This window comes from Cornus florida, unplaced genomic scaffold, assembly GCF_030987335.1.
Source record: "Cornus florida cultivar Cherokee Brave unplaced genomic scaffold, ASM3098733v1 CherokeeBrave_3.0.0_Hap2_Chr01, whole genome shotgun sequence".
NCBI classification, from domain to species: Eukaryota; Viridiplantae; Streptophyta; class Magnoliopsida; order Cornales; family Cornaceae; genus Cornus; species Cornus florida.
The window spans coordinates 85,890,257-86,034,435 of NW_026775571.1; the positions used below are offsets into that span (position 1 = coordinate 85,890,257).

At 36.3% G+C, this 144,179-nt stretch overlaps 10 protein-coding genes, 1 long non-coding RNA gene and 1 pseudogene across 20 annotated transcripts in view; 5 read left to right on the top strand and 7 right to left on the bottom strand.

Annotated features, from left to right (window-relative positions):
• Window positions 1-10,603: 10,603 nt before the first annotated feature.
• Window positions 10,604-30,879, top strand: LOC132304252 (disease resistance protein L6-like). Its single transcript, XM_059801848.1, has 10 exons — window positions 10,604-10,698; window positions 12,364-12,994; window positions 13,275-14,376; window positions 14,680-14,967; window positions 15,061-16,932; window positions 19,471-19,563; window positions 21,777-21,940; window positions 27,695-27,737; window positions 28,713-28,784; window positions 29,112-30,879. The coding sequence occupies exons 2-5, from the start codon at window positions 12,396-12,398 to the stop codon at window positions 16,876-16,878; spliced, it is 3,807 nt and encodes a 1,268-aa protein (XP_059657831.1). The 5' UTR covers window positions 10,604-10,698; window positions 12,364-12,395; the 3' UTR covers window positions 16,879-16,932; window positions 19,471-19,563; window positions 21,777-21,940; window positions 27,695-27,737; window positions 28,713-28,784; window positions 29,112-30,879.
• On the top strand, window positions 26,592-43,908 carry LOC132276737 (uncharacterized). Its single transcript, XM_059778318.1, has 6 exons — window positions 26,592-26,739; window positions 27,780-27,835; window positions 31,064-31,202; window positions 31,291-31,380; window positions 33,215-33,396; window positions 42,618-43,908. Exons 1-6 carry the CDS (start codon window positions 26,592-26,594, stop codon window positions 42,681-42,683), a joined length of 681 nt encoding a protein of 226 aa, XP_059634301.1. The 3' UTR covers window positions 42,684-43,908.
• A 1,199-nt stretch (window positions 43,909-45,107) lies between these two features.
• LOC132304236 (disease resistance protein RUN1-like) lies at window positions 45,108-53,709 on the bottom strand. Of its 3 annotated transcripts, XM_059801829.1 has the most exons (7): window positions 53,530-53,709; window positions 53,389-53,436; window positions 50,480-50,843; window positions 49,131-50,229; window positions 48,625-48,912; window positions 46,653-48,531; window positions 45,108-45,865 (listed from the first exon to the last, which is right to left on the bottom strand). In XM_059801829.1, exons 1-6 carry the CDS (start codon window positions 53,573-53,575, stop codon window positions 46,708-46,710), a joined length of 3,669 nt encoding a protein of 1,222 aa, XP_059657812.1. In that variant the 5' UTR covers window positions 53,576-53,709; the 3' UTR covers window positions 45,108-45,865; window positions 46,653-46,707. The 3 variants fall into 3 exon arrangements, with proteins under 3 accessions (XP_059657812.1, XP_059657821.1, XP_059657803.1); XM_059801838.1 differs by lacking the exon at window positions 50,480-50,843 and having other exon boundaries at window positions 53,530-53,545; XM_059801820.1 differs by lacking the exons at window positions 53,389-53,436; window positions 53,530-53,709 and having other exon boundaries at window positions 50,480-51,576.
• A 187-nt stretch (window positions 53,710-53,896) lies between these two features.
• Window positions 53,897-56,623, bottom strand: LOC132276742 (disease resistance protein L6-like). The gene is made up of 3 exons (XM_059778331.1): window positions 55,677-56,623; window positions 55,313-55,466; window positions 53,897-55,073 (listed from the first exon to the last, which is right to left on the bottom strand). Exons 2-3 carry the CDS (start codon window positions 55,447-55,449, stop codon window positions 53,897-53,899), a joined length of 1,314 nt encoding a protein of 437 aa, XP_059634314.1. The 5' UTR covers window positions 55,450-55,466; window positions 55,677-56,623.
• Window positions 56,624-56,637: 14 nt separating this feature from the next.
• LOC132304227 (disease resistance protein RPV1-like) lies at window positions 56,638-63,355 on the bottom strand. Its single transcript, XM_059801808.1, has 4 exons — window positions 61,492-63,355; window positions 60,088-61,183; window positions 59,585-59,872; window positions 56,638-59,491 (listed from the first exon to the last, which is right to left on the bottom strand). Exons 1-4 carry the CDS (start codon window positions 62,133-62,135, stop codon window positions 56,639-56,641), a joined length of 4,881 nt encoding a protein of 1,626 aa, XP_059657791.1. The 5' UTR covers window positions 62,136-63,355; the 3' UTR covers window position 56,638.
• An 8,320-nt stretch (window positions 63,356-71,675) lies between these two features.
• On the bottom strand, window positions 71,676-73,051 carry LOC132276752 (uncharacterized). The gene is made up of 4 exons (XM_059778340.1): window positions 72,873-73,051; window positions 72,404-72,750; window positions 72,212-72,307; window positions 71,676-72,070 (listed from the first exon to the last, which is right to left on the bottom strand). The coding sequence occupies exons 1-4, from the start codon at window positions 73,049-73,051 to the stop codon at window positions 71,676-71,678; spliced, it is 1,017 nt and encodes a 338-aa protein (XP_059634323.1).
• A 23,881-nt stretch (window positions 73,052-96,932) lies between these two features.
• On the bottom strand, window positions 96,933-110,497 carry LOC132304304 (disease resistance protein L6-like; annotated as a pseudogene).
• Window positions 110,498-112,200: 1,703 nt separating this feature from the next.
• Window positions 112,201-113,090, top strand: LOC132304298 (cysteine-rich and transmembrane domain-containing protein B-like). Its single transcript, XM_059801900.1, has 2 exons — window positions 112,201-112,741; window positions 112,862-113,090. The coding sequence occupies exons 1-2, from the start codon at window positions 112,389-112,391 to the stop codon at window positions 112,926-112,928; spliced, it is 420 nt and encodes a 139-aa protein (XP_059657883.1). The 5' UTR covers window positions 112,201-112,388; the 3' UTR covers window positions 112,929-113,090.
• A 102-nt stretch (window positions 113,091-113,192) lies between these two features.
• Window positions 113,193-122,954, bottom strand: LOC132304288 (lecithin-cholesterol acyltransferase-like 4). The gene is made up of 11 exons (XM_059801892.1): window positions 122,484-122,954; window positions 121,718-121,809; window positions 119,846-119,964; window positions 117,803-117,938; window positions 117,599-117,650; window positions 116,988-117,088; window positions 115,878-116,060; window positions 115,174-115,331; window positions 114,919-114,973; window positions 114,683-114,736; window positions 113,193-113,807 (listed from the first exon to the last, which is right to left on the bottom strand). Exons 1-11 carry the CDS (start codon window positions 122,716-122,718, stop codon window positions 113,394-113,396), a joined length of 1,599 nt encoding a protein of 532 aa, XP_059657875.1. The 5' UTR covers window positions 122,719-122,954; the 3' UTR covers window positions 113,193-113,393.
• A 3,995-nt stretch (window positions 122,955-126,949) lies between these two features.
• LOC132304313 (cytochrome c6, chloroplastic) lies at window positions 126,950-132,230 on the top strand. Of its 6 annotated transcripts, none has more exons than XM_059801950.1 (7): window positions 126,950-127,167; window positions 127,237-127,375; window positions 129,402-129,499; window positions 129,585-129,616; window positions 130,101-130,164; window positions 130,242-130,387; window positions 131,929-132,230. In XM_059801950.1, exons 1-6 carry the CDS (start codon window positions 126,988-126,990, stop codon window positions 130,380-130,382), a joined length of 654 nt encoding a protein of 217 aa, XP_059657933.1. In that variant the 5' UTR covers window positions 126,950-126,987; the 3' UTR covers window positions 130,383-130,387; window positions 131,929-132,230. The 6 variants fall into 6 exon arrangements, with proteins under 6 accessions (XP_059657933.1, XP_059657929.1, XP_059657942.1 ...); XM_059801946.1 differs by having other exon boundaries at window positions 132,157-132,230; XM_059801959.1 differs by having other exon boundaries at window positions 132,162-132,230.
• A 6,604-nt stretch (window positions 132,231-138,834) lies between these two features.
• LOC132304337 (uncharacterized) lies at window positions 138,835-141,203 on the top strand. 2 transcript variants are annotated; one of them, XR_009481581.1, is made up of 2 exons: window positions 138,835-139,623; window positions 140,829-141,203. It is a non-coding gene; the product is annotated as an uncharacterized LOC132304337 (long non-coding RNA). The 2 variants fall into 2 exon arrangements; XR_009481580.1 differs by having other exon boundaries at window positions 140,838-141,203.
• Window positions 141,204-144,009: 2,806 nt separating this feature from the next.
• Window positions 144,010-144,179, bottom strand: part of LOC132304344 (protein NARROW LEAF 1-like) — a 9,191-nt gene continuing 9,021 nt past the window's right edge. For both annotated transcript variants that reach the window (XM_059801994.1, XM_059801986.1), the window contains exon 6: window positions 144,010-144,179. This exon is cut by the window's right edge and continues 657 nt beyond it. The gene's annotated coding sequence lies outside the window, so the exon portion shown is untranslated.

Below are 144,179 nucleotides of genomic sequence, written 5' to 3' on the forward strand. Positions count from 1 at the left end.
TTGTAAGGTTCTTCACTTGGAAGTCCATGATAGTTACGAAGCATTTGAATGGTTTGTGGCTTGATTTCATAATGATGTGCTCTAAATGGAGGCAATTGAATGCATGTGGGTGCATTATATTTATTAGGCACATAGTGATCTCTTAAAGCAAGGGGAGGATTAGCAATTGGAGATGCAACATGGACACCTTGATTTTTATTTCCTTAAATGATGGGAGGTTGTGGAGCATAGATTGGCCTTGGTATTCTCAATGGAACTTGGACTTGTTGTTGTTGTGGTTGGTGAATGAATGGCCTAGCCATGTCTAATGATCCTTGAATGTTCTCATGATGCACATTTGGATGGAGGATACCTTGTTGGTCTATGTGACCAAGGTCCTCTACATACTCTTCATTATGGCCTTCCATTGATGTAATGGATTGGGTAGAACTAGAACTTCCTCTTCCCCTAGGAATTCTAACTACGGATTCAAGATGCAAATCAAGAGGGACAAAAGTTGGTCTTAGTGATCTACGACCATGCATGCATAATGTAAAACACACAAACACAATGAATGAACAAACACTTCGACTTCACAACAATTCAATGAAACTTCCTCCACAAACACTTAACCTATACTCCTATGTTTTAACAACAATGATGCAAAGAACAATTAAAATGCCTCCACGCGGGCTCATGATTTATCTAAGAATTGAAAAACAAGCCTCCACGAGGGCCGACGATTTAACTAAGGGATTGAGTAAAGAAAGTCTCACAAAGGTCCTTTAGTACTTCAACTCCAAATTTATAGCTTAGCTTAGCAATTTTTTAAATCTTTAGCATTTTTCTTTGCTTGCTTAGCTCCTTTGCTTGAATGCTCCATTGCTTGCTTGCTTTCAAACTCAATGCACCTTGTCAAGTAAGAACAAACACAATGAGTAATTAAAAAGAAAAATAAAAACAAAGTAAAGACACGATCAAAAGAGTACTAATTCCTAATGAATTCCACAAATACGACGTTGCATAATCCCCGGCAACGGCGCCAAAAACTGGTGGTGGCGGTCGCTACACCACAAGCTTAAGAGTGTGTATTAAGGCGAAAGCCAAGTTTTACATTTATAAAAGCCACTACTACCTTCACTAAAAATATAGTTAGGGCAAGTAGGGATCGTCCCAAGGGATTGGAGTTGAATTTGGTTGTGGAATCACACTTAGGGTTAGTAGGTCGAGTGATCAAACAAATAGTTGGTTGGTTGATTAAACTAGAGAGGAAATTAAACTAAATAATTGAATGTAATAAAGAGTAAGTAAGAGAGAGAGATATCTTGGGGTTTAGAGGTCACCACAAAACAATACTTTTCAACACCCTTGACAAGTGACTAATGAGGGAAATGTATGTTGCAATATTGATGTGTGTGTGTGTTTGGTTGATTCAATTAGTAAGGATGACCAATTAAGTATATATTGTCTAAGCAACATGTGAAAAACACAGTATATATAATAATTAAGTATATATTGTCTAAGTAGCATGTGAAAAGCACAATATATCTAGCAAGTCATTAATCCTTTCATTAAGCTCACAAGCCAAATACACCACAAGGTTTGAGACATATGCTACTTGCATTCAAAAGTATGGAACATCAAACAACAAGCATGAATTGTCCTCCCATCTAACAACTATACTACCACTACACTACAATTAAGCTAATAACACGAAATTAAACTAATTAAGCTAAGGGAGAGGCACAATCCATCAAGAAATGAGTATGAACTATCAAGAAAATTATAAGAGTATTCCATTAAGCACTATGTTTTGACAATCTCTAGATCTATGGCATTAATACACATAGACATGCATCAATAACACAAGAAATAGAGACAAACACATGAACATCTATTCTAGGATATATAGACATATAAATAGAATGAAATGATCAATTAGAAGCATTAAACCACATAAATCATTGAATAAACAAGATCTATATATATAAAAGTGCCAAAACATGTATTACAACACTAATCCCTCAATAATACACAAAATCAAGATGTAGAAAGCTTGCTTGAGGTTAACTCTAGCCCCAAGAGGATGTCTAGCCACTCATGGTAATGCTTCTCCAACTCTCAAGGGTAAACTCCATGGAAGAAATCTACTCCTTGGTTGATGAAGAGCTCCCAAGCTTATGTCTCTAGCCTTCTCCTCCTTTCTTCCTCCCTAAGAATAGCCTCTATTGTGATAGATGGATCTCTCTCAAAAAGTGTATCATATTCTATATATAGGTAGGTCAAGTAACACACAAAATGAGCTGGGGTCGTGCACAAAATATTCCCCAGTGATTGGAAAAAGACAGCTTTCAATGAGCTGGAAATTTAACTTTTTCGCACTGGAGGAAGTTCGATCGATCGAACCTTGGACTTGGATCAATCGAACATAGCTGAGATCTATCGAACTGAAGTTGGATCGATCCTCAATGGCGGCGCCTTTTTAGATAAAAACAAATCTGAGATATTTCGAAGATATTTTTGGAAAAATGACAAAAGTGGTTGGTAGGGTGGTACAATTAGATAAAATCAATCATTTGGATAAGGACAAGATAGTTCGATCGATCGAAGAATAATGTTAGATCGATCGAACTTTTGAGATCTCTGAAAATGTCATCATGGCTCAGATCCATCTTAAAGTGCTGAGATCGATCATGTTGGATCGATCAAACTTTGATCTGAGATCGATCGAAGATTTTAAATTCCACCTTTTGCTTCCTTTTGCTTCCACTTGGCTCCTTTATTTGATTCATCCTAGAATTGCTTCATTTAAGCTCTTATTTGGCTGAGTTAACTTATTTTCGGGATAAGTGCCTGAAAATGGATATAGCACGAAATTAATCTAAAACGGTAAAGTAAGATAAATAAAGGTACTAGAATGCCTAAGCTTAAGAAGTTTAAATACACACTTTTCAGCCCTCATCAGTACAAATAATGTCTCCACCCTTTCAGGGCAAAGATAACTGCTACCAACTCCAAATTATGTGTCAGATAGTTCAACTCATAAGTGTTCAACTGTTGAGACCTATAAGCAACCACTCGCTCTGTCTGCATTAGGACGTAGCCCAAACTTTCCCGCGAAGCATCACAAAAGATCACATAACCTAAACCACGTTTAGGAATGATCAAAACTGGAGCTGATGTCAACCTGACCTTTAACTCCTGAAAAGCAAACTCATAGGCCTCATTCCATACGAACTTAACCCCCTTGCGAATAAATCGAGTCATAGGTGCTACTAAATGAGAGAAATCCCGAACAAATCTCCGGTAGTAGCCAGCTAAACCAGAGAAACTCCGAATATCAAACACTGTCTGCGAACACTCCCAATCCATCACCGATTCAATCTTCGACGGATCCACTGCAACACTACCCCCTGACACAAAATGTCCAAGGAACTTCACTTCAGATAGCCAAAATTCGTATTTCTCGAACTTGGCGTATAACTGATTATCCCTAAGGATCTACAACACTGTCCTCAAGTGATACTCATGCTCCTCCACTGATGTTGAGTATACGAGAATGTCGTCAACAAAAACCACAACGAACTGATTAAGATAGTTGTTGAATATACGGTTCATTAAGTCCATAAAAGCTACTGGAGCATTGGTCAAACCAAATGGCATCACCAGAAACTCATAATGCTTATACCGTGTGTGAAAAGCGGTCTTGGATATATCCTCATCCTTAACCCTCAACTGATAGTAACCCGATCTCAAATCAATCTTCGAAAAATAAGTGGCTCCCTTCAACTGATTAAACAAGGCATCAGTTCTAGGCAAAGGATACCTGTTCTTGATCGTAACATGGTTCAGCTTGCAATAATCGATGCAAAGTCTTAAGGACCCATCCTTCTTCTTCGCAAAAAGGATCGGTGCCCCCCATGGTGAAGCACTAAGATGAATAAAGCCCTTAGCTTTCAAATCATCCAACTGACCTTTCAGCTCATCAAGCTCTGCCGGTGTCATACGATACGGTGCTATAGAGATGGGTACTGTACCGGGAATGACATCAATGGCAAAAATAACTTCCCTTAAAGGAGGTAACTATGTCAGTTCCTCTGGGAAAACATCAACAAAATCCTCAACTATTGCCGGAAGAACACGGCCTAAACTGCTATCCTCGTTAACTAGCAAACTAGCCAAGTAGGATCTGTGGCGACTCCAGTCACCAATGTTGAAAACCAACACCGGGTGGGAATCGCTCCGATCTCCCACAAAATGGAAACAATCTCCCTTGGAAGTGCAAACGGATACCCTTTCGCGGAAGCAATCGATCATAGCCCGAAAAAATTACAACCAATCCATCCCAAGAATGACATCAAAGCCCATCATGTCAAGAACAACAAAATCGAACTCTAAGGTCTGCCAGCTATCTCGATAGCACAACCCCGACAAACATGATCCAAAGACACAGGACCTCCAACTGGTGTGTCAATACAGAAAAAACTGTCCTGAAATGTGATCTTCAGACCCAATGAATATGCAAATGATGCAGAAATGAAAGAATCTGATTCACCTATATCAACAAGAACTTGTGCCCAAGAATTGAAAACTGGAAAGATACCTCGAACTGTAGAAGTCCCAGTGGAGATATTGGCCTGTGGTAGTGCGTAAGCTCGTCCTTGAGCCCCTGACTGCTGAGAACTGCCTTGGTGGCTCGACTGATGTCCAAAAGTAGTAGGCGTAAAACCTCTACTTAGATAAGAACCAACTGGTGGCACCACAGGCTGTGGTGTCTGAGGCACCCTAAAACCTGACTGTACAACTGATGACTGTGCCGGTGTGGCCTATGAACCTGCACCACTCTGTGCCCTGCTCCATGGATGAGGGCAAACCTTCCTCATGTGACCGGGCTGCTTGTAATAGTCCCCTGAAACCCCTTCGTCGAGGCTATAGGCTTACTAGCCTAAGACTGACTGGTCTATAGCTGAAGTTGTGGACAGCGAGGCTTGATATGCCCCGGCTGCTGACAATGGTGACAAATCACTCCCTGGGCTGACCCCGAAGATACTGGAACTGCAGGTACAGACTGAGCCTGCTGTGATTGTCCCTGAGTACATGAACCATCCCTGGCCTTAGCCTTCTTCCAATGGCCCCCTACAAATACTAATAAAGCCTTTCCATGAGACTGCTTATATGAACCCTTGATTGTGAGCTGATCTCTGTCCTCTGCCTCAACCAACATAGCTTTTTACATTACCTCCCCGTAGGTCCTCAAATCTAACATTGAAATCTGTGGCCTAATATCAAGATGTAACCCATCCTGAAACTTCCTTGCCCTGAGCTCATTGGTAGCTACCATCTCCAGTGCATAGCGGGAAAGAGAAGTGAAGCGTGTCTCATACTCAATGACACTCATCATGCCCTGATAGAGACCTGTGAACTGCACTCTCATGTCCTGCCTCATAGCCTTCGAAAAAAAACAGTCGAAGAACAATGTCCTAAACTCCTCCCAAGTCATCACCTCCATATCGTGGATATTGGTCATGGACCTCCACCAGATATCGGCATCTCCCATGAACATAGAAGTAGTCAATGAGATCCTTAATCGATCTGTAGGTACTGCCATGCAATCGAGCTTGCGTACCATAAGATCAAACCATGCCTTTGAAGCAAACGGATCCATACTCCCTGCAAATTGGTCGATTTTAACTCGCTGTAACTTCATAAAGTAGTCCAATGCCTCATTAGCAATTGGTGTCGGTGCCGGTGCTGGTACCAGAATTTGCATCACTGCAATATGCTGATGAAACATCTGCTAAATGGACTCTGACATCCCTAGAGCCACTCCCTATGCGATCTGTTCCTCATATGTCGGGGCTCGTAGTGGATTAGGCTCCACGCCATGAGGTCAAATCCTGGGCCTCCCTGGACCCTATGTGAGCCCGGTGTCTGCAACCTGCTCCCCCGTAGCATGTGCTCGAGGTGGATTAGCATCCACACCCCGAGTTGGAGCCCTAATCCTACCAATAAAATCCCTGACAAGTTATGTGTCCTCAATTTGCTCACTCGCTCATTCGTGACGAGAAGATTCTCCGCGAGTCAAAACCTTGACGTTAAACGCATGAAAGGAAGGAGGTCAACAATAACAGAAGTTGTTATAACCGAATGCAACTCACACTATGAATGCACAAAACAAGAAGCATGTCAATGTATATATCATACAGTTATGCTAAAACAGATAAGCATATACAATATGCTAATAATATATTGAGAACTTCCAGGTACTTAGGCACGTAAGCATATAGACATGTTATCAAACTAAAACGTAAACATGTTATAATACCAAAATAGGTTAACAAGTAGCATATAAACATATCAAAGTAAGTCAACAAAAGCATGATATGCATCCAAAATCCGTCGTCCTAAGGTTTTCGAACCTGGGAGCTCTGATACCACCTGTGACAGCCCAAGTTTTATAAACCCGGTGCGTCAGTGATGACTAAGAGATGACTCAAAAATAAATCCAAAATGTGGAAGCGGAAGATGATCAAAAAAAAAAAAAAAAGGGTTCTGACCTACATGGTCAGGCGTTCTTCCAAAAGGTTCAAGCGTTCTTCCAAAAGGTTCTAACCTATATGGTCAGGCGTTCTTCCAAAAGATTAAAGCATTCTTCCAAAAGGTTCATGCGTTCTTCCAAAAGGTTCTGACCTACATGGTCAGGCGTTCTTCCAAAAGGTTCAAGTGTTCTTCCAAAAGGTTTTAACCTATATGGTCAGGCATTCTTCCAAAATATTCAAGCGTTCTTCCAAAAGGTTCTGACCTACACGGTTAGGCGTTCTTCCAAAAAGGTTCAAGCGTTCTTCCAAAAGGTTCGACCTACATGGTCAGGCGTCCTTCCAAAAGATTCAAGCGTTCTTCCAAAAGGTTCTGACCTACATGGTCAGATGTTTTCCAAAAGGTTCAAGCGTTCTTCTAAAAGGTTCTGACCCACATGGTCAGGCGTTCTTCCAAAAGGTTCAAGCGTTCTTCCAAAAGGTTCTGACCTACATGGTCAGGCGTTCTTCCAAAAGATTCAAGCGTTCTTCCAAAAGGTTCATGTGTTCTTTCAAATGGTTCTGTCCTACATGGTCAGGCGTTCATCCAAAAGTAAAACATGCTAAACAAATGCATGTTCTATATAACAAAATTTCTTCAAGTAGTCAAGTAAGCCTAAGAGTGTTGTGCATCCCACAATAATGTTTCTTTACCTAAAAAACAACCCGGTAACTTTGGGGTGAGTAAACAAGTTTAGTCGTAGGGAATGAGCATACATAGACTTATCTTTATACAAAGTTTGCAATTCAATATAATTTAATCTATGCTATTTAAATGACATTAAAACTTTCAACAAGGCATAATGAGATGAAATTTCACAAGGTTACCAACTTAGAATTTAAAGTACGAAATCAAACCAAAGTGGATACTTGGATATCGCCTGAACTAATACCGTACTCTTGGGATCACTTTAAGGCTATTAACCCATGGGTACCTTCTCCCAGTGCGCACTATTGTGTAGGGAGCTCTCTATCTCCCGTACTAGAACCAAGTCCTAGCTAAGTCAAGTAATTGATGATATCCCAAGTTTCCAAAATCAACAAGTTGAGTAACAAGTCATGATATGTGATAAAAACACAATAAAAGTTCTATGAATTGCATGACTAAATCATTAGATCAATAAAATAAAAATTAAGTAGACTAACTAATCAATTTCTCTAGATTTCTAGAGTTGTCCAAATGATTCAAATTTAATATATAACATGGAGTAAGTCATGGCCATGTCATATATTAAGTCTAAAATGAGTTATATGCAAGTTACAATTAATCATTAATTTTCCAAATTGGTATAAGACATGCATACAACTTATACATCATTATAAAGACAATTTATTCACTTAGATAATAAACTAGAACACCCCCTACCTCAATAGAGAATTGTATCTCTATAATCCAAGGCAACCAAGCTTAAAAATGGAAAACCAAACAAGGGTTTTGTAGAGGAGAGTGAGAGGAAGCAAAAGTATTACTAGCTTAAAGGTCTAAGGTAGGTGGAAGGAGGCCAAAATGAAGTCAAAAGCTTTAAGCCAAGCTTTTCCTTCAATGGAGGCTATGTTCGGATGAGAGCAAAGGGAATGAAGATGAGATCAAACGAAAAGTGGTGGGTGGAGGATCTAGTATTCCTCCACTCACTAGATGTTCTTACACTACCTCACACACACACACAATGTAAGACTCCATTTGGTGCCTACATTTATCACCAATCCATGGCTCCTTCCTAGACTTAATCTTAAGCCTACACTTGTCAACCATCCAAACTAACAAGTGCACCAATCCTAGGCCAATAAGTGGGTGAATCTCCACCCTCCACATGTCACAAGATAATGCTTCCAAGTGACTCCACCCCAATGCTGACAAGTGGCTCCATGGGAGTGTGACATTTTCTAAAAATTGCAAAAAGGTCATTTTTAAAAATATTTTTCAAATTAAATTACAAAATGGTCCCTAAGATGAAAAATAATTACTTTACATAATTACACTAAAATCCCAAAAGCCAAAAATATTTTCAAAAAGTTATGCATACATGCCCTTTATAAGAAAAGTAAACATCTAGCATGCTTTTCTACTAAAGTAAAAATACAATTATGTTAGAAATTAATATCATGAATACATGTGAGGTTATGTAAGGAAAAATGATAAACGAGAAAAGGACGAAAAAGGGAAAAAGATGGAAAAAAAAAATTACCGAAAAAGAAAAGGAAGAAAAATGACCGGGTCATTACACTGTTACCCTACCCTGGAGCAGGAGTTTGTGTACGTGGTTGATGTTCAATGTTATCTTCCATTTAGCAGGGTATTTGGCTTTGTAGCGTATAGTGCAACGATGAAGAGGAGAAATCGATTACGCGGGTTTGCGAAGGTACTCTGCGAAGGTACTCTTTTACTACTGTTCTATTTTAGATTCTAAGGGAGTATCTCTTGTCTCCATATCACTTCCTGTTCTGCTTTGAAGGTCTCTCTAAACTTCTCAATCGAGTAGTCGAGCTACTCAGGACAAGAAAATGAATGGTGCATCTTCCTGTTGTTCTTGTTCTTCTTCTTCTTCTTAAATGAATGGTGCATCTTCCCTTTTTTTTTTTTTTTTTTTTTTTTTTTTTTTTTTTTTTTGGTGCATCTTAATATCGTTCCAACCCTCCCAGTCTTTTGTGAACTTGCTCCATGATAAATCAATAATGACCGGATTCTTTAGTTGAAAATTAGTTGGTCTAAAAATTTGTGTACGTGCGTTCCAACGAAGCTATCTTAACTTTAAAGAAGACGCTTAAAATCTCCATCCAGGTTTTTGCATAGTCCATTTGAAGGAGCCTTAGGATAGGCCTGCAAATTCTTCATTTGTAAGACCACATGCTCGTGACTCTAATCCAAAGGCAACAAAGGGAGCTTCGACTTTTCTTGTTCCCTCATAAAATAGTACCATTAATAATGTTTTTTCACTCTCTCTGGGGAATTTCCCGTTATTATTTCAACTTTGGAGTAGTTCATACATAATTAAGTGACTTTGGAGTAGTCATACATAATTAAGTTGATTAGAAAATTTATACTTAACTAGAGACATCCATTCATGTAGTTGGATGTTACTGTATGAGTCCACAGTATGTTGAAGGCTTTCCATATGCGACCAAACCCCTTTCAGTTAATCACCATAATTTCCTAATAATTCCCTCCAGGCAACATACGTACATAATAGAGACTAATTATATATATAAGATTTATTTAATATTTTTAAATTAATTTATTTAATCTAATAAACCCTCTGTCCCACAACTTTTAAAATATATAAGATTTTTTTTTTTGGAATCTAACTTTTAAAGTGTATATATATATATATATATATATATATATATATATATTATAGTGGTTGGAAATGAATTTTCAAATATACCTAACAACTTCAACACAAGGAGAGTAAATTAAAAATATTAAAAAGAAAACATTAGATTTTAAATTAAAACAATTATTTTGGGACAATCACAAATGAAATGAACACAAGACGAGGATGATAAATTAGGAGTATTTAAAAAAAAAATACATTAAATTTTGAATTGAAACAATTATTTTGGGACAATCACAAATGAAAGGGGACATTTTTATGCTACGAAGTGAAAAATATTTTTTTTTCCTCAAAAATTATTCTAATTATATTTGTCAATATACTCTAATATTATAGAGTATATAAACTACTATTTATAACCAAAGTCTTTTGACTAATGGTATTTTTTTTGTTACAAGTAGAACTTGTCCCACATCGAATTTGAATTGGGATTGAAATATATATAAATTGGTGAGTATGTAGCATTACCTAATAGTTTAAGCTTTTGATTAAATGGAAGCGCCCATCCATTACTTTTAGTATCAAAACTAGAACTAAATTCGAACCTTGATATGGTATCACGCCAAACTCGTAATGCGACCTCAGCCGCAATGGGGCCCAACAGCTTAAATTATCATCCCACCCCTTACACTCCAAAGGCACTTGCTGAAGAAAAAGACTAATATACACTATTTGTTTCCACTTAATACCCATATATTATTACTTTAATATGCCCTTATCATCTATTCATCTCTGATATGAAGCTAAAATGTGGTGCAAATGGGGCTTATCGATCGGATCGGACGGCTTTGCCAAATTGGAGAAGTAACCAGGTATTCAATCTCACTAAATGTTATTTCCTTGTAGAACAAATAAATAAATATATATATATGTTGTACACATATCTATCGGTACTTTACTTGCCCCATTAACAAATTCGACGAGCACATCGGAACCCATTCTCGAGGGTTCAAATACTAGAGGAACATGGAGAATCGACTGAGAGGAATTCAGTTAATGAACAGTAGTATAGAAATCAAAATTTCTTGATTTTTATTTGTTATATATCTATATAATATACAATGCACACAAATGGAGGACAAGGGTTGAGGATGAATTAAGCTAATGGGCAGTAGTTAGGAAATCAAATTTCTTGATTTTGATTTGTTACATGTGTGTGTGTATTGTATGTAATACAGTATCTAAGAGGAGGACGAGTTTATAAAAGGAGGACGAGGGTTGAGCGCAGACAAAGAGATGGCAAGGGCAATTTTGTCTTTTTATTTTTTTATTTTGCTTATGCCATCATATGCACACAATGGTTTGTATTAAAGATAAGGGTAATTTGGTAATTTAATTAGTGCCTTTAACCCACTAACAGGTCTTGCACCTAAAATAGTTTACGAGAACATGATAATTTACCGAAGTAAGTGGAACCTTGCTTTGACGCCTAGGGGTGGCAAGTCGCACGAGATGACAAGACAGTATTACACCCATTGTTTTAAACAAGTCCACCTTCAAAACAATAATTGATAAATAAGCGCTTCTGTTATTTATCATCAGCCAGTGACAATAGAAGATTTGGAATCAGCACGTGATTATTTCGGAGAAATTTTTATATGTTCCAAAATTACATGGTCCGGTCAATCATAATATGATATTTAAGCAAAATGTAGACTTCATTGGTATTTTTGTTTACATGTCAGGTTTTGATTGAATGGTACCAAATATTTTCGGATCGTGTAATAATTTTTAGAAGACAGAAATAGACTGATGAGAGGGTGCAACAAGGAACTGTTATTTATCATCCCAATTTAGAGTGCACTTCTCATTTGGTACATTGTCAAATTACTAGCCAGCAATCTCTCTCTCTCTCAGTCTCTCTCCTTTGTAAACGACCCATATTAATATTTTAGACTCAAAAGAGTACCACTTCTATATTTTAGATTAGCACCAAGCTAATTTTGCTAATTTATATAACTTTGTTCAACAAAAAAATCTCTCACAAGATTCTTTTTAATAAACAGGATCCCTACGAACAAATCAACTTAATCAAGTACTTTAATAACTTATACAAGTAGTAGTCATAGAACCTTCCAAAAAAAAAAAAAAAAATTAGCTATAGAACTTCAAATTTTAAACTCAAAACATTCTAAATATAACCATAACTTATAAATAATATACATTTAAATTTTACTTATCAGTTTACATATATATGAGCATCTGTCTAACCCCTTAAGAAAGCACAGCAGATGTTAGTGGGTCCTATCCTTAACTTTGATACTAGCACACTTTAGTGCTTTCTACCCTTAAAGAAAGCGCATGGCCTGCACTGATAAACTGATCAGTTTCAAAGCACCAAACTTTAATGGATGGACATGATCCTTTGCTTATGCCTTTAATTTGGTGTCGGTGTGGAAATTAAGAAATTGAAGAATTTCTTCTATGCCCACTGAAATTTAGCTTCTCATCATTTTCATTTCTACCCAACTTAACAGGAACTCATCACTGAGCCTCTCACACATTCGAAATGGATACGAACTGTTTATTGCTATCTTGTCTCGTCACACTTGCTGCAATCCTCCTCAGCTTTGTTGTGTTCATTAAGAAGAAGACCAGGAACACTTCATTAGCATCTCTGAACAATTCTTCATTGTCCATCTCTCCACCTATAGGATGGAACTATGAAGTGTTCTTGAGTTTCAGAGGCCAAGACACTCGTAAAACCTTCACTGACTACCTCTACAGCGACCTTGTTGACGCAGGAATTCGCACGTTTAGAGACAACAATGAGCTTCGCATTGGAGAGAAGATAGGTGATGAGCTTCTCAAGGCAATACAACACTCAAAGATATCCATCCCAATCTTTTCCAAAGACTATGCTTCAAGTAAGTGGTGCTTGCTTGAGCTCACCAAGATGGTTGAGTGTAAGAGGACATCAGGGCAAATCATAAAACCCATTTTCTACGATGTGGAACCATCCGACGTGCGAAAGCAGAAGGGGAGTTACGAAAAGGCCTTCCGGGAACACAAGAAGCATTTTGATAGTGCTACTGTGGAGGGGTGGAAGAAAGCCTTGAGGGAGGTTGGGGAATTGAAGGGATGGGAAGTGAAGAATGTTGCTGACGGGTAATTGTGCATATTTACTTATATATACTGATTCTGAAATTTTAACTTTTGTCATTATTTTCCTTCAGTAAATTTTCCTAATTATTAGCACCAACTATGAGCTTGTTTGGTTCCGTTCTCTCAAATTAGACACTACTCTAACTTAATTTACAAACAACAGTTTTTACAAATTGCCAATCAAATGAATTTTGGAACTACATTCTATTTTTAAGTTTTCTGAGAATAGGCTATATTTATTTATTGTGTTTCCCATATATATGTGACATCAATTATGTTGCAGGCACCAAGGAGAACTGGTAAAGAGGGTTGTTTTAGAGGTGTGGGGAGAGCTGAAAAGGAACTCATTGGATGTAAATGAATGCTTAGTTGGAATTGATAATCATGTAGAAGAAATGATGAAATTGTTGAGTGTTAATTCCAGTGATGTAAGGATTGTGGGAGTCCATGGCATGGGAGGAATTGGCAAGACCACTATAGCCAAGGTCATCTACAACCAACTCTCCCAACACTTTGAATCCTGTTGCTTCCTTCCAGATGTAAGAGAAACAGCACAACAACACAATGGTCTTGTTCATTTGCAAAACCAACTTATATCTAACATCTTAAAACGGAGATGCGTTGACATTAGTACCGTGGATGAAGGTATTAATGTAATCAAAGTTAGATTTTCTGGGAAGAAAGTTCTTGTTGTCATTGATGATGCCGATCAAAAAGTTCATCTTCATTCACTTGTGGGAAAGTGTGATTGGTTTGGTTCAGGAAGTAGGATAATTGTCACAACAAGAAACAAAGATATTCTAAATCTACCTGAGGTAGATTGTAGGACTTACGAACCAAAGGAATTGGATTCTAATCAATCTCTTCAACTTTTCAGCAGACATGCTTTTAGAATGAACCATGCTCCAGAAGACTATGATATTCTCTCTAGAGATGTTGTGTCCACTACTGGAGGGTTGCCTTTGGCTCTTGAGATTGTTGGCTCTTTTTTATCTGGCAAGAGAAAAGCGGTGTGGAATGAGACATTGAAGAAGTTGAAGAAAATACCGGATGGACAAGTGCAAAAGAAGCTGAGAATAAGTTACGAAGCATTAGAATATGAGCAACAACAGATATTTCTTGATATATCATGTTTTTTAATTGGAGTGGATAGAAGAATTGCTTTCCACATGTGGGATGACTGCAAATTTTATCCGGAAAATGGAATTGAAGTTCTTATTCTCACGTCCTTGGTGAAAATTGGAGATGACAATGAGCTAAGGATGCATGATCAGCTTAGAGACCTCGGTAGGGATATTGTCCGTCAAGAAAATTTTAAGGAGCCAGAGGAGCGCAGTAGGGTGTGGTTTCATGAGGAAGCCTATGAAATATTGGAGAGTCAGTCGGTAAGATCCAACTCCTTCACAAATAGTGTCCCTTATTAAGCATTAATTTTCTTCTTTCCTTACTAACACAATTTTGGATGAACTACAAGTAGCGCCGGCTCAATCACTAGGCCAATTAGGCGGTTGCCTTATGTGAGCCACCTTGCAAAAGTTGAAATAATAATTGGAATTCCCTGAAAGAGAGTGAATATAATCATTAATCATTAATACTAGTTTTTCTGTCCACCATAATTATAGCCTTAATATATATATATATATATATATATATATATATTTACTTATCCCAAGGTTCTCTTTTGGCAGGGAACAAGAAAGATTGAAGCTCTTTGTGTTGACTTTCGATCAGAGTCACAAGCATGCTGTTTTACAAATGAAGAATTTGGAGGCCTATCTAATCTAAGGTTCCTGCAAATGGACTATGCAAACCTGGATGGAGATTATAAGCGTCTTCTTTCAAAGTTACGATGGCTTAGCTGGAACGGATGCCCTCAAATTTTTAAACCAACCAATTTTCATCTGAAGAATCTGGTCATTCTTGATTTATCATGGAGCAAGGTCACAGAAGCCTGGGAGGGTTGGAATCATATCAAGGTTTCACCAATTTCTTTGCTTTTGTTTCATGTTTCTCATCACATAATTCTTTGTAATTGATTCTAAGCTATTCTCTTTTTCCTTATTCCTCAGATTGCAAGAAAGTTGAAAGTTCTAAATCTCACGGGTTGCAGAGACATGGTTAGTACTCCTGACTTCTCTGCATATGCAACTTTAGAAAGATTGATTCTTGAAGAGTGTGAGAATTTGGTTCATATTGACCCATCGATTGGGTATCTCAAGAGTCTAGTTTTCTTCAATGTGAAGAACTGTTCTAAACTCAAAAGGTTGCCTCTGGAATTTGATTCTTTGAAAGCTTTAGTGGAGCTCCTCATCGATGGTACTTCTTTAAAAGAAGTCCCTAATGGTATAGGTGTTATGAATAAGCTTGAAACTCTTAGTGCCAGTTGTTGGTCATTGACTCAAATTTCTACCTCAATTGGTCACCTAAAATCTCTGTCCGACCTTACATTAGATTATTCATGTATCAATGAACTACCAGACTCAATTGGTTCGCTATTGAAATTGCGACGATTTTCACTAAGGCGCTGCAAATTAAAAAAACTTCCAGACTCCATTGGGAAATTAGAATCATTAATTGAGCTACGCTTGTCAGGAGCAAAATTTACAGAATTACCTGATACCATTGGCAACCTAAATCATTTGAGAATTCTTGAGATTAACGAATCTTTGATCAAGAAGTTACCTAGTGCCATTGGAATGTTACTGAAACTTGAAGAGTTAGATGCCTCGCATTGTCACAATTTGGAAGGTGAAATTCCCAATGATATTGGGAGACTACCCTCTCTGAGAATCTTAAGACTAAATTTTACAAATATCTGTAGCCTACCAACAAGCATTTGTGGGCTTTCTCACCTCCAAACCCTTGATTTACGGGGTTGCAAAAAGCTTCAGTTTCTGCCAGAGCTTCCCTCTAGTCTAGTAAGTCTACGAGTCACTTGCATGTCAATGGAGACATTTCTAAACCTTCCTAGCCTGATGAATCTAAAGGAGTTGCAACTTTATGACTGCTCTAGGCTGTTGAAAATTCCTGAAGATATTGGGAAGTTAGCCAAACTGGAGACCTTGATCTTGTACAGGATTAACATTAGCAGCCTGCCAATGGAGCTTGGTGCCCTTTCTCGGCTTACGGAACTCACTGTTCAAAATTCTGAACAACTTCAATGCCTTCCAACTCTTCCCTCAAGTCTGTTCAAACTGTGTCTTAATGTTTGCAAGTCAATGAAGAGGTTGCCAGATCTGTCAAATTTGAAAGATTTATCAGAACTAATACTTGGCCAATGCTCAGAGTTAACGGAGATTCAAGGCCTTGGAAGATTGGAACTCCTAATAAGTTTGGATATATCTAAGTGCATAAAGTTATGTATGCTTGAAGGGCTTGAACAGCTAAGATCTTTAAGATACTTGACCACATCATGGTGTGAATCACTAGAAACCTTACCAGATCTTTCGAACTTAAAGAAGTTAAGGAATTTAGTTACTTTGCATTGCAAGAATTTGAATGAAATTAGGGGCCTTGACAAATTGGAATCCTTGGAATATTTGAATATGAGTTGGTGCATATCCTTGGAAAGATTGCCTGATCTATCGAACTTAGAAATGCTGAAAGATTTAAACCTCGCCCAGTGCCAGAAGCTACATGAGATAGAAGGTCTTGAGGCTTTGAAATCCTTGAAGATGCTGGACTTGTCATCATGCATGGCCTTGGAGAGGATACCTGATCTGTCGAGACTGAAAAATTTAAAGAGATTGCAACTTTGTAACTGTGAGAAACTTAGTGAGATTTTGGGACTTGAGGAACTGAAATTCTTAGCATTCTTGGACATTTCCGGATGCAAATCACTAGGAAAATTACCAGACATTTCGAACATTAGTAAAGTCAAGCGTTGAGAGCAAATTGCAGGGTGTCAGAGTTTAGTGTTTAACATGCAATCTGATGGCATGGTAATTATCTACTTCTTCTAATCTATGTTGTCTTTGTATGATGGTTTTTTTTCCTTAACTGAATGTTAATTGTGGTTTCTTTCTCTGTTCCTTTTTCAGGTAATTGATGAAACATCAATTCAGTTATGAATTATCATTTCAGAACTATATTGAACACTAGTATTTAGGTTGTTTTGGTGTTTATCCCTATACTATATGGTTGATTAGGAGCATGGTAGTCTCTGCTATGGATGTTAGAACAGTTTTGTTTCAGTACTTCCAGGGACCATTGTGAAAAGGCTGAAGTTAACAGCAATCATGCTCTGTTCTCATCACATGCACATTCTTGATTATTTTTCATGTTTTCATCAAAATGGGATTTTATTAACTAGCTAAAAGAGTAAGACTTGTATATTCCTTACTATCCTATCTAAAGATATTTCATAGTCAATATTAGTTCACAGTTAACCTCACTGCAACCACAATTTTTAACATTGACCAAGAATAATACAAAAGCCTTGAAATAAGATTAATTCTACAGGCCCAAAAGTAAAGTGGAGAGTTTTATATTATTCCACTGCAATTCACACTTCATAATGATTAAATTGCTGCTGAAACTCTTTTTGGCTACAAATATTTCTTAGCACCATGTCTTCTCGGGGTTAGCTGCATCCTCTCTACATATTGTGGTTCTTGTGTTATTTGAGAAGATTGAGTGGTTAGCTCTCCTTGCCTTTATTCAAGCTAAATGGCAGAGCTCTCTATCTACATTAAATCCATTGAAACTTCAGATATTTTATCAATAATTTTCCTATCTTTAAAAGGTGAGACGACAAAACCACTACTCTTTTTTGTCTTTACACCTTCATATAGAGGATTTGTTCTTTAACCCCTTTTCTAAAAAGTATTCTCTTTTTAGTAGGTTCTTCTATTACATTAACAGCATATCTTAGTATTACCTTATAAAGAAAGAAAAAAAGAAGAAGAAAAATAAACCATATGAAAATCTGAAAAAGGAAGTTTAGAATAGATGATTTCATAGGTCTTTCCCTATTAATTTCTCTATAAATTGTTGATTATGCTTAGAAGAGATTAAAGAGATCAAATTCTTTTCTGGAGGATGCTACTGAGTATTGAGACAGAGAGAGAACAATTGAACAGAAATTGAAAGAGGGTGTTTTTTATTTTTTATTTTTTACTAATTTATAAATAGTAATATTGATATGTAATCTCCTCCCCCCTACCCAAAAACAAATTATTATTTCTTTGGATTTTCAACATAAGCCCTCTCTTTTAGAAATGTGGAGTTCACTATGTCCTATAAATGGTTGTCCAGTGAACGAAAGCCGCCTTTTACTATTTTCTGAATAGAGTAAAGGGATGTTTCAGTATCCTCCTCCATTCGGTAGGTCTTTTTCTTTCCACCGTAACCATGGGATGGGCAGTGATCTCAGGGTTACTAATCTAGTTTTCTGTTGGCGCCTCTGTTTTTGCTTGTTGAAAGAGTTGGGTGGTGTTCTATTTCAATTCAATTTTAGCTGTTAGTTATGTTGATGATCATATCTTTCAGCTTTTGGATTGGCATGCTTCCTATTATACTGACTGCTGGTGCTGCTACATGGCTGGCAGTACATGCTGACAATGGCTAAGTGGAATCCCTATGATAAGAACAATTGCTACTGTATTAAGAATTGCTGATTTTTAGCGATGAATGTGACTACAGATCCTAACAAGACCTGTGTCAAGGAGTTTGCAGTCCATTTCATTGCTTAAGATATTGGTTTCCTTTGCTTCTCTTTTACGGGTTTCTGCTTAGAGCTCCTAGACTTTTGTCTATCCATTGTATTCCTTGTTTGTGTTTGTTCTCTGTTTCAAGATTGGTTGTATGGAGAGGTATGCCTTTCGGTTATCTTTGTAATATTCGTTTTCTAACTATGACACCCTCAGATAAGTTGGAAAATCTTTTAATAGCTCAAGAGGGAAGGAAATTTGTTTACTCCTGTTCCAAATCCTTTTAAGGATAATTGTCATTTCTGCATTTCTATAATATTACTGTGAGAATGAAGATACAGCTTCGATACTCACAGGTAGATAAGTAAGATCAGTTTGGTAAAAAACGAAAGGAAAGAAAATATAAAACAAATTAATTATCTAGTGATCCTATGTGAGAATGATGAAAAAGAGATTAATTTACAAATCTTGTTGGTAATATATGCACAAATAATTACACTTTTCTTGAAAGTATAGTGTAACTATGAAAAATACAAATATATGTGCAAATAATTTCAAGAGTGGTGATCGTAAGTCAAGTCAAGTCCATGTATGGGGATAGAGGTTGGGAGATCGGAAACATCAATCTCAGCCGTCGAGGTGGATCAGAAGCATCAAATATGATGGTCCTTCCTCTGTTTCTCACTACTTCAAGCCCAAACAAACTGCTAAATTCTTTCTTTTACCCCCATCTCTCCCTTTACTCTCTCTCTCTCTCTTTCTCTCTCTCTATATATATATATATAACTCTTATTTATATACATATATGTTTCGTATTTTTATATGTAGGGATTGAGGTTGAGGGTCTGAGTGTGGAGGAAGCTTATTTCAGAGGAAGGTAGTTACAAGGAACGACCTTTTCCCTTCTCCAGGGCTATTCTGGTAATTAATGCTATTCCTTTCTTTGTTTCCTTAATCTCTACATGTGTGTTTCTGTGTGTGTGTTTTTGAAAAATCATACTATTTTTGCTACAAGGCTCTATGCTGTTAAATGCCTGCTATAAAATATAATTACCTCATATTATTAAATTCCTGCTGCAGAATTTAATTACTCCATAACATGATCAAACACATGATGATACAATTATACATATTAACCCAAAAAATCGTAAATTAGATAGTTTTGTTTGATTCCCATAAAAAGCTGATAAATATAAACAAGCTATTAAATAAAAGAGTCCTAGGGGTGCTTTTGACCAGTCTAAGAAGTTTTAGCAACCCAAGAATTTAGCTCCAGAAATTGTTACACTGTTCCAATTTGAGACACTTTTCAAAGCCCAGCCAACAGTTAGCAAAATGTAACTGAATGCATTAAAGTCACAAATCGAAAAACAAGTGCCCGGTTACAAATGATGGAAGTTGCTGAAACATTCTTTGTTAAGGAACTCTGCCATCGACAAAACAGATGAGGCATAAGCAAGCACACCTGCAATGCTGAATGCTTAAGATGATCAAACTCGTCTATAGATTAGAAAGAGTAGCATTTTCTCTGGGATCATATATATGAGCTTGCATTCTTTTTCTTGGAATATTGTTCTCACTCATTAACTAATAATCATAGAATCTTGAATTCATTTGCTCTCTCTCTTGGTTGAATTTGTGGGATAAGGAGTATTACTCAAAAAAATCTGGTGTCACTTCTAAACTTTTGTATTCCTAAATGGATCCTTGTATTGCAAACCAACGATTAAGAAAAACATACCTCATCTACAAAAAAAGATCTGTTAGCTCCGGCTATTAATAAAAAAATAAAATAAAATAAAATAAAGAGAAGAAAATATAGGAATTTTTTAATCAATTACAAAAAAATTATAAAAAATACACTAGAGGTGGATTTACTCAGTTAAAGAGCTATTCATACATTTGGCATTAGTTTTGACCTTCTGCGAAGCTATAATTGTGTGAGAAGATGAGCTCCATTTTGGGGAATGCAGCGTAGAAGCTTGTTGACTTACTGCTTGTTAGTGTATCTGGCAAGAAATGGTGGTCCAAAGCAAGGGCGGACCCAAAAATATATTGGGGTGGGCTAATATATTCTGGGGTGGGCTAGTACTACTAATTTTTTTTTTTTTTTTTTTTTTGGGCTGGGCTAAAATTACCTGTAGTAATTTTTTTTTTTTTTTTTTTGGGGTGGGGCTCAAACCCACCAGAGCCCCCCTTGCATCCGTCCTTGGTCCAAAGGCTAACACCATAGGTAGACGAATTTGTGGAGAACTCGAACTTCGACTTATTCCAGGACATTAAGCAGGGGTTGATGGTTAGAATTATAACGACATTATCCCTTAGTTGCAAGGTTTTCAACTTTTCATCAATCCATCTTATGTTATCTTTGGTTGTGTATATGCGCATAAAGTTGTTCCTAGATGGATGTAACTGTTTGAAAGAAGTACTTGAAATGAATGCACATTTTGAGAATGAGTGCTTAGGATATGAGACCAAAAACATCATTGAGGCTTTGCATATTCTTGACCAAACATCTAGGGAATGCTATCTCTACTACATAAGGGCATCATATTGAGAGGTTGTTGATAGAGGCAATTTTACGAATGATTTCTCAGGATATTAGACCAAAAACATAATTAGAGGCTTAGCATTTTCTTGACCAAACATCTCGGGAATGATATTTCTACTACATAATGGCATCATATTGAGAGTTTGTGGGTAGAGGCAAGTGGCATCACTCTTTTGAACTGTATAAGAAGCATGTGAAAGATGCTTCCAAGGCCTAAAGCTGACTTCGGACATATTAAATAATGCAGAGCCCACTTGGGACTTTGTTTAATAAAGTCTTGAGCATATATTATATTTTCTTCATGTTTAATTAATGCTGGTTGAGTAAGTAACTTTCATTACATTTAATGAATAAGGACATGTAGGAGTGAATCATAGATTCTTTTGTTCTCTTCTTTCTTTTATCTTATATTTTTTTCAACGCTTGTAAACAAATCTAGCTATATAATTGCAACTGTTTCTCTTCAGATTTTTATGTAAAGAGATTTTAATATCATAGTTTTTTTTAATTGATTATATTTTAAATTTTACTGTCTTTTTAATGACTAAATCATCATTCTTCACGCTTCGTCTTGGGGAAGAAGAGTTCAGACAAGAAAAAAAGGCTTCTGATATACCTGAAGTAAACTCAAATTGTTGGGAGATGAATGCAAAGTTTAAAAGCATAGCATTGTGGAATCATGATAGTCCTCCGTCAGAAGACGATGCCTCCTTGCATTCCTTTCACTGGCTTGCTGTTGCAAAAGCAGTAAGTTTCTGCTTGATCTTTCTGCACATGAAAAACTGAGCACATTCTCAGATTAATTTAAATTTTATATACTTTAATCCGTTGAAAGACATGAATTAAAACATTAATCCAGGCAGTGTTGCTACAACAGTTCCTTTGGCGGGTAAATTTCAAGAAAACCCTCAAACTATCGAGATTTTGCAAATTCCCCCCTCTTAGTGCAATAGACCCCGTAAACTATGAAAAATTAGCAAATCTGGACGTTCCGTTTTTTAACATTAGTAAGGTAGATAAATTACTTATGTACCCTTCAATATGTAATCATTGTATACAAAAAAAAAATGAAAATACTGAAACCCATATTTAAACTCTCCCAACTGTAGTCAACTCTTAACAGCAATATTACTGGCCTGGACATCGAGTCTAATGTCAATTCTTAAAGTTATATTTGATCTGATTTGTTGTTAATAGGATATCCGATCCCATAATATGGAGTTCTGATTCCAATAACTCGATAGATTATTTATGATTGAATCCACATCCGATTTGTTATTAATTGGTCCGGTCTGACAACCCGATTCGAAAAGGATATATAGTTTTTGTAAAAAAAATTTAATGTTAAAAGAAATTAGTAAACAATTATTAGGAAAAAAAAAGAAGGAGAAGCTGGAGAAGAAAAATAAAATATAAAAAAGGTAGAAATGTAGGTATTTGACTTTTTATTAATGAAAAAAAAAAATAAAGAGAGACAAAATAGACAGATAGAGAGAAGAAGAAAATAATAATAAAAGCATTATATATTAAAACATTAGATAATATATTTAAAGTGTATCATATATTATATTATATTATGTTGGATTGGATTATTTTCGTACCAGATAGACTATGTATAAGGATTTATTTAGCTAACAGATTATTGGGTTCACTATCCTTCCAAAAGTGAGGGAATTTGGAAAAATAAAAAATAGCCACCTTCATGAAACTTTCAAAATACTAAAAATAATTCTAAAATTGTAAAGAAGAAAAAATAAAGAGTAAATTACACTTACCTCTCTCCTATAGAATGCTTAAGGGCCTGTTTGGTACGATTTTTTTTTGTATTTTTGTTTTAACCCAAAACAAAACAAGTGGGCAATATGAAACGCATACCAAACCGGCCCTTAATTTCATTCAGATTCTTGCATCGCACAATATCTAATTTCCATAACTTCGTTAAGTTTGAAAGATCTGGTAATGTTTCTAGTGATACGCACATGATGTGGTCAAGTATCTTAAAGATGTTAGTTGTTCAAGCCCTCCAAGCATACATAACTTTCTCCACCCAGATACATTCCAATTTTATTACGAGTTCTAACCTTCCAAGTCCTTGAATTTGTGGTAACTCTAAGTACGGTTTAAGAATTTGTTCTGATAATTTGACGGATTTGGAAACCTCTTCACTGACTTAAAAAAATTGAAGAGCAGGTACGATTAGACTTGAGGGAAGAGTTAGAAGGTGTTGAAATATATAAATCTTTATATATAATTGTGGAGCAAAATTCTCCACCAATCATGATAATCTGGTCAATTTCCTTCCAACTATAAATATTTCTATATAACGGTGGAGCAAAATCCTCCACCAATCACAGTGCCTCCTTTGACTATTGTACATCTTTCATTTTTTCTTATCTTTACCGTGCCTATATATAGGCTCTTTGTACTCAGGCAAAATATATCTGAATAATAGAAATATAGCCCTTAGTGGCTCTTTGTCCATTGATGTAGGTTTCAGTGCCGAATCATGTATATGCCTGTGTCCTCCATCTTTCTCTTTTTAGTCATAATAGAGCGACGAAATGGAGGAGCTCACCGTCACCATCCAGTCTATCAACGATGCAAAGACTTATGAGGCCTACACTGTGTATGTGGCCAGAAATCTCGGAAATCATAGAATACTCACAATCGTTACTGGGAATGATTTGTTGGCAAGAAAGTGGCTGAAGGGAGTCTTGAAAGGGAACAACAATTGGAGAATTGTGATTGTTGTCGGTGCGAGGGTTTGGAATGGGAAGAAGGGGCTGAGAAATGCCCCTTTTGACCTTCTGGAGATTTGCATTGTGAGTCATTGCTTGTTGTACCTTTTACCTTAGATGCCCTACTTCCCCACCCCCAAATCCTTAAAGCATTTCTTTGTAGATAGCCAAAACCCAAAACTTCTTCTTTTTGGTATTAGAGCTAAGTTGTTCTTGTAATCCCATCTAAAATTTGAGGGGGATTATTGGAATTATTATCATGGAGCATATTCTCTATGTCTTCACATTCCTTTCCCTTTGAAAGTCTAGAATTAGAAGCAAGAGTCATTTGATCAATTGGAGTCTCTGGTAAAGTTACTGGCTGAGAGATCTGACGTCTATGCTCCTCATGGTTAACAGTAGCGAAAGCATCATATAAATCAGGCATGGGAGAGGTGTGGGAAGAGAGAAAGATAGAGAACACAGACATATACATGGTTCGGTACTAAGGCCTACATCCATGGACAAAGAGCCATTAAGGGCTACATTTTTATTATTTAGATATATTTTGCTTGAATACAAAGAGCCTATATATAGGCACGGTAAAGATAAGAAAATATGGAAGGTGGACAATAGTCAAAGGAGGCACCGTGATGGTGGAGGATTTTGCTCCACTGTTATATAGAAATATTAATAGTTGGAAGGACATTGACCAGATTATCATGATTGGTGGAGGATTTTGCTCTACAATTATATAGAAATATTTATATATTTCAACACTCCCCCTCAAGTTGGAGCATGAATATCACAAATGCCCAACTTGCTAAAGAAACGCCTCGAAAGATGATGGGAAGGTGTCCGGAACAAAATCAGGAAATTGACTAGATCTTGTTGGGGAAAATGAACAGTGGGAAAAATAAACTGGAATTCGCCAATGGCCAGAAGTAAGCTGGGAAAAGGTCGGAACAATGCAGGGAAAAGACCAGAACTAAGCCGGGAAAATGTCCGGAACTAAGCCGGGAATGGTCGGAACAACGCCGAGAAAAGCCGGAACAACGCCGGGAGATAGCCGCATTACTGCTATGGGGCTTGATCTGTTCTCGATGGCGAAAAAACTAGAAGGGCAACACGGTAGCACAATGTGAACCTCTCTCCGATTTCTCTGAAGAAGCTCTAACTCTTTTAGTCAAGAGACTAGACCGCCAGCATACCTACCAGTTTTTGATGGGTTTACGATCTGAGTATGATGCTTTTAGAACTCAGATCATAAACACCTCTCCTATGCCTGATTTATATGATGCCTTCGCTACTATTGACCATGTGGAGCATATATATCAAATCTCTCAGCCAGTACCTTTACCAGAGACTCCAGTTGATTAGATGGATCTTGCTTCTAATTCTAGACTTTCAGAGGGAAAGGAATGTGAAGGCATAGAGAATATGCTCCATGATAATAATTCCAATATCCCCTCTCAAATTCTAGATGGGATTACAAGAATAACTTGGCTCTGATACCAAAAAGAAGAAGTTTTGGGTTTTGGCTATCTGTAAAGAAATGCTTCAGGGATTTGGGGGTGGGGAAGTAAGGCATCTCAGGTAAAAGGTACAGTAAGCAATGATTCCCAATGAAAATCTCCAGAAGGTCAAAAGGGCATTTCTCAGCCCCTTATTCCCATTCCAGACCCTCGCACTGACAATAACCACAATTCTCTGATTGTTGTTCCCTTTCAGGACTCCCTTCAGCCACTTTTGTTGCCAACAAATCATTCCCAGTGACGATTGCGAGTATTCTGTGATTTTCGGGATTTCTAACCAGATACATAGTGTAGGCCTCGTAAGTCTTTGAGACTGGATGGTGACAGTGAGCTCCTCCATTTCGTCGCTCTATAGTGACTATAGAGAGAAGACGGAGAACACAGGCATATACATGATTCGGCACTAAGGCATATATCCATGGACAAAGAGAGCCACTACGGGCTACATTTATATTATTCAGATATATTTTGCTCGAGTACAAAGAGCCTATATATAGGCATGGTAAAGATAAGAAAATATGGAAGGTGTACAATAGTCAAAGGAGGCACCATGATTGGTGGAGGATTTTGCTCCACTGTTATATAGAAATATTTATATCTTTCAACAGAAGGCATTGAAGTTGTTCACAATTTTGAATGGTGAGCTTCCTGAGCCGAGAAAAGGCACCAAGCTCCATTGACGGGATGCTAATACTAATACCGTTCAAGGTCTCTAGATTGGCTAATTTCCCAGTATCTTCAGGAATTTTCAATAGCTTAGAGCAGTCATAAAGGTGCAACTTTTTGAGGTTCATCAGGCTAGGAAGGTTTAGAAATGTCTCCGTTGACTTGCAAGTGACACTTGGACTCCCTAGACTAGAGGGAAACTCTGGTAGAAACTAAAGCTCTTTGCAACCTAGTAAATCAAGGGTTTGGAGGTGAGAAAGCCCATAAATGCTTGTTGGTATGCTACCGATATGTGTCCAACCTAGTCTTAAGATTCTCAGAGAGGATACTCTCTCAATATTACTAGTAATTTTGCCTTCCAAACAGTGACAACCCAAGGCATCGAACTCTTCTAGATTCAGTAACAGTTGGGTGGCACTAGGTACCTTCACTATTGGAGAATAACCATCTCAAGAATTCTCAAAATATTTTAAGTTGCCAATGGTATCAGGTAATTCTGTAAATCTTGCTTCTGACAAGCACAACTCAAATAATGATTCTAATTTCCCAATGATGTCTGGAAGTACTTTTATTTTGCAGTTCCTTAGTGACAAGCATCACAATTTCACTAGCAAACCAATTGAGTCTGGTAATTCAGTGATACATGAATCATCAAGTCTAAGGTCCGACAGAGATTTTAGGTGATTGATTGGTAGAAATTTAAGTCAATGACCCACAACGCATGCCAATAAGAGTTTCGAACTTCTAGTACCATCAAAGAGGAGCTCCATTAAAGCTTCTATAGAATCAAATTCCAGAGGCAGCCTGTTGAGTTTAGCACAATTCTTCAAATTTAAGAAAACTAGTCTCTTTAGAAACCCAAATGATGGGTCAATACGAACCAAACACTCATTCTTCAAGAGAATTGTTTAGAATCAATTACAAAGAATTAAGTGATGAGACACACGAAACAAAAGCAGAGATATTGAAATGATTTCAACCCTCCCAGGCTTCTGTGACCTGGCTCCATGATAAATCAAGAATGACCAGATTCTTTAGATGAAAATTGGTTTGTCTAAAAGTTTGAGGACTTCTGTACCAGCAAAGCCATCTTAAATTTGAAAGAAGACCCTTAAAATCTCCTTCCAGGTTTGCATAGCCAACTTGAAGGAACCTAAGTTTAGATAGGTCTGCAAACCTTCATTTGTAAGACAGCATGCCTGTGACCCAAATCGAAAGTCACCCTCAATATTTCTTTCTTTTCTTAGAAGTTTATTCTTTTTTTTTTTTTTTTTTTTTTTCCTGTCCAAAAGAGAACCTTGAGACTTTTAGCTTAAAGAGCAAGACTCATGTATTAATCGAAAGTCACCTTCAACCTTTAGACTTTGAGGATGTATGTGACTGCAGATTCTTACAAGACTTGTGTCAAGGAGTTTGCAGTCCATTTCATAGCTAGAGACATTTATTTCTTTTGCTTCTCTTTTATGGGTTTTTGCTTTATTTTCTAGTTAGAGCTCCTAGATTTTATTTATTGTATTCTGTTTCTTAAATTTGTTTGGATCCAGAATTAGTAGTCCCTAAGAAATGCATGATTTTTTGTGCAGGGGTCGATTTCTCATGTCAATGGAAATGTACTATTGAAATCAGGTACCATGAGGTTGAGATAAGTTAAAGTTATTAAACATGCAGGTTTGTTTTCAGAGATTTTGTGCAGTTCTGAATCAAATCAGTATAAAGGGTCACTGGTATGCTTACTGCATAATTTCTGTCTAAAAGAATCTTCACATGGTAACAATTTCATAAGGAATATTATCACTGTCTAAATCCTAGATGATTTGATGTGGAGGACTTCTTGTATGGGTACTTATTTTTGTATATCTTCTCAAAATATTTCCGTAAGATTCTTGATCGCAGGTATTTGAAGGTTCAAATTATTTTTCCATAGCAATTTGAAAATAAAAAATTTGAAATATTTATATAAGCATCATTGTCTTATTTTTGGTCCCCGAAATGGGCATTAGAGTGATGAGACAACTCCTTACACTCATTAAAGCCAAAATTTTTTTCCCTGAGGTATTGTACTTGCCTTATCAATGACTAATGTGCTGAAAATTTGATATTTAATATGCTCGAATGTTGTATATTCTACTCAAGTTTAGATATATGTTTATAATGGTTATACATACCCAACAAGTCCCAATTCTGGTTTGAGAGCTGGGAAGGACCAATGCTTCAATTTCTGTTTCTATGGGAAAAATACATTGTGATAAGGTCTAATGTCTTCATATATACTCGGACATGCTGGATAGACTTAATTAAATCATATTGTTTGAACCATATTTTGAATTTCGATGCTAAAATGAAAAAAAAATGAACTCAAAAGAAAAACTCATATTTGATATGAAGGTGGTTCTTTTATTGGCTTGCCAAGTTAAAATTTGGTGTATGGGTTGCATTTATTTTGCTAGTGCTCAAGCTTAAACAACTCTTTTTCACAACTAGCAGGAGTTCACATGCTGCTATGTACTCCATTGTTGAAGCCTCTATATATTTATTGTTAATTCAACTTTAAAGAATGCAAATCAACCCTCATTGATCTTGTATTAATTGTTGCTTTTGTAGCTCAAGGGTGGAGTCCACAAAGAGTTAATAGCTTACTGCTTGAGTTTCTTTATTTCATTTACCACATGCATGGTAAGTAATACAAGATAGCAAAGGGAATTTACCACTGGCTATATTCGGCCGCATGGAATTGGAGCCTTAGAATTAGAGAAAAGTTTAGTTCAATTTTCTGTAACTTTGAACTGAACTTTTCTCTAATTCCACCAATTCCAATTCCATGCAGCCAAACTTAGCCTAATACTTTCTCCAAGTTTCTACTCCTAACCAAGTTTGTAGAAATGAAATGTCATAATTTCTTGATCAGTTAAAGTTTCTTGATTATTAGAAAATGATAGTAATATTTATTTTTTAGTTCCTACTTTTTGTTTATTATTGCATGTTTTTAATTTTGATATACAGCAATGCATGATTTGATGGAAAATGCAAGTCTTGCTGGGAAAATCAGTAGAGATAGGGAGATTGAAAGTTGAAACAGAGGATGGTTTGAAATTTCCGGCAAATGGTTTTCCCTTTACAAGCCAGAAGGAGATGCAGAAAAGAAGCGACAGATGACACCTGCTAGTCTCATGACAAGGCTCATTTTTATCATGGTTTAGAGGAAGCTCATAAGAAATTCCTACACTTGAGCATTTTGCGACTTATTTAGGCTCCGTTTATTTGGAAGTAAAATATTTTTCAGAAAATATTTTTACATGCCTCGCGCGATGGACTCGATCTCAACCTTGTAAACCTCTGCCAACTACCGGTAAACTAAAAATAAAAAAATATTTTACCTAAAAAAAAATATTTTTCAAAAAGAATATTTTACTCTTAATATATTTTAGGTAACAGGAGGATGAGAACTGTGAGGAGTCGTGATCAAAATAAATTGATGTAGCAGTTTGGAAGAAGAGTTTGTCTGTTGAACGGCCTTATTCATGTGCCATGTAAATTATTAGATCACTACCCTATATATATATATATTTTGTATCATTTTATACTGGTTTTTGTAAATGTAAAGATTGTTTGATTATTTAGATATAAATTAATTCATGCGGATATGCTAAATAAATACAAAAGTTATGTTTAAGGTGTGCAATGGAGGTAAAGTGTTACAAGGTTGAGGAATAGGCAGCGTTCCTAAATGCTTTCATATTACCGAGATCTACTTTCATATGTTGAGCTTTAGGCTGCTGTTGTAATAAGCTTTACCTGCCATTGAGGAATAGTTTTACTCTATATATGTATATATGCAGGGAAAAAAGAAGAAGAAGAAGAAGAAGAAACATAAACCATTTTAAAAAGAAGAAGAAGATTTTTATTTTATACATAAATAGTAATATTGATATGTAACCTCCCTACTCAATTACAAAGTTTTTCTTGTTAAAAAAAAAAAATTAATAACAAAGTTTTTATTTCTTCAAATTTTTAACATGGGGTGTTCGGCCGTAGCCCACCAAGTGGTAGGTGAGCCCTATGGTGTGATATGAGTGTCGGTGTTGGAGTAACCCATCCTCCCCTTCCCCTCTAATATCTATTCTCCAAATCATGATTTTCAAATGTTCCTTTCTTAATAGTCTCGTGCAAAAATTATTTGTCATTACTTAAAATTTGTATTTAAGTTATTAAAACTATAAACATGGACAAAAAATAAGGAATGAAGAGCAAATTATTTTATCTTTAAATCAATTGTTTTAGAACAAAATTTACAATCACTAAAACTTGATGAACATGTGCAATTATGATACAAAAGATGCAGAATAAATCGTCAAGTGAATGGTTTAGGAGAGGTGCGCCAAACCTTCTTTGTTGTTGTTGTTTTTTTTTTTTTTTTTAACTTACGAAGAGACATAAATTTTACAATAATAAAAAAATATATCAATTGAGAGCTCTTGGAGTGTACTAAAATGGAGTCAATATTAAAGTAGGTTGGTTTATTTTTCATTTTTAAACTTAGATTTATTTTTCCGTGAGAGTTTTTTTTTTTTTTAACTCATATTATGTACACTGTATATTTATTTTGCTCAAATATTCTTATATTTGAAATGTGGTCAAGAAGGAAAGTTATTAAATCTCCGAAAAACTCGAACTGAACTGGGCTACTCATACCCAATAAGCATTAGCAATAGCACAATTGACATAAGGGCCGCACGGGTGCGTATGTTTAAGGATTTTAATTTAATTTTTTTTTTAAATTTTGATTTTATTTAAATGTTCTGTTAAAATATAAATCCGAAATTAATAAAATAAAAGCGCGGGCAAAAAAGTCGACAGTTTTGGGGTTCTAGTTGTTCGAAGACAAAAATATTAGGGGCTTACTCAATTGGAGCGTAAAATTGGTGATCGTGAGTGAAGTCCATGGATGGGGATAGAGGTTCAGAGATCGGAGCATCAATCTTAGCCGTCGGGAGTCGACGGTGGATCTGACGGGTCAGATTCATCAGCTCCCTTGCTGCATCAAACACGATGGACCTTCCTATGTTTCTCACAACTTCAAGCCCAAAACAACTGGTAATTTCTTTCTTTTACCTCCGTTTCTCTCTCTATATATAACTGATATGTATATGTGTATATATATATATTGAATTTCTTTATGTAGGGATTGAGATTGAGGGTCTTATGGAGGAAGCTTACTTCAGAGGAAGGGAGTTACAAGGAACAACCTTCTCCCTTCCCCAGGGCTATTCTGGTAATTAATGCTAATCATTTCTTTGTTTCCTCAATCTGTACATGCGTGCTTGTTGAAAATCATACTAATTTTGCTATAAGGCTGTATGCTGTTAAATGCCTGCTATTATCTATAATTACCTCTTATTATTAAAATCCTGCTGCAGAATTGAATTACATCATAATTTATCAAACACATGATGATACAATTATACATATTGAACCAAAACACCGTAAATTAGAGCAAAAAAAAAGGTAGTTTTGTTCAATTTCCACAAAAGCTGCTAAATACAATCAAGGTATTAAACGAAAGAGTCTTAGAGTAGCTTTTGACCAGTCTAAGAAGATTAAGCAACCCAAGAATTTAGCTCCAGAAACTGTGACACTGTTCCAAATTGAGACACTTTTCAAAGCCCAACCAAATGGATGGCAAATTGTAATAGACGGCATTGAAGCCACAGAGCGGAAAACAAGTGCCCAATTACAAATAAGACATAAGCCAGCACTCCCACAATGCGGAGTGCCTTACATGCTCAAACTCATCTATAGATTAGAAAGAGGAAAATATTGAAACAATAAGTACCATTCTCTCTGGGATTGCATATATGAGCTTGCAAACTTTTTCTTTGAATATTTTTTCTCACTCATTAACTAATAATCATAGAGTTTCAAATTAATTTGGTTGAATTTGTGGAATGAGGAGTATCACTTGTAGAAATCTGGTGTCACTTCTCAACTTCTGTAGTCCTAAATGGATTCTTGTATTGCAAAGCAAGCAGACCTCATCTATAAAAAAAAATCTGTTAGCCCCAGCTGTTTCTAATTTAAATAATAAATAAATAAAAATAATATAAGGATTTTTTAAATCAATTTCAGTAAGTTCATAGATGAATTTACTTGGTTGAGGATCTGTTTATACATTTGGCAATAGTTTAGACCTTCTGTTAATCTATAATGGGGTGAGAAGATGGGCTCCGTGTTGGGGAATGCAGTGTAGAAGCTTGTTACTGCATCTGGCAAGAAATGGTTGTCCAAGAGGCTAATATAGAAGGCAGATGAATTTGTGGAAAACTCAAACTTTGACTTATCCGAGGACATTAAGCAGGGGTTGATGGTGTAGACAGTAGATTATGACAAGACTATCACTAGTTGAAAGGTTTTATGTTATATATGGTTGATTATGTGCGCACAGAGCTGTTACTAGTTGGATGTAACTTTTGAAAGATGTACATGAAAGGAATGTACATTTTACAAATCAGTGCTTAGGATATGAGACCAAAACATAATTAGAAGCTTTGCAAATCCAAGACATTGGTGACCAAACATCCAGGCAATGACATCTCTACCACATAATGCCATCACATTGTTTGGATTTTGTGGTTGAGGAGAGTCCTTATGTTAACATTGAGAGTTCATTGATAGGGGTAAGTGGCATCCCTCTTTTAAACCGTATAAGAGGCATGGGAAAGATGTTTCCAAGTCCTAAAATTTGACTTGGGACATGTTAAATGATGCAGTGTCCACTTGGAACTTGTTTAATTGAGTTTTGAGTCATATATTATGTTTTCTTCATTTTTATTTGATGCTGATGCTGATGCTGATTAATATGTAACTCCTTTCATTACATTTTATGACTAAGGACCTGTGGGAATGATTCCTAGATTCTTTTTGTTCTCTTTTTTTTTATCTTATATTTTTTTCTACACTTGTAAACAAATCTGAGTATATAAAATGTGGTTTCAAGTGTTTCTCTTCTGATGTTTTACTTAAAGAGCTTTTAATATCCAAGTATGTTTATGTTCTATTTTTAATAATATTCTAATGTTTCTTTTTATGACTGAATCATTGTTCTTCAGGCTTCGTTTTAGGAAAGATGAGTCCGGACAAGAAAAAAGCTTCTGATATACCTGAAGGAAACTCAAATTGTTGGGAGATGAATGCAAAATTTAAAAGCATTACATTGTGGAATCATGATAGTCTTCCGTCACAAGATGATGCTTTCTTGCGTTCCTTTCACTGGCTTGCTGTCGCAAAAGCAGTAAGTTTCTGCTTGATCTTTGTGCACATGAAAACTTGGTAAATCCTCGGATGGATTTATTTTATGTACCTTAATCTGTTGACAGACATGAATTACAATATATATCTAGGCAATGTTACTACAACAGTTATTGAGATTTTGCAAATAACCTTCTATCAGTGCAATAAAACCGCTAAAGTATGAAAAGATAGCAAATAAGGTACTTGTCGTTTTCTAACTGTTAGTAAGGTAGGTAATTGACTTATTTGCCCTTCAACGTTTAATTATTAAATTATTCAAAAAAATTGAAATTATAGAAATCCATATTAAAACTCTCACAACTACAGTCAATTCTCAACAACAATATAATTGGCATAGCCATTGAAGCCACTCTCAAACTCTCTCGACTCACCACTCTCAACTCTCAACCCTCAACTCTCACAGCTCTGGAAACATTTTGGAGGGAATTAGTCAACAATGCTACAGGCATAGGCAGTGAAGCCACCAAGAGCTTTGGTTATGGCTGAACAAACAAGGTTCATGAGAATGTTATGTCAACTAGTCTATTTAGTAGTATAAAACACCCAAAACCTACACACACATACAAAGAGAGAGAGGGAGAGAGAGAGAAAGTATGGTGATGTTTGCATTGTTTAGATTTATATACATACCCCCACCTTCTATGTTCATCGTAGTCATGTTTGTGATTAGGCCATATCGTTAGCAACTTGTGTTATTAGAAATCAGATGGAAACACTTGCAAAATTCCAAATTTCCGGAGCATTAGTTCACAAAAATCCACCAGTTATCCACTAGTGGATCAATGCTCCACCAGAAGCATAAATTGCCTTGCAATACCCGTTGGTACTCGCCACCAAACCACCCTCAATGATGGCCAAGGAATTAATACTCCTCAATGTTGAGCAAGAGCAGTCTGGCTATACCCTTCAGCGTCTGAATGTAACCTACAGGCATCTCACAACTCTGACACAAAATTGACTCGTAATCAAACACATTCAATGGCAGCCCTGCGAGAGACTTGGTCCTCCTCTGCAGTGCCTCGTGGCAGACTGTGATGGTCCCGTGGTAGTCACTGAGGTTGGATTCGATGGTGTAGGAGGGAAAGGTGTCTGCAACAACCAATTTGATGATCTCCTATAAATGGAAGAGATCAAGGGGTTTGAGTTTCAGACAGTAGATGAAGGACAACCAAGAAATATTCAATGGCATATCAGTCTATAAGAGGGTAAAAATGAGATTTACTTTTGGTTCTTTCACACGTGATCATCACATAACTTCATTTCTGTTTCTTTACTATCAGAACAACTAATGGCAAAAGGGGATTTGCAACATTTCTGTGACAAACCAATTTTTTTTTTTTTTTTCTAAGATTTTAATTCATCTCATTATATTTTTGGTTACCATAATTAATTATTTAATTGTGGTTGCAGCTTTTACCCACTTGTGATGTTTAATGGGATAATTTAGCTTTGTTATATATATATATATATATATATATATATGATATCAGATGGATCTGAGAAGCTTGCTGCCAAGTGCCAGCCGTGCGAATTGAGTGAAGAATAAAAGAGATTGGTAATGTGTTGCCGCGGGACCCACAAGGAATATATTAATGGGATTTGGTTTGGTTAAATTTCATAAATATATATATATATATATATGTATCTCTTGTCTGATCATGAGGAGATGGCAGCCGACATAGTGGGGAGCAAATGAGATATTATTATAGCAGTGGGACCCACCTGTGCCAAAGTTATTACAAATGACTTCACATACCGGACTCTCGTTTTCTCTCTTCTCAATTACGTTCTCTCTCTCTCCTCTCAGTTCCCTTTTTCTTTTCTTTTACCATCATTTACAAGCTTGATTTCTTCTCAACCGTTTCAAATTTTTAAGTGCCGTTTGCGGCAAAACGGAGAGCACGGTGAGCTCTACACATGTGTACCAGCAATTTCAGTTTTGAGCAACCTAGGGAGTCCGAAAATCTTGACCCATTTTGAGGATTTGAGGTGAAAATTGGGGATTTTGCATAAAATAGAGGTAGGGATCTCTAATTCTCACTATCTTGTGCTTTTGTGAGTCATTCTACCATAATTGTTGTCAAGCATGATTAATTTGATTTATTTGCCTCTTAAATGACTTGATTTTGTATATATAGCATGTGACTTACATCCATAGCATTGGGCATGAAAGAAAAAAGGGTACAACGATTTGATAATAATGAAAAAGGGAATTTTTGGGGAGAATTTGATGAAAAGGTTTTTGAGAAAAACTCGGTCGCCGCGGAGTCACCAAAGGGCCGGTGTATTAATATAGCTTAGAGGGAACTAAGGAGATTGCCCTAGCGTGGTTGAGCTATTTGGGCCCCAAATGACGCTACGGAGGTACCCAGACGTTAGGGACAGTAGCCAATCCTTCCTTCGTGTCGCTGCGGAGTCACCAAAGGACGGGTTATATTAACAGTTTGTGAAGTGATGATGTTTTTCTGAAAATGGGGAGTGACATGCATAACATTGCATTCATGGCACGAGATTTATTTGCTTTGAACTTAGAATTGATATTGTGTTTTCCCGGCTTTGCATGACCCCAAATTCCTATTATCCTATTCTCTATTTGGATTCGCGGGGTTTCAAGAGGTGCGTCTTAGGCACTACCTACTGAATAATTTTGCTTACCCCATATATTTAACATTTTTCAGGAAACGGGAAAGAAGTGGCGGATGACATTATACCACAGACTTAGTATGGATTAGAAGCTTATTTTGCTGTTTTTGTACGTGGGTCTCACTATTTTTGTAAGATTTAGCATAATGTATTTTATACGAAGATTTATGGACTCTTAATATTATAATTATACCTATGGGCTGTAACTTTTGTATAAGCTGTCTAAATATTGTAAAACATGGACATTTGATATTAATCTTGTATTTTAGGACTATAATTATGTTATCTGGACCATGGAATGAACTAAGTTAAGGCATGATGAATGGATGAAAGAGATGCTGGAATGTATTATATGTTTATAGTACTGAGACAGGTTAAAAATGCATTTAAACAGGTTGTCGTAGGATCCCTTTTTAGCGGAGGTCATACCGAAATTTTTTGTATAAATGGTATTAGTTTAGGGTCGTTACAAATTCGTGAAATTCTCTTTCTTTTTTTTCTTTTTTTGGGAGGTGGGGCAGGCAATTTGCCCTATTATGGTTGTTTTCAGTGGATCATTAAATTCTAATGTTCAGTGAGTCTTTGTATTACTATGAAGCAACTGAACAGTTGCGGCAATGACTTTGAACTTGTTGAGACTAGAGAGAGAGAGAGAGAGAGAGATAACACAGTGGATACATAATGTGTATTTCATACATATCAAACCCTAGTACAGTGGCTTATATAGAGTACAGGTCTCAGCTAATTACACAATGACCCTACCAACTATATGTAATTACATAATGACCCAAAATATTCTAACACTCCCCCTCAAGCTGGAGAGTATATATCAAATAATCCCAGCTTGGAACAGATAGTCCTTAACCGATTATGACCCAATGCTTTGGTAAACATATCAGCTAATCTTCAGACTTCACAAATGGAGTAAAGATGCTCCCACTTAATATTTTTCCTCGAATGAAGTGACAATCAACTTCAATATGTTTGGTCCTCTCATGAAACACAGGATTTGATGCAACGTGAACAGCTGCTTGATTATCACAGAACAATGGAGTAGGAGTTTTAACTGTCAACCCAAGTTCTTTTAGAAAATGTTGTATCCAAGTCAACTCACTAGTTGTATGGGCCATTGCCCTGTACTCAACTTCAGCACTAGATCGAGTTACCACCGTTTGCTTTTTACTTTTCCATGTAACAAGATTTCCTCCTACAAATGTACAGTAGCCTGTAGTAGATCGCCTGTCTGATGGAGAACTAGCCTAGTCAGCATCTGAAAAACCTTCCACCATGAGATGACCATTTGATTTATATAGTAACCCAAAACCTGGAGCTTGCTTGAGATATCGGATAATCCGAAGAACAGCAACCCAATGTGGCATTCTAAGAGCTCCCATGAACTGACTTACAACGCTAATTGCATATGAAATATCAGGTCGAGTGATAGTGAGATAAATTAATTTCCCAACAAGGCGACGAAATCTGCCCGGGTCATTAAATAGATCACCCTCATCAAACACAAGTTTTGTATTTGAATCCATAGGAGCATCAACTGGACGACCACCCAACATACCTGTTTCTTCTAACAAGTCCAACACATATTTGCGTTGAGATAAACTTATACCCTTCTTGGATCTAGCAACTTCAATACCCAAGAAATACCTAAGTTTACCCAAGTCTTTAGTATGGAATCGATTTTGCAGAAACAACTTCAACTTAGCAATGCCTTCAGAATCATCACCCGTGATCACAATATCATCTACATACACCACAAGAAAAATGAAGCCAGCTTTAGTGCGCTGGTGAAATACCGAATGATCGGTCTGGCATCTGTTAAAACCAAATTCTAATGCCGCCTCAGAGAATTTTCCAAACCAAGCTCGTGGAGATTGTTTCAATCCATACAGGGCCTTTTTAAGGCGACAAACAGTGTGACGATACTCCCCCTGAGCAACAAACCCAGGTGGTTGCTCCATATAAACTTCTTCAACTAAGTCACCATGCAAGAAGGCATTATTGACATCTAATTGAAACAAAGGCCAGTGACAATTGGCAGCAATGGAAATAAGTACCCGAATAGAAGAAATCTCAGCAACAGGAGAAAAGGTCTCATCGTAGTCTATACCATAAGTCTGAGTGTACCCTTTTGCCACCAGACGAGCCTTCAACCGCTCAATAGACCCATGGTGAAGGTATTTAACAGTATAGACCCACTTACAACCAACTGTTTTGGAGCCCGGAGGTAAGGGAACAAGATCCCAAGTCCGATTACGGTGTAGGGCATCCATTTCAGCTACCATGGCGTTACGCCAATCCGAATTAGAAAGAGCATCCTGCAAAGTCTTGGGAACAAACGTAGCAGACATTTTGGATAAAAAACAAGATAAAGAGGAGGAAATATTATGGTAGGAGACAAAGTTAGAAATGGGATGTGCAGTAACACACGACTGAATACCTTTACGGAGAGCAATGGGCAAATCATCAGGTAAAGGCATCAGATCCGAAGACTCTGAAGGAGATGAAGGGAGCGAAGTAAGCGGTTCAGGTCGTCGAGTATAAACCTGCAAGGGGACAACAGAGCAAGGAGGTGGGGAAGCAAGAAGCAGAGAGGAAACAGTTGGCATAGGTAGCGCTAAAGTAATATCGAGAGGGGTAGTAGAATCAGAAAAAAATGGGAGAGACTCAGAAAAGGAGACATCATCACTAGTGAAATAGCGCTGAAAATGAGGACTGTAGCAACGATAACCCTTCTAAGTGCGAGAATACCCAAGAAAAACACACTTAGTGGCACGGGGGTCGAGTTTGTCAAGACCGGGCCCAAGGTTATGGACATAACACACACATCCAAAGACCCGAGGAGTAAGATTAAACGATGCGGAGTCGGGAAATAGAACAGAGTGAGGAGACTGCCCTTTTAACACTGACGAAGGCATCCGATTAATAAGATGACAGGCTGTAAGAACAGCATCACTCCAAAAACGTTTGGGAACATGCATATGGAATAAAAGGGCACGACATACTTCAAGGAGATGACGATTTTTACGTTCAGCTACTCCATTTTGTTGAGGATTATAAGTACAAGATGATTGATGAATGATGCCTTTAGCTAGAAAATAAGTCTCAAACGGGTCCGAGAAATATTCTTTGGCATTGTCAGAACATAAAACTTTAATGGAACATCCAAATTGAGTTTTGATTTCTTTGCGAAATATTTGAAAAATAGAGAATAACTCAGAACGATTTTTCATTAAAAACAACCAAGTCATACAAGAATGATCATCCACAAAAGTCACAAAATAACGAAATCCATTAAGAGAAATATGTTTTATTGGGCCCCATACATCTGAATGAATTAACTGAAAAGGACTAGCAACACGATTGGTAGCTCTCGGTTTGAAAGATACACGACAATGCTTACTAAACTGACATGCTTCACAAGCCATGGACTCAACACGACTAAGACTGAGACTGGGGACTTGACGCTGCAAAACTGATAAGGATGGGTGGCCGAAACGACAGTGCCACTGGAAAGGAGACAAAGATGATTGAAAAGCCGTGGGAGTTGGCCCAATATCAAAGTAATACAAGCCACCTACTTCATGTCCCGTACCAATCTTCTTCATCGTCTTGAGATCCTGAAAAATACAACACGAGGGATAAAATGTAACGGAGCAATTAAGAGATTTAGTAATTTGACTAATGGACATCAAATTAAAAGGGAATTGAGGAATAAATAATACAGAGGAAAGGGACACAGAGGACGTGAGTTGGGTGGTTCCCACACCCAAAACTTTAGTGGATGAGCCATTAGCAAGAGTTACACTTTGTGATGAAGAAACAGACTGAAAATTAGATAAGAGATGAGAACTACCAGTCATGTGATCGGATGCGCCAGAGTTAAGAATCCAGGGACTTTGACGAGAGGATAAGAGACATGCAGGTGCACTACCTGATTGGGCAAAGGAAACCATGGAAGATGAGGTGGAAGGCCGTTGTTGAGACATAAACTGAGCATACTCATCGCGGGAAACTGTCATGGTGACCATAGCAGGCTCAACAGCCACTTGTGGAGCAGCCACTTATGAAGCATTTGGTGTGGCAGAGAAAGAAGAATCCCCTTCATTAGAGGTTACTTGATGTGCATAGGAAGAAGGTGGTGGTTTCCCATGAAGATCCCAACAGTAATTGACAGTGTGATTAGTAAGACCACAGTGAGTGCAGAGTTTTGAGTCTCTGCCACGACCACGACCACGACCACGAGTAAACCGACCGCCACCGCCACGAGAAGGCTGATAACCACCCTGGTTCACAACTAATGCAGAATGTTCACTGCTAGGAGGAGCAGTGACACCACTTGAAGCACTCCCAGAAGCGCCACTAGATAAAGTAGCACACTAGAGTCTGGAGAACATATCAGGAAGAGAGGGAAGTGTAGGGCTACCCAAAATCTGTACACAAACTGATTCATATTCAGGTGACAACCCCATGAGAAATCGAACAGCATTAAAATCCTCACGTTGTTGTTGCATGCTCTTTACATCAGAGGTGATAGGCTGATACAAGTTCATTTCTTCACAAATTCCCATTGACTGGGAGAAGTATTCTGCAAGGCTATGAGTACCTTGCCGGAGGTCAAAGAATTGTCTGCACACCTCATAAATTCTGGTGATATTACCAGTACCTGAATATAGCTGTTGGAGGCGATTCCATATCTCCTTGGCAGTATCCAAATACAATAGGTGGGAGCTGATATCTTGTTCAATACAATTCAACATTAAGGAAATGATCTGAGCATCCCTTTGGTCCCATGAACTGAAATCTGCATCACTTTCTTTAGGCTTATCCTTAACCAAATGAGAGCCAAAGCCTTTGGCTTTCAAAAAAATAGCTACGGACTTGGCCCATAAAATATAGTTCTTGCCATTGAACTTGACAGAAGTCATGGGAGGATTGAAAGAAGTAGAAGAAAACAGGTCGGAACCGGCAGCAGCCATGGAGAAGGACAAACAGAGAAGAAAACCGAACCTGGGGAAAAAAAAACTGAATCCGGATCTGGGCAGGTGGGCCGGATCTGGGTAAACGGGTCGGATCTGGGCAAACGGTCCGGATCTGGGCAAATGGGCCGGATCTGGGCAAACGGGTTTGGATCTGGACAAACGGGCCAAATCAAAACGAGTTCTCTGCTATTCCGGTTTTAGTAATCCAAGGTTGGAATAACTTCACGCTTGCAGCCAAACACCACTCTTCTCCTTCACAATCAGCGCCGGCAAGAACCAGATCTATGCCACCGACCATAAACTCCAATCACCCAAGGTTCGCAATGAAGAATCAAGGCTAGTACACACCCTAGCCCTTGCAGCGGTGATGACGGCAACCCAACACAATCGGCGATTTAACAACCAAGCAGAGAGGGTTCGCGATGATGCAACCTCTGCAACTTGCGACAACCAAGGCAGCCTCGGCCTACAAAACGAAGGGCTTCAGATTTGAGAACGACAGACAAGAAGCTTCAAACCTCCGACAGCTTTAAACCTCCGATCGCCAAACCAGAACGACGGCCAAACCTGTCGCGAAGAACAGAATCAACTTCGATCTCGATTCTGATTTGTAGAAGAACACCACAGATGCAATCACAACCATAATCTTAGTTTTCCCATTGTCTCGTACCGCTCTGATACCATGTTGCGACTAGAGAGAGAGAGAGAGAGAGGGATAACACAGTGGATACATAATGTGTATTTCATACATATCAAACCCTAGTACAGTGGCTTATATAGAGTACAGGTCTCAGCTAATTACACAATGACCCTACCAACTATATGTAATTACATAATGACCCAAAATATTCTAACAGAACTATTTATCATAATATATACAATTTTTCTTCTGCCATGTCTAAAATATTCTGGAGATTTGCTAATAGAATAATGCTCATGGGTATTTATCAGGGCATATAATAGTTGGTTTTTACATTTCTGTGTAGTAGTTATTAAACTTGTGTTCTTGTTTACGGATTCTGCAAGTTATGTAAGATGATTCGACATTACGTTGTGGTTGTTGATCCTTATAGGAACCGAGTCAAAGTTGTTTTCGCTTCTTTTGTCAAAAGACATGTTTTAAAAGACATTTATTTATTTTTTCCGGAACTGTGTTTATTGAGTATGATATTGGCAATGTATTTTTGTGGTTTCTCAGACAACTCCTTCATATTTATAAACTATATTGACATAGTGCCATGCGTAGGAGTTCCTATCCATCTGAATCATTATTTTGTCTGCTTGCTTCTACGTTTTTAATTTTTTATTTCTTTTTTCTTTTTTGTTTTTAGGTGGTTGTTTGGTAGGATGTGTGTGCGCACACAGTTGCCCATTATGAGGACTTGAAACCTCAACTTTTCATTTGGAATGTAGAGGAAATATCACTACAGCTAAGCTCTTGGTGCTTCTATGATTATTTAGTTGTGTATAAGCTTGAAAAACATTCAAAAAATACATTATCTTATACCATGAAAAACATTATTAGGTTCTGCTACCTTACATGGGGATTTATTTTTAAATGCAGCTGCATCAACCAGTGACAGCGGAAGATTTGGAATCAGTATCTGCTGATCGGGAGCTAAAGAAATAGATTGATCGGAGGGTGCAGGGAGGGAATTCAAGTCTGAGTGCACTTCTCATTTGGTACATTATCAATTATAAGCAGATTCTCTCTCTCCATAATGGTTTCTCTATGCAGAACTCCTTTGTTGTCTCTCATGAACTCTACTATATTTTGAATTAGCGCCAAGCAAATTTATAGAACTTTTTATAACAAAAAAAAAAAAGAAAAGAAAAAAAAGAAATCCCTACCTCATCACTTGATAGACTCATTCAGCTTTATTTTTGGTCATTTACAAACCTGACGAAAAGAAGAAGAAATCAAGTTTTAAAACTCACGTCATTTTATTTTCAGAAGAAATGAGAAGCTCACCTGTACTTGAGGCAAATAATTGGATCGAGTTCAGCTTGGAGGAGGTAACTTAAAACTGGTAGCCTTGTGTCAAAATTAGTAGAATCTAACCTTTCCCTTCTCTTCCTCCTGCAACCAAACATATTGGTCTGGATTGATTCCAAATATGCTGATATTAATTTTTGAAATATGGGAAAGAAAGTGAAAAAGAAGTAAACAAAATCTTCAGACGGGCTATTCTGAACTTTAATTAAATTGGTATGATGACATGTTGATTTGAGAAGGTGTAGGTTGAGTAATTTGGGGATGGCTCTCTCCCAGAATGATATGTGGTGTGGTATTTGTCAAGTTGAAATATACTGCTGAGTTTGCTTATTCTAGTAGACACTATTCCAGATCAGCTTTAACTAAATCAAGCTCTGAATATGAGCGGAGTACGACCGGTTTGGTTTAATAATAAACATGAATTAAGTTTTTAACGAGCTTAGTCTGAATTGTTGATAAACAGATCTGTTCATTTGCAATTAAACAGATAGAAAAATACTGTAAAACTGAATTCACCAGAAAGGGTTGCAAAGATAAAATTCTGTGTATAGAAATGGCAGCAACTAAAGGAAGACAAGGTACCAACAGGCCGCGGTACAAGGCTTCTACTTCCCAAAGGGAGGTCAGGGGTTCGAATCTTAGTGGAGGCACTGTGTGTGAATTCCCAACTAGAAAAAAAAAAAATAGAAAAAAAAAATTATTAAAAAAAAGAAAAGAAAAAAGAGCAAGACAAGGCTACAGTGAAAAATTAGTACTAGAAAATGCTAATGCAATAGTATAATATTTCACATTGCAGCCTTAAGACTAATGGCGTCAGGTTTGACTGTTAAGCGAGACATTAAATAATTTACTTAATGACCTAATTACCCTCCTTCTGCCCTTCTTTTTTATCTTACTTGGAGACCTGATGCTTCATGAATCACCAAGGCCCAAGTCTTTTCCAACTAGGTCAACCGCTTGGTCATTTTACTCTTACAACCACTTATTTAAATCTTTAAACATTCTCCTCACGTGTGGCCTTTCATTTGGTCCAACGCGTGTTTCAATTTTAAGTATTGAACACAAAACTTTACTTGCAATGATACCGTGGGGTTAACAGGGGCATCAAATCCACTGGGCATATTGAAGTTTATAATCTTTTATCTTTACAATTTCACATCTTACTCTTCAAGGTCATCAATTTCTTGATCTCTTGCTTTACCGAAAGACCAGAAGATTGAGGTTATGAATCTTATGGTTTCTTCGCTTCTACTTTAATTTGTGAGAACCTGATTCGTTTTTAATGCACTGAGTTCATTGTCAAGATTACCCTTTTGAAAATCTTAAATAATGTTGATAATTAATCAATGGTAGGTAATGGGCGTTAGTAGTTGACTAAACACATTGTGGTCAAACTTGTTGCGTTCATCGCCATTTTTTGAAAATAAAAGAGGTGTTGAGGTCATGGTAATTGTTGCAGGTGTTTTGTCACTCTTCTCCATCTTAGAGAGAGAACTATATATATATATATATATATATATATATATGAAAAACAGACCTTTCATAAAAAACAGGGTCCTCAATGTGCTTAATTTGCACATGATTAAAAGAGAAAAGTATAACGACATTTGGTTACAATTATATTATTTTCAACATACTCAAACCTTTCAAGTATTCATGTATGATATTGAATAGATAAACGAAGGAGAAGATAGTGACTTTGAATTTTCTGAACATAAGAATGGTGAAACGAAATTTTCTGGCAATGCTTGTATCTAGTAGAACCAATCATAAATAAGCCCATCTTACTCTTCTTCTTAGTAGTTCATTGTTCTCATACTAAGATTAACCCCACAAAAGCAGCAGACTTAACCGCATAAATAGTTCTTTTGTAGTCATAAATGGTTCTGTGGACCGGGCACACTAAATTTCTCTGGGCACAGTAGGACACAGCAGACTTAAACTCATAAACACACATTCAATAAATTCACCTATAACAGTTTCTAAACCAGTTTTCCATAGCTATACCAGGACACAATACATTTCTATTCAATAAATTCACATGAGAGACACATTCAATAAAGTGAACACAATAAACACTTTGTTCGTCCATTCCACCAGTAAACATTAGCACAGTTTGATTATCCGAAAAAAACTATTTCCACACCAAAAAACCGATCCAAAATACATTCAGTCAACCAAATACACAGTTTGCATATCCATTCACCAAAAATATAGCGCTTGCCACAATACATGCCACCATCAAAGGTTCTATACTGCTATGCACCAAAACACGACGCCCCGAAGCTGCTATGCACAAAACAAATGGCCACTGCTATGCACCAGAAAAAAAGGTCCTCCAAATGTATCTAAGCTCAAACATTGTGACCCTGACAAATGAACAACTTTAATTAAAATAAAATATAAAATAAATACGCCAAAAAAATCCTCCAGATATATCTAAGATGTTATGTCAAACATTGTGACCTGACAAATTAACTACTTCAATTAAAATAAAATAAAATGGTTTGAAGTAAACTTGGTATATCCTGCAGATGACCCTTGAGTATTAGGACATGTTTGAATGGAAATGTTGATGCATTTGCCAAACCAATCCACTGTTGTTGACCTAAAAATAAATATATACATAAAAAATAAAAAAACCCATTAACAACATAGACAAATTTGTTTGAAGTAACAATATTGTGTCTGTACCTCATGACTTTGGGCTACACCAAAAACATTCAGTCAACCAAATACCAAAAGCAATATTTTGTTTTTACCTCATGACTTTGGCCTACATTGCTAGTTGTTGCCATGACACTCCTACGGCTCACCTATAACACCATAAAACAACACTAATTTTAATACAAATACAACACATTAAACACATCAGTAAGCATAGTAAAAATTATATATTAAATGCATACTTTAAAACTTAAAAAACCTTGTGCATTTGTTGCCTAAAACCCCTGTTCCCCTTCCACCTCTTATCACACTTGCAGAGGCAATAGGTGGGGCAGCAGGTATAGCAACTTTCAAATTCTAGAGAAAGAGAGAGGAGTAGGTAATAAAACAAACAAGAAGATATTGGGTGTGCCAGGTATACCACGTCATTGGTATGCCCACCCAATGAAAACACACCATATGAGCTTCTTGTCAACATTTTTTACACGCAGGTGGAACAAAATTAACAAGGGCGAAGCTCCCTTAAGGCGGTTTAGTCTGCATCCGCTTGAAAAATAGAGCTGCTTTATGTGTGAAAATGCTAACAAGAAGCTGATATGGTGCGTTTTCATTGCATGGGCATTACCAATGAAGTGTTATGCCTGGCGCACCCAATAATTACTCAAATCAAGGAGCCAAAAATCAATAAAGCGGTCCAAGTTACAATTGTACAACTATGAAAAACTGATTCATGGTGATTTTCTCACAAGTTGTCATGACAATTGGTAAAAGGCACATCAATAATATATATTGCTACTAGTGTTCAATATATAATTGATTACTGACATGCATGGATGTTTTCGTCAATTACCTGACAAACAGTTAGCTATCAAATAAGGAAAAAAAAAAAAAACATCATACAATGACGACTTAGATTAGCAGAAAATAGATAAGTACCATGCGATCAGGTTGCATGTTAAACACTAAAATCCGACAGCCTGCAATTTTGCTCTCAGCGCTTAACTTTTCTGATGTTCGAAATGTCTGGTAATTTTCCTAGTGACTTGCATCCAGAAATGTCCAAGAATGTCAAAAATTTTAGTTCATCGAGTCCCCAAATCTCAGTAAGTTTCGCACAGTTACAAAGTCGTAATTCCTTTAAATTTTCTAGTCTCGACAGATCAAGTATCCTCTCCAAGGCTGTGCATGATGACAAGTCCAACATCTTCAAGGATTTCAAAGCCTTAAGACCCTGTATCTCATGTAGCTTCTGGCACTGGGCGAGGTTTAATTCTTTCAGCATTTCCAATTTCGATAGATCAGGCAATCTTTTCAAGGATATGCACCCACTCACATTCAAATATTCCAAGGACTCCAATCTGTCAAGGCCCCTAATTTCATTCAGCTTCTCGCAATTCAAAGAAACTAATTTCCTTAACTTCTTTAAATTTGAAAGATCTGGTAATGTTTCAAGTGATTCGCACCATGATGTCCTCAAGTATCTTAAAGATCCTAGCTGTTCTAGCCCTTCAAGCATACGCAACTTTATGCACTCAGATACGTCCAAACTTATTAGGAGTTCTAATCTTCCGAGGCCTTGAATCTCCGTTAACTCTGAGCACTGGCCAAGCATTAGTTCTGATAAATTTTTCAAATTTGAAAGATCTGGCAGCCTCTTCATTGAATCACAAACTTGAAGAAAAAGTTTGAACAGGCTCGAGGGAAGAGTTGGAAGGCATTGAAGTTGTTCACAATTTTGAATAGTGAGCTCCTTAAGCCTAGAAAGGGCACCAAGCTCCATTGGTAGGATGCTAATGCTAATACCATACAAGGTCAAGGTCTCCAGTTTGGCTAACTTTCCAATATCTTCAGGAATTTTCAACAGCTTAGAGCACTTAGAAAAGCACAATTCCTTTAGATTCATCAGGCTAGGAAAGTTTAGAAATGTCTCCATTGACATGCAAGTGACTCGTAGACTTACTAGACTAGAGGGGAGCTCTGGAAGAAACTGAAGCTCTCTGCAACCGAGTAAATCAAGGGTTTGGAGGTGAGAAAGCCCACAAATGCTTGTTGGTAGGCTACAAATATTTGTGCAATCTATTCTTAAGATTCTAAGAGAGGATAGTCTCTCAACAGTACTGGGAATTGCACCTTCCAAATTGTAACAATGTGAGGCATGTAACTCTTCAAGTTTTAGTAACATTCCGATGGTACTAGGTAACTTCATTATGGAAGAATGATCAATCTCAAGAACTTTCAAACTTTTTAGGTTGCCAATAGTATCAGGTAAATCTGTAAATTTTGCTGCAAATAAGCGCAGCTCAATTAATGATTCCAATTTCCCAATGGAGTCTGGAATTTCTTTTAATTGTGAACAATACCTTAGTGACAAGCATCGCAATTTCACTAGCGAGCCAATTGAGTCTGGTAGTTCAGTAATACTTGTAAAATCAAATGTGAGGTCAGAAAGAGATTTTAGATGGCTGATGGAGGTAGAAATTTGAGTCAACGACCCACAACAAGTGGCACTAAGAATTTCAAGCTTCTTCATAACACCTCTACCAATAGGGACTTCTTGTATAGAAGTACCATCAATGAGCAGCTCTGTTAAACCTTCCACAGAATCAAATTCCAGAGGCAGCCTCTTAAGTTTAGCACAATTCTTCACATTTAAGAAAACTAGACTCTTGAGACACCCAATTGATGGGTCGATATGAACCAAATTCTCACAATCTTCAAGAATCAATCTTTCTAAAGTTATACATGCAGAGAAGTCAGGAGTTCTAACCATGTAACCGCAACCTGTGAGATTTAGGACTTTCAACTTTCTTGCAATCTGCGAAATAAGGAAAAAAAGAATTGCTTAAATTTTATTACAGAGAATTATGTGATGAGACACACGAAACAAAAGCAGATAAATTGATGAAACCTTGATATGATTCCAACCCTCCCAGGCTTCTGTGACCTTGCTCCATGATAAATCAATAATGACCAGATCCTTTAGATGAAAATTGGTTGGTCTAAAAATGGGAGGGCATGCATTCCAACGAAGCCATCTTAACTTTAAAAGAAGGCGCTTAAAATCTCCATCCAGGTTTGCATAGTCCATTTGAAGGAACCTTAGATTAGATAGGCCTGCAAATTCTTCATTTGTAAGAGGGGATGCTTGTGTCTCTAATCCAAAGTCAACACACAGAGCTTCAACCTTTCTTGTTCCCTGCCGAAAGAGAACCTTAGATCAGTAAAAAATATACTAATGTTATGATTATAATAGTGTCCCAAAAAACTAGTATTAATGATGATTTACACTCTCTCTGAGGAAATTCCAGTTATTATTTCAACTTTCAAGTAGTTCATACATAATTGAGTTAGTAAGGTAACAAGAAAATTAATGCTTAATAAGGGACATCCATTCATGAAGAAGTTGGATCTTACTGTATGAGTCTCCAGTATATTGAAGGCTTCATTATGCAACCACACCCTACTACGCTCCCCCGGCTCCTTGAAATTTTCTTGACGGACAATATCCCTGCCAATGTCTCTAAGCTGATCATGCATCCTTAGCTCATTGTTGTCTCCAATTTTCACCAGGGACATGAGAAGAAGAACTTCAATTCCATTTTCCGGATAAAATTCGCAGGCATCCCACATGTGGAAAGCAATTCTTTTATCCACTCCAATGAAAAGGCATGCAATATCGAGAAATATCTGTTGTTGTTCATATTCTAATGCATCGTAACTTATTTTCAACTTCTTCTGGACTTGTCCATCCGGTATTCTCTTCAACTTCTTCAATGTCTCATTCCACACCGCTTCACTCTTGCCAGATAAAAAAGAACCAATAATCTCAAGAGCCAAAGGCAACCCTCCAGTTGTGGACGCAACATCTCTAGAGAGAGTATCATAGTCTTCTGGGGGGTGGTCCCTTCTAAAAGCATGCATGCTGAAAAGTTGAAGAGATTGATTAGAATCCAATTCCTTCGGTTCATAAGTCCAATCTACCTCAGGGATATTTAGAATCTCTTTGTTTCTAGTTGTGACAATTATCCTACTTCCTGAACCAAACCAATCACACTTTCCCACAAGTGCATGAAGTTGAATTTTTTGATCGACATCATCAACGACAACAAGAACTTTCTTCCCGGAAAATCGATCTTTGATTACATTAATTCCTTCGTCCATATTTCTAATGTCAGCGCATCTCCGTTTTAAGATGGTAGATATAAGTTGACTCTGCAAATTAACAAGACCATTGTGTTGCTGTGCTGTTTCTCTAACATCCGCAAGGAAGCAACAGAATTCAAAATGTTGGGAGAGTTGGTTGTAGATGACCTTGGCAATGGTGGTCTTGCCTATTCCTCCCATGCCATGGATTCCCACAAACCTTACATCACTGGAATTAACGCTCAACAATCTCATCATTTCTTCAACATGATTATCAATTCCAACTAAGCATTCATTTACAACCAGTGAGTTCCTTTTCAGTTCTCCCCATACCTTTGAAACAACCATCTTTATCAGTCTCCCTTGATGCCTGCCAAACATAACTGATGTCATATGTATGAGGGAAAAAATGATAGAAAGAAGTTTGAAAAATCATTTGATTGACAATTTTCTGAAAACTTTTGTTTGTAAATTAAGTAAAACTAGTGCCTAATTCCAGAGAACTAAACCAAACAAGTTTGTAGTTGGTGCTAATAAGGAAAATATACATGTTAAAGGGAAAATAATCAGAAAAGTTAAAATAGCATGATCAATATATACAAGTAAATGTACACAATTACCCATCAGCAACTTTGCTCACTTCCCATCCCTTCAATTCTCCAACCTCCCTCAATGCCTCCCTCCACCCCTCTACAGTAGCACTATCAAAATGCTTCTTGTGTTCCTGGAATGCCTTTCCATAACTCCCCGTCTGCTTTCGCACATCGGACGGTTCAACATCGTAGAAAATGGGTAATATGATTTGCCCCAAAGTCCTCTTACACTCAACCAACTTGGTGAGCTCAAGCAGGCACCATTTACTTGAAGCATAGTCTTTGGAAAAGACTGGAATAGATATCTTGGAGTGCTGTATTGCCTTGAGAAGCTCAGGACCTATCTTCTCTCCAATGCGAAGCTCATCGTTGTCTCTAAACGTGCGAATTCCTGCATCCACAAGGTCGTTGTAGAGGTAGTCAGTGAAGTTTTTACGAGTGTCTTCGCCTCTGAAGCTTAAGAACACTTCATAGTCCCACCCTACAGGTGAAGGGGTTGGCAATGAAGAAGAGTTCAAAGGTGCTAATGAAGTAGTGTTCAAGGGAGGTGCTGATGTGTTGTTGATCTTCTTCTTGATGAAAACAAGAAAGGGTATGAGAATTGCAGCAAGTGTGATGAGACAAGATAGCCATAACCAATTCTCTGTATCCATTTCGAATGCAGTGAGAGGACAGGCTTACACAGTGATGAGTTCTTGTTAAGTTTCAGTGGGGATTGAAGAAATGAATCCTTCAATTTCTTAATTTCCACACCTAGACCAAAAGCCACAAGCAAAGGATCAGAACCTAACCCAATTCATCTCCCAATCCATCCATTAAAGTTTGGTGCTTTCCAGCTGCTATCGAAGGTTAGGAGGACCCACTAACATTTTTATTTTTTTGAAAGGTAGGGCCCATTAACATGTGCTTTCTTGAGGTGCTTGGATGCTGAGAAGGGTACATTCTAATCCATCCATTAGAGATTGCCTATACAAAAATTTTAATTATTTATTGTTTTATATTTTTTATATAAAATTTTTTGTATAAAAATATATCCTTAATAACAATTAACAAGTGTCATGTTTAGACTCTACATAATTTTTACAAACTAGTTGATTCGTTAATGGAATGAAAACTGGTTGATTCGTTAATGGAATGAAAAAAAGGGAAGAGAAATGAAATATGTTGATGTGCCGGTGTAAAAAGATTGGATAAAATACAAAATAATTTTACACATTTATATATCTTAACATATTATTAAAAATAAAAAATAAATAATTAATTATATATTTTGCGTTTTTATACAAAAGAGTGTTTTAAGTTTCAGTGGACATTGAAAAAATGAATCCTTTCACTTTCTTAATTTTCACACCTACACCAAAAGGCACAAGCAAAGGATCATATTCCTGCAACCTAACCCTCTCGACCTCCCAATCCATCCATTAAAGTCTGGTGCTTTCCAGCTGGTATCAAAGGTTAGGAGGACCCACTATCATGTGCTTTCAAATCGAAAAAAAGAAAATATATATATATATATATATATATATATATATATATATATATATATATATAACATGTGATTATCATTCTCCCTCGTCTTTCTTCTGCAACCAAACATATTGGTCTAATTGATTCCGAATATCCTGACATTAATTTTTGAATACCCAAGAAAATGAAGAAGTAAACGAAATTTCAGACATGCTAGCAATTATGGGCTGTATTTTAATAGGTATGCTGAGATGTTGATTTGATTCTGCCTATTACAATCCATACATAATTTAAAGTTGTAGCCGTTTAGGTTAGGTAATTCTGGGACAGCGCTCGCCTGAAATTATATGAGGTGGTGTATTTGTGAATGTGAAAAATACTACTGAGTTTGTTTATTCTAATTGACACTATTTGGACTCTTTATCTAAATGAAATTGTGAGCATGAGCTCGAGTTTGACTCGGTTGGTTTAAAAAAAAAAAAAAAAACCAAGTCTTTGATGAGCTTGGTTTGAATTTTTAATAAATAACTCGATTCATTTGCTATTAGACGAACGAAAAATAAAATTGTTTTGGAATTCGTCAGAAAAGGTTCCAAAAATAAAATTCTGTGTAAATGGCAGCAGCCACTGGAAAACAAGGCTTCTCATATGTAAACATGTATTTTGGATACTACCAAATGATTTCAGTGATTCCGTTTTCAACAGAGTTGTTATTATTGGACTATGTCCAAACTTATTGGTTCTATTGTTAGAGGCAGCTCCAAGCCTAGGACCCAAGTAACTCGCTATTCAATTATGGTCTTTCAGTTCCTTTCAAGACATTGTTGTTGCTCATTCTCTGGGTCAACGGCCTATAACTAAGGTGATAAATTATGAACAATGCTTGACTATTCACTAATAAATAAAAAGTTCATACTTACTTTTGATGTGACGTATAAATAATGTGACAAGTATCCCTAAAATAAAAAATAATAAAAATTTAAAAATTTGATTAGTTACTGAGTCAACTCAAAAGATGCAAATCAAATTCTAATTTAACCCTCCCTCTATCTCAAACTACTCCGCTAAAATCCTAATATGCTAATACTAAAGTTGACTTTTATTGTTTAATGTGTAATCCTTATATATACTTATTAATTATTTTTATTTTAAATAAACCCAATTACATAAAATCTGGTTCATATGATTTTATAGATGATTTGTTGATAGTAGGATATATTGTTATTAATTATTTTTTTTTATTTTTATTTTTATTTTTCTTTTGGGTGAAAACAAATTTTTTTGTGTCATTACATTTAAGATGATTTGTTGATAGTAGGCAGACTTTGGACTAGAAAACAATAATTCACATTTAACAAAACTAGACTCTTGAGATACCCAATTGATGGGTCAATATGAACCAAATTCTCACAACCTTCAAGAATCAACCTTTCTAAAGTTGCATATGCAGAGAAGTCAGGAGTTCTAACCATGTATTTGCAACTCGTGAGATTTAGAACTTTCAACTTTCTTGCAATCTGCAAAATAAGGAAAAAGAGAATTGCTTAGAATCAATTACAAAGAATTTTGTGATGAGACATGTGAAAGAAAAGCATAGAAATTGATGAAACCTTGATATGATTCCAACCCTCCCAGGCTTCTGTGACCTTGCTCCATGATAAATCAAGAATGACCAGATTCTTTAGATGAAAATTGGTTGGTCCAAAAATTTGAGGGCATCCGTTCCAGCAAAGCCATCTTAACTTTGAAAGAAGACCCTTAAAATCTCCATCCAGGTTTGCATAGTCCATTTGAAGGAACCTTAGATTAGATATGTCTGCAAATTCTTCATTTGTAAGCCGTCTTAACTTTGCCTGTGACTCTGCTTGAAAGTTAACACAGATAGCTTCAACCTTTCTTGTTCCCTGCCAAAAAAGAATCTTTAGATAAGTAAAAAATATACTAAGGCTACAACTATGGTGGACACAAAAACTAGTATTAATGATGAATTACACTCTCTGAGGAAATTCCAGTTATTATTTCAACTTTCATGAGGAAGTTGAATCTTACTGTATGAGTCTCCAATATGTCGAAGGCTTCATCATGCAACCACACCCTACTACGCTCCCCCGGCTCCTTGAAATTTTCTTGACGGACAATATCCCTGCCAATGTCTCTAAGCTGATCATGCATCCTTAGCTCATTGTTGTCTCCAATTTTCACCAGGGACATGAGAAGAAGAACTTCAATTCCATTTTCCGGATAAAATTCGCAGGCATCCCACATGTGGAAAGCAATTCTTTTATCCACACCAATGAAAAGACATGCAATATCGAGAAATATCTGTTGTTGTTCATATTCTAATGCATCGTAACTTATTCTCAGCTTCTTCTGGACTTGTCCATCCGGTATTCTCTTCAACTTCTTCAATGTCTCATTCCACACCGCTCTTCTCTTGCCAGATAAAAAAGAACCAATAATCTCAAGAGCCAAAGGCAACCCTCCAGTTTTGGACGCAACATCTCTAGAGAGAGTATCATAGTCTTCTGGGGGATGGTCCCTTCTAAAAGCATGCTTGCTGAAAAGTTGAAGAGATTGATTAGAATCCAATTCCTTCGGTTCATAAGTCCAATCTACCTCAGGGATATTTAGAATCTCTTTGTTTCTAGTTGTGACAATTATCCTACTTCCTGAACCAAACCAATCACACTTTCCCACAAGTGCATGAAGTTGAATTCTTTGATCTACATCATCAACGACAACAAGAACTTTCTTCCCAGAAAATCGATCTTCGATTACATTAATTCCTTCATCCATACTACTAATGTTGGCGCATCTCCATTTTAAGATGGTAGATATAAGTTGATTTTGTAAATTAACAATACCATTGGGTTGTTGTGCTGCTTCTCTAACATCTGCAAGGAAGCAACAGAATTCAAAATTCTGTTGGGAGAGTTGGTTGTAGATGACCTTGGCAATAGTGGTCTTGCCAATTCCTCCCATGCCATGGATTCCCACAATCCTTACATCACTGGTATTAACACTCAAAAATCTCATCATTTCTTCAACATGATCATCAATTCCAACTAAGCATTCATTATTTACAACCAATGAGTTCCTTTTTAGCTCTCCCCATACCTTTGAAACAACCATCTTTATCAGTCTTCCTTGATGCCTGCCAAACATAACTGATTTCATATATATGGGTAAAAATTGATAGAAAATCCATTTGATTGACAATTTTCTGAAACTTATGTTTGTAAACTAAGTTAAACTAGTGCCTAGTTTCAGCGGACCGAACCAAATAAGTCCATCTATAGTTGGGGCTAATAAGGAAAATATACATGTAATGGAAAATAATCAGAAAAGTTAAAATAGCATAATCAGTATATACAAGTAGATGTACACAATTACCCATCAGCAACTTTCTTCACTTCGCATCCCTTCAATTTTCCAACCTCCTTCAATGCCTCCTTCCACTCCTCCACAATAGCACTAACAAAATGCTTCTTGTGCTGCCAGAAGGCCTTTTCGTAAGTCCACTGTCTCATCACTCTATGCCCATTTCCTGCACCAAAAATCAAATAAAATCATAAAGCTTAAATATATATTTTAATTTTTTTATTTTTAAATTGTTATAGAAAATAATTTGAAGCTTCAAAATTCTTGCTATCAAGAATCTTACGGAAATATTTTGAGAAGATATTAAAAATACATAAGTAGCCATACACAAAGTCCTCCAAATGAAATCTTCTAGGATATAGACAGTGATAATTACCATGCCATCAGGTTGCATGTAAAACACTTCTCTGATGTTCTAAATGTAGTAAATTTCGTAATGACATGCATCCAGAAACGTCCAATAATTTCAGTTCTCCAAGTCTGCAAATCTCACCAAGTTTCTCACAGTTATGAAGTCGTAATTCCTTTAAAGTTCTTAGTCTCGACAGATTAGGTATCCTCTCCAAGACTGCACGATGTCAAGTCCAGCATCTTCATGGATTTCAAAGCCTCAAGACCCTCAATCTCATGTAGTTTCTGGCAGTAGGCGAGCCTCAAGTCTTCTAACATTTTCCAAGTATGATAGATCGGGCAATCTTTCCAAGGATATGCATGATGCCAACTTGACAAGTCCAGCATGCACAAGGATTTCAAAGCCTCAAGACCCTCAATCTCATGTAGCTTCTGGCACTTGGCGAGATTCAACTCTTCCAGCATTTCCAACTCGACAGATCGGGCAATCTTTCCAGGGATTTGCACAATGGCAAGACCAGCATCTTCAAGGATTTCAAAGCCCCAAGACCCTGAATCTCATATAGCTTCTGGCACTTGGTGAGCTTTAATTCTTCCAGCATTTCCAACTACGACAGATCAGGCAATCTTTCCAAGGATATGCATGATGACAAGTCCAGCTCCCTCAAGGATATCTGGCTGTGGGCGAGCTTTAAGTCTCTCAGCATTTCCAAGTTTGATAGACTAGGCAATCCTTCCAAGGCTGTGCAATATGACAAGTCCAGCTTTTTCAAGGATTTTTTTTTTTTTTTTCCTGAATACTTTTTCAAGGATTTCAAAGCTGATAGATCAGATATCCTCTCCAAGGCTGTACAATATGACAAGCAAATTGACATCAGGGATTCTAACTTCGACGGATCAGTCAATCTTTCCAAGGATATGCACGATGACAAGTCCAGCAACCACAAGGATTTCAAAGCCTCACTCGACCTTTTATAGCTTCTGGCACTAGTCGAGATTTAATTCTTCTAGCAGTTCCAAGTTCGACAGATCAGGCAATCTTTCCAAGGACAAGCACGATGACAAGTCCAGTATGCGCAAGGAATTCAAAGCCTCAAGACCCTCAATCTCATGTAACTTCTGGCACTTGGCGAGATTTAATACTTCCAGCATTTCCAAGTTTGAAAGATCGGGCAATATTTCCAAGGATGTGCACGCTGACAAGACCAGCATCTTCAAGGATTTCAAAGCCTCAAGACCCTCAATCTCATATAGCTTCTGGCAATTGGTGAGATTTAATTCTTCCAGCATTTCCAAGTTCGACAGATCAGGCAATCTTTCCAAGGATATGCATGATGACAAGTCCAGCTTGCTCAAGGATTTCAATGCCTCAAGACCCTCAATCTCATGTAGCTTCTGGTTGTGGGTGAGCTTTAAGACTTCCAGCATTTCCAAGTTTGATAGACCAAACAATCTTTCCAAGGCTGTGCAATATGACAAGTCCAGCGTGTTCAAGGATTTCAAAGCCGACAGATCAGGTATCCTCTCAAAGGCTACACAATATGACAAGTCTAGCAACTCCAGGGATTCCAACTCTGACAGATCAGGCAATCTTTCTAAGGATTTGCAAGATGACAAGACCAGCTTCTTCAAGGATTTCAAAGCCTCTAGACACTCAACCTCATATAGGTTCTGGCACTCAGCGAGATTTAATTCTTCCAGCATTTCCAAGTTAGACAGATCAGGCAATCTTTCCAAGGATATGCACGATGACAAGTCCAGCTTCCTCAACGATTTCAAAGCCTCAACACCCTCAATCTCATGTAGCTTCTGGCTGTGGGTGAGCTTTAAGTCTTCCAGCATTTCCAAGTTTGATAGACCAGACAATCTTTCCAAGGCTGTGCAATATGACAAGTCCAGTGTCTTCAAGGATTTCAAAGCCGACAGATCAGGTATCCTCTCAAATGCTATGCAATATGACAAGTCTAGCGACTCCAGGGATTCCAAGTTCGACAGATCAGGCAATCTTTCCAAGGATATGCATGATGACAAATCCAGCAACCACAAGGATTTCAAAGCCCCAAGACCCTCAATCTTTTGTAGCTTCTGGCACTTGTCGAGATCTAATTCTTCTAGCACTTCCAAGTTCGCCAGATCAGGCAATCTTTCCAAGGATATGCATGATGACAAGTCCAGTATGCGCAAGGATTTCAAAGCCTCAAGACCCTCAATCTCACGTAGCTTCTGGCACTCGGCGAGATTTAATATTTCCAGCATTTCCAAGTTCGACAGATCAGGCAATCTTTCCAAGGATTTGCACGATGACAAGACCAGCATCTTTAAGGATTTCAAAGCCTCAAGACCCTCAGTCTCATGTAGCTTCTGGCACTTGGTGAGCTTTAATTCTTTCAGCATTTCCAACTTTGACAGATCAGGCAATATTTCCAAGGATATACAAAATGACAAGTTCAGCTTACTCAAGGATTTCAAAGCCTGAAGACCCTCAATGTCATGTAACTTCTGGCACTCGGCAAGCGTTAATTCTTCCAGCATTTCAAACTTCGACAAATCAGGCAATCTTTCCAAGGATATGCACGATGACAAGTCCAGCATCTTCAAGGATTTCAAAGCCTCAAGACCCTCAATCTCATGTAGCTTCTGGCTGTGGGTGAGCTTTAATCTTTCCAGCTTTTCCAAGTTCGACAGATGAGGCAATCTTTCCAAGGCTGTGCAATATGACAAGTCCCGCAGCAAATCCAGGGATTTCAAAGATGACAGATCAAGTATCGTCTTCAAAGCTGTGCAATATGACAAGTCTAGCGACTCCAGGGATTCCAACTTCGATACATCAGGCAACCTTTCCAAGGATTTGCACGATGATAAGTCCAACATCCACAAGGATTTCAAAGCCTCAAGACCCTCAACCTCGTGTAGCTTGTGGCATTGGGCGAGATATAATTCTGTCAGCATTTCCAAGTTCGACAGATCAGGCAATCTTTCCAAAGAGATACAAGATGACAAGTCCAGCATCTTTAAGGATTTCAAAGCCTCAATACCCTTAATCTCATGTAGCTTCTGGAGCTCGGTGAGCCTTAATACTTCCAGCATTTCCAAGTTCGACAGATCGGGCAATCTTTCCAAGGATATGCACGATGACAAGACCAAAATCTTCAAGGATTTCAGAGCCTCAAGACCCTCAATCTCGTGTAACTTCTGGCATTCACCGAGCCTTAATACTTCCAGCATTTCCAAGTTCGACAGATTGGGCAATCTTTCCAAGCATATGCACGATGACAAGACCAGCATCTTCAAGGATTTCAAAGCCTCAAGACCCTTAATCTCATGTAGCTTCTGGCACTCGGCGAGCCTTAATACTTCCAGCATTTCCAAGTTAGACAGATCAGGCAATCTTTCCAAGGATATGCACCCACTCATATTCAGATATTCCAAGGATTCCAATTTGTCAAGTCCCCTAATCTCTTTCAGATTCGTGCATTGCTCAGTATCTAATTTCCTTAATTTTTTTAAATTAGAAAGATCTGGAAAATTTTCTACTAATTCGCACGATGATGTGCTCAAGTATGTCAAAGATCTACCAATAGGGACTTCTTCTATAGAAGTACCATCGATGAGGAGCTCCTCCAAAGAATCGAATTCCAGAGGCAGCCTTTTGAATTTAGCACAATTCTTCACATTTAAGAAAACTAGACTCTTGAGATGCCCAATAGATGGGTCAATATAAACCAAACTCTCACAGTCTTCAAGAATCAATCTTTCGAAAGTTGAATATGCAGAGAATTCAGGAGTTGTAACCATGCAGCCGCAACCTGTGAGATTTAGAACTTTCAACTTTTTTGCAATCTGCGAAATAACGAAAAAGAGAATTGCTTACAATCAATTACAAAGAATTATGTAATGAGACACACGAAACAAAAGCAGAGAAAATGATGACACCTTGATATGATTCCAACCCTCCCAGGCTTCTGTGACCTTGCTTCGTGATAAATCAAGAATGACCAGATTCTTTAGGTTAAAATTGGTTGGTCTAAAAACTTCAGGGCATCCATTCCAGCGAAGCCATCTTAACTTTAAAAGATGACCCTTAAAATCTCCTTCCAGCTTTGTAAAGTCTATTTGAAGGAACCTTAGATTAGATAGGTTTACAAATTCTGCATTTGTAAGACAGCATGCCTGTGACTCTGATTCAAAGTTAACACAGATAGCTTCAACCTTTTTTGTTCCCTGCAGAAAGAGAAACTTTAGATTAGTAAAAAACATACTGATGCAATATTATAGTGTCCCAAAAAACTAGTATTAATGATGATTTTCACTCCCTCTGAGAAAATTCCGATTATTATTTCAACTTTCGAGTAGTTCATACATAATTGAGTTAGTAAGGAGACAAGAAAATTAATGCTTAATAAAGGACATCCATTCAGGAAGAAGTTGAGTCTTACTGTACGAGTCTCCAATATTTCATAGGCTTTTTCATGAAACCACACCCTGCTACGCTCCTCCGGATTATTATTATTTTCTTGACGGACAATGTCCCTGCCAAGGTCTCTAAGCTGATCATGCATCCTTAGCTCATTGTTATCTCCAATTTTTACCAATGACCGGCGCATAAGAACTCCAATATCACTTTTGGGATAATCCCACATGTGGGAAGCAATCCTTCTGTCCACTCCAATGAAAAGACAGGCAATATCGAGAAATATCTGTTTTTGTTTATCATTCAATGCATCGTAACTTATTTTCAGCTTCTGTTGCACTTCTTCATTTGGTGCTATTTTCAACTCCTCTAATTTATCTTCCCATTCCTCTTTTTCAATGCTAATAAAAAGACAACCAATAATCTCAAGAGCCAAAGGTAACCCTCCAGTAGTGGACACAACATCTCTAGATAAAGTATCATAGTCTTCTGGGGGATAGTCCCTTCTAAAAGCATACCTGCTGAAAAGTTGAAGAGATAGATTAGAATCCAATTGCTTTGGTTCATAAGTCCAAATGACCCCAGCCAGATTTAGAATCTCTTTGTTTCTAGTTGTGACAATTATCCTACTTCCTGAACCAAACCAATCACACTTTCCCACAAGTGCAAGTGCTTGAAGCTGATCTCTGTGATCGGCATCATCAACGACGACAAGAACTTTCCTCCCAGAAAATCTGTCTTTGATTGCATTAATTCCTTCGTCCATAGACCTAATTAAGTCAGAGCATCTCTGTTTTAAGATGCTAGATATAAGTTGGTTTTGCAAATGAACAAAACCATTCTGTTGTTGTGCTGTTTCTCTAACATCTGCAAGGAAGCAACATGATTTGAAACGTTGGGAGAGTTGGTTGTAGATGACCTTGGCTATAGTGGTCTTGCCAATTCCTCCCATGCCATGGATTCCCACAATCCTTACATCATTGGAATTAACACTCAACAATTTCATCATTTCTTCTACATGATCTTCAATTCCGACTAAGCATTCATTTACAACCAATGTGTTCCTTTTCAACTCTTCCCATACCTCTGAAACAACCTCCTTTACCAGTTGTCCTTGATAACTGCCAAACATAATTGATGTCACATATATCTATATATGTCCTATTTTTAGAAAACTGAACAAGAGAAAGTAGTTTCAAAATTATTTGATTAACAATTTGTGAAAAACCATTGTTTGTAAATTAATTTAAATAGTGTATTTTCTAGTGTTTAATTTACTTACCAAAAAATATAAAAATTATAGTGTCAAATTTGAGAGATGAACTGAATCAAACAAGTTCATAGTTGGTGCTAATAGTGAAAATTTACATTAAAGGAAAAAAAATCAGAAAAGTTAAAGATAGTAGAATAAGTAAATATACACAATTACCTATCAGCAACTTCCCAACCCTTCAATTCTCCAACCTCCCTCAATGCCTTCTTCCACTCCTCCACAATAGCACTATCAAAATGCTTCTTGTGCTGCCGGAAGGCCTTTTCGTAAGTCCCCGTCTGCTTTCGCACATCGGATGGTTCAACGTCGTAGAAAATGGGTAATATGATTTGCCCCCGAGTCCTCCTACACTCAACCATCTTGGTGACCTCAAGCAGGCACCACTTACTTGAAGCATAGTGTTTGGAAAAGACTGGTATGGATATCTTTGAGTGCTGTATAGCCTCGAGAAGCTCATCGCTTATCTTCTCTCCAATGCGAAGCTCATTGTCGTCTCTATACGTGTGAATTCCTGCAGCCACAAGGTCGTTGTAGAGGTAGTCAGTGAAGGTTTTACGAGTGTCTGGGCCTCTAAAACTCAAGAACACTTCATAGTCGCATCCTGCTGCAGCAGGTGGAGAAGTGGACGATGAAGAAGTGTTGGAAGGTGGTAATGAAGAAGTGTCCCTGGTCTCCTTCTTCTTCTTATTCTTGAACACAACCTTCATGACCCCACTTTCTCTCTTCCTCTTAGCTAGCTTTTTCTTGTTCTTCATGTGTGTGATGAGACCAGGTAGCCATAAAGGGTTCTTTGTATGCATTTCAAATGTGTTTTGAGTTTCAGTGGGATAGAAATGAAAATGATGAGAACGTAATGATAAGGGCCCGTTTGGGAAGTTTTGTGTGGTGTAGTGTTCTGAAATGAGATCAAAACAGGTTTGGGATGAAAATTTGGAGTGAGAATTTTGGAATAGAATTTATTATTATTATTATTATTTATGATTAAAATAAATTAATTACAGAGCTTAATTAGTTTGCAAAACAAGAATTACAGAGCTTGATTAGTTGATTTAGGAAAAAAATTAAAACAAAACCCATACACACAGAATTGCAGTTGCAGAGAGAGGAGAGAGAGACTAGGGCAATTGGGAGGCTGAAATGATTTGCCCTAAAAAAAAAATTAAACACAAAACCCATACATGGAGGCAGTTGCAGAGAGAGAGAGCGAGAATAGAGATGGAGGTGGGAGGCTGAAATGATTTGCCCTAAAAATAATTAAAACAAAACCCATACATGGAGGCAGTTGCAGAGAGAGAGCGAGAACAGAGATGGAGGTGGGAGGCTGAAATGATTTGCCCTAAAAATAATTGAAACAAAACACATACATGTAGGAAGTTGCAGAGAGAGAGAGCGAGAATAGAGATGGAGGTGGAAGGCTGAAATGATTTGCCGTAAAAAAAATTAAAACAAAACCCATACATGGAAGCAGTTGCAGAGAGAGAGCGAGAATAGAGATGGAGGTGGGAGGCTAAAATGATTTGCCCTAAAAATAATTAAAACAAAACCCATACATGGAGGCAGTTGCAGAGAGAGATAGCGGGAATAGAGATGGAGGTGGAAGGCTGAAATGATTTGCCCTAAAAAAAATTAAAACAAAACCCAAACATGGAGGCAGTTGCAGAGAGAGAGCGAGAATAGAGATGGAGGTGGGAGGCTGAAATGATTTGCCCTAAAAATAATTAAAACAAAACCCATACATGGAGGCAGTTGCAGAGAGAGAGAGAGAGCGAAATAGAGATTAGGCGCTTGGGAGACTGAAATGATTTGGGATGGATGATAAACGAGATTAGGGCTTAGCTACAGTTAAGATAGGGCTGGTGCAAAATGGAACACCAAAATCTTGTTCCAGCATTGGGTAGTGAATTTGTTTTGAAAGTGTTCCGTTACTGACATATTTTGGACTGAAATAGTGCTACTGTAGTACTATTGGAACAACACGGGAACATGGTTGAACAAATACCAAACAGGACATAAGTTCCTGTTAAGTTTGAGTGGCTAGAAATGAAAATGATGAGAACCTTATCATTCTTCAATCTCATAATTTCCACACCCTCTTTGACTTTCTTGTCACTGGCACATGATTCATGATGTTGATATGCAACCTAACTCTTTTTTGACATAATTTCCACACACTCTCTGACTTTCTGGTTTGGCACATGATTCACGATGGTTATATGCAATCTAACTTTTTTTTTTTTTACAGAGCAATCAAAGAAGTAACGTATTTGATGCAGCATGTGAGCTCTCGTGAATCTGCTTCGATGGTTCTGATCTCCGAACCTCTATCCCCCATCCATGGACTTCACTTACCATCACCAATTTTACGCCCCCAATTAACATGCCCTAAAACTGTCAACTTGTGACCTATTAAACTAACAAATAACCCCTGACATAACAAAAGCAAAAATGATTTTAACTGTTTATTTATTTTGATTGTATAATTTTGAACAATGGACTTAGATATTCTAATGTCCTCTTAATATCTATACGGTGTAAATAAATATTTACTCACGTAGATTTTCTTAACTAAAAACATAAGGTATCAGTTAAAGTTGAAAATAAGAAATTACAAATTAGAATATTAAAAATTATAATGTCTTGTTATAATCTACACCATCAATCCATGTTTAAGGCCCTTGTCCCTGGGATAAGTCAATCTTCGAGTTCCCCACGTATTCCATATAATCCACTTCATAAGCTCTCAATGGAGGAATAACTCTCCCATGAACTTGCTGCGCAAAGTATGCTTCTCTTCCCATAGTTTACCATACTTGGGAGGAAAGAAACAAGAGAATATTCAAAGCAAAGCAATCAACACAGAGAGCAGTGCTTGCAAGGATCACCTCCATGGTCACTGCCCTCCTGAAGCTAGGTTTCCTACGAGACAGTCCTTCTCTAAGGCCGCCGGATTAATTTGATCGCAGTTGATGGTGATCAATCATCATCCTCTGCTAGGGTTTCACCGGACCGAGTGCTAGCAACTGCCATTGACGGCTAATTAGCCGTTAATTTCAGTTATTAGATTGAATCGTTGTTTGGGCCTTTCTTTGTTTGAGCCTTGTTTGGGCTGTTTGGGCTTGTCTCCCTTTCCTTGGGCTATTTTGACCACTGGCCCGCTTGTAATTCTTATTTTTATTAATATTAGTTGCTTTAAATTCCGAAAAAAAAACCATATCTTGCGACATACAGCAATCTACAATATTGCCAAATGTAAACCCACCTCCAGTGTATTTTATCGTTACTTCTTCAAATTGATTAAAAAAAAAATTTCTTCTTCTTCTTTTTTATAGATGAGGTCTGCTTTTTTTAGTCTTTGCATTGCAATACAAGGATCCATTTAGGACTACAGTAGTTTAGAAGTGACACCAGATTTCTATGAATAATACTCTTTATTCCACAAATGTCCATATGGAACGAGAGTTATCTTGAATCCAAATATATATAGAGTACCTTGAATCTAGAAATTTTGAATCTACAAAGTTGAATAAAAATTATAAAGTAATTAAAATATTATTAAAAAATTAATTGGTTTTTTAGTACATGTTTTTATAATAAATAAAACCCTAAAACTGTAAAGGAAACTAATAACCAAAAAGAAACAAATTACTTAAGTAAACTAAAAATATAAAGAAAACTAGCGAAAGCTAGAAGAAATAATAATTTGTATTCGGGTAGGAATGGGACAAGTTATTATGTATCAATATTACTATTTATATAAATATATTAAAAAAAAAAACTCCCATCATGAAGGTGTCATAGTAAGCAACCAAACGCATGGTTATGTTAAAAATTTGAAAAAATAATAATTTGTATTTGGGTAGGTATGGGACAGGTTGGTACATATCAATATTATTATTTATATAAATATATTAAAAAAATTACCATCATGAAGGTGTCATAATCAGCAACCAAACGCATGGTTATGTTGAAAATTTGTACGAATAATACTTGAATAATACTGCATATTCCACAAATTCAGCTAAGGAAGAGCAAACGCATGCGAAACTCTATGATTATTAGTTAATGAGTGAGAAAAATACTCAAAGAAAGAATGCAAGCTCATATATTGAAACGACCCTAAATTAATACCATTTAAAAAAAAAAAATTCAGCTTGACCCCCCCTAAAAATGGGCCTACCATAACCTGTTTAAATACATTTTTAACCTGTCCCAGCACAATAAATATAAAATATATATTCCAGCATCCCTTTCATCCATTCATCATGCCTTAATTTAATGCATTCCATAGTGGTACAACCATGTACTATATCATCTAGATAGCATAATTACAGTCCCAAAATACAAGATTAATTTTAATGTCGCTATTTTAGAACTTTTAGACAGCTCATACAAAAGTTATGGCCCATAGGTACAATTATAATATTAAAAGTCCATAAGTCGTCGTACAAAATACATTATACTTAGTCTTACAAAAATAGTGAGGCCCAAGTACAAGAACAACAAAATAAGCTCCTAATCCAAAACTAAGTCTGTGGTAGAATGTCATCCGCCACTTCTTTCCCGTTTCTTGAAAAAAATTATTAAATAATAGGGTGAGCATAAAGCTCAGTAGGTGACACTCAAGACATAATTCTTGTGTCCTTGTGAATCCAAATAAAGCATAGGCCAATGGGAAACAGGGGTCATGTAATACAGGGAATTAAAACAATATACACGTCAATTCCAATTATAAACCATGCAGTGCAATGAAATGCAATGCATGCTAATATCACTCGTCATTTTCATTCACAAAACCATCACTTTCAAATGTTAATACAGCCAGCCCTTTGGTAACCCTGCCGCGACACGAGAGGAGGATTGGCTATCGTCCCTAGACCTTTGGTAAAACTCAAATTCCCTCGGGTTTGGGCCTGGGCCTGATCAACTCGTGTCTCGGATCCGAGGGGTATCACATCAAGGGTTAGTGTTTTGACCATGACTATGAAATGGCACATAATTTGATTGTATAGAACGAGTTCGGATCACCTTCGAGTTTCCATTCTAGCTTCCCTTCCATTCTCATAGTATAGCAGGTTGGCTTTGGGATCTAGGCTTGGGATCTCCATTTCGGTCGACCGACCGAAATGGTGCATCGGTCGACCGAAATAGATTTTTTAACTCTCGGAATCTCATGTTCGGACGACCGAACCTCCAGCTCACTCTCAGCTTCTCCATTTCGAACAACCGAAGCTCCACTTCGGTCGACCGAAAAAAAGACTTGTGATCAAGCTTCCTTCTTCTCTTTGTTGTTTTCGGGATCTCCACTTCGGTCGACCGAAATGAAGCTCCTTGATCATCTTCCTTTTTCTTCCCAGAAATAGTTTGATTCAACGACATATTAGACCCTGAGGCTTACTGAGGGTGAAATGCAAGTGTTGTGGTGGTGTTTGACTTTTGAAGGATCGAGTTTGGCATAGGAGACCTCGGGTTTGAGCAAGGACCCCCGGGTTCGGGTCGTTACAATTAGTTCATCTAACCGGTTAAGAGATTTCTCCTATCGAGTAGATGAATGGTTCAGTAAGCTTGCAAGTCATCAGATCACATGCAACCGGTTAGGAGATTTCTCCTAACCGAGTACATAAATGGTCCAGCGGAAAGAAAATCATAAAAAGAAGATCTAACCGGTTAGGAAACCTTATCTAACCGGTTACTTAAGGAAAATTATCCAACCCCTTCTCTGCCCCTTACATCTAACCGGTTACGAAGAATCTCCTACTCGGGTAGTAAAACACCCGAATTCCTATCTAACCGATTGGGAAAACCTTCCAAACCGGTTAGATGGGAAAATCCATCAAACCAACATATTACCTATTCATCTAACCGGTTAGATGATACCTACAGAATGAATCTAACGAAACTTTCTATTTCCCACACCCAATCAAATTCAATCTACAAAACACCTAAACATGAAATTTAAGATTCCATGAACATCCTCAACCATAAAATGTTTCATCAAATTTACAAATATCATTATTCATACATCTTTGAACCATTTATACAAGTGCAAAAGAATGTGTTTACAAGACGATGAGGCCTCCATGGCCATAATTACAAAGGCTTCGCTTGAAGCTCACAAAAGAATATAATTACATTGCAAAATTATTGTCCATGCTAGTCTATTACAAAAGATGTCAAAAATCCATTCTACATTTCTAAGCTTGTGAGGGTGCTTCATCTACAATATCCTTGCCATGTCCTGAAAATGATAAATATGGGGTGAACATGACGGCTTAATAGGAGATGCCTAAAGCATTAGCTTTGGGCTCCCTTGAGTCAACATATAAAGAATAGTTAAAAGAAACCGGGTCATGCATGGGAATGCCAATAAACCACAATCAACACAAAAATACCATCATGCTATGAAATGTCATGCTTTCCCAACCATAATTCCCGACCCAACTCAACACACATCGAAAATCGCTAATCAACTTTACCGAGGCGAGATCTATTGGCTATCCCTAGTTCCTTTCCGGAAACTATTTGGGGCCTAGCAATCAACTTTACACGTCCTCACCTGCACACGCTCCCTCTAGGTCGAATTTGCCCCGGGCTCGCGAAACGCGGTCCCTTTCATAAAAAAAATAATTTTCCCCAACTATTTCTAAATCGCTTTCTTTTTAAAAGCATTTCAACAATTATTCCCAAACCATACTCATGCCATGTATGAAATCATGTATCATAGAGATTAATATTTTCATGCTTATAATGTCATAGCAATCAAAGTATACATATAATTAACATCACATTTAGACATGCTTTCTCTATCAATACACAAAACCACTTCAACTACAAATTTGATATTTAAAGCAAGTAAAACATGAAATCAAGAAAAGAACTCAAATAAGAGATAAAGCATGGTACTTTAAACATCCGTACCTTAAAAATACAACCCAAAGCCCCTAGCTCCCAATCTCGATTTTCACCAAATGAAAGTAAAACCGGAGTGAAAATGTAGATCTTGAAGGGTAGAATAACTTTTCCTTTTGCTCCCCACATAGATCTTCCTTAGCTAGCTCAAATCTTAGAGAGAAGCTTGATATTTTAGAGAGAGAAAGTGAAATGGAGGAGAAAGAGAGTATAGCCGGAAGCGAGGGAGAGAAGAATGAAAAATGTGGTCTAGGCTTGGCCAATTTCTTCTCAAAATGTGTGGTCTAAAATGGGTCAAAAGTCCACCCATGCTCAAATGCCAAAAATGCCCTCCAAAGTTTACTAAACTACATCATTGCCACAAAATATCTATCTCCACCCACATGATACATATACATACACATTTAATACATTAATTCACATATAGATAAATGCATGGTAATGGGAAAATAACACCGGGACCACACGACATGCAAAACGATGCACAAAAGTAAATAAAAATGAAAAAAAAAAAATGCCGAAAAATCCAAAAAATCCGGGACATTACAATCTCCCTAACTTAAATGGATTTCGTCCCCGAAATCAAACCATACCTGGGGGAGAAAACAATGCTAGATACTTGGAGCGAACCTCCTGTTCAAGCTCCCAAGTAGCCTCCTTAACTCCGTGATGCCTCCAAAGAACTTTCACCAATGAATCGTCTTGTCCCTTAACACCTTCTGCCGTGTGTCAAAAATCTGAACTGGTCCTTCCTTGTAAGAAACATCCTCATCAATGTTCATATTAACCCAGCTCAAAATGTGAGATGGATCCGGCTCGTACTTCCGTAGCATCAATACGTGAAAAACATTGTGGACTATGTCCATCTATGGTGGCAATGCAAGCCTGTAGGCCACCTCTCCTACGCGGTCCAAGATTTCAAACGGTCTGATGAATCGTGGCGATAACTTGCCACTCTTCCCGAACCTCATCAAACCCTTCCGTGGAGAAACCCGTAGAAAGACATGGTCTCCTACTTCAAAGGATAATGGTCGTCACCGTCTATCCGCATAATTTTTCTGTCGGCTTTGGGTTGTGAGCAACCTCTGTTTAATCAACTTAATCTTCTCGGTAGTCTTGAGTACAATGTCAGGTCCTAAACTGGCTGTCTTGCTTGCCTCAGTCCAACAAACAGGATACCTACAAGGTCTGCCATACAATGCCTCAAATGGAGCCATCTCAATGCTCGCCTGATAACTGTTGTTGTAGGCAAACTCAATAAGCGGTAGATGATCTTCCTAACTACCTCCCAAATCAAGTACACATGCCCGAAGCATATCCTCCAATATCTGGATAGTACGCTCCGACTGGCCGTCCGTCTGTGGATGGAATGTCGTACTAAGGTGAAACGATGAACCAAACGCTGCTTGAAGTCCTTCCCAGAACTTCGAAGTGAACTTGGCATCCCTATCCGAAACAATAGTAACTGGAACTCCATGCAACCTCACAATTTCCTTTACATATAGAACACCAAGTGTCTCTGCGTCATCTGTTGCCTTAATAGGCAAAAAATGAGCCGTCTTGGTCAATCTATCAATGATGACCCATACGGCCCGTTTCCCCTCCGTGATCTTGGAAGACCTGTCACAAAATCCATAACAATCTGCTCTCATTTCCACTGCGCTACTGGTAATGGTTGCAACAAACCAGCTGGTCTCTGGTATTCAGCCTTCACCTGCTGGCAGGTAAGGCATCTAGCCACAAACTGCGCAACATCTTTCTTCATTCCATTCCACCAGTATTGACGTCTCAAATTGTGATACATCTTGGTACTACCTGGATGAACTGCAAAGCGAGAAATATGAAACTCCCGTAAGACGACCTCATGACAAACTGTGGGAACAACCAACAAACCCCTAAACGGAAGACCTCCATCTGCATGTAAGGTCCAATCTTTCACTATCTCCCCACTGGAGATCAAAGAATGAATGGCATCTAAATTCGGATCCTGTCTCTGTGACTTAATCACTCGTCCGACAAGAGTAGGCTGAGCCACAAAACTGAACAAGAACACTGGCTCACTACTATAGTCATCATCAAAACATTGTAATCCCATCTACGTTAGATCCTCAAGCATCTTCCATTTCCGAATAGCCAACCCGGCCAAAGTTCCACAAGATTTCCTGCTTAAAGCATCAGCTACCACATTTGCCTTGCCCGGATGATACTGCAAATCAAAGTTACAGTCCTCTAAGAATTTAACTCATCGTCTTTGTCTGTTATTCAAGTCCTTTTAGGAGAAAAGGTAATTTGAGACTCTTATGATCCGAGAACACCTCGAATCTCTCACCATACAAATAGTGCCTCCAGCATTTCAAAGCAAAAACGACTGCAGCTAACTCCAAATCATGAGTAAGGTAGTTAAGCTCATGAGTCTTCAACTATCGAGACCCGTAAGCCACAACCCTACCATCCTGCATTAGCACACAACCTAACCCATTATGTGAAGCGTCATAATATATCACATAACCCAAGCCAAGCTCGGGTATCACCAATACTAGTGCCATAGTCAACCTTGTCTTCAACTCCTGAAAGGATTACTCACAGGCTTCATTCCATGAAAATTTAATTCCTTTACGGGTCAATCTAGCCATAGGAGCTGCCAAACGGGAAAAATCCTTCACAAATCTTCAATAATAACCCACTAGGCCAAGGAAACTGCGGATCTCAAAAACATTCTTGGGATGCTCCCAATTCAAAACTGCCTCTATCTTTGAAGGATCAACTGAAACCTCACCTTCCGAAACAATATGCCCCAAAAATTTCACCTCTTGTAGCCAAAATTCACACTTCTCATAGTTGGTATACAAACGGCATTCCCTCAAAATTTGTAACACAATACTCAAATGAACCTCATGTTCCTTCTAAGACCATAAGTACACAAAAATGTCATCCACGAAAACTACCACAAACTAATCCAAGCAATCATGGAAGACACGGTTCATTAGGTCCATGAATACCGCTAACACATTAGTCAGATCAAAAGGCATAACAAGGAACTCATAATGTCCATACCGTGTACGGAACCTTGTCTTCGGGATATCTTCATTCCTAACCCGCAACTGATAATAGCCTGACCTTAAGTCAATCTCCGACAAATAACAAGCTTTATTTAAGTGGTCAAACAAATCATCTATCCTTAGCAAAGGATACTTGTTTTTGATGGTGGTATGATTCAACTTCCGGTAATCAATGCACAACCTCAAAGAACCATCTTTCTTCTTAGCGAACAAGACCAGTGTGCCCCACGGTGACACATTCTGTTGGATGAAGCCTTTCATCCTCAAATCATCAAGTTGCTTCTTTAATTCTTCCAACTTTACTGGTGCCATACGATACGGTGCAATAGAAATTGGCACAGTACTGGGCATCAAATCAATAATAAACTCCACCTCTCAATATGGAGGCAACTCTGTTAGGTCCTTCGGAAAAACATCCAAAAAGTCATGAACAACCGTCGGATAAACCTCCTCTACAACACCATCTTCTTCGGCTAAAAGACTAACCAAGAAGTAATCACCACGACCTCGTCCACAAATTCTATAAAACGATGAAGTATGGGAGTCACTCCGATCTCCCATGAAAAAGAAGCAATCTCCCTCAGGAATACAAACTGTGACTCTACCTCTGAAACAATCAATCGTAGCACGAAATAAAGCTAACCAATCCATCCCGAGAATAACATCAAAATTAGTCATCACCAGGAGGATGAGGTCAAACACAAAAGTCCGTCTGGCTATCACAATGGAATAATCCCTCATGACTCTGCTCAAGGACACCAAAACCCCAACTGGCATATCAATACATAACGCCTAATCCATGCAACTAACCTCTAACCCCGATACAAATGCAAATGATGATGAGATGAAGGAATGAGATGCACCAAAGTCAAATAAAATACAAGCCCAAGAACCAAACACTAGAAAGATACCTCGGAGAACTGATAGACTAGAAGATGCATCGGTCTGAGCAAGTGCAAAGACACGTCCCTGTGGTACCCGTGCCAGAGAACTGCCAACCTGAACACCTGACTGCTGCACTGGCATAGTAGGAGTATCCCTCCTAGCTGGCCGTGAACCCTGAGAAGACATGGCAGGCTGTGGTGGCGGTGGTGGTTTGAAACCTGACTGAACTATAACCGACTGTGACGGCTTCTGCTGTAACCCTCTGCCACTACCTGTGCCTGCTCCCCGATTCGGACAATCCTTAACCCTATGGCTCTTCTGGCCACAACCAAAGTAAACTCCAGAACTAGCCGATGCCTGTGGACATTTTGCCTTATAGTGACCCGACTGATTGTAGTGAAAACAAACGACACCACTCCTAGCAGACCCTGTTGGTATAGGGGTCGTAGGAGCGGATCGTGCAGACTGCTGCCCCTGGAACTGAGACGGACCACCCCTATTCCTCTTCCATGACTGCCCTCTAAAGATGACCCTGCATTCCTCTCTTGCTTCCACTATTCCTTTCCTGCATTTATATCATTTGCTTCTACCTCTAACATTAATGCCCTTTCCACTGCTTCCGAATAGACTTTGATATACTATGTCATTATTAACGGCCTCATTTGGTAAGGAAGATCTGAAACAAACTTCCGAGTCTTATCAGCTTCATTCTTCACTATCTCTGGAGCAAAACAAGAAAGGGAAGTGAACTTGTTCTCGTACTCTGTCACTGACATGTTACCTTGGATGAGATCATCAAATTGCTTCCTTGACTCCCATCTCTTCGCAACCGGAAAGTACTTCTCATAAAATAATTCCTTAAACATCTCTCAACTCATATCCTCCACCTTATGCCGATTGGTGACTGACTTCCACCAAAGCTTGGCATCCATAGAAAACTTATACGTGGCTAGGATGATTTTCACATGATCATCCGTCACGTCCATAGAAGTCAAGTGGGTTTCCACTTGGTCCATGTAGTCGTCCACTACCATTGGGTCTGCACCACCTTCAAACATCATTGGCATCAACTTAGAAAACCCCGCAATCAACTATAGACGTTTCTGTACCGGCGTCTCCTCAACTTAAATTACCGGTTGTGGTATCGGTTGCGGAAGAGTAGGAATTGTAGACCTCAAGGCACTCTGTAAGAAACGGTTCAGTGCTAACTCAGCTGAGCCTTCACCCGCTTCAATGGTTCAACATTGTCCCTTCGTGTGGAAACACCTCTAGGGGGAATCAAGTCCCTAAGAAGTGTATCCTCTTTAACCTGCTCCGCGGGATTGGAGCTAGAACTCTCACCAACATCACCCCTTGTCGGCCTATGGCCAACTCCCTTTAGCTCCTTTCGCGGTGGCATCGTGCTATAAAATGAGAAAACAGTTCAACAACAATGAAGCTAAGGCCCAACTGTGAACGACTCAACACACAATGATACTATACTAACACTTAGCATACAAGACTGTGCAACAAGTACATCAACATAAGCATATAAGTACATAAGCACGTAAGCAAATAAATAGTTAAACATGCTTTTTAACATAACAAAACACTTTAGTAAATAATCACATAAGCAATGCAAATGACTTCCCACACAACCTTAGGTAAGCCTCTACCCATCGTCCTAATAGTCTTCGAACCATTGCTCTGATACCAAATCTGTAACGACCCGAATCCGGGGATCTGGATCACTAACTGGGTCCTTACCCGAACCCAAGGTGACACGGGGTACTATGGTTATTTCACATTAATTTAATGATTTAAGGTCTACTAAGGGTAAAACCGTCATTCATTAGAGTCATTCCATGAATTAAATGAGGTCCGAAGGCCTTGTAGCCAAATTATGTCATTCTATTGCTCCTAGAGTTCATAGGGGTATAATGGTCTTTTTGCATGGTTAAATAATAATATTAAACCCAAAAGGGTAAAATAGACTTTTACCGCATTCCAATAGTGATATAAAACTCTCAGGGGCAAAGTAGTCATTTTTCAGTCAAAATACAACATCCATACCCTTCAGGGGTAACTCCGTCATTTTCTAGGGTCATTCTGCACTTTGGTTAGGGTCTGAGGGTCATTAGGTAATTATATGGAAATATAAAGTCCTTGTGAAAATATCAGTTCATCTAACCGGTTAGATGGGAAAAATCCATCAAACCAACATACTGCCGATTCATCTAACCGGTTAGGAATTCCTATCTAACCGGTAAGATAATGCCCACAAAATGAATCTAACGAAAATTTCTGCTTCCTGCACCCAATCAAATGCAATCTCCAAAACACCTAAACATGAAATTTAAGGTTCCATGAACATCCTCAACCATAAAACGTTTCATAAAATTTACAAATATCATCATTCATACATCTTTGAAACATTTATATCAATGCAAAAGAATGTGTTTACAAAATGATAAGGTCTTCATGGCCATAATTACAAAGGTTTCGCTTGAAGCTCACAAAAGAATATAATTACATTGCAAAATCATTGTCCACGCTAGTCTATTACAAAAGATATCAAAAATCCATTCTACACTTCTAAGCTTGTGAGGGTACGTCGTCTACAATATTCTTGCCATGTCCTGAAAATGATAAATATGGGATGAGCACGACGGCTCAGTAGGAGATGCCTAAAGCATTAGCTTTGGGCTCCATTGAGTCAAACACGGGAATGCCAATAAACCATAATCAACATAAAAATACCATCATGCTATGAAATGTCATGCTTTCCCAACCACAATTCTCGGCCCAACTCAACACACATTGAAAACCGCTAATCAACTTTACCGAGACGAGATTGATTGGCTATCCCTAGTTCCTCTGCGGCAACTATTTGGGGCCTAACAATCAACTTTACACGTCCTCACCGGCACGCGCTGCCTCTAGGTCGAATTAGCCCACTGGCTCGCGAAACCCGGTCCCTTTCATAAAAAATTCATTTTCCCCAACTATTTCCAAATCGCTTTCTTTTTAAAAGCATTTCAACCACTATTCCCAAACCATGCTCATACCATGTATGAAATCATGTATCATAGAGATTAATATTTTCATGCTTATAATGTCATAGCAATAAAAGTATACACATAATTACATCACATTTAGCCATGTTTTCTCTATTCAACACACAAACAACTTCAACTACAAATTTGATATTTAAAGCAAATAAAACATGAAATCAAGAAAAGAACTCAAACAAGAAATAAAGCATGGTACTTCAAACATCCCTATCTTAAAAATGTAACCCAAAACCCCTAGCTCCCAATATCGAATTTCACCAAATGGAAGTAAAACCGGAGTGAAAATGTAGATCTTGAAAAGTAGAATAACTTTTCCTTTTGCTCCCCACCTAGACCTTCCTTAGCTAGCTCAAATCTTAGAGAAAAGTTTGAGATTTTAGAGAGAAAAAGTGAAGTGGAAGAGAGAGAGAGTGTGGCCGGAAGTGAGGGAGAGAAGAATGAAAAATGTGGTCTAGGCTTGGCCAATTTCTTCTCAAAATGTGTGGTCTAAAATGGGTCAAAAGTTGTAATACCCCTAATTTTTAACAGGATAGTCTCGGTATTTTGTTTAATTGTTTTCTGTTCATTAATTGTTTTATTTATGTTTTGATTGACTTTTTAATTAGTCCTGGTATTTAATTTATGTTTTAATTGACTTTTTAATTATTTGACTTATTTGTATTATTTGAATTAATTATTTGGTTTATTTGTTTTCTTTGATTTACTTAATTATTTGAATTATTTACATTAATTGTGATTATTTAAGTTAAATGTTTTAATTATTTATTTGGCTTTAATTTTCTGTAAATTGTATTTTATTTTCTGTTTTACGTTAACTTGGAATTTTAGTGTTTCTTTAATTGAATTAATAATTAAATGTTTTAATTATGACTAGGTATAAAAGTGTGGTTAGGGTTTTAGTTCTGTTTAGGTTTAATTTAATGAGCCGACAGGGTTTATAAACTAGGTTGTGTTTATGGGCCAAGTTTCAGACTTTGGATATAATTGGACTAGGGTTTTTGGTTGTCTATAAATATATAAGATAAGTTTGCTTAGGGTTTTAAGAAAAGTAAAACCTAAACACGTCTGTGGAAATAGAGACGAGGAACAGAGGAAGTTTGCAGTAGGAATCGCCGGAGATCGTAGAAGACAACGTAGAGATTTTTAACAAAAATCTCAAAAGGCAAGTTCTATCCTTACTCTATCCCTTAGGTTTCGTGTTCTTTACATTCTTAAACAGTTTTAGGACTAACTAAATCAACTAAACACATGCTCTGTTCGTGCTTAAACTGAAACTTATCAGTATGTGTTGTATTCTTAAAATTTTGTTAAAACGTGATAGTTGCTCGCATATATCTCTGTTTAACCTATGTATGGAATGCAATAAAGACTTAAACATGGACTGGGGAAAACTATTGGGGTTGAATTATATTTTATGGAAACCATAGCATAGGGCGAGGAATTGCAGAAGGGTTCTGAAGAAGGGGGAAAACGAAGAGGCGAGGCAAGAGAGGGGAACGGCAATGGTCACCAGCAGAATGACAAAGGCAAGTTCCAGGGACAACAGCCTTGGAAGAAGCACAAGGGTGGTTCAGATGCTCATCGGAATGGGGCACCTATTCAGAGGCAACAGAATGGGGGACCACAGGCAGGACAGGGTCAGCCATAGGCTAACCGACAGAGGAGGCCATTTGGTACTTTCCAGGGTATTTGTTACACTTGTGGAGAGTATGGTCATACCACCAGGCAGTGTCCTAAAGCAGGACAGGGACAGGGACAGTATGTGCAGCAGGGACAAAAGGCGCCAGTGCCTCTACCAGCTCCACAGGTTCCACGGATTCAGGGACAGACACATCTGGCTTTACCGGCATCGCCGCAGACTCAGGGACAGGCACCACAGAAGTTACACTATGGCAGGGTGTATAACCCCATGCCACAGGATGTTCGGGCACCTCAGACTATTGAGGGTAAGTTTCCTATTCATGGTTTGCATGGACGTGTTTTATTTGATACAGGAGCTACACACTCTTTTGTATCTAGGACTTTTGTTGCTTTATCTGGGATGAGGACGAAGGTATGCACTAGACCTCAGGATATTTCTACACCATTGGGTGATACAGCTATTTTACATGAGAGTGATGGGCCGGTGACATTAGATATTGGCAGACTTAGATTTCTAGCCAATCTACTGGTCCTGGACATGCACACTTATGATGTGATACTTGTGATGGATTGGTTATCTCACTACCATACCCAAGTTGATTGTTTTGATAAATCTATTATTTTTACCATACCTGGTCAGGATATGTATGTAGTAGCTATGCCACGTTCTAAAGGGGGCAGTAGCACCTATTTGTTCCATGTGGAGGAGGAAAATGAGGAGGGGGTTACTGTGCCATTGGATAACATACCGATTGTACAGGATTTCCCGGATGTATTTCAGGAGATTCCAGGGTTGCCACCTAGTCGAGAGATTGATTTTGTGATAGACTTAGCTCCAGGCACTACGCCTATTGCTAGGGCACCCTATAGGATGGCACCGGTGGAGATGAGAGAACTGAGGGATCAGATTCAGCAGTTACTCAGCCAGGGTTTTATTCATAGGAGTACATCACCTTGGGGAGCACCGGTTCTATTTGTGAAGAAGAATGATGGTTCGCTTCGTCTGTGTATAGATTACAGGGAGTTGAACAAGGTTACGATTCGTAACAAGTATCCTTTGCCCAGAATTGATGACTTGTTTGATCAGTTAAGGGGAGCCACATACTTCTCCAAGATTGATCTGCGTTTTGGGTATCATCAGCTGAGAGTTAGGGAGCAGGATGTTCCTAAGATAGCATTTCTCACGAGATATGGTTTTTATGAGTTTCGTGTTATGCCGTTTGGGACGACTAATGCACCTGCAGTGTTCATGGACTTAATTAATAGAGTCTTCCGGGCTTATTTGGATCAGTTTGTTATTGTCTTTATTGATGACATCTTGATCTATTCTCGGTCGGAGGATGATCATGCTAGACATCTTCGCATAGTCTTGTAGACGCTTCGTGAACACCAATTATATGCAAAGTTCGAGAAGTGTGAATTTTGGCAGCAGGAGGTGAAATTTCTGGGTCACGTGGTGTCAGAAAAGGGGATAGCCGTGGATCCGGCCAAGGTTTTAGCGGTGGTTGAGTGGGGACAGCCTACATCACCTACTGAGATTCGGAGTTTTCTCGGTCTGGCAGGATATTACAGGAGATTCATCCAGGGTTTCTCCAAGATAGCAGGACCACTCACTCATCTGACCAAGAAGGGTGTACAGTTCGTGTGGGATGAACACTGTCAGCGAGCTTTTGATGAGTTGAAAAGGAAGCTGACTTCTGCACCGGTTCTGGCTACTCCACAGAGCGGGATAGAGTATCTTGTTTACACGGATGCTTCGTTGCAGGGTCTTGGATGTGTATTGATGCAGGAGGAGCGACCGATTTCTTATGGATCTCGGAAACTTAAGCCTCATGAGCTTAATTATCTAACACATGATTTGGAGTTAGCAGCAGTGGTCTTTGCCTTGCGTATTTGGAGGCATTATCTGTTGGGTGAGTCCTTCAGATTATTCAGTGATCACAAGAGTCTGCAGTACTTGTTCACTCAGCGGGAGCTGAATATGAGATAGCGCAGATGGTTGGAGTTTGTAAAAGACTATCATTTTTCTATACAGTACCATCCAGGGAAAGCGAATGTGGTGGCGGATGCACTCAGTCGCCGACCTGTTGGTAGTCTTTCTGCTCTATTCACTACTGAGTGGAATGCTTTGAAGAGTGTGGATGAGTTATCGGATGCTTTTATGGCTTGCACGGTGGTTACACCTTCCATCATTCGCAAGGTTTTACAAGCACAACTCACCGATCAGCAGTATGTCGACAAGGTTGCAGAGATAGCTTCCAAAGAGGTTCCATTCTACTATGTTGGGGCTGATGGAGGTTTAAGGTACAAGGGACGGTTAGTGGTACCTTCTGCTGATGGTTTGAGGAAGGATGTGATGACTGAGACTCACCACTCTGAGTTCTCTGTTCATCCAGGAGGCGATAAGATGTATCAAGATATAAAGCGGCAGTTTTAGTGGGCAGGTATGAAGAGGGACATTGCTCTTTTTGTTTCTCAGTGTAGTACTTGTCAGATGGTTAAGATTGATCATCAGAGGCCGCCAAGAGCTCTACAGCCACTACCAATTCCGGAGTGGAAATGGGAGAGCATTTCTATGGATTTTGTGGAAGGATTGCCAATTCCATATGGGTCATTGTGGATAGGTTGACCAAGTCAGCTCATTTCTTGCCTATTTGCACTGACTACACTTCGGAGCAGTTGGCAAGGCTTTACATTTCAGAGATTGTGAAGCTACATGGCATTCCATTGTCTATTATATCAAACAGGGATTCGAGCTTTGTATCTGGATTTTGGAAGAGTTTTCAGCAGGCTTTAGGTACAGAGTTACACCTTAGTACTGCTTATCATCCTCAGACTGACGGACAGACTGAGAGGGTGAATCAGATTATGGAAGATATGCTTCGGTCGTGTGTTCTGGATTTCAAGGGCCACTGGGAGGAATATTTGCCACTTGTGGAGTTTGCGTATAACAATAGTTTCCAGAAGACTATTGGTATGGCCCCATTTGAGGCATTGTACAGTCGACCGTGTCGATCACCTGTTTGTTGGATGGAGGTTGGAGAAAATCGATTCTTAAGTCCTGAGTTTATCGCGGATACTTCTGAGAAGATAGCTCTTATTCGAGATCGCATGCGTACTGCCCAAAGTAGGCAGAAGAGCTATGTTAATCGTTGTACTCGGGCATTGGAGTTTCAGGTTGGGGATCAGGTTCTACTCAAAGTGTCTCCTATGAAGGGTATTATGCGCTTTGGGAAGAAAGGGAAGTTGTCACTGCGATTTGTCGGTCCATTCATGATTACGGATCGCATTGGAGCTGTTGCTTATCGGTTGGCACTTCCAGATACTTTGGATCGCGTCCACAACGTGTTTCATGTTTCCATATTGCGGAAATTTCTGCGAGATGAGGATCGGTATCAGCATATCGATGTTGGGGAGATTGAGTTGCAGCCGGATGCAACTTATTTAGAGCCACCGTGTCGTATTGTCGACCGACGAGATCAGATTCTTCGTAACAAGGTTATTCCTTTGGTTCGTGTTCAGTGGAGTCATCACAATGAGGCTGAGTCTACTTGGGAACGGGAGGATGTCATTCGCTCGCAGTTTCCTGAAATTTTGGAAAAAGGTAAGAGCGAATTTCGAGGACGGAATTCCTTTTGTTAGGGGGGGAGAATGTAATACCCCTAATTTTTAACAGGATAGTCTCGGTATTTTGTTTAATTGTTTTCTGTTCATTAATTGTTTTATTTATATTTTGATTGACTTTTTAATTAGTCCTGGTATTTAATTTATGTTTTAATTGACTTTTTAATTATTGACTTATTTGTATTATTTGAATTAATTATTTGGTTTATTTGTTTTCTTTGATTTACTTAATTATTTGAATTATTTACATTAATTGTGATTATTTAAGTTAAATGTTTTAATTATTTATTTGACTTTAATTTTCTGTAAATTATATTTTATTTTCTGTTTTACGTTAACTTGGAATTTTAGTGTTTCTTTAATTGAATTAATAATTGAATTAATAATTAAATATTTTAATTATGACTAGGTATAAAAGTGTGGTTAGGGTTTTAGTTATGTTTAGGTTTAATTTAATGAGCCGACAGCGTTTATAAACTAGGTTGTGTTTATGGGCCGAGTTTCAGACTTTGGATATAATTGGACTAGGGTTTTTGGTTGTCTATAAATATATAAGATAAGTTTGCTTAGGGTTTTAAGAAAAGTAAAACCTAAACACGTCTGTGGAAATAGAAACGAGGAACAGAGGAAGTTTGCAGTAGGAATCGCCGGAGATCGTAGATGACAACGTAGAGATTTTTAACAAAAATCTCAAAAGGCAAGTTCTATCCTTACTCTCTCCCTTAGGTTTCGTGTTCTTTACATTCTTAAACAGTTTTTGGACTAACTAAATCAACTAAACACATGCTCTGTTCGTGCTTAAACTGAAACTTATCAGTATGTGTTGTATTCTTAAAATTCTGTTAAAACGTGATAGTTGCTCGCATATATCTCTGTTTAACCTATGTATGGAATGCAATAAAGACTTAAACATGGACTGGGGAAAACTATTGGGGTTGAATTATATTTTATGGAAACCATAGCATAGGGCGAGGAGTTGCAGAAGGGTTCTGAAGAAGGGGGAAAACGAAGAGGCGAGGTAAGAGAGGGAGAGAGCCGGCTCTCCCTAGGAGAGAGCCGGCTCCTCTTAAGTAGAAGTGGCTCCCAAGTGGGGGAGCCGGCTCCAGGTTCTAAAGGAGGCGGCTCCCCTTTTGGGAGACGTCTCCTTTATGCATTTTTTTCATATTTTTTTTTAGTTTCCAGCCAGTTTTGATTACAGGGGTTGGTTTTCTGTGGTTTTAGTTGGGTTTGGGGATGTATGTGGAGTGTGTGGATAATGCTTAAAGACAGCTACTTAAGTCCCAAGAGGTGTTAATAAGTTAATTACTGGGGTAGCTCGGACAGCAAATAGTTAAATCAATGAACACATTGTTTAGAGTTTAGAAAATTCTGTTGGTAGTATTTTCTGAGACGGATAATATAATTAAAACATGTTTCACTTCATATTATGATCATGTACTTGAATTATAGTTATTTTGGATGAGTTGGTATCGAGTGATCTAGGTTTTAAATCAAACTTAGCATTTCTGGATTCCGGGAGCACTATAGGATAAGCATGTCTATATACCCACTGTAACTCTGTTTTGATGTTTTCATGATTACAGTTTGCATAAAGTGTTGAATATGAACTTAGTTGATATTTACTTTAATATCTGTACTATCAACGGTTGGCTGTTGAAAGCTATTAAGATTTACACGTAATAGTATACCGGTTTTATCGAAACTAAGCCTGTTTATATATATTGTGGTTCTGTTGTTGGTACTTATCTTGTCACTGCTGGTGTCAATTTCTGGAATAATGGGTCTAGTTGAGAGTTATCTTAATTGACTGTAATATCAACTGTTGGATGTTGTATGCTATTAAGATTTAAACTTAGTACTATACAGGATTTTATGAAACACTATACATTAAGTGTATTTATGAAAATACTGTAAGTTTGTTTTGATGCCTTCATTATCACTGTCAGTATCAATTGTTGGAAACATGGATTTAGTTGATATTTACCTTAATTGTAAGTTTATCAACTGCTGGATGGTTGGAGTATGCACCGATATGGGACGGTGGCATACTAGGGACGGTTTGGATTCAAAACATCAGAACCTACCTACTCTGGATTAAGAATTGGATTAACTAAAAGTTAAGTCCTATTGATTGTAGTGTCATGGCAACAACTAGTTGAGCGGCACTACTAGGATTCAGGATGTATTTTAAATATATTGTTATGGTACCTCGATATGAGCTTGAGTCTCAGAGTCGTTGGTTAGGGAGCGTATATGCATTGGGATGCATAGCTGGATACGATGGTTAGAGGTGTACACTGTTTAGGTTTAGGTACACATGCCCACTTCATGTGCGTTTTTAGCATGTTACCTCTATTCAGGTTGAGACCGGCCTGTAATCCAGTGAGAGTCCTTTAGTGTGCCTATACATATATACACTTATGGACTATTAGCTATTGTTAAATTGTTTAGGATGTACATGCGTATCGGGCCTCTGTTTGGACTGTAGCAGTTTAGAACTTGCGCGTGGGCCTGACCCACTTCTATTTTTCAGGTACACGACAGTTCCAGGCTTAGACGTGTTCGTGCTGAGCAGAGGTCTCTATTCACTCTTCCGACGATGTAGGGCTCTCTCTATAGTTTTATTTCTGGATGTTTATTACAGTTGTTTTATCTTCTGTTTGGATGTTTAATAGGGGTCCACTAGAGATGGATTCCCGAGTTGTAAATTGATGGAGTTTTGGAGTTTGGGGTTTGATGGATTTTAATAATTATAATATTTTGCGGATTCTATTTTTAGTTCCTTTCAGCTTTAATTTCACTTCTTAATTCATTTTGTATTCTATGTTCATTATAAAATATTAATTGTTTGATATTCCCTCGGGCTCGGGCCTGGGCCTGATCAACCCGTGTCTCGGATCTGAGGGGTATCACAAAAGTCCACCCATGCTCAAATGCCAAAAATGCCCTCCAAAGTTTACTAAACTACACCATTGCCACAAAATATTTATCTCCACCAACATGATACATATACATACACATTTAATACATTAACTCACATATAGATAAATGCATGGTAATGGGAAAATAACATCGGGACCACACGGCACACAAAACGATGCACAAAAGTAAATAAAAATAATTAAAAAAGCCAAAAAATCTGGGACATTACAAAAGCCCATAGCTTACAACATTATACCAATTAAATTAATTTTTCACAAAATAGTTAAGATTACATTTACAAAATATTAGAGTACTAATACAAAAGTTAGCAAAAATAAAATAGATTTCCAAGCTCATCTAAACTTGTGGTGGATCGTCATCCGTCACCTCTTTTCCGTGTCTTGAAAAATATTAAAAAAATAATGGGGTGAGCATAAGCTCAGTAGGAAGCGTCTAAGACACACTTCTTATATCCTCGTGAATTCCACACAAAGAATGGGTAAAAAGGAGCGGGGTTATACCATGGGGAATACATATTCTCAACCACAACAACAAGTATGTAGCAAATGTCAACTAATCACAAATTAATGTCATAAAGTGCAATGTTATGCAAATGTCACTCCCCATTTCCGAAACATTTCTGTTTCAACTTCCAAACTGTTAGTGTAATCCGACCCAAAGCACCTCCAATGCGTCACGAATGGAGGGTTGACTAACTATCCACGACCACAAGGCACTTCCAAGGCGTCACATCCGACCTAGTTAGCTCAACCATACTCCCTTCTAGACTACACTAACAACACGAACCACTAGGCGCCTCCTAGGCGTCCGATTTTCGCAAACACCTTTGAAAATATTTTCCCAAAAACAATTTCATTTATTTTAAAACATTTTTTTCCCCTTTTTCTTTCCCAAGGGATGTATGAATGCTTCCTGCTTCATTTCATAAATTCAACCATAAAGTTCCACATGCTTTTACAATTAAATTACTAAAATACACAACTCATGTTTTCATTCCACATTTTTCTAGCAATTTAAGCATACAAATCACAAATTTATTTCACATAAGTATGCTTAAACACAATATAATCAATTAACACCTTGTTATAATTTCATTTATGGCATTCAAGAAATTTTCAAGAACTTTCACTAATTAAGCATGCAATTAAACAATTTATAAGAAATAAATTCACAAAAGTATAAGAAGACTATGAATTAGAGACCCCTACCTCAAATTTGTAGAAAAACCCTCACAATGGGTCTTAAATTCGAAATCCTAGGGGAGGCCAAAAGCTGAAATTGTTTGTACTCACACGTAGACACACGTAGATCTCGCTGTGTTCTCCGTTGTGCCGTAAACAGCTCCCAAAAACTCCAAGAGATGAGAGATTAATTGAAACGTGAATTTTTGTAGCAAAAGAAAAAGAAAAATAAAGAACAAGAGAGAGAGAGAAGGTTACAGGGAGTGAGAAAGAATGGGGTTGAATTGGCCCCTTGTCTACTAAAATCAAGTAGTGGGTCCCTCCACTCACAAAATTCTACTTTTGAAATTTTACACCACAAATATATACATATATACTGTAATACCCCTAATTTTAAAATGATAGTCTCGGTAGTTTCTTTTATGGTTTTATTACATTTTAAATTCATTTTTTTGATTGTTTGGCTATATGTTTAATTGTTTTACTTGAGTTATATGCTTATGTGGAATTTCATTAATTGTTTAAGTGACTAATTGAATTATTTGTTTTAATTGTTTATTAATGTAAATTGTATGCTTTATTTGAATAAATTGATTAATATAATAATGTGATTAAATGTTATGTGTTATCTGTTTTATGTGTTAAGTGTTTAGTTGACATTAATTAAATTAAATGTTTATTTTATTTTATTTTAAGGAGTTGGGCTTGGACAGTAGTAATGGACCAACTGTTTGGGTCACATGGACTATTTGGATAGGAGATTAAATGGGTACAGTTATTACCCATGGATGGTAATACATATATATATGGATATATATGTATATTATAATTAATGGTTAAAAGAGGAGTAATATTCATATATATGTATTTTATAGGTTTAGTGTTTAATATATATTTTTGAAATCATGTGGGATAGCCGACTCATGTATATAATTATTTTATATTATATTTTATTTTATTTTTCTTTCCCGTCTCCTCATATAATTAGAATTAGGGTTTTTTATAAACTTATATATATATACATAATGTTATCTGCTTTTGGGTTCATAAAACCCTATTCACGCCACCTTATAGACGAGAGTGGTAGTAGAGAATTGAGAGAGAGAACCGTGAGGAGAGAAAGGAGAACCAAGGGAAAAAGGAACGGGGTCTGCTTATAGGTTAGAACCAGAGCAAGAGGAGGCTTGACGGTAATCAGAACTCGCCGGGAAAATCTAGGAAGACAGCGTTGAGATTTTAATTCGAAATCTCACAGGCAAGTTCTATATCTAACTCTCTCCCTTAGGCTTCGTATTCTTTACATGCCTAAATAATTCCAGGAGTAATTGAATGTTAAATTTATCTTTCATGCATGTTAAATCTGATCATAGCAGTATGTATGTTAATAAATTTTGAATTGCTTGAACTTAGGTTTTCTTCCATAATTATCTATTTAAATTAATCTTAGCAGTACATAATGGACTGAAACATTCTTTGAGACTTAGTTAGGACTGCTAGAAACCCTAACAGAGAGGAACAGAAAGATGGTAAGTCACCGGAGAGGTGGAAGACGAAGTATGATGAGGAGAGAGCCGGCTCCCATAGAGTGGAGGCGGCTCCCCTTAGTGGGGAGCCGGCTCTAGGGTGTAGGGAGACGGCTCCCTAACAAAGGGAGCCGGCTCCATGAAGGAAGGAGGCGGCTCCTTTTGTTAGGGAGGCTTCTCATTCGCTGAATTTATTTATTTATTTTTTATGTTTTTGGCGAGTTTTTAGCTACTATAGTTGGGTTTTGAGGTTCCAGATTTAATTAGGAACTGCTGTGGGAGGATTTAAATGGTTTCTTAGGATAAGGTAAGATCCCAGAGTGCTTAATAAACTCTAAAATGCTAGGAACTGGAAAAATATGAAGTTTAAATAATTTTGCATATTGTTGGTTGATATGGAATATTTAAATTGCTTATCTTTGCTTTAGCAATTTCCTTTGTATGATTATATAGTTTAATCATGTATCAGTGGTATCAAATAAACATGTTAATTTATATATTTCTATTATACTTATTATGGATTAATTGATGTTTACGGTTATTATCTGTATTATCAATTATTGGATTTGTACATTGTATGCACCGGTATGGGAAGGTGACATATTAGGGACGGATTAGTTCAAAATACTAAATCCTACCTATTCTGGAATAAGGAAATGGATTAACTAAAATGTTAAGTCCTAATAATATTTCACGTCAGATCAGCTGAATCAGTTGGATGACATTCTAGATGGTTATTTTATGTTTTGTATCATGATGGATTTTACACACACACACACACACACACACACACACACACACACATATATATATACATGATTATGGAACCACGATATGAGCTTGAGTCTCAGGATCGATGGTTAGGGAGCGTATACGCAGTGGGATGCATAGTTGGCTATGATGGTTGGATTGGTGTACCCTGTTAGGTTTAGGTACTCATGCCCACTTTAGATGCGTTTTGCATGTTGCCTACTATTCAGGTTGAAACCGCCTTATAGTCCAGTGAGAATCCTATAGTGTGTTTACATATATATATATATATGGACTATATAACTATTGTTGAGTTATATAGGATGTCCAAGGGTACCGGGTCTCTGTTTGGATTGTAATAGGGTAGAACCTGCTCGTGGGCCTGACCCACTATCATTTTTCTCAAGTGTTCGTCAGTTCCAGTCGTAGAGCTTGATCGTGCTAAGCAGAGACAGACACTCACTCCTCCGACTACGTAGGACTTTTATTTATATTTTAGTTTTGGTTTTTCCCTTTTTAGTTCAGTTATTTATTTTTCAACTGGGATATTATTAGGGGTCCACTAGATGGATTCCTGAGTTGTAATGATATTGGAGGTTTTGGCAATATTGGATTATATAACTTTTAAGGATTATTATTTTGATTTTTGTCAGCCTTTATTTTTATTCTTATTTCTTTAGTATTCTATACTTGTTTAAATACTTAATTGTTTGATATCCCTCGGATCTGTTCTCAAACTTGATCACCCGTGGCTCTAGAATCGAGGAGTATCACATACACAAATTAAATTACCACCACTCAAATTAACTTATAATCATATAGAAATGTACTCAAAATAAATATACATGATATGTAATGGACCCGTGACAAGTCCCGTGCTCAACAATTCCTGTAGCGGGTCCCACCCGGGACCGTCCAGCCCGAAAAAATGAAAAAAATACCGAAATGGCAACCCTTACATTTCCAAGAGTCCTAAACACAATGGAAAGCTCCAAACAACTCTCTGACACTCCCGGCACGCCCCACGGTGTATGACACGTAAAACGAAAAAAAACGAAAATAACCTTCGCAAAAAAGAAAATTCCGAAAATTGGAAAATGACAAAATTCAGAAACATTACAATCTCTCCAACTTAAAAGGATTTCATCCCTGAAATTAAACCATACCTGGGGAAGAAAACAACTCTGGATACTTGGAGCGAACCTCCTGTTCGAGCTTCCAAGTAGCCTCCTCAATTCTGTGATGCCTCCAAAGAACTTTTACCAATGGTATCGTCTTTTTCCTCAACACCTTCTACCGTGTGTCAATGATCTGAACTGGTCCCTCCTCGTAGGAAATATCCTCATCAATGTCAACCTCATCCCAACTCAAAATGTGAGATGCATCTAGTTCGTACTTCCATAACATCGATACATGGAAAACATTATGGACCATATCCATCTGTAGTGGCAATGCAAGTCTGTAGGCAACCTCTCCTACACGGTCCAAGATCTCAAAAGGTCCAATAAATCGTGGCGACAATTTGCCACTCTTCCCAAACCTATCAACCCATTCCGTAGAAAAACTCGAAGAAAAACGTGGTCTCCCACCTCAAAAGTTAGCGGTCGCCTCCGCCTATCTGTAAAGGCCCGTAAATAAATAAATATTATTATTATTACCATTAATTGTTTATTTAATTTTATCACTACTAATTGTATATTAATATTTATGTTAGTTGATTTTATATTGATTAATTATATATTTTAATATTTATGTGTGTGTGTGTGTACCCGTTTATATGCCGGTAGTAGTGAAAGTATATATATAATAGATCAAGGGATAATGTATGAGTTTGGGTATTTTTATAAGACCAATCTAGTGGGTTGCAAGTGTAGTTATATAAGAAAACAAATAGGTACATTATGTAGTTTAGAATACCTCAGTGTTTGTGCCCAGGTAAGTTTAGTTTTTATTATATGCCTTGGGTAACCAAGTTCAGGCTATGTGGGGAAACAAATAAAAGAAACATATTTGTGTGTGTAGTAGGTTCCCATGTGAATTGTACAGCATATATATATAAGTACACTATTGTAAGGGTAATTAGTGTGAAACGTGAGAAACAGAGAGGGAATTGAGAGAAAATTAAAAACCCCAACCCTTTCTTCTTCAATTTTTCTCTCTAAAATTTGAAGATCCAAGGAATGAGGTTTTGCACAGAATTCAAGAATTAAAGTTGCTCTATTCAACGTGCTCTACAATTGACGTTGCGATTCGTGATTATTGATCTTCTAGAGTTTTGTTTTTCTTTGATTGAGGTAGGGATATACTAACCTTAATAACCCTTAATTATATGATTTGTTTCTTCTTTGTAATTTTGTTGATTATCATGTTCTATATACTTATTTTAATTATTGTTTAATCATTTTAAAACAAAGTAATTTTGTGATTTAATTTGTGTATTAATCAAAATATACTATTGTTGATTGTTATGGATCATGGACAGAAATTGTTGCACAATTTGGAGTTTTAAATTCTGATTTTATTTATTTATTTGAGAATTAATACATTCAAGGTGTTGATAAAATATTTTATTGAGTGGAATTTGGTTTAAGTGGTTAACGGGGTTGTACCGGAAAAGCAAGATAGGGCTCGGTGCCATTAAGTGATAAACCTTAGACTTGGCCAGGTGGTGCTCGTACCCTACGGGTTAGTAGCCCGTGAACCGAGTAAGTGTTATGTGGCTTGCGATGTCAAGTGCACGGAATTACGGACAATGCCCGGAATTTATTTGATTGAGACGTAATAAATATTTGGAATGAATATTTTGGAAGAAGTTGATTAAAAAGTTTATATGATTATTAAAATTATTATTTTTATGTTCATGCTTTCATCAAAGTTGCTTGGTTGTGGCATCTCATGTACTAATGGTTATTTTTGTTAGTGTATTTCTATTGGGCTTTGCTCACCCCCCTCCCCCCACCAAACAATTTCACAGGTGAAGGAAACGGTACCGGAAATATTTAGCATGCTTGGAAAAGATTTACTTATTGTTGCTTGACTTGAAGAATTTTATAATAGTCTGATGATTTTGATGTTAACATGGATTTGGAATTATTATTTGTAGTTTGGACTTGTAATAGTTTACAATTTTATATAGCTTATTTAGTTTGGGTTGTGATATGATTAATTTTATTATTTAAAATAGTATTTGTTGGACAAATTAAAGTATTAAATCACTTCATAAATTTAAAATTTATTCTTATTTACTTGGATTATCCTGGTAGGGTGATTATTTAAATTAACGGAAGGTGACACATTGTTTTAATTGTAAACAAATGCTCCCACGTTTTATTTTAAAACTATATATAAATATACAGATTGTATGCTTGATTAAAACAAAAGGATTTATTCTTTTATTTATTTATTTTTTTCTGTAACGTGGACTAATGAGATCTCGGCAAGCGTGCTAGACCAATGCATGCACTTAAGAGAACGTGGGAACTGGAAGCCTAATGTGGCATGGTATTATACATTTATGCATTTGTTTGAAAATTCCAGTTGCTTAGACTTTAATAAGGTTGGTCAATTTTAAGTGGAGTGTTGTTTGATTATAGGTGTGCGTCTCCTATTTGGGCTATCTTCTGGAACTGTTCTAAAGAAACAAAGTTTAAATGAAATATTGGTTAATATAATATAATGACTTTAAAAATAAATAATATTAGTGATTCCAATCAATGAACGTTGCGTCTAATTTTATATTTTAATTTATTATTTTCTATTCACAAATCGGATTTTCTAATTCGGGGCGTGATAACTTGGTATCAGAACTTTAGGTGCGAAGACCTTAAGACGATAAGTGAATGTTGAATCTACATGATGACTTGAAATTATGTGTTTGACTTGTTTTTTTTTTTTTTTTTTTTTTTTTGTTTATTTATTTGTTTTATTTTGTGAACTGTAGTACTTGTTATGTGAAATATAAGTAATGTACTAAGTGCTAAATGTTAAGCTAGATATTATTCCACTATGATTAAATCCTTCCTTGTAACCTTATAGAACAATGGCACCATATAAAAAGACGAGTACACAGAGGAAGGGGAAAGGGAAGCAAGTGGCCACAGAACGGACACCATCGGTGCCTAGAACTTCAACCCCATTGGTACCCCCCACTCCGACACCATCTGTACCCACAACTTCGACACCACAGGTTCAAGTGCAGCAAGTTCAGGCATGACAGGTGCCCATGGATGGGGCTCAGTTTGCTAGGCAAATGGCTGAGGCCATATAACAATTGATGAAAATTAAATTACCACCACTCAAATTAACTTACAATCATATAGAAATGTACTCAAAATGAATATACATGATATGCAATGGACCCGAGATACAACTCCCGTGCTTAACAATTCCGATAGCGGGTCTCACCCGGGATCGTCTAGTCCAAAAAATAGAAAAATACCGAAATGGCAACCCTTACATTTTCAAGAGTCCTAAACTCAATGGAAAGATCCAAACAACTCTCCGACACTCCCGGCATATCCCACAGTGTTCGGCACATAAAACAGAAAAAAAACAAAAATAATCCTTACAAAAAAAAATAAATAAATTAAATTAAATTAAAAAATAACAAAATTTAGAAATATTACAATAGCGTATATTTTATTCAAAGGAGTGTTTTAAGTTTTGGACATTGAAGAAATGAATCATTCACTTTCTTAATTTTCACACCTACTACACCAAAAGGCACAAGCAAAGGATCATATTCCTGCAACCTAACACCGTCGACATCCCAATCCATCCATTAAAGTCTGGCGCTTTCCAGCTGGTATCAAAGGTTAGGAGGACCCACTAACATGAGCTTTCGAATCAAATATATATATATATATATATATATATATATATATATATATATATATTTGTCTAAAGTCTAAAGTCTAAAATTGGCAATTATTGGGTGCAACATTCTACCACAATGCGTAGAAAGAATGGGTTCCACTTCATTATCACTCTCCCTTGTCTTTCTTCCGCAACCAAACATATTGGTCTAGATTGATTCCGAATATGCTGGCATTAATTTTTGAACCCAATATGCGAAACGAAATTTTCAGACATGCTAGCAATTCTGGGCTTTATTTTAATACGTATGCTAAGATGTTGATTTGATTTTGCCTATTCCAATCCATACATAATTTACAAATGTATCCTTGTAGGTTGAGTGGTTCTGGGATAGCTCTCCCCTGAAATTATATGCGTTGGTGTATTTGTCAAGGTGAAGTTGTTTCGGAATTCACAAGAAAAGGTTGCAAAGATAAAATTCTCCATATAACAATGGCAGCGGCCGCTGGAAGACAAGGCTAGCCATCAGAAGGTGTTGCCGTTCTAGTGATAAAACTTTGTCTATAACATGTCATTTAAAATTACTACTCGGAAACACCCACGCAACAATATAATTAATTGTCAAAAACATATGTTTTTCTAGGTGTTAATACTAAGTCACTTTGCCCTTCTGTCCCTTGCAGTGCACATTACTTGACTTATATTTGGCCACGTCTTTATTTATTTAAGTGTTATTGAGATCGTGTTTAGATGCGATAATTATACATAGTAGCTTACTCCCTCACCACTACATTCACCATCAAAACAAGATATTCACAGTGAATAATTAATGTCATACATAAATCTAGCTCAAAAAATTGGAGATAACGAATATGGGAAAGAAAATGAAGAAGTAGACGAAATTTTCGGACAGGCTAGCAATTATGGGCTTTATTTTAATAGGGATGCTGAGATGTTGATTTGATTTTGCCTATTACAATCCATACATAATTTAAAGTTGAAGCCATTTAGGTTAGGTAATTCTGGAATAGCGCTCCCCTGAAATTATATGAGGTGGATCTAAATGAAATTGTGAGCACGAGCTCGAGTTTGACTCGGTTGGTTTAAAAAAAAAAAAAAAAAAAAAAAAAACCAAGTCTTTGATGAACATGGTTTGAATTTTTAATAAATAACTCGGTTCATTCGCCAATTAGAAGGACGAAAAAAGGGGTGAAAAAAATCGTGAAATTGTTTTGGAATTCGTCAGTAAAGGTTCCAAAAATAAAATTCTGTGTAAATGGCAGCAGCCACCGGAAAACTTTATTGTTTCTTCTTCCAAATCTAACCTGAACCGAGCTATTCTGAATTTCTTCATTTATTTAATTTTATGCTGGTTGAAGCTGCATTAATGTTGACCAAGTTCAAATATTTATAGTCCATCTTCTTTGCTTTCTCCCAAGGCTTGTCATATGTAAACATGTATTTTGATATTACCAAATGATTGAAGTGATTCTGTTTTCAACACAGTCGTTATTATTGGACTATTTCCAAACTTACTGGTTCTAATTTAGAGGCAGCTCCAAGCCTAGGACCCAAGGAACTAGCTATTCAATTCTGGTCTTTTGAGTTCCTTCCAAGACATTGTTCTTGCTCATTCTCTCTAGGTCAACTTTCTATCAATTAATGCACAAGCTAAGGTGAGAAATTATTAGATGGTGGTATGGGGTGTCTGCCAATCAAAAGTTGTCACACAATTAAATGTGTGGAATCTATTTAATTTTTTGTTATTTGACAGCTTGTGAGTTGTGACCTTGACATTCTAAGTAAATGTAAAATCGATTTCAAATTGGGAGATGCATGGTTTTTGATGAGGATAAAAATAATAGGTAACTCAAAGTCAAAATAAGATAAGGGTAAGGGATTTATCCTCCCCAAAATCTATATGAAATTATAAAATCTCTTTGGTTACCATGTGTAATGACAGTTACCATTCTTGTAAGAAGGAAACGATATTATGTTAGATCAGGTAGAATCTCGCTTCAACAACTATTACCATCAATACTTCTATAAAAGAAATGATCAGTCAACCTAAAAAGGTACGCCATAAATTTTATATGTAATTCTTATCGGATATTAGATCGTCAAGTACTAATTTGACCGTCGGAGTGCACCCAGCCGGCACCACGCCGGTCATCACTTCTCTTGTTTTGCAGGAATCGTCACTGACTTCGGAACGTGTAGATTTTTGGCATCAACAGTTGGCGCCGTCTGTGAAAACGTGTATTAGTCCCAACAAATCATGGTTCGTACAAGGGAAATCTACGACAAAACTTAAAAGCAATTCAATCCCTTTACAATCTGGCCGTCTCTAAAAGAAAGAGAACAGTTCATGGATTGCATGGCCAAAAGCAAGGGTACAATTGCTTAATCCGGTAAAATTACTGGAAAGTCCCACCCGACCGCTGGCAGTTGTTTCATCATCGCTTTTAACCGGGTAAGTTTCATGCATTACGTGTATATCGAAATATATGTCTGCACTTCCTCACTCGATTTAAAGAGAAACAATTTTTTTATGTATTTCCAATTGTCTACAAAATATTGTTCACCTATATAATGATGTAGTTCACCTAGGGACCCTTCGATAGAATACTACTCTTTGTGGATCCATTGTAATTAGGATCCCTACAACGACTATATCTTATTAGTAATATTAATCATATCAAATAAATAATTATAATATTTCATTCACCAATAAATTCCAACAATTATAATTAAAGTGCCGGAAATTATATGCAGGTGCTGGAAATTTTGTCAATTGATGAATTGCATATTTTTTAAAGTTCCTAAAAAAAAATAATAATAAATAAAAAATTAATTAATTAATTAATTAAATTGCGAGTACTGTTCACATGAATAGTACCCGTGGGGGTACTGTTCACAGGGTGGAAAAAAATTGTGAGTGTTCACAAGAATAGCGGGGGGGTACTATTCACAGGGTAAAAAAAAATTATTATTTTGAGTACTGTTCACATGAATAGTACACACGCGGGTATTGTTCACATGGTAAAAAAAACTTTTTACTGTTCAATGAACAGTAACCAGCGGTACTGTTCCCTCGGGAATAGTGCCGAGGGCTAAAAAAAAAAAAAAGGTGACTACAATTCTGACATAGAAACTTTGCAAAGGGCCTTAGCAAAAGCTACTATTGCCTCACTGTTTAACCTTTGGCTATGTTATTGCAACTTTATTTTAAATTCTCTAAACTCATACTTTGTTTTTATGAGTAGTCATAAAAAAATAAAAATAAAAATAAAAATAAAAAAGGGTTACACTTTCTTATTTTAGAGAACAATTACTAGCTCCATGGATGATTTTGGTCCTACGATGCTCAATGATAAGTTTTTGCCTTAATTGTACCAATTCTGATATATATATATATATATATATATATATATATATATATATATATATATATATATATATTATCCGTTCAAACTGTACATCTGTTCCTTTATTTTTGCTTTGCTAACCCTGCAAATAAAAAGAGAACATTAGTGTTCCTTGAGCGTTAGAGGCAAGCTTGGGAATGGAGGCAAAAAATTAACCTCTCTTATTAAAGATACGAGCTCACGAAGTATCAAATAGATAAGCTCACACAACTATAGAAAATTAGTCTCTCTTATTAAAAAGATGAGGTGACGAAACTCACGAGGATGAACCTCCCATATTAAAAAGATAAGTTCATGAAACTCGTAATTGCCATTCCCCGTATTATAAGGGATTGATATAAAAGTGCCCCGTACTATAAGGGCCCGAGCTGAATGAAGCTCGTAATTGTTATCCTCCGTATTAAAAGGGGTCAAAATCAACTTGTAAAATATACTTCCCTTTTTAAAGGTCGAGCTGAGTGAAACTCGTAAAATATATTTTCCTTTTTAAAGGGCGAGTTGAATGAAACTCGTAATTGTCATTCCCCGTATTATAAGGGATTGATATAAAAGTGCCCCGTACTATAAGGGCCCGAGCTGAATGAAGCTCGTAATTGTTGTCCTCCGTATTAAAAGTGGTCGAAATCAACTTGTAAAATATACTTCCCTTTTTAAAGGGCGAGCTTAGTGAAGCTCGTAAAATATATTTTCCTTTCTAAAGGGCGAGTTGAATAAAACTCGTAATTGCCATTCCCCGTATTATAAGGGATTGATATAAAAGTGCCCCGTATTATAAGGGCCCAAGCTGAATGAAACTCGTAATTGTTATCCTCCATATTAAAAGGGGTCAAAATCAACTTGTAAAATATACTTCCCTTTTTAAATGGCGAGCTGAGTGAAACTCGTAAAATATATTTTCCTTTTTAAGGGGCGAGCTGAGTAAACCTCGTAAATATACTTCCCTTTTTAAAAGGTAAGCTCATTCAACTTAAGAAAGTCTACTCCCTCAGCTTATGAAGTTCGGGCAAATCTGTTTCCTTATTAAATGAGTAAGAGAGGTCAACCAAAAAGAGGTCGCCCAACAAGGGTTAACCTAAAAAGAGAATGATTTCTGCCAAAGAGATGTCGGTCAAAAAACACTTTCACATTCTCGATGCTTGACAAGCAAGCACGAGAATGGGGGGCAACTGATGAGGATAAAAATAATAGGTAACTCAAAGTAAAAATAAGATAAGGGTAAGGGATTTATCCTCCCCAAAATCTCTATGGAATTATAAAATCTCTTTGGTTACCATGTGTAACGAGAGTTACCATTCCTGTAAGAAGGAAACGATATCATCTTGGAACAAGGAGAATCTCGCTTCAACAACTACTACCATCAATGCTTCTATAAAAGAAATGATCAGTCAACCTAAAAAGGTACGCCATAAATTTTATATGCAATCCTTATTGGATATTAGATCGTCAAGTACTAACTTGACCGTCGGAGTGCACCCGACCGGCACCACGCCGGTCATCACTTCTCTTGTTTTGCAAGAATCGTCACCCGACTCCGGAATGTGTAGATTTTTAGCATCAACAGTTTCTAATAGGATACACTAGTTTTTTTTTTCCCCCTTTTTTCTTGGGTTGTCACATTTTCTTGCCAAATAATTATCATTATTTGAATAGAATTAGTTAAACTAATAGATAGGTAAGAGATATTGGATAATTAATGACTCGTATAAGAGTTTTGATTTTCATTTAAAAAAGCCAAACACGAAAAAAAAAAAAAAAAAAAATCAAAAAATCAAAAAATATTTTCAGAATCTTTGCAAAACATCATAAAATAGAAAAATAATACTAGTAGCATTTTACATGAAAAACACATTACATAGAAAATGTTTTACATAGAAAAAATTTTACGTACGGAAAATTTCAAGTAATGATAAATAACTTCTGCATAAAGTCAAATATTTTAATGCTAGGCTAACACCCTTAACAAGAAACTCAATCTCCCTATCTCCGTTGAATTTCCCAGCCGGACTTGTATCTTCCATCAAATCATGCATACCTGTATATCAAGATTAAATATATGCAATAATAAACAAAAGGTAGGAACTAAAAAACAAAGACTACTATCATTTTTTAATAATCAATAAATTTTAAGGGATCAAGAAATTATGACATTGCATTTCTTCAAACGTGGTTAGGAGGTTGGAGAAAGTATTAGTGCAAATTTCTTTGCCATGTGGCATTACTTATCATGAATGTGACTCTGTTCTCAAACAAAAGCAACAATTATTACAAGATCAATGAGGGTTGACTTGCTATTTATTTGATTCAAAACTGCACAAAATCTACGAAAACAAAATGCAGGTTTAGCAACTTCAACTTTTATCTACCACATGATACTTGATTTCAATGGTAAATTGCCATTGATATGAGGAATCGACCCCTATACAAAAAAATCAAGCATTTTTTACGAACTACTAATTTTGGATTCAAACAATTTTTAACAATGAAACAAATAGTATGCAAATATTTCGATCCCTTTCAAGCTTTGAAGCATGTTCTATAACACAAGATTTCAAACTCTAAGTAAGAAACCAAGTTAAATCTCAAAATAATCAATTAACCGTTCTATTGCAAAGGTATTAGATTACCTCGAGCAAAGATTCTGTCTGAGTTCATAAGACTGATTGAATGCTTGAAATTGAGCCCTAACAGATAACATCCACAGGAATTACGAAACGATGTCTTCATTCACTTCAAACTGAGCTTTAGTCTCGAAAATGAAATGATCTCAAAGTGGAAGAGATCTACAGAAAGGTGAACACACACACACTAACAGATGAACATTCCGTCCCCCAGCAGAAAATAGATAATTACCATAGCTTAACTTCTCTGATATTCAAAATGTCTTCAAGTCCCCAAATCTCACTTTGTTTCTCAGAGTTACGAAGGTGCAATACCTCAAAAGTAGTTAGTCTCTACAGATCAGGTATCTTCTACAAGGCTGTGCACGATGATAAGTCCAGCAACTTCAAGGATTTCAAAGCCTCAAGACCCTCATTCTCATGTAGCTTCTCGCATTGGGAGAGATTTAATTCTTCCACCATGTTTCAGCTTTTTTACCATGCCATCAGGTTGCATGTTAAACACTAAAATCTGATATCCTGCAATTTTTCTCTCAACGATAGAATCTAAATAAGGAATCGCATCCAGAAATCTCACCAAGTTTCTCACACCCACGAAGATCCAATACATCTAAATCTGTTAGTCTCGACAGATCAGGTATCCTCTCCAAGGCCGTGCACCATGTCAAGTACACCCTGTTCAAGGATTTCAAAGCCTCAAGACCCTCAATTTCACGTAGCTTCTGGCATTGGGAGAGTTTTAGTTCTTTCAGCATTTCCAACCTTGATAGATCAGGCAATCTTTCCAAGGATTTGCACTCACTCATATTCAAATATTCCAAGGACTCCAATCTGTCAAGGCCCCTAATTTCATTCAGATTCTTGCATTCCGAAGTATCTATTTTCCTTAACTTCGTTAAGTTGGAAAGATCTGGTAATGTTTCTAGTGATTCGCATCCATATAAATCCAAATCTATTAGGAGTTCTAATCTTCCAAGGCCTTGAATCTCTATTAACTCTAAACACCGCCAAATCTTTAGTTCTGACAAGTTTTTCAAATTTGACAGATCTGGCAACCTCTTCATTGACGAGCAATGTCTAAGATGTAGTATGATTAGACTTGAGGGAAGAGTTGGAAGGCATTGAAGTTGTTCACAATCTATAATAGTGAGTTCCTTAAGCCGAGAAAGGGCACCAAGCTCCATTGGCAGGCTGCTAATGTTAATATCGTCCAAGGTCAAGGTCTCCAGTTTGGCTAACTTCCCAATATCTTCAGGAATTTTCAACAGCTTAGGCCAGTCAAAAAGGAGCAACACCTTTAGGTTTATCAGGCTAGGAAGGTTTAGAAATGTCTCCATTGGCTTGCAAGTGACTCGTAAACTCACTAGACTAGAGGGAAGCTCTGGCAGAAACTGAAGCTTTTTGCAACCCTGTAACTCAAGGGTTTGGAGGTGAGAAAGCCCACAAATGCTTGTTGGTAGACTACGGATATCTGTCCAATCTAGTCTTAGGATTCTCAGAGAGGACAGTTCTCTCAATATTACTGGGAATTACGCCCAAATTGGAACAATTCGAGGCATCTAACTCTTCAAGTTTCAGTAACGTTCCGATGGCACTAGGTAATTTCACTATCGAAGAACCACTAATGTCAAGAATTCTCAAACATTTTAGGTCGCCAATGGTATCAGGCAATTCTGTAAATTTTGCCCACGAGAACCGCAGCTCAATTAATGATTCTAATTTCCCAATGGAGTCTGGAAGTAGTTTTAAATTGCAGTTCCTTAGTGACAAGCGTTGCAATTTCACTAGCGAACCAATTGAGTCTGGTAGTTCAGTGATACATGAGTTATCATCAAATGATAGGTCCAACAGAGATTCTAGGTTACCAATTGAGTTAGAAATTTGAGTCAGTGACCCACAATGATTGGCACTAAGAGTTTCAAGCTTCTTCATAGCACCTTTACCAATAGAATCAAATTCCAGAGGCAGACTTTGGACTAGAAAACAATAATTCACATTTAAGAAAACTAGACTATTGAGATACCCAATTGATGGGTCAATATGAACCAAATTCTCACAACCTTCAAGAATCAACCTTTCTAGAGTTGCATATGCCGAGAAGTCAGGAGTTCTAACCATGTATTTGCAACTCGTGAGATTTAGAACTTTCAACTTTCTTGCAATCTGCAAAATAAGGAAAAAGAGAGTTGCTTAGAATCAATTACAAAGAGTTTTGTGATGAGACACACGAAAGAAAAGCATAGAAATTGATGAAACCTTGATATAATTCCAACCCTCCCAGGCTTCTGTGACCTTGCTCCATGATAAATCAAGAATGACCAGATTCTTTAGATGAAAATTGGTTGGTATAAAAATTTGAGGGCATCCGTTCCAGCAAAGCCATCTTAACTTTGAAAGAAGACCCTTAAAATCTCCATCCAGGTTTGCATAGTCCATTTGAAGGAACCTTAGATTAGATAGGTCTGCGAATTCTTCATTTGTAAGCCGTCTTAACTTTGCCTGTGACTCTGCTTGAAAGTTAACACAGATAGCTTCAACCTTTCTTGTTCCCTGCCAAAAGAGAATCTTTAGATAAGTAAAAAATATACTAAGGCTACAACTATGGTGGACACAAAAACTAGTATTAATGATGATTTACACTCTCTGTGAGGAAATTACAGTTATTATTTCAACTTTCAAGTAGTTCATACATAATTGAGTTAGTAAGGTGACAAGAAAATTAATGCTTAATAAGGGACATCCATTCATGAAAAGTTGGATCTTACTGTATGAGTCTCCAATATGTCGAAGGCTTCATCATGCAACCACACCCTACTACGCTCCCCCGGCTCCTTGAAATTTTCTTGACGGACAATATCCCTGCCAATGTCTCTAAGCTGATCATGCATCCTTAGCTCATTGTTGTCTCCAATTTTCACCAGGGACATGAGAAGAAGAACTTCAATTCCATTTTCCGGATAAAATTCGCAGGCATCCCACATGTGGAAAGCAATTCTTTTATCTACTCCAATGAAGAGACATGCAATATCAAGAAATATCTGTTGTTGTTCATATTCTAATGCATCGTAACTTATTCTCAGCTTCTTCTGGACTTGTCCATCCGGTATTCTCTTCAACTTCTTCAATGTCTCATTCCACACCGCTTTTCTCTTGCCAGATAAAAATGAACCAATAATCTCAAGAGCCAAAGGCAACCCTCCAGTTGTGGACGCAACATCTCTAGAGAGAGTATCATAGTCTTCTGGGGGATGGTCCCTTCGAAAAGCATGCTTGCTGAAAAGTTGAAGAGATTGATTAGAATCCAATTCCTTCGGTTCATAAGTCCAATCTACCTCAGGGATATTTAAAATCTCTTTGTTTCTAGTTGTGACAATTATCCTACTTCCTAAACCAAACCAATCACACTTTCCCACAAGTGCACGAAGTTGAATATTTTGATCGACATCATCAACGGCAACAAGAACTTTCTTCCCAGAAAATCGATCTTCGATTACAGTAATTCCTTCATCCATATTACTAATGTCAGCGCATCTCCGTTTTAGGATGGTAGATATAAGTTGATTTTGCAAATTAACAATACCATTGGGTTGTTGTGCTGTTTCTCTAACATCTGCAAGGAAGCAACAGAATTCAAAATTCTGTTGGGAGAGTTGGTTGTAGATGACCTTGGCAATAGTGGTCTTGCCAATTCCTCCCATGCCATGGATTCCCACAATCCTTACATCACTGGTATTGACACTTAACAATCTCATCATTTCTTCAACATGATCATCAATTCCAACTAAGCATTCCTTATTTATAACCAATGAGTTCCTTTTCAGCTCTCCCCATACCTTTGAAACAACCATCTTTATCAGTCTTCCTTGATGCCTGCCAAACATAACTGATTTCATATGTATATATATGGGTAAAAAATTGATAGAAAATTCATTTGATTGACAATTTTCTGAAACTTATTGTTCGGCTCGTGAAAAGAGGCGTCGGTTCCGCCCTCCGGATGGCGTGGAAAGGCGGAATGGAATGGAATGGAATGGTGTGGTGGTGTGCGGGCGTGCCAGGAACTACAGTAGTTCCAAAGTGGAAATCCGAACAGTAATCCAGTTGAAAATTTGTAGGGATCAGGCGATTGTACGAAGGTCTGGAATGACCAACTTCGAAGGGTCTTTTTTGCCTTTGAACAAGGACTTCAAACTATTCTATGGCTAATGGAAATGAAGACGGTATTGAAGGTGCAAGGCTGGAAATTAAAGTAATTTAAGGTGCAGGACTGGAAATTTAGAGAATTGAAGTGCATGATTGGAAATTTAGAAAATTGAAGTGCATGACAGGAAGTAACAAAAGAGTACTGGACTTAATTCATTACTTGAAATGAATGCTATATGGAATAGCAAAGCGCTGGACTCAACTTAAAAGAATGTAAATTCATTGCTAGAATGGAAATACATGAACTAGTAAAGTGCTAGGTTTAGACATAATGTAAATTCATTGTTGAAATGAGAAATACATGAATAGCAAAGATGCTGAATTGATGTGTTGTGTGATGGGTAGGTAGGGTTTGCAAACTAGCCTTGGGTGCTTTATTTATAGAGCTCTTCATGCATGCAGCAGCTTGATGTGGCAACTCCAGTGATTTCTACGTGGCCAAATTTCGGACTGCCATGTGTCCTATGATCTTTCAGCCTTCTCTAAATGTTGACAAGTGTAAAACCATATCCTCCCATGATCTACAACTGATAAATAGTGCCTTGGCAGTTGTATACATGTTTGTAAGCCTTCTCCCACGTTCTGGAATTGCCCAGATGGAAAGTCGGCAGTTCCAGCAGCAGTTGAGAACTTCCACCTGGAAGGTCCGAATCTTGACACGTGTCCCATGTTTTCCTTAGTCTTCTCCCTCATGCATGGTCTTCTCCTTTATTTCAGACCATGATTCCACTAATTTAACCCTTGTCATCCATAACCTTCGACAGTTTCCTCAGTTAGTAGTAGTTACTATATAAAGTACCACCACTTTCAACTGAAGTGTTTATATTTGGCCAAGTGTCCCATGTTCTTTGTAGTCTTTTCCTTTTACAGAATCTTCCTTTCATGGCGTCGTGGTCTCTGACTTTCAGTGACTTCCTTATCGTGGGTAATATTTCATATATATATATATATATACTAGAAATATATAATTGCCCACGTCCCTTGAACTTTGGTAACTTCCCTTCCTTCAGACTTTCCTTTTGAGCTTTGGAATTCATGGCATCGTGGCCTCCTGGTTGGTCGTTCTGAAGGAAAGGTTCGGCCCTTCTGAAGGAAAGGTTCAGCCCTTCTGAACCAAAGGCTCGGTCGTTCTGAAAGAAAGGTTCAGCCCTTCTGAACCAAAGGTTCGTTCGTTCTGAATGAAAAGTTCAGGAAAGGTTCAACCCTTCTGAAGGAAAGGTTCGGCCCTTCCTGAAGGAAAAGTTCGGCTGTTCTAAACCAAAAGTTCGGCCCTTCTTAAGGAAAGGTTCGGCCTTCTGAAGGAAAGGTTCGGCCCTTCCGAAGGAAAGGTTCAACCCTTCTGAAGGAAAGGTTCGACCCTTCCTGAAGGAAAGGTTCGGCCGTTCCTTTAAAGATGGCAAGTCCTAATTGGACTTTACTCTTTCCTTTCAACAAAAATAGAAAATAAACAAAAATAGAAAATAACCCATATAGCAAAACTATACTGGCCCACTTGTAATACTGTATAGCTTCCAATAATAATTTATAAGAATTGCGATCCAGCGTGGTAAGTTCCATTGGAACTCGCCACATACTTCCTCCCTATTGGTGGATGACACAAGATCAAACTTCAACAATTCCATATCACACTTCCTCTTTTGGACATTTTAAAGCATCAATCCAGTGTGGCAAGCTCATTGGAACTCGCCACATGTCGCCTTTTCATTGGGCCAAAAATAATGGAGTAAACATATGCCCCCCAAATTCCATGCCTTGTGGAACAACTTGATAATAAGGCATGGGATTTGAATTCTGCCATCATGAAGAAAAAGAAAAAGAAATTGAAGAAGAAGAAGTGGAAGTGGAAGTGGAAGTACTGGAAGAAGGAGATGATGTTTCGTATAAAGCAAAGGGACAAGAAAAAGTTTCTGAAGTATTTTCAATATGGCTGGACTTAACTTGGAATTGCTAACATTCAAATGCATGTATAAGCAAGATGAGTAATTTCCAGTATGAATAGAACCTGGACCATGTAATGTAGACTCGTCTCAATGAAATGCTCCATACTTAGGAAATCAGCTGATCTTAGAAATTTAGCTAAGTCTGCTTCATAACTTTAGCCAATGTACTTTTCCAAGTACTTAGCTTTTCCTTCTTGAAATGGCCGAAGTATGGCCACTACGCTTCCTTTCCAACTTACCGGTTTACTTGGAAAGGAGAATACCAACCATTCTACATGGCCGGTTGAATGATTGTGGATTTCTAGTTTTCATAGATGGAATGGTGATACTCTTTCAAGTATACCCCATTCACAGGATGGTTGTGAGATCCTCCATCAATCAGAATGTAATGTGGCGCCAAAAGCTGAACCCTCTTGTCCACATTGGTACTAGGCTCCTGCAAGAATTGGATAATTGGTGTTCTCCAATCTTCCAAGTCTAATCCATCTATATCAACATTGAAAATCTCCCACGTCTTCTTGGCAGGTTTGATTCTTTCTGGCTCGTCAGCTTAGAAATAACGTGTCATCTCATGCCATTACTCTATAGAAGGGAGAGTCCTTCTTTTGATTGTGATCAAGATCTCTTCTACACCCAGTGGGACTTTCACTCGAGAGGCTAGTTGTGCTAGATCATCAGCCTCCGTGTTCAAATGTCTTGGCCAATATTTTAGTTGGAAATCATCAAACAAACAAAGTAATTCTAAGGCCAAAGAATGGAAAGGCCTCAAATGCCAGTTGCAAGTAAATTCACCTGGAAGGCTCCCAAAACAGATCTTCTTGCTGCTACTGGAACTGTTAGAGATTTCCAAGTCTGTTCTATCTTTTGTAGGAGGGCCATCTGCAGTCAATGAATTTCTAACTTCTGAAACCAAGTCCAATAAATCATCAGGATCTCTAACTCCTCCTTTAGCTGGAAGTTCTGATAAGTCTAATGGTTTAGACATCTTCTTTGGCCAGTAGGACCAACCATGGTCTTTCTCCCATAATTTCCTTCTATCAGCTCTCTTCCTTTGTTGCCTTCGCTTTTGTGTGCGGGTCATATAGGAATCATCATGGATAGGGAACTTGGGATGATCAAGCTTCTTCCACCTTTCATTTTGCGAGGTAGGAGGCTTAACCATTCTTGGACGGAGATGTTCATTCCCCTTTTTAATCCATACTTCCGAGGCCATTTTTGGCCTGGAATACCTGTCACCTTCAGAGCCTCTGCCTTGCCAACTGTTACTTTCATACTTTCTGCTAGGACGAGGCCTTGCCTGATAGGAAATTCTATTCCTTTCCAAACTCATTGGAAGGAATTCTGATCTCCTTTCTGCTGCCCTTCTTTCTGTATGGACCCGGCTTTCCTTCTCTGGAATGGTTACAGTAACTGTGTTTTCCACCTTTTGGAAAGTCAGCCGATCATGGACCTTCTTTTTTGGCCTCGGTCATCATTGGACAGCTTCTCCTTCTGCTTCACCTTTGGAACATCTCTATGACAGCCTTTATTCTGAATTTTACACTTGAGGCAACAACCTTGCTGGATTAAAGCAATATGAGCCTCTCGGAATTGCCTTTCCAACTCAGCCACTGATCTCTCCACGGATGCTGCTGCCTCAGGAATTTCTAGCTTTCCACTGGCCGTTGGACCTGTCAAGTTCACCTTCTTTTTAGGATGTTCAAGAACCATAGAAGCAACGTTTGTTGTAACGACCTGGGGAAAGGATTTCCATCAACACTCATCACCTCTGATTTTTCTGGAAACTTCAGCCTACCATCTTTAATTGCTTTCTGCACAGTATTACGAAAAAACTACACAATTGTTAGTGGAATGGCTCCACACATTGTGGAATTTGCAATACTCCTTCTCGGTCATTTCAGAAACCGTTGGCATCTTGTGGCCTGCTGTGAAGATCAGTTGCTTGTCAGCCATGAGCAAATCAAAGATTTATTCGGCTTTGGAAATATCAAAAGCATAACTCTTGGAAGGGTCTGCCCCCTTCCACTTGGAATTAGAGGCAACCTACTTGGTTTTGACAAAGCCTCACAAGTATAAGTCTTCTTTATATTGAGCTCAGCTATATTAACTTCCAAATCTCCCTCTGTTTTGGTGGCAAACACCTCATAATTAGGATCACAATAGTAAGTGCCATTGGGAGAAGACTTACAATCATGCTCTTCATGAAGAAGATCTTCGTACTTAGCCACTCTGCTGGCCAAATCAAATAAATCATGGAACTGCACTCCTTCCAACTTCTTACAAAGCTCATATTCCAAACCATTGACAGCCATTTTCACATACTCTTCTAGTGGCAAGGACAAATTGCATTGTGTTTAGCCCTTCTGAATCTGGAAAAGAAACTGATCACTGACTCTCCAAGTAACTGATGAAATCTAGAAAGATCTGCCATGGATACCTCAGGCTCGGTACTATAGAATTGAGTATGGAACAAGTCCTCAAATTGCTGCCAACTTTGGATGGAGTTGGCTGGCAAGTTGGAATACCACCTGAAAGCATAGCCAGTCAATGTATTTGGAAACAAGCGTACCTTCAGCCATGGATTGGCTGCTGCTTCTCCACATTGGACAGTGAAACGGCTGATATGTTCCAATGTGGACTTTTCGCCCTCTCCATTGAATGTTGTGAATTCTGGAATTCTGAAATTCCTTGGATACTCAACTTTGTCAATGAAACCGGATAGAGCTTTCTATAAGCTGGTCTTCCACCCCTTCGAGTTAGGCTAAATTCCTGTTGGAGAAATTCTGCAAACTGGCCTCTATCAAGTGACATAGGCTGTGGAAAATTGTTATATGGCCTCCCTTGAGGTCTGTTAACTCCTTGATGCCCCCCACCTGCCATCGGCAGTGGATTGGCGTCAAAAAGATTATTTCTCCCATGGTTTCTACCTCCTTGGTCCCGAAGTGACTCCCCTGGAAAAGGTTGCCCCCCAACCGCCATCGGCATGGCCACACGTGGCCTTGGAGGTGCAGATGCGGCTGGCTGAATATTCACAAGTGGAACGTTCTGATGTTCTTGAGGAATCTGGTATGGCCATGGTTGGCCAGGCTAATTATGCCATGTCCGCTGTGGGAATGCCACAGTTGGAAAGTTCTGAACTTGCTGAGTGGCTGGCATGGGCACTGATTGTGGAATGGTCATCTGTGCCACAAGAGCGGTCACAGATGCAACTGGAATGTACATCTGTGCCATTGGAAGGGACTGCATCTGCTGCAGAGTTGGAAGGAATGAACCTGCATGTTGTTGAAAGGGACTGCCTTCAACAAAAGTAACCGGCCTATTGAGTTGGAAAGCTGACTGTTGGGTCTTTTCAGAATTGTTTGGCCAAGGGGCCAAACCTTGGTTCGAGCTTCCAAGGGTCCGTTCCAACATAAACTCAAACCTTTGAGAGATTCGGTCTACCATTTCTTCTAGCTTCCACTCGTTAACTAGAGCAGCTATTGCATGATTCTAACTAGCCTTAGATTGGTCTTGCGCAACTCTAGCTAAGTCTTGGGCGACTCTTGCTTGGTCTTGCGCAAACCTATCTTGTTGCATAGCCATCATGCGGATGTTGTACATGATAGGTCCATTTGCCATGGTTTGGGCAAACTTTTCCACCATGTCACTTTCGTCAAGTGCAAATTGTGAAACTTCAGCTGGAAGTTCACCGGCTTGCAACTCTCCAATTTCGGCAGGGTCTTGGACAGACTTGCCTTACCTTCTTCCACCGGCCATTGAACAATCTGTTTAGATGTCCCACCGACCGTGCCAATAATGTTCGGCTCGCGAAAAGAGGCGCCGGTTCCGTCCTCCGGATGGCGTGGAAAGGCGGAATGGAATGGAATGCTGTAGTGCTGTACGGGCATGCTAGGAACTGCAGTAGTTCCAAAGTGGAAATCCGAACAGTAATCCAGTTGGAAATTTGTAGGGATCAGGCGATTGTACGAAGGTTTGGAATGACCACCTTTGAAGGGTCTTTTTTGCCTTTGAACAAGGATTTCAAACTACTCTATGGCCAATGGCAATGAAGACGGTATTGAAGGTGCAAGGCTGGAAATTAAAGTAATTTAAGGTGCAGGACTGGAAATTTAGAGAATTGAAGTGCATAACTGGAAATTTAGAGAATTGAAGTGCATGACTAGAAATTTAGAAAATTGAAGTGCATGATTGGAAGTAACAAAAGAGTACTAGACTTAATTCATTGCTTGGAATGAATGCTATATGGAATAGCAAAGTGCTGGACTCAACTTAAAAGAATGTAAATTCATTGCTGGAATAGAAATACATGAACTAGGAAAGTGCTAGGTTTACACATAATGTAAATTCATTGTTGAAATGAGAAATACATGAATAGCAAAGATGCTGAATTGATGTGTTGTGTGCTGGGTAGGCAGGGTTTGCAAACTAGCCTTGGGTGCTTTATTTACAGAACTCTTCATGCATGCAGCAGCTTGATGTGGCAACTCCAGTGATTTCCACGTGGCCAAATTTCGGACTGCCATGTGTCCCATGATCTTTCAACCCTCTCGAAATGTTGACAAATGTAAAACCATATCCTCCCATGATCTACAACTGATAAATAGTGGCCTTGGCAGTTGTATATATGTTTGTAAACCTTCTCCCACGTTCTGGAACTACCTAGATGGAAAATCGGCAATTCCAGCAGCAGTTGAGAACTTCCACCTGGAAGGTTCGGATCTTGCCACGTGTCCCATGTTTTCCTTAGTCTTCTCCCTTATGCGTGGCCTTCTCCTTTATTTCAGATCATGATTCCACTAATTTAACCCTTGTTATCCATAACCTTCGACAGATTCCTCAGTTAGTGGTAGTTACTATATAAAGTACCACCACTTTCAACTGAAGTGTTTATATTTAGCCAAGTGTCCCATGTTCTTTGTAGTCTTTTCCTTTTACAGAATCTTCCTTTCATGGCGTCGTGGTCTTTGACTTTCAGTGACTTCCTTATCGTGGGTAATATATATATATATATATATATATATATACCAGAAATATATAATTGCCCACGTCCCTTAAACTTTGGTAACTTCCCTTCCTTCAGACTTTCCTTCTAAGCTTTAGAATTCATGGCATCGTGGTCTCCTGGTTGGTCGTGCTGAAAGAAAGATTCGGCCCTTCTGAAGGAAAGGTTCAGCCCTTCTGAACCAAGGGCTCGGCCGTTCTGAAGGAAAGGTTCAGCTCTTCTGAACCAAAGGTTCGGCCGTTCTGAATGAAAGGTTTACGAAAGGTTCGGCCGTTCCGAAGGAAAGGTTCTGCCGTTTTGTAGGAAAGGTTCGACCCTTCCTGAAGGAAAGGTTCGGCCGTTCCTGGAGGAAAGGTTCGGCCCTTTCTTTAAAGATGGCAAATCCTAACTTTTAACAAAAATAGAAAATAACCCATATAGCAAAACTATACTGGCCCACTTGTAATACTGTATAGCTTCGAATAATAATTTATAAGAATTGCAATCTAACGTGGTAAGTTACATTAGAACTCGCCACATACTTCCTCCCTATTGGTGGAGACACAAGATCAAACTTCAACAATTCCATATCACGCTTCCTCTTTTGGACATTTTAAAGCATCAATCCAGTGTGGCAAGCTCATTGGAACTTGCCACATGTCGCCTTTCCATTGGGCCAAGACTAATGGAGTAAACACTTATGCTTGTAAACTAAGTTAAACTAGTGCACAATTTCAGAAAACTGAAGCAAACAAGTTTATAGTTGGTGCTAATAAGGAAAATATCCATGTAATGGAAAATAATCAGAAAAGTTAAAATAGCATAATCAGTATATAAAAGTAGATGTACACAATTACCCATCAGCAACTTTCTTCACTTCCCATCCCTTCAATTTTCCAACCTCCTTCAATGCCTCCTTCCACTCCTCCACAATAGCACTATCAAAATGCTTCTTGTGCTGCCGGAAGGCCTTTTCGTAAGTCCCCGTCTGGTGTCGCACATCGGATGGTTCGACGTCGTAGAAAATGGGTAATATGATTTGCCCCAAAGTCCTCCTACAATCGACCATCTTGGTGAGCTCAAGCAGGCACCACTTACTTGAAGCATAGTCTTTGGAAAAGACTGGGATGGATATCTTGGAGTGCTGTATTGCCTTGAGAAGCTCAGGACCTATCTTCTCTCCAACACGAAGCTCGTCGTCGTCTCTAAACGTGCGAATTCCTGCCTCCACAAGGTCGTTGTAGAGGTAGTCAGTGAAGGTGGTGCGGGTGTCTTTGCCGCGAAAACTCAAGAACACTTCATAGTCCCATCCTGCAGGTGAAGAGGTGGGCAATGAAGAAGTGTTCGAAGGTTCTAATGAAGTAGTGTTTAAGGGTGAGGGTGATACTGAAGTGTTGTTGATCTTCTTCTTGATGAAAACAAGAAAGGGTATGAGAATTGCAGCAAGTGTGATGAGACAATTTAGCCATAACCAATTCTCTGTATCCATTTCAAATGCAGTGAAGAGTTCTTGTTAAGTTTCAGTGGGGATTGAAGAAATGAATCCTTCAATTTCTTAATTTCCACACCTAAACCAGAAGGCACAAGCAAAGGATCAGAACCTAACCCTGTTGACCTCCCAATCCATCCATTAAAGTTTGGTGCTTTACAGCTGGCATCGAATGTTAGGAGGACCCCACTAACATTTTTTTTTTTAAAGGTAGGACCCACTAACATGTGCTTTCTTTAGGTGCTTGAATGCTGAGAAGAGTACATTCTTACCCTAAATTTTCTGATGACAAATTCTTGAGTACATTCTTACCCTTACTTTTAGTTGATCAGTTCTGTAAAATTTCAATATTGAGTTATTTGGGACCTCAAATGATTATAACCAATCTTTCTCAACACTCAAAATACTAAAATTTGTTGAGTCACATGTATTTTTAAAAAAAAAAAGATCATGCTAGTCAAATGGAAATATATATGTATATATATATTTGTCTCAAGTCTAAAAATGGCTATTATTCGGTACAACATTCTACTACTATGCCTAGAAATAATGGGTTCCACTTATTATCATTCTCCCTTGTCTTTCTTCTGCAACCAAACATACTGGTCTAGATTGATTCCGAATATGCTGACATTAATTTTGAAAACCCAATTTGGGAAAGAAAATGAAGAAGTAAACGGAATTTTCAGACATGCTAGTTATTCTGGGCTTTATTTTAATAGGTATGCTAAGATGTTGATTTGATTTTGCCTATTACAATTCATACATAATTTAGAAATGTAGCCTTTTAGGTTAAGTGATTCTGGGATAGCCCTCCCTGAAATTATATGTGGTGGTGTATTTGTGAAGGTAAAAAAATACTACTGAGTTTGCTTATTCTAATGGACACTATTTAGACTAAGTTTTAAGTAAATGAAACTAAATATGAGATCAAGTTTGACTCGTTTGGTTAATAAATAAAAATGAATAAAATGTTTAACCAGCTTAGTTTGAATTGTTAATAAATAACTTGGTTTATTTATACTTTAAACAGATGAAAAATAAAATTAGACTTAAAAACAAAAATTGTGAAGTTGTTTTGGAATTCACCGGACCATATAAAAATGGCAGCAACCACTGCGAGACAAGGCTAGTCATCAGAAGGCGTTGCCATTCTAGTGATGAAACTTTGTTTAGAACATGTAATGAAAAATTACTCCTAGAAAACGCCCGTGCAACAATATAGTTAATTGTCAAAAACATTTGCTTTTTCTATTCTGCTTTCAAATTCGGAGCTTATGGCAGCTTTGGAATTCTAGTGTGTGTGTGTGTGTGAGAGAGAGAGAGAGAGAGGAGTGGCTAATGAAACAATGGAGCATAAAATCAACATAGCCGTACAAGTAGAGCTATGAAATACCCTTATCATGACAATTGGTAAAAGAACATGATCAATATTACCTTTATCTCACTTTAATTATGCCTGTCGAGAAATGTAACTCACAAATCCCACTTTAATTGTCGCTTCCGAACAATGTGTCTTACAATTTTGTAAATCACATTTCTCAAAAGCGATAATTAAAGTGAGACAGAGATAGTATTATATATATATATACACACACATAAAATTTTAGTCCGGCGGTTGTCTACGGGCTCATATACTTTTATTTATACAAATTGCTTGAATTTTTTTTTATAAAAAATAAATATTAAATAAAAAATTCTTGGTTTTGTCTGATCATCTAGAAGCTGACCACAAATGAAATTGGCGTGATTGACTAAAAACACATTCTTTGAATATAATATATATATATATATATATATATATCAGTTTCAACCACCCAAGTTGAAAAGAACCCATAGTGCCACTTTCATCTCTTCGTCAACAGCCGCCAATTATGAATATCATTAAGCATTAGCATTCCCTTTTGCATATTTGAAGTATCATGCATTCCTAAAGAATTCACTCTCTTTAGCCAATTCTCTGTCACAATTCCAGGGAATTCAATTTCCTTGCAACATATTGGTTGAGCTAACCATGAGTTACGACAAGGAACACCAAGTTCCGGCAGGTGAATTTGCAGGGGTGTCTCCCCCACCAACGGCACCGTATCCTCCGCCAAGTGCCCCGTATCCTCCTCCCCCGGCTGTGTATCCACCGCCAGCACAGTTCTATCCTCCGCCACCGGAGTTTTATCCTCCGCCACATCCTCATCCTCATCCTCATCCTCCGCCTCCTATGTCCTATTCAGCACAGGCCCAAGTATACACTACAGGCAGTCCTTATGTAGCTCCACCACCACCAACTTACCATGGTATTGGCTACGATCAAAAACCACCTCCTCCTGCAAAATCTAAGCGCAGCAGTGGTTGTGGGTTTTGGAAAGGATGGTAAGCACTTTGAAGCAACCTCTCTCTCTCTCTCTCACACACACATACACACATTACACATACATATATATAATTTTGCATTAAAACTAATGCTTGAAGTGCCGGATTGTGTTACTGCAGTTGTGCAGCCCTTTGTTGCCTATGCTGCTTGGACAGTTGCTTCTGTTGCTTCGATATGTGCTTCTGAGGATTGCCAAATGCATAGATATATACTGTGTACTCTGTGTGTACTTTAGTTACTTCTATAGATGAACATAGCTACAATATGTATTCTTTTTATACTCCGTAATACAGACAATCATATAACACAGATTGTTTCTCAATGAAAACAAGCAGCTCTTTTCTCTAATTGAAATATGTCTATATTTATGGGTTTCATTTGAGCTTTAGTGAACAAATCACTCATACTATGTCAGATTCTGAACTCTAGGAAATTTTTCACAGTATCAAGTTTAACAAATGCTTTCTTTATTACTATTTATTAATGCTCTGTACAACTATATTTATAAATATATTAATTACACATCAAACTAGGGCAAATGTCATGCGTAGCTCGTATATGTACAGAAATATTTCCAACCACACAAGCTAATACACGGCAAAGCCCCCTTTCTTTCACATTTCATGATACAACAATTCAAACCAGCAACTTTTAAGCACTACCTGCAGAGACACTCACAGCACTCAGTTCAACATGCTGCTTACCCTCATTTTGGGGGTAAACGACAACTGTGGCATGGGCCTCTTCCGGTGAAGATTGGTTGTCGTCTCCCACATGAGAAACTGTTATAGAGCTCACCAAAGGCTTTCTATTAGTCTTGTCGTCGTGATCTTCTGAAATGATTTCCCATTCTTCTTTAACTGATGTTACTTGCAGCCCCTTTTCTTGGTGTCTTTCGATTTCAAATGAAGTGGGTAGGATCACATAGTCATTTAGAGGATTGTAGTAAGGATCGTGATCTGCCTTTAACCAGTGCTTGAGTATCCGAAATACATGGCGGTCGCACAGGATTCCCCGATGCTCACCAGGAACTCCAACCCTTGCTACTGCATTGAGCCCATCGGCCTGAAGACGGAAATGGAAAAGCAACTAAGACATGGCTGATTAAAATTTCAGATTGAACACACCAGTATTCAAATAAGAGAAACATACTTGGTAGGTGAAATGCATTAAAATTTCAAAAGGAGTATTCATGAAAAAGGATAAAGGGAAAAGGAGAATTCAATGGAAAACATAAAAACATTATCCTATAATTAGGTTGACAATTTTTTTCTTGACCTATATTCTCCAAATTGATTACTCTTTCCATTTTAAAAGATGTTGCATGAAACCTAATTATTTAAAAATTTTGCAACCAATATAAGCAAAAGAAAAGTATTTAAACTTAATTCGTTAAAGAGCAAGCAAACTGTTTCACTTTGCTTTAATAAGGGTATGAATATATCCCCATCAAACAGCTCATCTCATCGGTTAATTCCCCATTATATTCAGTGTTAGTACAGCCCATTATATTCAGTGTTAATTCCCAACAACCAAACAGCCCCCCTCCTTCCTTTCCATTCACAACTACATTCTCCACCAATAAACGTATAAATCCATTTCTAGTTTTTCTCTTTTAGAGTTCCTCTCTCTCATGAAATATAAATTCAAATAAACTCAAACCTTCCAACTACTGATATCCATTTTCATTTTTCTTACTCTCGGAATTTAAACATCTCACTTATCTAGTTAGCCTATTAACAGTATAGGGCAATAACAGAGGTACAGCGTCATTATAACTATATTGAATCTCATTCTACAAAAACATGGGAAAAGATGAGTATTCTGCAACTCCTATAAAACCTTTACCTAAGGAGAGCACTACTGACATTTGAACTTTTACTCAAAGTTACTAATAAGAAAATAAATAACTGAAAATTTATCAAATAAGAAAGTCATACCTTTGCAGATTCCATAGGGACTGTTCCATCACCATCAACGCAAATGTATTTAGCCTGAAAATGTGCAACCGCAAGCTACAGTAACTAACAAATCATGCACATATATTCCTTGTATCCATAATATGGAAATATAACAGCCACATTAAAAAATATATATAACAGACATATCATTAAAAGAATATGCATAAACAGCCACATTAAACTTAGATGAGCTTAATAATAGTCATGATTATTGCCTGGGAAAATGGCAACTGTTGTATATCTGTGACAGGTGCCTCCACGCTACCATAGCTGCAGAGAAATAAACTCATATTAAAAATCAATATCCTTATCAGCATTTAGAAAAGAAAAAAAAAATTCCTTCCAAGTGTCTAACTATATTCTAAAATTCCAAAGTTCAAGAGCCATAAGATTATAGGATAATTGAAACTTCAATTGGGAGCAATAGGCATATGGAAACTTTGACCAAAAGGTAAAAGGAAGGTATTTACCAGACACTATGAGGTGTCTCAAGGTTCGTCCCATAAATATTGTAGAATTTAACTTGAGGTGGAACCTTAGCACAAGACAAGATTTTTCGTGTCTCATTAGACCATTTCAATATCTCCAAGTTAAATGGTAAAGGAATATCCACCCCATCATAATTAACCTGGAATGGCAAAAAAAAGTACACAAGTTAATAGTCCATTTAAGCCATACAAGTACACATCTTACAATTCTATACCAAGAGACAGGACAGCACAACCCACCATGAATCTTTATGGAGAAACCAAGATGTTGTACTTGGTTTAAGTTTAGAAAATAAGCAGCACTGATAGTTGCTATAGCAACAGAGACTGGTAATAAGCACAAATAACAAAATATACCAAATGTTAGGCTTGTATGAAGTCCACCTATCTCAGCACCACGTCTAAGCAGGACGAACACCACTGGATAATGTCTTTTTCTTTTTAAGTTACGAATAATAGTTGAAATCACAAATATGTTTTGAGTGTGTCAAATACAATAAATTTTGTACACAAGATTTTTATTTAAATAAGTAAAAGAACATACACTTTTATTTATAATTGACATTTCGTCCACGATTGACAACTTATCTAAATATCTAAATATTATTTTAATTTCAATGTTTCATTGAAACTTATATTATGAACAAGACAGAAGTATCATGTACTCAATCAAGTTTATTGCTCACCGTGTTACTTGAAAGCGCTTCCGTAAAAATTGATATACTTTCTGCTGTGGAATAAGACTCCAGCTCAATTTTGGACTTTCCATCACTATCATGCTTCTCTCTCCAGAATTCTAAAAGAGGATCATGTTGCCAATGGAAATCAGGACAAGCCATCAACTCGTATATGGAGGGACATTCAATCAGCTGCAACATTACAGTTCCTTAGCAACTAATCTATAAAAAACTACAAAAAGAAATACATTGGCAAATTATAATGCAACAAAAGCACCAGAAGCACAAGGATGTGAGCAGCAAGGCTATTAGAACTAGAAGTTTAGAACAGCAAAACACTCAAAGTGGGAAGTAATGTGTTCAAAGATCATAGATGCTGAAAAATTCAATTTAACTACCCAACAATTCATCACGACATAATCCGAAAAGCCAGACACTTCTCTATTAGCAAATTGTTTCCTTCCATAAGTGTGGGTGAACAGTAGAGAAAAAGCGAGGGGCAAGAAGCAGTAGCAGTTGGATGAAAATGCATGTTTCACAATTACCGAAGTGTCAAATTATGGTACATTCATACTGCATAATCTAGCTGACAGACTGCAGGCAATTTCCCATTTTTTTGCTTGCTGCTTATAGAAGAAGAACAAAAAAAAAAAAATGGATGGAGCCATAATTAGGAAGATGCCCCTTATTCTTTTATGTCACTGCATAAAAGAATCAAGCCACACTCAGATCGGTTGCACCTCAATCAATAAAAAAGGGCAGAGAAAAAAGGATCCAGCCACAATGAAAGTAAAAATAAAAAAATAAAATGGGAGAGGGAGAGGGGGGGGGGGGGGGGGGGGGGGGGGGGGGGAAGTACGCAAGCATACACAAGGTACTAGTATATCCTCTGCCCTCCCAATCGAAAAAAGCAGTAAGATAAAAAATTTGTTAAAAATAAATTTTATATAGATTATGTTAACGGATTAATAAGGATTGGTGTAATTCTCAAAACCCAATTCTCGAAAAAGGAAGTTACTTTCTGATAATAATCAAATAATGCAAGATAATTCAATAGCATCAACAAGAAAACAAGAAACTAATTAAAGTTTAAAAATCTAAAAAGTACTGGACTAGTACCAGCTGGTGCATGCTCCATTTTGATATGAAAAAATTCTGCTCCCACCCTTCCACAAATGACATTCCATTCAAAAAGGTAGATGTAACATATCCAGGCGCACCTGTCATCAGAAAAAAAAATATTCCAAAACAAACCTCCATTAAGCCTTACAGTATTTATACTTAATAAATGAAACCAAATCATCTATGCTCTATACAACTTATACAAAGTATCTGAAACTTAACTTCCCCTAGAATCTATATATACAAAATGGGGAAGCTTACACCATTCAATCAGACTTCAAAATTTTAGATGAAAATCAAACAGAACATCGAATGGTTGGTCTTGGAAGAAAATATTGATGAGACCATTGAAAAATATATATATGAATTTTAATATATCAAGTTCTTTAAATTTTCTGATGCCTGAAAATGTAGGACTTTGAAGAAAACAGAAACACATGTTCTGCATGTATATAAAGCAAACTTATCAGGCTTAGAGAATTTGCAGTCTCAGAGCTAATATATTTGTCCTCATATATATCAATACGGTAAAAGACCACTTACCCTTAAATGGTTCAGAGCTAATATATTTGTCCTAACATGTATTCATACGATAAAAGATCACTTACCCCTAAATGGTGCAGCAATCGCTATCCAGTTCTTCACATATTTCTCAAATATCTGCAGAAGATGTCTTTCATTATAAAACTATTTGACTTTTGCGTATAAAAGAAGCCCCAGTTCGAAAGAACATGAACCATGTGAGGTGGGAAAGAACAAACAAGGAAAGAAATAAAAGAAATTTTAAGAAGTGAGGAATGTAGATTCTTTACGTCACTGTGCAAGCACATGAAACATTTCACCAGGAGTCCCCCCATTGAATGACTAATTATGTTTATCTTTTTGCCTCCTGAAGCAGTATACACAGCCTCCAGTTTTGCAGCAAGGCGCTCCAGTGTTTCTTGAAACCTAACAAAGGACAAAAAAGTAAGCATGTTTATGGCCTCAATTGAGAACTATAATCATATATAAGAGTGTAAGCTAGAACACTAAAAATAATTTCATATCATGGATGACTGGATATGATTTTGTAAAACCCCCCTTAAAAGAAAAAAGAAAAAGAACTCAAAAGGCTGATATAAACCATGGTATTCCGAGTAAATAAAATGTAGAAGGAAGTGCTTTCCTGTACAATAATAAAAAATCAAGTGCTGGAATAGGGGTAGCAGAAGCAACATCCCCAGACGGCACCCATTTCAAAGTGGCTCTCAACAGGAGATTCCTGGTTTTGCAGTGAACGTGGACTAGAATCATACTTCAAACTGATTTAAACAACTACCTAGAGACCAAAGCTAGTGAAGACCACCCATTAAAATCACTGCATGTATAGGATATGGAACCAATGCAAATCATGGAATTAAGGATGACACAGTGGAAGGGAACAACAAATGATTAAGGTTTGCAAAGAAAACTAAGAGGCTGTGTTTAGTTTGCAGAAATGGATTAAGCCAAATTGGATCAATTTTACAAGGATGTCCCTTTCGTGGAAAATTAATCTCATCTTATTTTTCACTTGGGGGGAGGGGGTTTAAGATCCCAATACTCATCCTATCCAGATTTTGGTTCATTTATTCCATAAACAGGGACTTAATCCTATCCAGAACAAAATACCCTACTTGCATGCTCCATGGAAGAAAGAGCAAGAAGAGTTGGGAGACACACACATTTTAAAACAGGGACTTAATCCCATCCTCGTCATTTTAAATTGGTTTTGTTCAGAAGAGTCATGAGGATCCCACATGACTCAATGCAAGAAGCACGTTATCTCAGTTTTTTGTCACCTGTGTAGAGAAAGTAAAAAAAAAAATTTCCCCAAATATCTATTAAACCCACATGACTCAATGTAAGAAGCACGTTATCTCAGTTTTTTGTCACCTGTGTAGAGAAAGTAAAAAAAAAAAATTCCCCAAATATCTATTAAACCCACATGACTCAATGTAAGAAGCACGTTATCACAGTTTTTTGTCACCTGTGTAGAAGAAAATAAAAAAAATAAAAAAATTCCCCAAAAATCAATTTCAACAAGTGATATCTCACCAAAATAAAATAAATAAATATATAAAATCTAAGTAGCACGGACATGGACAACCCAATAGAGACAGACACAATACGACATAGATACGGTGAGACGTCACATTCTAAAAAAGTAGGACATGGATACGACGTGAACACGACTAATATAAATAAAAGTTATTGTTATAATCGTTTTTAAAAAAAAAATTTAGAACACTAATTAATAATTTCTGTACTAAAAGTTACATAATTTACAGGACAGGGCTATGTGAATATCCTAATATTATATATGTAGTTACTCTCCCGCCTTATCACTATAATTATAGTTTTGTCATTTATGAAAAGTTTCAGTACATGTTATGACGTATATAGGGTTATAATTTTCTTTTAAAAGGAAAAGAGATTGGACATTTTGAACCGTATGTCATTTTTGAAATTGTTATATTTTTTGTAATATATAAGACTTGAATTGGAGAGCGTGGGATGTGTTAGTTATGTGTCTGGGATGTGTCGGCCAAGTGTTTGAATTGATAGAAATTTTCTAAATTATGGACCATGTGTCCATGAAGTGTCGTGTCTGAAGCGGTGTTTAACAAAGACATGACACCGTCATAGAAGTGTCCATGCTTCTTACATTAGAATTGAAAATAACTAAATAAGAAACCAATTAATTGGTGAGGTTCCAAGATATGGGATCTGAACCATAACCTTCTTATCATAGGATATTCAATCACATAACAAGTAATTTTTTATCATGCACCCACTGTTTCGCACTTTAACTCAACACCCAGAGTGGCGGGTACCTGTTGCTTTGGCGGAAATCATATCCAAACCCAAAAAGCGTTTTCCCCTCTTGGTAACCCCACTTGATCATTTCAACTATCATATCATGGAAATAATTTACAGAATCACGTCCTATTACCTGGAAGAAATAAAAACAAAACAGAATCATTCAAAAATCTAATGAAGGGAAAGAGTACCGAGTATTGTAGGCATTGATATGCCTTAAAGCATGGCAATATATCTCTTAAGTTGTACAACAGTGCAAGTAGCCTACAAATCAACTATGAAGCACGGTTGCAGAGACATGATATAGATACAGCATGACATAAATGATTGATAGGACAAATTCTTAGAGAGAGAGAGAGAGAGTAGGATGCAGAAAGAACAGAAGTCTATATATGTAGAACTGTAGAAGTTTATGTATATATGTACATAAATATGTACAAACATCAAAATAAAAATTGTTACCATGATATTCACACGTATTAGGAAAAGTCGTCATTTTTTTTACTGTAATAAATATTCTGTGTTCTAAAACTTGTTGCATTAGAACTCAAAACAGAAAAGTGAGAATTATGTTGCATGACATTATTTAGAACGAAGTACGACAAAAATATATCTTTAAGAATTAGTACAAGTAACTAAAACTCTAGACATTTTTCCCTATACTTTATAGCTGATTACTATACTAAAAATACCACATCTCAACTTTCAAGTCATATTAGTCGTGTCCATAATTATCAAATACGTGTTTGAAAGGAAAAATAATAACAATAATGATGGATGCATTTAGGAGGCAACAAATAAATTTACATGAGTATCCTAGAAGTGCATACAAATACATATAGGTACCACCCTTTTGTAAGATTATCTACATGATAATCATTAGGTGCAAATGCATATGGGAAGAAGGTTTGAACCATAAAAAAATAAAGCGAGCTTTAAGAGTTATAAGAAAACAAATTTGGTTATAGAATAAGCGATGGACATTGATTTATGGTTATAGAATAAGCGATGGTCATTGATTATAAAGGATAGTTTAATTAATATTCAACTGTCTACCACAAGTGAGTGGACCTCACTTCTATATTTTCCAATCATATGGCCTTTTTTCTCCAAATTTAACAACTCCATCAGATAGATCAGCTGTAATAGGTCAATTTTCAACATCGTCTTGGATTATGTTAACTTAGGGATGTGCCAGTTCTAGGAGAGCGAGCAGTACACAAAGATAAAATGTACCTGCTGGTAGCTTTTATGCAAGTTGGCTGTCTTTTGCTTCATCGAATCTGAGAATGATTTCTATCTTGTAATCCTAATATTTTATAATAGTAGATCTGATCTCCCTGTAGGCAATGTGCCAACCACATATATTCTTGTGTTCTTATTGCGTGATTGTGTGTTGAATTTACTACTTTCCTTGATTGATACGTGCTTTGAACACTATAAAATAGTACAAACACTTCCGCACATGCAACAATTGGATATCGGAGCTTTCTTTATCAAAAAAAGTAATATAAAAGTTTTCACTGCTACAGTAGCCAATTTCAACCTCGATGGTACGATGACTTATCACAAAGTAGTGATGATATTGACAAAAGTAATTTGTAAAGCAAGTCTTGGTTTCACAGAGGAACTTCTCACTTTATATCTTCTCTATTCCAAATATGGATCCCACCAACACAAGTTTATCACAGTATGCCAATTTTGACACCAATTTTCGGGGATACCATTTATTAATACAATTTCATTAAGCTGTTTTTTGAAAATCCCAAAAGATATCATAAGAAGCAGAAAACCAAATTAATTGAAACATACTCAAACAAAATCCAACTTCTGCAAATTAGAAAAGCTCTAAAATGCATAAAGAAGTGTTAGGAGACAAAACACACCATATCAGGATCCAAGATATCAATGGCATGCAGCCCATATCTATCTTCAGGGACCATAATATTAATTTTGGGATCCAAAGTCACGGTTGTACCTGCTCCACACAAAAAAGACATTTGTCAGCATATTCAAAAACATGATGATCCATAAAGTAAAAAAAGAATGCGAGAAATCATGTTACATATGTTAAGCAGTCGCAACGAGGTAAAGCATTATTCAGATTTTCTTTCTTCCAAAATTTATGCCTCAAATGAGCCCTACAATCAGGTGCCCTTTCAATTTACTGTATATTTTGTCATATACTAAACATCTATTAAAGAATTACCATCAAGCATTTTGTTCACAGGACACACAACAAACACTTTTGTTCCAGAAATTTGCCAAAACTAAACCAACATTCAACAATGCTTAAAACTACACTTCACGAGTAGATTTAAGCTCATAGAACATTTATTTATTTAGGTTCCTAAACTCATCAATCACAGTTTTCCACCTGAATTATCTATAAAGAGAGAAAGAAGAAAGAAGAAAAAAAAAAAAAAAGTCAGAATGGATAATTCATTACACCAATATAAATAAATAATTAATACAAAAAAAAAGAAGGAAGAGCAACTCAAATGTACTAAAATACAAAATTTTGATCAAATTATCTTCTTTCTTAGAGTTTACCTATATACCCAAAAATTCCCACCCCCCCCCCCCAAAAAAAAAAAAAAAAATCAATTGAGCAAGCAAAAACTCATAAAGTCAGTTTCCAAAAAGAATTACCGGTCGAAGGATCAAAGCGAGACCAAAGTTTAGTTCGGAACTTGTAATCGGCGGCGAGAATCCGAACCCAAACCCGCTCTTCTCCACCGTTGTCATCAACGGCTTTCATTATCGACCCGGCGATACCAGGCACCAAGAGGACAGGGTCAAGATTAGGGTCCACGTAGGGCTGTGGCGTCTTGATGAGCTTCAACCACAGCTCCAACGATTGTAAGATGTCCTCCAACAACGCCATTTCCAAACCCTAAGTCAACAACAGATACAGTAAACTCTGCAGCTATATTAAGGATATAATCATGAAATTTAGTGTATTGGAAATGAATACGAAATCAAAAATTAACAGATTTATAGATCGAAATTTTAAGGTTTTCGATTGGATGGACTCAAAAAGGGGTCGAAATTAGGGTTTGAATTAGATCATGAATTTGAGATTGTTGATGACGGAGCGTAGCCGTGAAGGTTTAAAAGACCTTTTTGCTTTCTGTTATGTAAAAAGTAGTTCTCAGAAACTAATAGGGATAATATAGTAATTTTAAAGGAAAGTAGTTTGATTAATGATAAAGTGTCACCATTAGAGTCTTATCAAAATTACTTTTTCTATTTTTGTTTTCTGAAAATTGTAATTACTCGGACATTGTTATTCTTTTTTTCTTTAGCAACTATATTGTTATTCAATTTTTCTTTTTTTTCCCTCTCAAGTTGCAATTGGTTTTTCTAATTATTCATTTTATTTTTATTCAATAACCATAATACTCTAATTTTTATGTGAAATAAATGTAATATTCCAATTTTTAATGTGAAATAATATTATTGACATTAATTAAATTCATGACAATCAAGTATAAATGACATTTACGTTATTTATATTAAGAAAAAAATGAGTTGTTTTTTTATAAAAGTATATTTCATTTTCTCATTTTCCTTTATTCAAAATTTCCAAATTGGTTCTTCTTTCTTTTCATTTCTTTTAAAACTTCTTTCAAACTTTATACATCCAACCGGAAAAGAAAAAAAAAATAAAAAAATAAAAAAAAATCATACTAAATCTGTAATTTATTTAAAATTGAGTTTGACTTAGTAGTTTGTGATTTACGTGAAGGCAGAGAGGTTCAAGTCCGAAATAAGTTTACTAATTTAATTTTTTAAAATTAATTTAATATACGTAGTTATAATGCAAAATTGATTATATAATGCAAGTGAAAGATGACTTCAAATAAATAACTTTTATAATCAGATTACAAAAAAAAAAAATTATCTATTGATCACTTTGATTAATTTTTTGTTTTCTTTTCTTACGACGAATTAATAATATGTTTATAAAATTATAGAAAGATGTAATATAATAATAAAATGATATTTATTGTTCTGAATTTATTAAAGTTGATAACAATGAAAAAAACAAAAGCAAGGTAATTATTTTTTGAACGGTAAAAAGGTTGAAACTTTACGAAAGTACAAAAGGCGTGTGATTCAATTCACAATGGCCACCATGTCATCATGTAAGATTGTCGTAAACGTACCAACAAAACGGTGACGTAAATTAATTTTGACACTTTAACCACAATAAGACAATCAAGAAGCTTGTGGTCTTGAATTCTGTTTGAAAAGCTAAGTGTCAAACGTGGCATGATCAATAATGTTCATTGACACTCTCTGGTCTGGAGGATGAATTGGATCCTGGCACACATTTGTGACTATATTTTTATATACTCTGTGTGTGTATATATATATATATATATATATATATAACATGGTTTATCATATCGTCGATGTATCAATTTTTTTTAAAATTTGATACGCGATTATTAACAGTTAATTTATATTAATTTTGTCTGAATTCATTACACCGCGACCGATATTAATACCGCGATTGCGAACTATAATATACATATATATATAACATTATAACATAATTAAATCAAAAATAAAACAACAATTAAGATGTAATATTATTACAATATTACATCTTAATACAATATATTGCACAAGTGTTGCATTTCTCAAAGGAAATGTGTTGTATGAGAGTGTTTACATTTATGGTCATATTATCAGTGTAATATACTGCATTTTTTATTTAAATTACTCTATACTTTATACAATATGTATGTATGTATATATAGGAGTGTTCACCTGCTCACTGATGTGCAAGGAATTTATGCACGAATAAAATTTTAACCGTTGAATATAAAATAATAAACTACCTTTTTAACTGCCCAATGGAATCTAATGGTTCATACTTGAGGTGTGCATACATTTTTCTGCACACCAGGGAAGGGAATAAGTGAACAATTCTGTGTGTGTATATATATATATATATATATTAGTAATAAAATTAACTAAACAGTCTAAACAAGCTAAAATGTTAATAAAAATCATTAAAAATTAAATCTTAACCGTTAGATATAAAAGAATAAACTACCTTTTTAATTGCCCAATGGAATCTAACAGTTAATATTTGAGGTGTGCATACATTTTCCTGCACACCAGGGAAGGGAATAAGTGAACAATTCTGTGTGTGTGTATATATATATATATTAGTAATAAAATTAACTAAACAGTCTAAACAAGCTAAAATGTTAACAAAAATTATTAAAAATTAAATCTTAACCGTTGGATATAAAAGAATAAACTACCTTTTTAATTGCCCAATAGAATCTAACGGTTAATATTTGAGGTGTGCATACATTTTCCTGCACACCAGGGAGTAAGTGAACAAATAAAATTAACTAAACAGTCTAAACAAGCTAAAATGTTAACAAAAATCATTAAAAATTAAAACTTAACCGTTGGATATAAAAGAATAAACTACCTTTTTAATTGCCCAATGGAATCTAACGGTTAATATTTGAGGTGTGCATACATTTTCCTGCACACCAGAGAGTAAGTGAACAATTCTCTGTGTGTGTGTGTGGGCGCGCGCGCTAAAGGTATTAAATAAATAAAAGTCTAGATAGACACATGAATTTTTAAATATTATGGAATTGAGTTTTGTTATATTTATAATTAAGAAATACGGCAAATCAACTCTGCTTGAGCACATCGATTTTAAGTTGTAAATTTTTATAATTTTCTTTCGAGTAAATTGCAAAAAGTCCTCTCAACTTACATTTTTGCCCAAAAACCTCTTAAAAAAATGCTACAAATCACTATTTTTATTTTTTTTTTCCCTTGTAGTTTAACCAATAAATAAGACGAATTATTTGACGAGTTTCACTCTACACCATAACCAAAAAATTTTGAAATCTATAAAATGTAACCTTTTGTTTCTATTATTTTTTCACTCAGTCTTTTTATATCAATAGTTAGAAGGATTAGATTCTAATCAAATTTAATAACCTTTTATCTTTGTTTAGCAAAGTAATTGCAACTTTGAACACATGCTTATTCGTTTGGATTGAATAATTTGAAGGAATTTCAAAAGAAAAGAGAAGAAATAATAGAGAGGTTTGAATTTGGGTTGTCTTTTGTGGAAAGAAAAGAAAAGAAAAAAAAAAAAAAATTGAAAAGATTTGAAAAAAAAAAACGATAATGAGTTAAGTGATACTTTTATAATCTCAAAACTATCCTCAATAATTAATATAATAACTTATTATTAGGACACTTGAGTTACATCTTATAAAAAGGTATTATAAGTAATTTGGTAGTTATTATTTATTTTCTTTTTTCTCATTTATTTTTTTTCAAACATGAAAATTATTATTTTTTGATTAATAATTAATCTAAATATAGATCGATATTATTATGATTTTCTCTTCTTCTTATAACTAATGTTATTATCATTATTATTAATTTTTTTCTCTCTCTCTAATTTATGGAAAAAGTCTATCAATAGGGTCCGTTCGGTTTAATGGAAATCAATGTTAAAAAGTGAAAATTAAAGAAAGTGAAGTGAAGAAAAAGAAAATAAATTTTCTACGACTCAATTGGTGGCATGAAGTTTTTTCAAGAAGCTTGTGAGAAAATCTCATTTCATAGTTTGAATAATATGAAAGTTAATAGAAAAAAAATTGTGATTTACTTAAATTGTCCATTTCTAATTAAATATGACAATTAGTCTAAATAAATTTATATTTAATACATATTTTATTTAAAAAAAAAAAAATTAATACAAGAATCTAAATAATAAATTTTGTGATATAGAGAGAGAGGGGGTAACTATTATAATATTCTTATCAAAATCATGCATAAACACAATTTATTTTAGAAAAGTAAAAGAAAAGGGTATTGGAATTTCATATAATTTTCTCAAGAAAGCATATTTCCTTTTTTTTTTTTTTTTCTTTTTTTTTTTTTTAAAGAAAAATTTGTTGAAATGTTGAGTGATTTTGAAAAATTACTTTTTCACAAATTTTTTTTATTTTCTTTCTAACCAAACTCTTAAAAAATTTAAAAAATTTTATTTTCTTTTCCATTCTTGCTATTTTCATGTAATCAAATAAAGCCTTATCGTCAAAGCAATAGTCTATTATGACAACCTAAAATTTGCTAACGGTTGTTTTCATAAATGTACATGCCCAAAAAGGGACTTGTTCTGAGCTGCTCAACCAAAATCCTCCTCCCTGCCCAATTCACTGCGTTGCTTGCACACACACACACACACACACAATTTTACCCACACACACAGATGCAGCCGTTATCTCTAATGCCTAATTGCAAGAACAGGGCACATGCCCTACCAATAAAGGTCAGTCTCTACACCATAATATTTTCTGTATATTGTCAAGTGTTTGATGTCTATAAGGCTCTCTAACAGGGGCATGTGAGGGAAGGAAATGGACACAAGCCACAAAACCCAGTTGCTCAGAAGCAACAACAAGTCAGGTTCTTGCACAGCTTCGCTCCACCTCTAATGGCGGCAATTGTAGCCTTATCTCCAATCTTCAATCCACCAGGTAACAAAACTCATCACTTACTCACAGTTTTTCCTTTGCTAGTGTATAATTTGCCCCTGGTTTTTCATTAAAAATACCAGAATGCCATTATTAGCTTTGCTACATTTCTTCTATATGTATATATGTATGTCTATACTTTATATGAATTTAGTTATGGAGTACTGTGAATGGGTTTCATTGAACATTTTCGTGGTGTAAAATTATATTATATTTGGGACCATGAAGATTTTCTTACTTGTATGAACGTGGGTGGGTACATGTGTTGAACGTTGAATGTGTCACGTTTTATCGGATTTGTCATACTGTGACTATATATATTCATATCCTTAATTCCTTATACATATATATTAATATTGTTCTTTTAGTTATATGACAAAAAAGGTGTTTTTCTGTAACATAGAATGCTAATCATGGACGTTAATAATATAAGAAAATGAACATAAAAAGGGAGTTTTAGATACATTTGACACTATAAACATGAATCATAGGATATGTTGTGAATTGCATGTCCAATCAGATTGATGAACCAATTCGTATTTCTGTTCATAGCTAAGTATCCTGTATTCAACATGGGTTCTTTATGCATTTAGAGATTTGCTTGCGGTTTCAAAATTAAAAGTTTATGTAAATTTGTTGAAATTTGGATTTTGAATAAACCACTGAATTTGAATAGAAAAGGTTTGGATAGAAAATTGGCCAAAATGCAAAATTCATTTTTGTAAATTTTTTAAAGGAAAAAGGTTTCTTGTCAACTATCAATTTGAAGATAAACTGAAATGAATTTGCAGAAATACAGCAGAATTGGTCAAACTTAGGAAGATTATGCCAAATCCAATAAAAAATGATTTTTTTAAATATTTTATTTATTTATTGTTAGTATTTTAAAATTTAGCATGAAGAATGAAAAAATCGGAAGATAGTGAATTTGATTACTTCCAAACTAAATAAGGAGTTTCCAACTTCAAAACCCTGCTCTTAATAAAAAAAAGCTGTTTGCAAGTGCTAAAGAAGGCTTCAAATTGATTATTAATGAATATATGAACATGCTAATTTTTTGGCATGACATTCTCTAGGATGTGGAACACTTGGCATGATATTATTTTTCAATGCACACTTCAGGTGTGTTTACATGCACAAGTATATATGCTTCGGATTTCTTATTCAGTTCAATCTAAACCAGTTTTCTCTGTCAATACTCCTGAATTTTGGATCAATCTTACATTTTTTATTCTTGTACATACTATTTTCGTATTCTATTTTTATGATTGCTTATCATCCAAGGATGGTATGGAGACAACATCCCAGAAACAGAACAGATAGATGTAGAATAGCATTATCTATACGGGCTATATGGTAATTCATGTATTTCTTCCTTTTCTTTTTATACATAAAAGGAGCAGAATTCCATCATGATTATCTGATAAAAGTTTTTACAAAAAGAGGTAATAATAAGGATTTAACATTATTATCCGAATTCTCCATTGCTGCAAGCATAAAGCATATCCGAGTTGAAAATTAGCTTTCAAAGGGTTTATTTATTAACATAACAGCAGTTCATGGGTAATCCAAAACATATATCACACATCCAACTGTCTATAATTCATTGGAATTCTCTCTCTTAAAAAAGTCGGGCTTCTGATGTTCTTGTCCCAAAATGAAGAAGGCACACAACTTACCTTGGTTATGTCTATTTGCATTACCATTCCATTGTCCGCAAAAACTAGTTTTTCGGACTTTTGGAATGTCATCACCTGGTTTTGATAGAAAAAAAGATTGTTGAGAATTATTGGTCTTCAAAAATATGAGGCGGTGTATGTTTTGTCAAATTTGTTCGTAGGGAAGAGAGACATAAATGACATTGTTGCTTATATTGTTTGAGGCCACTGCTTCTTGTTCCATTTCCCCTCTTAAAATAGTTCCCATCACTTCCGCCATTGTAAAGAGAAAATCCATTTTTACAGTTATTATTTACACAACTTAATAACCACGTTTTACCTAGTTTCTCTTAGGTTCTTTCTTGTTGCAGTGTCACTTGGACAAACAATAGAAGTACAAAAGGGAGCTTCATTATTTCGCCGAACTTGCATTGGATGTCATGATGCAGGCGGAAACATAATACAGCCTGTGAGTCTTCTTTCATTCATCAATTCCGGATGATCATTGATCCAAATCTCTCACTTATAAATCCACAACTTCATTGTTTTTCCAGGGTGCAACACTCTTCTTGAAAGATCTTCAAAGGTAAATTGCCGCAAACTCAGTTCATCTCTCTTTTTAAGGGTACTTATTGTCGATTTTTCATTTCCCAATTTTACTGTTCTTATCATTTATTAAAAAGACTTTTCTATCTAAATCTGAACCAGATATTGAACTATGACGAGGACCTGTCCCAATTTATCGATTTTGTCAATCAATTCAACTGCCTCTTCTTTAAGTGTCTGACATAAAAAATACTAGCTGGCGAATTAGGAAGACTTCATTAAATTTTTTTTGATATTATAAAAAATTTAATAACTTTACAGGAGATTTTACTAAGATATTCTCTTTTCAGCTGTATATTATTTCAGTCCCAAAGTTGTATTCAAATGAACAGGAATAAGGCCAATTCCATATTTTGGTAGTAAAAGTAATTGGGACGGATATGCAATCACAGTGGCTGCAGAAGAACCATGCTCCTTTCTTTTGTGACATCTATCATGGATTAACTAACTTGGTAATTTTGCAGAAATGGAGCTGACACAGAAGAGGAGATTTATCGCATTACATACTATGGCAAGGGAAGGATGCCGGTAAGTTTTCTGCCAAAATTTCCATTTGTCTGTGGTGGTTCCACGCAGTTGAAGATAAAAATGTCCGGTTTCTGCAGGGCTTTGGTGAGAACTGTACACCAAGGGGTCAGTGCACATTTGGAGCACGTCTACAAGAAGAGGAGATTAAACTTTTGGCCGAGTTTGTAAAGTCTCAAGCCGATGAAGGTTGGACAAACATAGGAAGTTCTGAAGATTGATTCCGGTAAGCAGAAAGTTGTGAAAGCTGCTTTAATTGGTAATTAAGCTGACTTTTACTAAGGGGAATATCTTCAATGCACATGCTTAAGTAGGTATTGATCAATAACTGTATAAACCTATTATGTAAATGGCTTCCATAAAAGGCATTTTTGACACAATATGTCTCAACCATATGGACTAGTGAAACATCAAAATCAAGGTAGAGGTGAAATTCAATCTATATCTCCAGTAAAGGGAGAAGAAAAATCCATCACTGCAAAATGGAACCATTTAAGAAGAAATTAGTAGTACCGACCTACTTTTAGGTTTAGATAGTTGTTATGAAATTTGTATTCACAAAGAAAGTATGAAACACAATTGATGGATTCAGTTTTTAGTTGGATGTCCAACTCTTCCCAAGTTTTGACCACGATGTCTCTATCTTGTGAATTTTATCTATAGGGCATGAAAAACAAATGTACCTCTTAGGTTGTTTACAATGTTATTAGGCCTGATAACCTGATAATTATGAAATATAATTAGAAATTAAAGTAAAAAAAAAGACTAATTGAAAATTTTCTTGAAGGCATACTTATGGTGCATTTGGTACCATGGAATCCACGCTTTGGAATTGGAATTGTTAGTTAAAATTTTAAATTAGTTTACCTAGATTTCCAATTTCAAAGCATGCCAAATGCAACATTATGCATATTGTGAAGCCAAAAACCTAAAATTTTGTGGTAACTTCTTCAATTTAGAGAGGAATAATACAGGTCTAAACAAAGAAATGTGGAACTTCAGTGCTGTGATAAAGTTGCATACATGATCTGGGCCGTCAAGGCTCGAGGCATGTATTAATATTCTCTTCAGATATAGCAGAATGAACGTTCCTACCCAATTTCCATGCCTCACCGTATCTATAACTGAGAGAATCTGAAGAAATGTTGAAAAATATTAATAGAAGGTTATATATTATTTGTCACTAATTATTTCATTTGTTTTTCGTCTTGCAAGTGTTATCAGTGCTGATTTTGCATCAATATTTCTTGGCCATAACAGATATATTTTTTACCTGTTCGAAAACATTTGAGTTTAAATGTTTCTTGAATGCATGAACTATTGTCATAATTTGAACCCCGTCGACCTGGGTTAGTCATGGACTCTTCCTTTCCTGAAGATCGAAAACTTTCTTCTTCTTGTGTCAAGAATCAAGATTACAACCATGATTAGAGTCTGATTAATACATGGCATGTGTAGGAAAAGGTCATCACTAGTGTAGTCGCTGGAAGGTGCTCTGACTCGGTACAGACATGCTTTTCGCATTGTTTGCAAAAAGTGATTGTCCTCACAACCAATCCAGTGTTTCGTGTTTTGTATAATTCGAACTTTTACCATTTCACCAAACAATGACAGCAAAAAAAACGCGGCATCTGCCAATATGCAAATGAAGTGTAGTTGTTGTATCACATTCGACCGATACAAACTTTAGGCATCTTTCTGAGCTAATAGTGCTTGTTATGACCTGATGATGCATTCTCATGGAGGTTTCGAAATTCTCATATGCAGCAATTAAGGAGGAAAGAAGAGTTCGGCCTTATCGTGAACTTATATACGGAGTATATTTTCTCATAACACTTGCAATATATCGGAAAATTGGAAAAATGAAAACAGAAAAGTGCAGAATTTTTGGACTATCATTTCAGTATTCTTATTACGGATTAAGCATATAATCTACTGTGTCAATCCCAGAAACCCCATTAAGTTCTAACTTCACTTGATTCATTTCCTCTCCAGGATAGATTGTTGAGAAGAGGAGAGCTTAGAAAAACTGGTATGTGATCCTTTTTAGGTTATTTTGACTTCCAAAATTATACCCTGATATGTGTGATATAGCTTCCAATTTTCATATATAATGGCGCCACTGCCTCCACTAAAAGGTGATGGGTTTCCACCTTGAAATGCCAAGTAAGAGATGTTGGCCATTCAGTTTTCCCAAGACATCCATGTTGGCCGCAATTTTATTTATCTATTATTTATTATTTGAGTAATGCACCCCCTAAAAATTATCAAACAACAGAATTAAAAAAAATAATAATAAAAAAATAAAAATAGAGTTAATTTCACTTACAGTTCCTCATATTTGGCTAAATATTACGTATCACATTGAAATACCTTTCGAAAATTACTAACATTCATATTACAAACGTTTGATCCGTTTTTCACTCAAACCTTAAAAGTTACTTTTCAATAGTTTCAAAACATTTTTTGCATAAAAAATGGCATTGTTACCCTTGTGACTTTATGTTAACTTACAAAAAGATCACTCACGTTACAAACATTTAATTCGATATTCACTCAAACTCTAAAAGTTACTTTTCAATAGTTTCAAGACATTTTTTTTTGCATAAAAAATGGTATTGTTACCCTTGTGCCTTTACGTTAACTTAAAAAAAGATTATTTCCTTTCTAAAATGACATTTCTAGCCCCCATTGGCCCAATTTCCTATCATTTTTTTTAATTGAGTTTCGCACACACATACCTATACTGAAGCTCCTGACATCCCCTTCAAAAAGTATGAACCTCAACATATCTCTCTTTCTTTTTCTCTCTAACATATCTTTCTTTCTTTTTCTTTATTTTTTTTTTTATTTATCCTCTTGCAACAAATTACATTGATTTTATGCTCAAACTAAAGTAAATCCGACACCTTAATTTGACCCCGATTGATCACCCATATGTCGGACATTCAACAGAAATTTGGAAACAAGATTATTGAAATTGGGATTCTCAAATCTTGTCTCCTGTTTTAATGTAAGATCCTAATCTTAACAGTAAAATTAGAACAATAATGATAAGATTTGTCATGGAAATCATATAAATTGCCACCTAATAATTAGCGTGGAAATGTGCTAAACCTCACACGTGTCCATAATGATCCAACTATACATTAAGTATTGTGTAATCATTTCAATATTTGTCACTCTGATTTGTGCATCTTAATTATAATCTTCCATGTGGATTTGAACTAAACATGTTTGCCATGGCCATATATATATCTCTCAAAAGCATCATTAGAGATTTAAGTGCAAAAAGATGATCATGGGAAGCATATAAACATTATCGCATTAGATGGACCCCTCCAAATTCATTAATGAAGTTAGTTCACTTAATGGCCCTCATTTCTTTTTATATTTTCATTTTTCTTAATTATTTTTATTTTATGGGGTAGTGATATTCATGTTCAATTATAAAATGTATGTTAGCCAGGAATGGTATTTATGAGCTGGCCTAGCTCAACCTAATTTGGCTTAAGTACAGAGTTAGGCAAAGTGAGTTGAGGCTTCCTCGGCTTTAATTGGGGTAAAGTACAACTAACAAAAAAACATTCTTGAATTATGTTTGAATTTGTAAATAACTAATTTGAAGTATATTTTGTGCATAATACTCCCTAAACTATCACATTTTGTTACATAATGTCGCAATGCTTAGACTATTTTTTTATTAAATGATCATAATGCAATTTCTTATTCAATTACACTTAATCTATTTTCTTTATTGAAATAAATTATGAAAAAAACTATACTAATTTGATGACACATTCTCTATTAAATTTGCATAAATTTATCTTAAATTTTTAAAATTAATTGTTTAAATAAAAATCTTAAGTAGATATTTACTTTTTTTAATTAATTTCTTAATTTTTTATGAATATATTGCATGGAAAAGAAGGTGTTTTTTTATTTAAGTAATTTATTAATTTTTCATGAATATAGTGTATGAAAAAGAAAGTATCTAGGGTAAAATAGTTTAAACCAAGTATAACAAATTTTATTATAAATAGTGAAGTTTTAATAATAGGTTTATCGTTTTAGAAAATGGTAGTTACAAATCTATCTATTTTTTTCTTTCATTTTTATGATAAATTAATACTAATAATAAAATTAAGGTAAATAGTATAATTGATATTTAGATAAGAGAAAAGAGAATGAAAATAATTTAATAAGAAATGACAAATTTATGAGAAAAAAGTAAAATAGTCTTTAGTGATGGATTTGTTCTTAATTACAACAAATCAGTAGTTCAAGTGAGTTATTTGTCAAAGGGCAATAGTTCAAGAGGTTTTTTTGGGACTTTGCTACCTACTTTAATTGTGCAGATTAATATATCTAAAAATGGTAAAAGTGCACTAAACATCCCTCAACTATTGATATGTTGCAAAATGCACCTCTCAATTATCAATTATTGCAATTAACATCCTCCAACTTCCAAAAGTGCTCACATTGCACCATTGAGGTTGACGATTTTCAAGTTTAACCATTAAGTAAGACACCGTGACATTAAAAAGTGACCTAAATACCCTTCAAAAGAAGAAAAATGACTCTTTTGTCACACTTTGAAAAGAAGAAAAGTTTATAGTTTATTAGTTTATGAAGAGTATTTAGGTCATACAGAATTTTTTTAATGTCACGTTCAATACACGCGTCTTACTTAATGGTTAAACTTAAAAATTGTCAACTTCGGAGGTGCAATGTGAGCTTTTTTGAAAGTTCGAGGGAGTAAATTGCAACAACTATAGTTTTTTTTAATAGTTGAGCTGAGCCAAACAGACATAATTGTTGAAGTGTCCTCATCAAACCTTTAGACCACATAATTATGAGATACTTGGAATATTCATGTGATTAGTTAACTGATATCTCACTATCAGTTTTTACCATTTGGTGCAAATCAAATAAACAAAACAAAATGAATTTCCAGATGGATTCAATAGGTTTAACAGAAAATCCATGAGATGGGACACTAATTTGTTAGAATATTTGCTTCCAACAATATTGGTGAAGTACAAGAATTCACAATGTGGAATAGTTTATTGTAATTCTTTTTCTCAACTGGCTAAAACCTAGAAAACAGTTGACTATTTATTGTAGCAAATTGGCCAAACAAATTGCCATTCCAAAGTGAAATAAACAAATTATTAAACCATCTGTTACTAAAATGGAGTTGTGTGTATGTGTTATTTATTTATTTATTTTTGTTAAGCCAATTTTCTAGAGATCAACTTAAACCCATAAGCTAAGGTGTGCTTGATGGATAGCAGACTTACATAAAAATATAAAAACTTAAATAAAAGATTATTATGGAATGTGACTTCAATTAGTCAAGCACAGATAAACTGGATACAATCTAACTTTTGAAGTTATTTGTATAAAATGATGATCTTTCACAAATTCACATTTTTTTGAACTTACAAAATGAGTATGGAATGAGCCTTTGATATTGTAGTGTTCTCATACTCAATCTAAATTTCTGTATTGGGCAACCTAACTTATACTTCTAGCCTTTTAACAACACAAAAGAAAGCCTGCACGGCCGGCTTCACACATACGAGGTTTTGTGTTCGACTCTTTTTGAGATAGTAAATTCGGACTTAATCAATAAGTGTAGCTTGCACATGATTGCACGTAATGAGTCTAAATGACAATTAAATTGTTCCCAAATATATATATATATATATATATATATATATATATATATAATATGTGTAACAATAGCTTCTATTATTAGCAATTAACAGGTCAGTGCCAATATTTCTTTGTAATATCATATACTTTTAGAAGTATATGTAGCATTTGTGCATTCATTATGCCCTAGCCAATGGTTCCACATGAATCAAACAAACTTTCTGAAAGGACTCCTTTGTTTGTTAAACAAACTCCTGTTTGTTTCCTCGGAATAGTATCAAGATTCTGTGCAGAACTCTTGATTACATCGAATTTCCCATATCAAACCTTGCAATTTCCAATCTGTAAAAGATGTTTTTTTTTTTTTTTAGTTGAAATAAGCTAAAAGGAGGCTGTTTTGGATCCCAATAACTTTTGTTAATTGTATAAACTTGTTTTGTTTGTTTTCGAAAATTAAATTAAGAATACTTTTATCTTTTGAAATATTTTAATCTAATTTTTTTGAAATAATTACAGTCCCAAAAACTAATTGAAAATAATGAAATTGACCGATCCGGGGGGACATGTTTTTTTTAAAAAAATTAAATTAAATTGATAACAGTGGGACAAACAAAAGGCATCTGGAAATGTTATACACAAGTGGACCAAAAATACAAAGGAAAAAGAAGAAAACCCTAATATGTATATATGTATGTATGTATATATATATATATATATATATTTTTTTTTTTTTTGTGGAAAAAGAAAAGGCTAATATATATGTTATGGACAGCTTTATTGACAACTACCAGTAGACCAACCTTAATCAAATGCAGATTCAATTCTTTGAGCTAAGCAAAACCATGTGACCCTATCTTTTAATAATAAATAAATAAATAAATATTAAAAAAAAATCTTTTAATCAAACTATAAAAAGAAGTTGTGGTCCTATCATTTCCATTAGAGGTTGTCTATATGTCATTGTTTGTCAACCCATGGACACCAAGACAGAAGAACCACCCAAAGCTAAAGACAAAAGGGTCTCCTCCACTGATTCCCATCAACTTGCCAATATATATATATATATATATATATATATATATATATATATATCCTTCATTTATATAATTTAATAGTATCTTTTGGAGGAGGATTGCTAAAGCGACCCGTTGTGGCACCGATGCAAGTCTTGTTTGACAATTCAATTCAAATCCTTGTTTGAACATTGCTTAAAAAGTAAATGCCACAAATAAGTCTGAATGTACAACTTTCACTTAGAACATTTCAAAATCCGAAAATTTACACATAATTAAACAAAAATGTCTATTTACTAATATAACTTAGAATTTCAGCATTTCAAGTTAAGCTCTTAAAATTTTTAGTTTTATCAAACAATCCTTAAATTCTAATGACACCGAAAACGTAATGATGCATAAATTAAATACTAGCGTGACATCTAAAAGGGTGGAATTTGAGATTTTATTCGACCGGGAAAGAAAATTTAAAAGAAGAAAAATAAATAATTGTTTAATGTGAAGGTGATACAAAGAATGAGATCCTAGGTGATAATGGTGACTTTATCCAGGTGTTGTTAGTGATGTTGCCATAGCATTGGAAACAACTATTACCGTTACAGAATAGAGTCCTCTGTCACCTTGGAGGAACTTTAATTTTGACAAAGGAAAGGACACTGCCCATGTGACAGAACAAAGAAAAGCATGCGCATTCTGTATCCCATATTGGAACCCAATTAACATGCATGATGTTATTTTTGGATCCATCATATCAGTCTTTGACAGATGGTCCTATTATCTAGGGTACCCTTGATTTTAGGTACAGCATAAATGTATCAGTCCATAATCTCTCCATTTAACTCAACTTGACTCTGGCTTGCTATATTATATATACATGTATATGTATGTATAGATGTATGTACAGTCATATGGTAGGTCATTAATTTTGAGCTATGTATTGCGGTGGTGATGCATGTTAAGTCTCTTAAAACACTTTATAATTTATTATTGGATACTTACAACTCACTCATCTCACATATATTGAGTAATTGTTACAGTAAAAGTAGTTAAGAAAATTTGAACTCCCCACTTCTAACGTGTAAAATGAGAGTTTTTGTCTTTGCCATTAGACTAACGCTTAAGGGTCATTTTTGTTAGGAATATTAATTGCTCCCTCCAATTAACTTTGATAGGGAATTAAATACCCTTTCATTCCGGCACAATGAAAATATATAAATACACAATCATCAAACTTGTATATATGGAGATACAATCATACACCAATCAAGCATAACACAATAATTTACGTGATTCATCATATCTGAACCTCTAGACTATATATGTGGAGAGAAGAAATTTTACTATTTAGAAAAGAATGTATAATCATAGAAAATGCCCACTCATACTCTCACTCGTCGCTTTTAAGGCTACATAATACAAATTGGAATTTCGCAAACTCTCTCATTTTTTCTTCATATCACTCACCCTTTCAACCCATCTTTTTTCTGTCTTCTCCACTCAACCACCTCTATTTATGGAGTTTTTAACACATTTCTTCTTGAACAAAGATTGATAAGAAATTACCAGATTGATCACAACTTCAAAATAAAAAGCCTAATATTGAAATACAACTTCCTTCATAAATCTACAACGTTACTCTACAAATCTACCACCTCTAAGAAAGAATATCTTCCATTTACGGAAGCAAATTCACAACTCAAACAAGTGCAACCGGTTGGACCTCTTCAATCCACAGTCAAGAAAATACGACCTGATCAAACTTTTTTAATAACAACATACTTAGAAATTCGAGACACATCCTAACAATTTTGAGCTCAGATGTGTATAGACATAAATTAAACACGACGTAGCCATATGGTTAAAAGTCAATGAATTGTGTTGGACCAACCACATTATGGACATGTTACCTTGAGTTAAGGCTGGTAATTAGTATACTGCTAACATAGTCTTAAAAGACGACCTAGTGGTTTAAAATACAATACTTTATACAAATCCCAAATCCAGAGAGAGAGAGAGAGAGAGAGAGGGAGAGAGGGAACAAGGTCAATGTCAATAGCTGTAAGAAAGGGCCAAAACCCACAATTAAAAAACTCTATATATATGACACAGTACAAGAAAAGGAAGGAGATAGAGAGAGAGAGAGAAAGAGAGAGAGAGAGAGGAAGAGGGAGGTGCATTTATATGGATCATGAGGAGGAGAATCACGAGGGTTTTCCAACCAAAACATGCATGGCTCGCGTTACACAACAGCAACATGTCCTTAAGGTGCTTAGCCAAACAACTCATCATGAGTTTTCACCTTTCTGATCCATCAAGCCCTCTATCACATGTGATGATTGTATATCTGTGTTGGTTTGAGAGGTTGAAGCTGCCAGCATGATCTGGTAAGAACTAGCACACCTTTTTCTTTTTTAGTCTTATAATTGGACCGCTAGATTGATGGATCAATCATATATTTGGACAGATCGATGGTCCTGATCTATCCATGTAGTGCATGGGATGTTTTTTTTACATCATAGATGATTAGGGGTATGTGTCTACACACACAAGATAGGAAGGCTAGGTTTAATTATGTCCAGTTTCTAGTGATCAGATTCTTTGAGTCAGCCAAAGGGCTTGGAGCAAAGTAGATAGCTATTTGAATTAGAGCTTCATATATATATATATATAGATATAGTTCCATCAGGTCATCTTGCAGCTTCAATCACTCATGCACCAACAATAAGAAGAACCTGGCTTGCCTTTTTCTGGAATTACACCTTAATTTCATGTTTGCCATATCAATCAGGTAATTTTGCTATACATCAAATTTTTTTTTTTTTTTCCCAATTATGACCATTTCCATTACATTAGTTAAAAAAAAAAAAAAAAAAAAAAAAAAAAAAAAAAAAAAAGAATTGGTTTCAACATATAGCATGCTTGTATACATATAATTAATCACATATATAAATATGTATATGTTGCAAACTAGCAATAATATGAAAATACGTAAAAACACCAGAATATAATGTGCACACACATACATATGCTTGCCCCAAGTCAAGGCTTAATCAATTATTTTCAACTAATCCAACACTAATTTTTGATTCCTCTCAACAAAATGTCAATGAGAAGGGAGACAATAATGTATCTGTAGTTTCCCTTTTTCTGCTGCACAATCATTTCAAAACCTTACACGGCCAAGATCTCTAAATATATGTGTGTGTATATATATATTGACTATGCAGAAATAAATACTAGAGATTATAAGTAAAACAATGAATATCCAAGACACGAGTTCGAAAGGCGTGCTTGTTTTCATGAATTTATCCGTGTTATAGTCTTGAATTTTTATTTTTTCTGCTAATTCTTCAAGAATTTTGTCTTTACTTTAGGAAAAATGATTTTGATTTTTTGGGGAGATAGCATTCCTTGCTAATTATATCCATGTTTCAAGATTTAATTTTTAATTTTATGGTATTTCTTCTGTAATTTAGGGAAAATTAAATTTGATTTTGTAGTTGGTGCAACAACATTCTTCACTAATAACATATATATTCATACATTATAGTATAATTGTTACAATAATATAGAATTTATTTACATAAAATAGATTTGAACATCTGCTTGTCCAGGGCTCTATCAGTTTCAACTAACCCGACACTGACTATACCACTTGAAAACTAAAAAAAAATGCTCAAAGAAGACACAGTCTATGTTATTGCTTCTCCTTCACTAATTTCAAAGTTTCCTCTCTCTCTCTACCAATATACATATATATATGTGTGTGTGTGTGCAGATGGTATATAGAGTCAACGCGTAAAAAAGGCATGCTTGTTCATGATAGCATATAGAATAATAGAAAGGCATGCTTGTTCATGATATTATTTATAATGTTGAATTTGTATTTTATTCATGGTTAGAGGTACAATTTTACAAGAATAGTCTATATATATATATATATATATATATATAAATATTTATGATCTCTCAATTTGAATTGCCTCACCCAAGTGTATACAGCTTTTAAGAAGGAAATCAAGCATGAGGAACACTGGAGTTCCGCCACCGACGTAAAAGAATAGCTACAAAAGCCTTGTCTACTTTCTGTTGAAAGAAATTATTGCAAAAACTTTGTGGTGACAAATACTCATTTGTGATGGAAATTCATACTGTGTTGCAAGATCGTCACTGAAAATGACATTGTAGATATGTATTTTATTTTTTGATTAGTTAGATGTCAGATTATGTTAATTTTGGGAATAACTTGATGTTACTTCATAGATATCAAAGAATGTAAGAATTTTACCAGCTTGTGTTGAAAGACTGACAAATGGTTTGAGCATGTAAATTTAATTGTCATGAACAATTTTTTCTTATTCTCAATAATTTGTCATGCCTCTCTTTTGCATTTAAATGTTATTTTTTATTTTTATTTATGATGTACACCTTAAATCCCTCAATGTTGAGACGTGTTCTAATATGTAGTACTGTTATAACTTGCTTCTATTTTGGATTTTCTTGTCATGGCAAATTTAGAATTTTTGGGATCGATTGATATGGATTTGAAGTGTTCGCAATCATGATTGAAATTTTGTTTAATCAAGAGTTATTTTATGTTTAATCTACTATACAGAACTATTATCAATAAAAAGATTTCTTAGGACAATGTTTAGAATCCATTAGTGGCAACATATCCAATTTTTTATTTTGATTTTTCAAAGAAAAAGCCATGTTTAATAGCCACAATTGTTGGGGTTGTTGCCAATAGAATCTCCAAAAGTTGGCAATTAGTTTAAAATATCTTCAATGTAAACCAAATAATATTGTATTTTGCGCTTAGATTTGTACATTTGTTTCAGTTTTATGAAAATTCGAAAAATAGAAAACAATTCAAAAACTCGATATCGTTTGTAATTTTATAACTGTGTTCTAAAATTTAACTTAGATAAAAGTTTATCGATGAGGTGCTTTTAAATCTATGATGGATGCATCATTTGAGGAATGTGAGGGGCCATGGTTCTTAAGAACAGCCATTTATAGTTGCTCCTGGTGACACAATTAAACTAGCTCATTTGTTAGCTAGTTTCGTGTGTGTGTGCGTGCGTGTGTGTTTTTTTTCATTCTTTGGTTTGATGAGGATATTGAGAATCTCTTACGCTTGAGATTCGAAATTGATTGCAGTGATTTTCAATTTATTAATGAATTACAGTGATCTTTCTTGTAATTTGAATAAATTACACACAGATAAACCGTTTAATATTTAATACTTTGACCTATCATGAGATTTGATGCATTTGTTCATTGTCATCCCTTAACATTTTCTTTCTAGCAAACCTGTTAAACAAATTTTATAAAATAACAATTTTGTCATTCTCTTTAATAAAATCCTGTCATTCCCTCTTACGAAAATTAGAGCATTATTGACTTTTCATACTCAAATTCACTTTCAGCCGTCGACAAATGGGTTTAGGAAAGTTCAAATTAATAATCATTAAGCACTATTTCAGTTTATAATTTGTCCAAACTTAAAGGAAAGTAAGTATAATTTACCCTAATTAATTTTGATCTCTTTGTTAAAAAAAGAAAAGAAAAACTAAACTATTAATCTTTAGAAATTTTTTTTGTTCTCATTTTTTCAATTTTTTATTAAAAACTGAACCAATAAACATGATTAGCAACAATGTAGCTTAATAGTTTTTGAAAGTTAAATACGTAACAACTTTTTTGTTTACGATGAAAATTGAGCAATTTGCTACAAAATAATTTGTGAGTGGTTTCTAAAATTATTTACTTCAAAACCAAAACAACCTTCTTTCCTCTTTTTTTTGGGTGAGAAATGAAAGCAACGTCCTTTTCTTGTTAACTTTAGTTAATGTTTTTTTATTTCATAAAGACAATTAGCGACAGAAAATCCATGATTTTTTTTCTTTCTTTCTATTCTTAGAAGTTGGGCAACCACTATATGGTTAGAGTTATCTTCTTTGTTTAAAGAATCAATTCAACTTTGGACTCATTGAAGAAGAATTACCAACCCCTCCTCTTGACAACCCACAATATCTCTATATATAAATATAAATATATATATATATATGTCAATCAATTAGGACCAGTTAATCCAACTAACACTGTTTGGCCAATTCTTTGATTAAGTTTGTCAAAGCATGAATTTAAGATTCCATGTCATTCACAATTTTCTAAGACCATTATAGCTATCAAAGGCTTGTCAAATGACAAATCAAAGGTTTGGTTACAAACTACCCACATGGAGATCAATTCTTCTATATCATATGTTGGCCTTTTTAGTGACTCTTATTTTCTGTTAGGGAGACACAGATTGACAAAATCAAGAAGCCCCCCACAAACCACAAATCAAGTTTTAATTATTAATGGAAGTTATTGATCAGTCTTTCTTCAATCAAATCACAAATCAACTTATGTAACAACCTATTAATTTTTCATCAATAGTAGGTGTAACCGCTGCTATCATTTTGACGGAGTAGATAAAATAGGTTCAATAATGCCACATTTCTTATTTTGGATTATAATAATCTCACATGGAACCCACCTTTAGTTGGTCACTACAATATTGAAACTCAATATTTTACTCCCATTTTTTTTTTTTTTTTCTTTTTTCTTTTGGGAGATAATTCTTTTTTATTTTTATTTTTTAAGTCCTCTCTAAAAAAATAATAAAAATTTCTGGAATTGAAGGAGGAAAGCCTTTGAAGAATGGAAAAGTCTAAGTCACATAAAGCGAGAGCGAATTTGAAAGCGGGAGCGTGAAAGCGACAAAATTAAGTCACAAATAGTGAGAATTTAAGGCAGAACGCGCGCGGAGTATAAAAGCGAAAGCGTGCTTAAAGCATGAGAGTAACATCCATTGAGAAGGATTGTGTGACTTAAGATAAAATTACCCTATTGTGATCTGGAACTTACAGGTTGCACACACGCAGGGCTAAAATTATGTACATCTGACCCTCTCCTAACCCTACAAGGCGGGAGCCTCAAGCATTAGGTTTAAAAAATAATAATAATAATAATAATAATAAATTGGTCAAATGATGGCAATAAATATAGCACCAGATGAGTCTAGATATAATACACAAAAAGAATGTAAGAGTTTCAGATTTTTTTTCACAGCCCTGCAATTTCATCAAGCATTGTCTGACAAACAAAAGAGACTCAAATGGGATTGATCACCAAAAAGAATACTTGACATTCTGAAGAATTCACTTCAAGTGTTTTCCAACTTCCAACAGCTGTTGGCACCCCTTATTTTAGGAGTGTTTATGGTATAAATAACTTGACCACAATGATACAAATTACAGAGTTTACCTCTAGACATTTTTACTGAAATACTAT

Excerpts from the sequence above, each read along its gene's own strand:
- LOC132304252 (XM_059801848.1), top strand. The coding sequence starts at position 12,396 with ATGGATACGAACTGTTTATTGCTATCTTGTCTCGTCACACTTGCTGCA. Across the intron at positions 12,995-13,274 it reads GTGAAGAATGTTGCTGACGG|GCACCAAGGAGAACTGGTAA; the intron begins GTAATTGTGCAT and ends ATTATGTTGCAG. Across the intron at positions 14,377-14,679 it reads AAATATTGGAGAGTCAGTCG|GGAACAAGAAAGATTGAAGC; the intron begins GTAAGATCCAAC and ends CTCTTTTGGCAG.
- LOC132276737 (XM_059778318.1), top strand. The coding sequence starts at position 26,592 with ATGGTATCAGGTAATTCTGTAAATCTTGCTTCTGACAAGCACAACTCA. Across the intron at positions 27,836-31,063 it reads ATCAGTATAAAGGGTCACTG|AGGTTCAGAGATCGGAGCAT; the intron begins GTATGCTTACTG and ends GGATGGGGATAG. Across the intron at positions 31,381-33,214 it reads CCTTCCCCAGGGCTATTCTG|GCTTCGTTTTAGGAAAGATG; the intron begins GTAATTAATGCT and ends ATTGTTCTTCAG.
- LOC132304236 (XM_059801820.1), bottom strand. The coding sequence starts at position 51,105 with ATGGATACAGAGAATTGGTTATGGCTATCTTGTCTCATCACACTTGCT. Across the intron at positions 48,913-49,130 it reads ATATACTGGAGACTCATACA|GGAACAAGAAAGGTTGAAGC; the intron begins GTAAGATCCAAC and ends CTCTTTCGGCAG. Across the intron at positions 48,532-48,624 it reads AGGGTTGGAATCATATCAAG|ATTGCAAGAAAGTTGAAAGT; the intron begins GTTTCATCAATT and ends CTTATTTCGCAG.
- LOC132276742 (XM_059778331.1), bottom strand. The coding sequence starts at position 55,449 with ATGAGACAGTGGACTTACGAAAAGGCCTTCTGGCAGCACAAGAAGCAT. Across the intron at positions 55,074-55,312 it reads GTGAAGAAAGTTGCTGATGG|GCATCAAGGAAGACTGATAA; the intron begins GTAATTGTGTAC and ends TATGTTTGGCAG.
- LOC132304227 (XM_059801808.1), bottom strand. The coding sequence starts at position 62,135 with ATGCATACAAAGAACCCTTTATGGCTACCTGGTCTCATCACACACATG. Across the intron at positions 61,184-61,491 it reads GGTTGGGAAGTTGCTGATAG|TTATCAAGGACAACTGGTAA; the intron begins GTAATTGTGTAT and ends TATGTTTGGCAG. Across the intron at positions 59,873-60,087 it reads AAATATTGGAGACTCGTACA|GGAACAAAAAAGGTTGAAGC; the intron begins GTAAGACTCAAC and ends CTCTTTCTGCAG.
- LOC132276752 (XM_059778340.1), bottom strand. The coding sequence starts at position 73,051 with ATGTTTAAGGAATTATTTTATGAGAAGTACTTTCCGGTTGCGAAGAGA. Across the intron at positions 72,751-72,872 it reads GAAGCTGATAAGACTCGGAA|GAAAGGAATAGTGGAAGCAA; the intron begins GTTTGTTTCAGA and ends ATATAAATGCAG. Across the intron at positions 72,308-72,403 it reads GTCGGTTATAGTTCAGTCAG|GTGTTCAGGTTGGCAGTTCT; the intron begins GTTTCAAACCAC and ends TGCAGCAGTCAG.
- LOC132304298 (XM_059801900.1), top strand. The coding sequence starts at position 112,389 with ATGAGTTACGACAAGGAACACCAAGTTCCGGCAGGTGAATTTGCAGGG. Across the intron at positions 112,742-112,861 it reads TGTGGGTTTTGGAAAGGATG|TTGTGCAGCCCTTTGTTGCC; the intron begins GTAAGCACTTTG and ends GTGTTACTGCAG.
- LOC132304288 (XM_059801892.1), bottom strand. The coding sequence starts at position 122,718 with ATGGCGTTGTTGGAGGACATCTTACAATCGTTGGAGCTGTGGTTGAAG. Across the intron at positions 119,965-121,717 it reads ATATCTTGGATCCTGATATG|GTAATAGGACGTGATTCTGT; the intron begins GTGTGTTTTGTC and ends TATTTCTTCCAG. Across the intron at positions 117,939-119,845 it reads GATTTCCGCCAAAGCAACAG|GTTTCAAGAAACACTGGAGC; the intron begins GTACCCGCCACT and ends GTCCTTTGTTAG.
- LOC132304313 (XM_059801950.1), top strand. The coding sequence starts at position 126,988 with ATGTACATGCCCAAAAAGGGACTTGTTCTGAGCTGCTCAACCAAAATC. Across the intron at positions 127,168-127,236 it reads CACATGCCCTACCAATAAAG|GGGCATGTGAGGGAAGGAAA; the intron begins GTCAGTCTCTAC and ends GCTCTCTAACAG. Across the intron at positions 130,165-130,241 it reads ATGGCAAGGGAAGGATGCCG|GGCTTTGGTGAGAACTGTAC; the intron begins GTAAGTTTTCTG and ends CGGTTTCTGCAG.